Here is a 117821-nt window from a genome sequence, read left to right on the forward strand (position 1 = left end):
ATGGAGGAATTGCTAATGTAAGTCATGTCAGCGTTTTCTTTTATTTCTTGGAGGAGCAGTGTGGTAAGCCTCAATTGTGGACCCCCAAGCAGAAATTAGAGCCTGTTACCCTTTGTTAATTGCAAATTACAGAGCACATTTCCTATTGTAGGGCCTTTGAAAAGACAGTGACTATGATTAGTATTTACGTCTGAGTGCAGAGCCAGACGCGAATGGCTGTGTGCACGTGCTGCAGTGTGTGTGTCTCTTCATACAACAGAGGGAGAGCGAGAATGTCCGCTTCCTAAGGTGCTGCCGTGGCGCTCTCTTGCCAGCCTGTACTTCAGGACTCTGCAGCAGTGCTGATGGCACAGTGAAACAGCAAACGAGACGTTATTTGCTTATGAATGTCGTATTTTTACAGCATAAAGTTTTAGAAAATCACTTATGGATGCATAATTATCTTTGGTTTCCTGAGCAAATCTTTGTATGAAAGAATAGAAAACAATATCTTGTACCGAAAGCCAAGTGCAGAGTTTTGATGAATAGCAGAAGAGCTACTCAAGTTTAAATGCAGTGAATTATGGGGCAGGAGGTTGTCATTGGCGGCGGGGGGGGGGGGGGGGGGGGGGGTGGCGATACGAGAAATCTTAAAATAATTCACACGTATTTTGAATTTTTTTTTCCTGAAAAAGGTCATTGAAAAAAATTTCTAACCTATGAGACCCTGATAAAAAGGTCTTGGAGGACTTTTAAGGTTCACCTTTGGAGAACTGTTGACCTAGACTGACAAAACATTTGGCCCAATGTTGACTTCAGGAATTCTTAGAAGCTGTGAACCCCGTCAGACTGGAGATAAATTAAGCATAAATTTAATGAGTATTATTACACAATCATATGAAAATCACTGAAAAGGAGCTTTAAAAGTCAGGCTATCACTGCTGAATTCTTTATACTTTCTTGAAATGTCATCATCATCAATATTTATTCCACTGGAAGGTAACCACTTGTGGAACTAAGTTGATTTTGCACTGTGAGTTTTGTGTTAAATGTGTTTCCAACTGTATGAGGCATAAGTCTGAGTCAAATTGCATACTGCATTTGGCTACCCTTTCATCCCAGTCTCATGTCCTTCCGGCTACAGTCACTCTTTTGGCCCTTTTCTTTGGTATTTAGGTTAAGAAAAAGATTTCATACAATAGAGTACTTCAAAAGGTTTATGGACAAATGGAATTAAAGGATACATTTATTTTGGTACAAAAATTTGAAATCATTGCATTGCAGGGATCTCCAGTAATGTCATGGAAAATACGTATGTGAAAAAACAAATTATGTATGAATTTTTAAAATTATCTTTCCCATTTTCTGAGAACTTTGAAGTATTAGTGCGTGTTATTATTACTATAAGTAGACACTTTTTCCTTTTGCTTAATATTTTCTCACTTCTTGTTAAGCGTTTTTGCCAAGTAAAAAAATATGGCATTAAATTTCAGAAATGATTAAAAGTACACACAATGGAAATAAGTCTCCCCTATCAGTTGTCCCGTAGCTGTCCAGTAACCCCTAGGCTGAGATCACTGCCTTGGTGTTCTTGTGTATATTCTGTGCATAAGCATATAAGCATAGGAGTAACACATTGCCCCTTTCTTACACACATGGTGGCAGATGATCCTTGCTGTGGTGTGTGTGTGTGTGTGTGTGTGTGTGTGTGTGTGTGTGCGCGCGCGCACTTGTGCATGTGTCCCTGTGTATCTCCTGGTAGGTATTCTGTATCAGCACACTGGGGCTGCCTCTGAATTTCTTTTTAAACTCTGACATAGTTTTCTATTATGGGAGTGCCATGGTTTATATAGACAGACCCTTATTAAGGTGGTGTCTTTCCAACTGTTTACAATTTAACCAGCACCATGAAGGTTACCAGCGTAGCCTAGAGTTTGACTGGACAGTCTGTGTCAGACCCTTTGATGTCTGTATAACTTTAATAGTCTGATTTACCTCTTTTCCATAACAGAATATTTTGTTGTTATGGACATCCCAATTCCTCAAGTGTTTATTCAATAGTATTTTTACAATTTGAACTGGCTGTTGGACTCTGTTTTGATACTTTAAGGGAACGCATCTTTCAAATGGCTTTAAACCTTTTTAAAAGGAGAGTAATTGATATACTTTGCTTATTGAATACCATTTTAATTAAGTCTAAAAACAGATTTCAAGGATGAATTTGAATATTAATATTTATTTTTATTTCTCCTCTTATTAGTAAACATGATGTTTGGGTGTAATTCAAGTTGTCCAACATGGAATTGTTTCATGGTATTATTATTATTAGTAATCTTCAGTCTTTTTCCTGTTTTGAAGCATGCATTTATCAAAGCCTAAAAGCATTTGGAATGTGCAGATGGAAAGAATTTTGTTTATGCACACTCTGGGCTAAGTGGCAACTTTCAAGGTGGTAGAATAGAAGAAAATACTGCTCTACTGTAGAACAGTGGGTAAACCCAAGTCAGAGTATAGTAAGCTGAAGAAGGCTCGGGAAAGTTCTAGGAGAATCAGGAATTTTTAGATGTTCAGTTTACTTTTCAGCATTGTTGTATGACATTATGTTGGGAGAAAAAAGGAAAACTAGGCCAGAGGATTAGAGCACAGGGAGGATTTAGGTTTAATAGGATTTGATTAGACTCTAAGAAGAGATAGTCTGAGATAGTTTGACCCCATGTGAACTGCTCCCCTAACCCCAACTACTATTAGTTATAATTGAGGGCACAAGGTTGGCCTTTCCAGGTGTTTCCAATATTTGAAGAGTCTTCACTTTCAGATGGAATTTTCCATGATAAACACATTAACAGAAATCGACTTTTTATGTATTTAGTAGAAACCAATACAGAACATTCCAACATGCATTGTAAAATAATGAGTTTTTCTATTGGTAGTTGCTTGGGAAAAAATAAAAATAAAGAAAGAAAAAAAGCAAAGGAAACAGAACCATTCATGGAATTATATATGAAATGGTTGATGTTATGTTGTGGCTTTTAATTGGTCAGGATGATATTCTACCAGCTCTGCCTTCAGACCAGAGATGATTTCCCCAAGAAACTGTTGCATTTATCTGGACAATAAGATGCTGGACACTATGCAGAGTACATGCTTGCAATGAAAGAATTTTGATTGGATTTGAACTATAATACTGCAACTAGGTGGAGAATTCCACTATGGGGAGAGGGTACAGGGAGGGGTTGGGGGAATCCCAGAGCCTACGAAAGTGTGTTATAAAATCAAATGAAATATATATGAAATGGTTGCTTTCTGTGCAGTGGTTTCCTTAAATGTATGTGCTTTAATAGTTAAGAAAATACAGATTGAATCTCATTTATAATAGAATTCTTACGAAGATTTTTGTGCAAAAGCTGTTATTCTTCCTTAATGGCTTATTTGTTTGCAATCCCAATCAGTATAGAAGCCACAGTAAAGTACGTAAAATAATGGTGTCTGAGCTAGAAGAGATCTGTGAAGCCATATTTCAGCCCTAGCAACTTAAATAAGCAGGTTCTAGGCAAAGAGCCCCATATCTGCTGTTTGGAACTGGGGGAGGTGGAGTGAAGGTACTGTCTCTTCAGCAAAGCGAAAGTTCTCAAGTTACGACTTTGCATTTTTTGGACTTCCATGCTTAGAAAGCTGTGCTAGAAAATCTTAGCCCCATCCCCTTCATTCTCTGCTTTAAATCTACTTAAAAGTTTCTATAAACATATCTGTAGACCAACCATGGACATACCAGGAAGGATGGCGAAGGCAAGGTAGGAAGTGGGCCTGCCATATTTTTCTGTCAGGTTCATGATGTGACTGCTGATTTGATAACCACTATGAAAAACCTAAGCTTGGCCTCTCTTAGCTACTGAACCGTCATGTTTGAGTTACTGACTTACCTTTGTTTCACTCCATCCAGCTCCTTTCTGTTTGATCTTCAGTCAGATACTTGTTGCTGCTCATAGGCCTGCAAAGTGATCTCTTTCCTTTAATAAGAAATGATCCCTTTGCTCTGTCTCCCTTTGGGGTAGCTATGCCAAAGTTTCTTCTTCTTGCAGGTTTTTATTTTTAGATAATTTATTCAGAGGACATTGTATTTAAACAGATGAAAGAATTGAAGGATGATATGAAATAACATGTAACTGAATGCCAAACTGTTTGCAATTTAAGTTCAAATAGTAACGGAGGGATACGTTAAAATATAGTCATTGGTTTTTTGGGAAAAATGTGATTTTGACATATTTATAGCTTTCTGAAATATTTTAACTTTCCAGTGTCTGAAATTAGATAAAATGTCTGTCTGGGAATGAGGCTGAAGAAATTTTTATGGTCAGAAGAAGATGTGATTTAGATGACTTAGAATCTAAACTTTTATGAGGATGTGTGGCATGTTTTATAGTATTGTGATGTGGGAGCATATACTTATAGTTTTTGCTAGTCAAATAAGAGATATATTTGTTCATTTAAGTAAGGGATAATAAAAATACATATGATTCTGTCAGTTATATCTGACTTCAACAATACATAAGAAAAAAGTTTTCTTTCCTTGTTGATAGAAGCAAAATATTTTTACATTTTGTATTAATAAAATATAAATATGGCTGGTCAGTAATGTCTTTGGAAATAATGACTTTTCATTGTGGAATTTGTGCTTAAATGTTAGGCTGGTACACTTGTATTTTGGTAGATTTTCTTTTCATTCCTCCCGTCTTCCAATCCCAAAACCCAACAACATAACAACCTAAAATATTTGCAGCCTCACTGTTGCAAACACTGTTTTTTGGGTGCTCTTTCTCGCTCTCTTTTTTAAGTGGTAGTGTTTTGTTTAAAGAAATAACAACAGCAACAACAACAACAAAAATCACTCCATGGTGTCTGAATCATTTGGAGTTCTGTCTAAGGGCTGAAATTTGAGTGGTTGTACACGTGGATGGCAAGAATGGCACTCTTGACATTGCAGTCTTACATCCCTGAGAGTGCAGAACATACTAGGTGAGACTGGATGTGGCTGACAAAGCCTTCTAAGAGCAAAAGTAAAGACCAATCCCAGGTAAATGAAGGCATGTCTTTTGAGGAACCAAGTCCTTATACATCTCTTAAATATAGAGCTCTTGCAGTTATTTTAAATACATACATATATATATATATATATGTATATATATACATATATTTGTTGGAGAGAGTCAGAGACAACAAAGTGCTCCCACTTGCTGGTTTGCTCAAGTGTCCACGTGACTGTGGCTGGGCTGGGACGAATTCAAGACCGAGGACCTGGTCAGGAGGCAGGCAGGAACACAGCTGCTCAGGCATCACTTGCTGCCTCCCAGGGTCTGTGTTAGATGGAATCCCAAGTCACAGGCTGGAACCAGGAATTAAACTCCAATGTGGGATGGGTCCAATGCCTGCCGCCTCTTTCAGTTTTATGTTGCCAGTGTTGTAATACTTAACACAGGAACAAGAGAAGGAGTAGAAACCAACTGTTTGTTCTTTGAATGTGCTGGGCAGTATTCTTATTTGTAGAATCTTCTGGCATGGTTTTCTGAAACTTGCCTTGCTTGCCGTGCCTCATCTTCCCTTTCTTCTCAGATTTTCTTTGTGTTGCAGTTTCTGCTATCATGATCCTGTGGGTGTCTGCCTCAGATGTATGATTAGAAAATGACAAACCGAGTGGGGTACATTTTTCTTAGAAGAAACATAGATTTCTAAAGGGAATAGGACCAGGGATTTACTGCCATCAGAAAGGGTACATCACTTCTTAGAGATCTAGGAATTCAGAGACCTCTGCTCATTTCTGTCAAAACTCACTAGTAAATCCCGTGACATGGGCTAAGGTATTTATCCTGTCTGCCTGCATTCTCACATCTCTGAAAAAGATTGCAAAAAAGTTTGAGAACTAAAGTAAAGGGTCTTAGCATGTGTTTCTATTTTGATTTAGAGGCAATTGACATGTGTATGCACCTCTTATTCCTTTGAAGAAGATGCTAAGAATGCTAGAGCTAGAAAGAATACCACAAAGTCTTGTGGTTTTTCAACCTCTGGGATAAACCAAAACACTTTGATTTTCCTCTTTATTTTCCACTTGAATGAAGGTTATCCCCTGAATAAAAAGCCTTAGTATCTTCACTGAAATACAGTGCTTAGGACAATAATTCAGAATCTTGTTTCATCCCCTATGACTTAAAACAGGGATTTAGTCAGGGAAACTAGAGAGCTGGGGGTGGGAGTGGGGGACTGGCATCAGAATCACAGCAAGTGGTGGCTTTGGGGCTCCTAGAGAATGCATACCCCTGCACGTGTGGGCTGGCTGCTCCTGACTTTTTTGCTGGACAGTGCCTATCAAAGACAAGAAGTTTGCATTGGGAGTTGTAAATTGTGGAACTCTTAATAATAAAACACAGGACCTGGTGAGCTGTTTCCTTCAAGTACATGATCTGCATTGTCCTTTAGGCCATTCTTTCCATAAACCTTAATCACCCTTTGTTCTTACTTAGGAAATACTTGCTTCCTCCAAAGCATTAATTCTTTCAAGCTTTCTTACATACTGAAAAACTATTTTCCAGTGTTTAATTCTCCTCACAAAGAACTTAATCTGTGACGTGTGTTCTGCTTGGAATACCCTGCATGTTGCTTTGTTCAACAGAGATGGCTTCCCTCATTTCTTTGAAAAGTATAAGTTTGCAAAGTTGTGTCATGGTTTTTGCTTTTCAGTGCTTACTATTGAAATTACTCATTTCAGAACACTCTCCAATCTGGACTCTAAAAAATAATTTTTTTTTGAAGTGTACCTACTCGTTTCATGGGCTGATCTAACTGATGAGATAATACCATGATTGTATTATCATTTTTCATAGAGTTAGCACCACACAAATGGATTATGCACATTGTACACCCTTTGATCTCAGTATCTCCTCCCCCACACTGACTTTGTCATAGGCAGGATTTCTTCATATTTTTTACACATAATTGGTTTTTCATTTGTAGGTGTGCTGCCTTCTACTCACTCATACCTGATAAGTACTCTGTTGTTTTTGATGGATCATTTCTATCTCTAACTTGCCAAGGTTACTGGGAACTCTATTATTTTTCAGAAACAACTAGAAACCTAACCTAGTTTAAAGCTACAGAATGACTGAGAACGCTTTCAGTTCCATCACAACAATCATTGATTAGAAAAAATATTCAACCATACTGGGTGCAGGAGTCTAGGTGCTATTTTATAATTCAAGTTAAAGCAAGCCATTTATTTCTGTCACTATGAACTCATGGCTTTTCAATGTTAGGTGTTTTTAAACTTCACAGATGTTGTATGTCATAGTTTCTTGCTGGATCAGAAAAACCAGACTTGAGTGATTTTGAGTGGTAATTTGGGGGATTGTTTTTGTTTATATTGGAGAGAAGAACCCTGTAATCGCTTAATTTATGCACATGGCTTAGGTAGTGTCGTAATTCTACATTTTTATTGACAAGCAGAGAGAAAAGCTTTTAGCTTGACTGTGTATATCTATTCTGCATTGCATTTTGACAATGTTCTAATTAAGTCTATTAGTGTCCTATTTAACATATGGTCATAATGACTTGCACATTTTGTTCTTGTCATTTCAGGTTTCAGAAGGTGAGAAGGAAATGTTGAAGAAGCTACATTTCTAATGATACTTGAATGATAGTGGCTACTTAACAACATTTTCAAGAAAATTAAATATGACTTAGAAGTGTTGACGGTCTATGATGTCATCGGTTTCGACAGAAAGCAAATTCCAGCAGGCTGTGAGCCTGAAGGGAGTTGACCCAGAAACATGCATGATTGTATTTAAAAACCACTGGGCACAGGTAATGTATGAGTCCCACTTTCTCTGCTTGTCTCACTAGCCCCAGGGGCCTCAATCACACTGAACCCAGGTTTCCTACCTCTGTGACAGGTAACTTCGTTTCCAGAAACCTGATGAAGGAAAAATCTTTCAGATAGGGGGAAAACAACAACTTTTTCTTATTGCTTTCTTAGAAAATGTATATGGTTTAAAACTATGGTTTTCACAAAAACAATCAGGGAGCATATCTTCTCAGATGTTTTTAGAATAGCAGTTATTTTTGAAGTGATTTTCATATCACATTGCAATATACTTGACCTGGATTATGTTTTCTCACCTTCCTTCTTCCTTGCTGGTTTCCATCTAGTTCTTAAACGATAATAATATGAAAATGCACTATTATTAAACATTACCAAGCACTGTGATGCCTACTTCAAATGCATCATTGTCATTGGATCTTCTCCACAAACCTATAAGGTGGTTAGTATTAGCTTCCTCATTTTACAGCTGATGGGATAGAATGAGTTGCTTGAGGTTATCCTAGCAGTGAGTTACAAAGCCAGTGCTTAGCCACTGCCCTCATGAGTCTTTGATATCCGTGCATTTGACCTTGGTGCTCTACCACATTTGGGCTGGTGATGCCTGGGTAATTAAACGAGAGCAAATGCCTGCCTTTACCTAAATGTATGTCTTTTCCACTAGAAAACTGATTATGAAAGGGGTTTTTTTATGATTCATTTTGACTTCCCTATGGATTTTTTCTGATTGGCTTGCATGGATAATTAAGGATTGAATGTTCAGAAAATTTACCAGCCCGCCTCTTTTCTCAGGAGTTTATAAGCAGTAAAATGAGCAGAATTGGCATTCTTTACTACTAGTACAATGTTGCACTCCCTAGGTGAGTTGGTAAATGGCTATTTATGTGACAGTTTTTTAATGACTACCCAGTTCTTCCTATGGCCGGAAACAGCACATGGGTTAAAGCACAAAGCCTGCATATCACAGCAATTATAGGGGACAGAGCTTAGATCAAGAAGGGAGGAAATCAGTTTAGCTTCTCAGGTCTTTGCACTTTGGAGCTCTTTGTTCTTTAACTGTTTAGATTATATAATCAGATGACTTTAACAAATGTATTATGTTTTTTGAAAATCAGAGTTACAAAGAGCTCAAGATCTTCAGTTCACTGCAGCTTATTTTACTGCTCTAACACTGGCCTTGAAATTTTCTTTTAGATCTGTTTGTTTGTTTGTTTTGGAATCTGGAGTTAGATGTCTTCCATCCTCTGGTTACTTCCTGGATGGCTGCAGCTACCAATGCTGGTTCCATCCAAAACCAGGAACTGGGAGCTTCTGCCAGGCCTTCCATATGGGTGGCACTTGCGCCATCATCTGCTGCTTTCCCAGGCCATTAGTTGGGAGCTGGATTTAAAGTGCAACAAATGTAATGTGCACCAATGTCCCTGTGGGATTTCTGTGTTGGAAGTATTGGTTTTACCTGCTATGCCACATTGCTGGCTCCCATGAGTATTTATCTATTTATTTATTTAATGATTGATTGATTGATTTGAAAGAGTTGCCTAGAGAAAAGTAGAGACAGAGATCTTCTGTCCACTGGCTTAACTCCCCAGATTGCCAAAATGGAGCCAGGGGCTTTTCTTTGGATCTCCAACATTGGTGCAGGGGCCCAGACAACTTGGGCCATCTGCCATGAACAGGGAGCTGGATCAGACATGAGGCAGCAATGACTCAAACTGGTGTCCATAAGGGATTCTGGTGTCATAGGCAGTAGATTTACCCACTATGCCACAACACAAGCATCACCTCTCGCCCACTGAGAGATTTTAACTGAAAATGGTTTCATTTCCAGTTATTTAATTTGATGAAATTTATTAATGTAATATTTAGTGTTTACCCTAAACTGCATTTTGTTTACCTGTGTAATATCTTTGATTATCATCATTCCTGCTGGCATATCTTGATGTAATCTATGTTGTATTTTGTCCCACATTTCAAGACTTGATACAGCATTAGCATCTTGATTATTTGTAGGTGGATCATCTACCCTGATCGGTTCTGTCCCCAGCAAGCATTCTTGAAAGCTCTGAGAGTCCTGTTGGCAGCAGCCTAACTCAGAAATGTATCATTATTGAAAGAGTATTAATCTTCAAATCATATCATTTATTTCCAAATGTCAGAGGAATGACAGGCATTATCAGAGATTTTGGATTATCTCAAACAGTGCAGGTATAATAGCACTTCCTTTTTAGTGTAGAACAGTATTGAGTTGAGGCTGGGAATATCTTTGACAGGCGGAATGGGATTTAGTCATTACACATTTCCTGTTGTAAAGCAGAGATACTCTGATCTTTCTGTTGGCTCAGCCGCTTCTTTACCTTCAGCAGTCCTCCCCGTTCCCCCTCCCCCACCTTTAGATTTGAATTATTTTGAACTAAATCTGGAAAGTACCCACAGGTTCTGTCCACAGAGGCTTTGAGGGGCTTTTCTGTGGCCTGTATCCAACAGTGAAAATACTGGTTGAGAAACCCCTGTGGGTGTCAGATGGTTATTCGCTTTCTGAACTCACAGTCAAGGTATGTTACTGTAGGTGTCACAGGTAGGACTGTATGTGTATAAGATTTGGTCTGGGCTTTTCAAGGACATATAAGCTAATTCAGATGATAATGTAAGAATGTTATTTCAAAAGATACAAAAATGATCACAGAAATTAAGAGAAGAGACTGTTGTGGAATAAATGGTTTGGAAAACAAAGAAAACAAAAATTTATCTAACTTGGCTATAGAAAAAGTTTTTTTTTAAGATTCATTTTATTTTTATTAGAAAGGCGGATATATAGAGAGGAGAGAGAGGAAGATCTTCCATCTGATGATTCACTCCCCAAGTGACCACAATGGCTGATGCTATGCCAATCCGAAGCCAGGAGCCTCTTCCGGGTCTCCCACGCAGGTGCAGGTTCCCAAAGCTTTGGGCCGTCCTCGACTGCTTTCCTGGGCCACAGGCAGGGAGCTGGTTGGGAAGTGGGGCTGCCGGGATTAGAACAGGCACCCATATGGGATCCCGGGCGTGCAAGGCTAGGACCTTAACCACTGCGCCACCACGCCGGGCCCAGAAAAAGTTTTGATGACAGAGAGGAGGAGAGCATTTTAGGACCAGGATATTGGGAACAAATTCAGTGGGGTTTTTTGGTGAAATATATGAATAAGGCAAAAAAAAAAAAAGAAGAATAAAAAAGCAGTTAGGGGTAGACAGAGGTGTGGGGCCAAGTGTGTGGTAAGAAAGGAGAGCTTTAGAACAGAAAGAATGCTGTTTGTTTATTGTTTTGGAGTTTGATGTATTAGTTCTTTTCTGTGACTTGTTCAAGCTGAGAATGGATGATGAGCAGTTGCTAAGGGTGGGGGAAATGAGCTAAAACTTGACATCAATTCCTGAGACTCCTGTACCTGTGGCCTGTGGGTTCCCCTCAGGCAATCCAAGAAAATCTGTAAGGCTGGTAAGGAAGTGGCATTGACACAACTGGATGACAAAATTTTATTTACCTGAAATGTCTCATTAGATGGTGGCTGGTTCAGTGGGTGTATTTGTGTGTGTGTGTGTGTGTGTGTGTGTGTGTGTGTGTGTGTGTGTGTGTGTGTGTGTGTGTGTGTGTGTTCATTCAGGTAACATGAAGGTCATGGAAGTCTGTGGTACCCAGAATTCTTTGTTAGACTTCTGCAGCCAAGGTTCAACATAATTAACCTGGTTTGGACAAGTTCTGTTTTATTGCTTATTAGCAGATCTGTTCCAGAGCTTGTGTTTCAAACACTGCTTGGGGAGCATATCCATTTGCTTTCTTACACAGTCTGTCAGGTGCAACTAGTCATGCAACTGTTGTGCAAGGCAGGCAGGCAGTGATTGAAAGAACTAGTCAGAGAGAGACCTTTGTGTCCCAGTGGTGCCCCCGAGTTCTCAGACTGTTCGTTGGGTCCATTGCTCCCATGGCATCTTCACGTTACGCCCAGTACAGATAGATGTTCAGAAATAGTGCAGTTGCTATGGCAGTAGACTCCAACCTGAATGAACTCCTCTCACCTTCCAAATCTCATTTTGTGCCTTAAGTTGCCAAATCAATGCATCTAAGCCCCTGATCTGCCTGTGTCATCCCATAAGTCAGACTTAGATGGCATCTGGCCACCTGCAGGCTAGAATGGCACATAAAATGCTGTATGCCTTGGTTTCTGTTATCCCCACCTCTCAGTCCGTCTCCAGAAATGCAATGTTTTGTACTTCTTAGCCATCCTACCCCTGGGCAAGCATCTATTGTGCTGCTTTATGCCTGTGTGCCTTAGGCAGCTGTGCTGGTAGCATGGAATATCCCTCTTCCTAGTTCCTTGTTTCTGCTGCAAGACTGATTTGGAACATTGTCTCCTCTAAGAACCTTCCCTTCCCTCCTGCTTGCCCTGGCTCAGTGCTCCAGCTCAGAGTGCATGGTTAGATCAGCCCTCTAGTGGAAAAATCGTATACAGCTGTGCAGGGTATTCTTCCCAGCCTCATTGCAAGCTCTCCATGGTCAAGCTGTTTGTCATTTATCTGTACTCCTGCTGTCCAGAACTGAATGTGGCATATTATTAGATGTTCAATAAATTGTTGAGCTGAAAAACAAGGTTTGAGAAATACTTGGAAAAAAAAAACTATGGCAGCTCAGGAAACAACTTTGAGCATATATGACATTTAAACTATATAATTTGCTACTAGTAAGTTCTTTGTGGACTTGCATTCTGTGATCGGAAAGAATTGTGTGTTGAATTTTTACAGTCTATAAGAATAATCTATAATCTTATGCATTATTGCTTTTATTTTTCTACATTGTTTCTTTTTCTCAATGGAATAGAGGACAAAATGCTAAGAAGGTGGCCCCCAAGGTAATAATTTCTTCAAATAGACTGCTGCTTTGTGACGCTTCATGGACCTTACTCTTTATTCTTCACCTGTCCCTTTCAAGATCTGAACATGAAATGGTGTCTGCTTTTAGAGCCAGAACAGAAGTGGACTTGAGCAGAACCAGTTGGAAATGGCACATTTCCATCTCTGCTTCCCATTAGTTAACAGTTCAGAGCTTCTTACTACTCTCACCCTCCACAAATAAGTTACTTCACATTTTTTTTTAAGGCTAAGAAAATGTCAGCTCTGAAATAGAGTAATGGTGATAGATGAGGAAAAGCCAGTGAGTTTAGCAATCTTTTTCATCTTGGAGGGGATGAGGAAAAATGGAGCCATTTAGATTGATTAATCAAGTCAAATATCTTCCCACGCTAATGAAAAGATAGATAATATTGTGTAGCTCTTATGAGTTCCAAATAGCCTGAGCCTTTTAAAGAAGTAGAGAGGATCTTTACTTTTGATATGTGTAGCTGAATCTCATTCCTTTGCTCTGTTCATCTTCACTCTTCTGATCTATGTCTTGTCGCAGACTAAGCAATGGAGAAAAATAAAGCCTTTGAGAGACGAAAAGTTGTAAAGTATTAGCTCTGATTAGTCTTATAAATACCTTGCTAAATTGATGTTTGTTAGCAGTTAAAATTATGTCTGTCTTCTCAGCTTTAAAATAGCCCTAAACTTGACAGAAGTGAACAAAAGTTGTGCTACTTAAAACAGAGGGTATTGACTTAGGTTTCTATCACATTCTAAAAGTGGTTGAACTTGTGGAAAGGTTAACAGCTCCCTAATTGCATACATGCTCATTGATAAGTCTGATTTTTACTGTAGTTGAAACCAATATGCCTGGAAACATTATTGCATATCATATTCATTACTCTGAAGTCATGTTTTTGGTAGCTCCTGCTTTATCATGTTTAATGCAAGTGTCAGAGAATCCCTGGAGCTCAGGAGTAGAGCTGGCATAGAACAACTGGTGCAGGTGCATACTGCATGATGTACGGCTGTTATTTTCACATAAAAAGAAATGACTTGGTAAAGACCTGTAGTCCCATGGAGGTCGATAGGCAAGGACTGGCTCAAATGGAAAGACAGAGTTATTAAGTAGTAAACAAAGACAAGATTAAAAAAAACCATAATTTTGTTGTGGTTATTTTGTACATTAAGTGGAATTTGGGTTAAGGCATGTAAATCCTGTCCTGTGTGATGAAAAATGTTGTTTAGTAACTTGGTTTTTTGCATAGTACTACTTTAAATCAGCATTCCAAAGGATTTGAAACTATGGGGTTTCCTCAGGTGAAGTTCTTGAAATAATTAGGTCCTAACCAAGTAGCATAATCAAGTACCTATTAATACATGCGTGTATATAAAATCTAGAACTCCATAGGAAGATAGAATTTAAGTTGATCAGACAGAAATGCTTGTGTGTTTCATGGGAGATTATCACTGTTTCACTTAAAAGTCCAGTAAATGGTTCATGTAGATCTTTCATTATGAAAGGGTTTGAATGTGACTATTTGAAATTCAGATTCATTGCCAGAGAGGTGCCATCATTGGGGACAGGGAATAGGGGTGAGACTTTCTAATACTTCTTGATGAAAAAGGTGCTATATATTAATCTTGGTTATCCTAACACTCATATTAGTAGGTCATATGGCTTTCAAGCTGTGTTAAATTTAGCCACATTGATTAGATGATAATTTGAATACCATTATTCCCCCTGTGTATTTTTTAATCTCTTTTTAGAATTGTGGTAATTTACATGTAGATCTATATGTTATTCAAGCTCATGATTTGTGTATACATCATTTCTACTAGCCTGCATTTTGAAAGTTTGTAGGTCAGCAAATGCCTAGCTATAATCACGAAGTCTTAAACAATTGCTGTTTCTGATCTCCAGTAGTTTTCTTAACTAACAAGTATAGGCTTTATTGCATGTTAAACTTTATTAAATGGTCTTTTCAGCCTGACGAAGCGACCTTATTTTCTAAAGGAAGTATTACAAATTGTATTTCACTTGCTTTCACTATCTTTTCTATTGGGATCCCTCTAGCCCTATTAATTGAATGTTCCCTTCCTAACTGAATCTCTGAGACTGAGGGAATGGGGCTGAAAATCTGGAGAAGGGAAGTCTGAGGCAGGGTTGAGAGTATAAGACAATGTCATCATAGGCCTGAGCCAGGCCTGGGGTCATCACAGGAATAAGCAGTCTGGAATCGGGACCTCCCCAGGGCTGGAAGGCCGGATTGGGTGAGCAGGTGACACTAGGCAAAGATAGGAACCCAGGGAACAGAAAGAGTGGAGTTTGAAGGGTGTGGTGGGAGAAGAAGACGTTAAACGCAAAACTAAAAAAGAGAGTAGATCCTAACAGAATCAGTCTGTAGAATTGGAAAGAATGATGATACTGCCTGAGCAGCAAATCGGACTCATCAGGATAGAAGTTCTTTGACACTTCAGTGCAAACTGTGCTGTAGCCAAGAAGTTTCTTAAAACATTGCTTGCCAAAGTGGGAACCAGTGGGCCCTACAGCCAACTTGTAAAAACCACACCCTGGGTGTATCTGCCTGCAAGGGAAAAGGAGGTCTCCTGGGAGGGGCCTGAGTGCTGAGTAGAGAGGTTAGGGATATGTGACCATACAGGCAGAGTCAGCACCTTGCAGGGCATTGTTTGTTCTGTGACTCAAGAAGCCTTGGTTTGAACACACCCTTCTTCCAGGCAGTGAACCCACTGGGCCAAGGCTGGATGTGTGTGAAGGGGTCCTTCTAGGTCTGCTCCATTGCAGAAAATCAACAGACCTTTTACAGGTGTGGGTTATTATGACTGTCTACTGTGTTTCTCCGTCCAGTGATCCAGACGGCAGTGTTAAGGAGCTTTAAGGAGAGTAAAAAGTTGCTTCACTTTAAAAGCTGTTTAAGTAGTTTGCATTCTGCAGGAAAATCTCAATTCTCTTTAGGTGTTTTTTTTTTTTTTTTCTTTCCTCTTTACAGCACAAAAGTAGGCCACAGCCAAAGAAATGTACTGGAGTAAGTCAGATGAATTAAGATTAATTCTTGACAAAAACATAAGTTGTGATGGTGTAAAGATTTTTGCTGTGTATTACACATCCATCTAGACATTGTTATATTTGCATGCATTACAATGTAAATATATATGCCTGTTTATATATGTATGTTTTTAGGAATTTCTAAAAATCAAGGGCTTTTCAGTTATTTTTAACTGAATAGATCATTTTTTAACGCATTAGTGCAAAATTATTCTTTCTACTCTTTATTTTTGGTCAATTTATAGGAAATGATGAATTAACTTCAAAATATAAACTGGATCTCTTGACTTGTATCCATTTATGAATGTATTTACTTTTTTAAGATTTATTTTATTTTTATTGGAAAGTAAGATATACAGAGAGGAGGAGAGATAGAGGAAGATCTGTCTGAGCCTTCACTCCCCAAGCAGCTGCAATGCCTTGAGCTGAGCCAATTCAAAGCAGGGGCTTTCTCCAGGTCTCCCACATGGGTGCAGGGTCCCAAGGTTTTGGGCTGTCCTCCACTGCTTTCCTAGGCCACAAGCAGGGAGCTGGATGGGAGGCAAGGCTGCTGGGATTAGAACCGGTGCCCATGTGGGTTCCTGGTGTGTTCGAGGCAAGGACTTTAGCCATTAGCCTACTGTGCTGGGCCCAAAGTACTTACTTTTTTTTTTTTATTGTCATTTTATGATACAGTTCCATAGGCCCTGGAATTTTCCTTATCCCCTCTCCAATTCCCTTCCCCCTCCCTGAGTTCCCCTATATCATTACTAAATTATAGTTCTTCATACACAGTCATATGTCCATCATTGTGGGCAGGGACAGTAGCCAGGTTCAGCATCCTATTAAGAAGATATAGTAAACAGTTTAATTGGGAGTCCATCTTTGTCTGGAAATAGAGATGCATACTGCATTGTATCCTCACATCTGGATATGATAGTCTCCATTACAAATTTACTGTAGAAAATTGTTTTTATTAGGGAGTTAGAAAGAGGTAGCAAGAGAGCATGAGTGCCCATACCATGCCTTGGTTCATTCTATAAGTGCCTGAGACGGCAGTGACTGGGCTGGAGCCCAAGCCAGGAGTTAGGAGTACAGTCTAGGTCTCCCATGTGAATGGCACACCTGAGTGATCAGTGCTACCTGCCAGGATCAGTGCTGGTAGGAAGCTGGAGTCAAGAATAGAAATCGAACCTAGACATTCCATTGTGGATGTGACTATCTCAACTTCTAGACTACATATTTGCTTCAGTATATTTTCTTTTTAACTTACACAATTTATACATTTGGAGCCCAGCATGGTAGCATAGTGGCCAAGATCCTCACCTTGAACATGCCGGGATCCCATATGGGTGCCAGTTCATATCCCAGCTGCTCCACTTCCCTTTCAGTTCCCTGCTTGTGGCCTGGCCATGCAGTGGAAGACGGCCCAAAGCCCTGAATCCCTGAACCTGCGTGGGAGACACAGAAGAAGCTCCTGGCTCCTGGCTTTGAATCAGCTCAGCTCTGGCTGTTGTGGCCACTTGGGGAGTGAACTGATGGATGGGAGATCTTTCTCTCTTTATCTCCTCTCTATAAATGTGCCTTTCTAATTAAAAAAAAAGTATACATCATATGCAACTATATTCATTTAGTGTTTATTTTTCATGGTTGTAGTATAAAACATTTTTATTATAGCTCTTTCACTCATTACTATTTTTGGCACTATGTTTATTTTTCAGTATTGGAAAATAATATTGAAGTGAACATTTTTAAAAACAAGTTTTTGAATTGTTTCCTTGGGGGCATTTTCTGTAAAGTCAGATTAAGGATTCAAAGGGTAGGGACAGTTTTGTAATTTCTGTTATACGATGCGAGATTGTCTTACAGACAGATTGAGCCAATTTGCCCTACTATTATCAATGTGTAAGGCACAGTCCTGGTTTTCAATAGTTTGGACAGTCTGAGCACACATGAGAAGTGTAATTACATTTTTACCCGGAGGCTTAGCTATAGAGATAGCTGTCATAAGTAAACTCAGTATGTGGACTTTGAAATTACAGAAGTGATCAAGTGGGTAGTAGGTCTGTTCTTCAAAGCGTGAAGCCTCCAAGTGAGGGATTTTAGAGGCTGGAGATTGTGTGGTGTTGAGGTGGTAGCTTCTCTAGGGCCAGCATGGTACCGTGATTGCAGCCTGTGGGATGTTGTCTAGGCTCAGAGCAGAGGGAAGTGGGACAAGTCCTCCGGGTTTCTATCACTGAGGAGGTCAGCTGCCTGTGAGGAATACCGAAGGGCTCCCTGGAGCTGTGGGGTGGTCTGCATACCCTGCAGGCAGGTATGCAGTGGAAGACACATCCAGGGAACCACACCATGGTCTGCCCGGGGGCCCTGTGTGCCTTGGTAGCTGGTAACAGAAGGCTTTATTCATTGAAAGTGTCAGCACAGAGGTGTAGAGGTGGCACAACATTATTGACTTTATAATGGAAGTTGATGGAGAGTATAGATTTATAGAAATGCATTCATTCTGTCAAGATGTAGTTGCCCAATCTATAAAGATTCTTTTCCCACGCTTCTGACAAGAGAGTAACTTAGACCACTCCCTGGAAAGTATATTTTCCTCGTTGTTCAGGTAGTATGCTGACATAGCATTGAACGTTTACCAGCTTCCCCAATGACTTTGCAGAAATTCTGTGACCTAAATACAGAACACGCATCATAGAACTGGGCTGAGAACTGGTAGTGCAAAACACACACCTCTGTGCTGTTCAGAAAGACAAAAAGGAACAAAGAGAAGCCATTAGTAGGGTGTTTAAAAACTGTTTTAAACTGTGTTAAAAAACTGTCGTGTGTGTACAATTGAGGGAGTGAAAAATATGGGCATTCACTGTGGAAATTCCAAGTCATAAAGTTAAATGAATTTTAGTTGAGATACAATATTGTTTTAATGTCCAAGTTCCAACATAGAAATAACTATTCGTGATTAAAAGGCAGGGAGGATTCAGATTCTGGCTGTGGTAAGGAATGGACACAACAGATCAGGGATATGACATGACTTAATTTGACATTTATTTATGTTTATGATTAATTGTTTATATGTGGTTCGCATTAGAAATGTGCCATCTTCATTATTTATTTATTTATTTATAATGAAATAATACATAGTGATCATCACTATTCCCAAAATCTAAGCTTTGAGGATTTATTTTAAAATAAATTAGCAATTTATTACAAATAATTATCTCTGAATTTTTTCAGCTGAAAGAAATATAGCAGTCAAACCCTGAACTTTGTAGGTTTAGTATAGTCTTTCTGTTTGGGTTGGTTATGCTACTTACAGATCTTTTGTTCTTCAGTTTTCTTTCGTTCTTCCTATTGCGGTGTGCGTGCTTGAAAAGGTGGCTCATCTGAGGAGAGCATGGAAGGATATCACTTGGTCAGAGTAACAGCGGGTATTGTGGCTTGGTGGATTATTCCTTATCAATGTGACTGTGGGAGTCCCAAATCCTCTGCCTCTGATCCAGTTTCCTGTTTATGTGCCTGGGAAGGCAGCGGATAGATGATGACCTATGTGCTTGGGTTCCTGCCGCTCAGCTGGGAAACCTAGAAGGAGGCTTGAGCTCTCCTAGCTGTGGTCTTGCTGAGTCCTGGCTGTTGTGGGCATTCGGGGTATGAACCTGATGGGAGATCCCTTTCTCTGCTTTTCCTTCAAATAAGTCCATTTTTTTCTTTTGAAGAAATGCATGTGAGTCATTGTGTAACTCTGCTGAAATCTCCAGAATAACTCTGTAGCAGAATATGAAAAGTCGTGTTTTCCTTTTATTTTTTTTTAATGCACTTTAACATTTTAGGAGCATATTGACAGTGGAGAAAAGATTTAAGGACTTGTCATCACTTTAATAACGATTGTTTTTTTCAGTTTCCTTTCACTGTTTTCATGTTTATTTTTTGACATAGGTGATAATTATAGATCCAACAAACAGGCTGCTTTTCTTTTCTCATCTAACATACCATGTGTAATTTGTCATGTTGCTCCGTAGTCTTTGTAATGCTAGTCTAAGGAGTGTATGTGACAATTTGCATAATCATACCATTTTGTTTGAGATTTAGGCTGACATATTTTGTAGCTGTTTTAAATTACTTATTTATTTGAGGGAAGTAGGGAAGGAGAGAGAGATAGAGAAGGAAATCTCTTATCCACTGGTTCACTTCATAAATGCCTGCAATAGTTAGTGTTAGGCCAGGCCAAAACCAGGAATCTGGAACTCAGTCTGAGACTCTGGTGTGGGCCACTTGAGCCGCCATTGCAGCCGTGCGGAGTATGCATTAGCAGGATGCTGGAGTTGAGTTTGAAGCTGGGGATTGATTCTAGGGATTCTGATAGAGCATGTCCGCATCCCATGTGACATCTTAAATGCTGTACCAGTCTGATTTCTGTAACAAGTTTATGTCTTGTAATATCTTCTTTCTGTAGTTTAGCCCTTTCATCTTAACTTTTATGAGAGAAGGAGAGAGACAGTGCTCACATATATCTTGTGGGCAGTGGTTCCTGTATTTCTTGAGGTTTTGTGAAAGACTGGGATGTGCTTCTGTAACTGTGATAAACATCAGAGAGATGACCAATGTTTTGTGTGGTTTCAGGTTCTAAAAATCTTAGAGAAGCATGACCCCTTGAAGAACACCCAGGCAAAATATGGATCCATCCCTTCTGACGAGGCCAGCGCGGTGCAGAACTATGTAGAGCACATGCTGTTCCTGCTCATTGAAGAGCAAGCCAGGGATGCTGCCATGGGGCCAATTCTGGAATTTGTGGTGTCCGAGAACATCATGGAGAAACTCTTCCTTTGGAGCTTGAGACGGGAGTTCACTGACGAGACTAAAATTGAGCAGCTGAAGATGTACGAGATGTTGGTGACGCAGTCCCGCCAGCCCCTGCTGCACCACAAGCCCGTTCTGAAGCCCCTGATGATGCTGCTGAGCTCTTGCTCGGGAACGACCACCCCAGCTGTGGAGGGGAAGCTGGTGGTCCTGCTCAATCAGCTGTGTTCCATCCTTGCCAAAGATCCTTCCATCCTGGAGCTCTTCTTCCACACCAGTGAGGACCAGGGAGCTGCCAACTTCCTCATCTTTTCCCTTCTGATTCCCTTCATTCATCGAGAAGGGACAGTGGGCCAGCAGGCTCGGGATGCCTTGCTATTCATCATGTCTCTCTCTGCTGAAAACACCATGGTGGCCCATCACATTGTGGAGAATACATACTTTTGTCCAGTAAGTCCTCTCCTTGGTGTACTCCCCATCCTCTTGTGCTTATTTCCTTTTTTATTAACAAGTTGTACTTGGTGTTTCGTACGGAGAGTTTACAGGACATCTTTTGAAGGGAGCAAAGGAATGGAAAATTGAGATGCTATTTGGGCAAAGAAGGCCACTCAAATTAAGCCAATAGAGAAGACTAGATGTGTTGATCATTTCTTGACTCCTTTTATTTACTTAATAACTTATGTTTTAAGTCTAGAGAGACAAAAAGAGATAAGACAAATGTTGCATTTCCTGGTTGACCTCCCTTATGGCTGAGGAATCAGGAATTCAGTCCAGTTCTTCCTTAGGCGTTGCAGGGACTCAACTGCCTGTTGTCTCTCCCAGGCTGCAGGTTAGTAAGAAGCTGGAATTGGGAGTGGAACTGAGACTCAAACCCAGGCATTCTCATTCAGGATGCCAGTGCCCCAAGTGTCACCTTCATGCCTAGATTGGCACCCCCCCCGCCTCTTTTCTAGTTTCATTGGGTTAGAAAGGATTTCAGGTTTTTTTTTCCTACACACACATCCTGAGTGGTAAAATTTGTAGTATCTAAATTCCTAGCTTCTCAGATTGATTTTACTGCAACAAATCAAAACATGTGTTAAGACCTCTAACAGGTGGTTGCACAAATTAATTAGTTGTTCAGGAAGATAATGCCAGTCTGTTGTAAATCCAAAGCATTGATTTAATTTTCAATAAGAAAAACTAAAGGTCAGTGTTGTGGCTTAGTGGGTTAAGCTGCTGAGTACATCACTGGCTTCCCACATGGATCCCAGCTTCAGACCTGGCTGCTCTACTTCTGATCTAGTTCTTTGCCAGTGCACCTGGGAAAGCAGTGGAGGATGGCCCAAGCGTTCTGGCCTCTGCACTCATGGAAGACCCAAACACGTTCCTGGCTCCTGACTTTAATCTGGCACAGCCTTGGCCATTGTGACTGTTTGTGGGGGGAATGAGCCAGTGGACAGGGAAGATCTCTGTCCCTCCTTCTTCTATATATTCAGTTTTTCCAATAAAAGAATAATTACATAAACATTTAAGAGAAACATTTCTTTTTCAGTTTCAGAGCAAGGAATACTTTGCTGTTAATGTTTCTTAGCTGTTGATTTGGTGAGAAGTGCAAGATTCTCAAAGTTCCAGAAAGTAATAGGAGCCATCTGGGACCTTTAAAATGTCTTGCTTGGGATTTTATGATTTGGTGTTTGTATCATTATTGGAAGAGTGTTTTAAATGACTTAAAGAAATATATGTTCTCTTGGTTTATCAGTTGTATTAGACAGTAGCGATTTATGCATCTCCATTTCTATTTTCTGTTCTTTTAATCACTCTTCATAAACTATATTGCCTTGAATGTGAGACCCTTAATGACCAGGCAAGTTGCCATAGATTAGATTCATTGTTAAGTAGCACTATTTGAAGCAGTTTTTAAAGTTGTTTGTTTTAAAATTTATGTATTCTTTTTTGAAAATCAGAATTAGAGGGAGAGACAACAGAAGTCTTCTAGCCACTGATTCATTCCCCAAATGGTTGACCAACACTGAACCTGGGGCCAGGAGCCAGGAGCTTCCTGTGCATTCTCATACCCTCTTTTTCCTTCCCCCTGCACAATGCAGTTGGCAGGGACCCAAGCAGATGGGCCATTTCCCACTTTACACAGGCTTTCTGCAAGGCACTGGATTGAGAGTGGAGCAGCAGGATATGAGCTGACACTCAGATGAGGAGTCAGAGTCCCAGGCAAATGGCTTTACTTACTGTGTCACAGTCCTGGTCATTTAGTGAGTTTTATGACCAAAGGAAGTGCACTCTCTAGAGAGAACTTAGAAATCTAAGGGGCAGGCAGTAGAGTGGGGCTTCAGCTGGCCTTTCGTGTGCAGGGTTCAGGCTGACAACCCCAAACTGTAGGGATGGGGAGCAAAATAAACTCTGATCCATTGCTGTTGGCAATGCAAAGTGATACAGACACTTGGGAAACAGTTTGGCAGTTTTCTACACAGTTTCACTGTATAAGCCAGCGTTTGTACTCCTTCATATTTACTCCTAGGACTTGAAAACTTAAAGCCCACACAAAAATCTGCCCACAGATGTTTATAGCAGCTTTATTCATAACTGGCAAAACTTGAAAGCAGCCAAGCTGTCCCTCAGTAGGTGAATAAATAAACCATGGTACAGCTGGACAGTGTTATTCAGTTAAAATAAAATGGGCTCTCCAGCCATGAAGACATGGGGCTGTCTGAAATTCATATTACTAAATGAAACCAGTCACTATGAAAAGACTACAGACTGTGTAATTCCAACTGTATGATATTCTGGAAAAGAAGTTTCTATAGATGCAGCAATGAGTTTCTCCTAGTGATTAGATTGAGGGAGAAGAATCAGGAGCAGAAGCACAGAGGAACTTTCGGGAAGTGACGATACTCTGCATGATACTCTAATGGTGGATGCATATCACTACCTTTGTCCACTGTGTAGAGTGTACGATGGAGTGAACCCCAATGTGAACTGTGGACCCCGGCTGACTGTGATGTGTCACTCTAACTTTATCAGTTGTAACAAGTTGTAACAACTCTGGGAAGGACATTTTGGTAAGGAAGGAATCTCAGCTTGAGCAGGGGTAAGGAAATGAAGGGCCGTCTGTGTCCTTGCCTCTTAACTTTGCTGTGAAACCTCAGGTGCTCTAAGAAATAAGTCTTTTATTTCATAAAGCATCTCTTTGAGTGTGCAATACAATGTTTGGTTCTTGGCTTATTTGAATTGATTTGGGTGCTTCTGCCTTTTAAAGGAGAGCAGGTGTTCAAAAAAAATCATCAAAATATTTAAGTAGTTTACTTCATAGGTATGAAAAGAGGTGATTTGAAAAGGCAGCTTATAAAGATGCCATTTCTAAAAAGCATCACATCACAGAGTTTCTTGAAATAAATCTTAAGAGATACATGAGAAGTTTTTTATGGAGAAAGTTGTAAAATCTTCATAAAAGAAGATATAAATAAATAGAAAACTCTAGATGGGACACTCTTGCAAATTATTTCATAAAGTTAATGCAATTTATGTTGTAAAACTTTTTACTAGGAAAAAAGCAAAATACATAAACTTTACAAGAACTCTAAAAATGTACTACATATTTATGTTCTGCCTGAATTCAAAATTGTTAGTATTTTGCCATTCTTTTTTTCTCTGTGCTTTTTGTTTTTGTTCTCCTTTGCATTTAAGTTATAGAATTGAATAATATGTAATTCCTGAAAATGAGGACATGTTCCTACTTGGCGGCATTATTACATCTAAGAAAAATTTACGGTAATTTCTTCATGTGATTTAATATCCAGTTTCCCCATTATGCCCACAAACGCTTTTGTAATTGTCTCTCAACCCTCAAATTAGGGTCCAGTACCAGGTATGCATTTATCTGTCATCTCTTTGATTTTTCCTAGTTTATGACAGCTGGTCACTTTTCTTTCTAATAACATTAATTGTCTTTAAGCACTTATTATTTAACATTTTTCTGTATTAATTTCCCTTTATTTTAAAGAGAGAGCTCTTATTTACTGGTTTGCTTCCCAAATGCCCTTAACACCTGGGTTGGGCTGGGCTGAAGTTGAAACTTCATCCTGGTGTCGTAAACTCATGGTAGGGACCCAAGTAAGCAATCATCTGTAGTCTCCCAGCATGTACTTTGGCAGGAAGGTGGATCCTAAGCAGGGGAGTCAGAGAATTTAATGCTGGACTTAAACCCTTGGCCAAATACCCACCCCACATTGACTTTTTAAGAGATGGATCATTGTCTTACAGAACGTTCTACATTCTGAGTTTGTTTGGTTATTTCTTTTATGATTTGATTTGTATATTTCCCCTGCATTTCCTGCATGTTAGAGTTAGGTCTACATGTTCAGTTTAAGTTTGAGTTAGATATTTATTTCAGAATGACTTCACAGGGAATGCTGCACACTTCCTGCTGCACCATATCAGGCCTGTTAGGTGGTTCTGTGGCTGGTGATCACGTGAGTGAAATAGTGACTACTAGCTCTCTCTTTTGTGTATGTGTGTGTGTTTGTGTGTGTTTAATAGTTGCTGATTTTAAAGAATCTGTTTAAAAATTAATTTATTTTATGATTCACTTCCAAAGGCTCTGGGACTTCCCCTTCCCTCCTCCTGCCACTGATTTTTCTAATATTGCAATTATACAGTCCCTCAAAAAGCAGTTATAAGTCTCTTGTTCTACCATTTAAGTGTATCCTGACATTGTAGGTAGGTACAGTTGTCCCTTTATAAATATCAGGTGTAGTTTGTGAGATATTAATGTGATTTAAGTAAAAATCTCAAAGATTTTTAAGCAATGTGGCAAATGGATGTGAAAAGTCTACTGAAAATATATAAAAGCCCAAGAATAGCTACAATAGTTATGAATAATGGCAAACTTGATAAATTGTTTGGGAGTTTAGATGTGCAGATAATCTTAGGACTTTACACATATTGTAGGTACTGGTATTAATCCCTTTTTTTAATAGAAGAAGAAATTGAGACACAAAGCAATTAAATAAATTTATATAACCCCATAAGGGTAGTTAGAAATGGTCATTGGGGCTGGTGTGGTGGTGTGTCAGGTTAATTTTCCACCTTATTAAAATGAATTTATTTAAGAGGCAGATGGAGACTGAGAAAGAGCTCCCATGTGCTGGTTCACTCCTCAAGTGCTTTCACTGCTCAGGCGGAAGTCAGGGACCAGGAACTCAGTTCAGGAGTCCTACATGAGTGGCGGGAACCCACTGACTTTAAACATTTTCAGGGTCTGCATTTGTGGCAAGAAGGCCTCAGGAGCCAGAGCTAGCTCTTAGAGCCAGGTAAGGCTCATGCTGCCTTCATGCCTAAGCCGAATGCTACCCCCCCACAACCCCATGAAAGATCAGAAAACTTCTGTATTTTGTGTTTTTAAGAAACACATATAGACAGTACGGCATAAAACAAGCACAGGGCTAATACATAATAAGTTCAGGACTGGTGACTTTTGGGCAAGAAAAGAAGGAAAAGGGATAATTATGCATTTAGAGTAGCATTTGTATTTATTATGTGTGATACAGAGTGCTGTAAGGACATTATGGCAATGTTTGTGATGTCTCGGTGGGGGGTTTCAATTCTATTTTGTTCTATAATGTTTGTCATATTTCATAATGCAAAATTTAAATGTATTAGACTAGAGTGGAACATGTTTTTAATGCTTAAATTTTCACTTATTGCATTATAAGTAGATTTCACTAATTGTTGTTTTTATAATAATGTGTTTTAAAATACTGTACAGTTCATTAAAATTGGAGAGCAAAACAGCATCTCCAGCTGACCTGATGAGCTGCAATACGTTAAGTTGCCCCTCAGGATAGATCCCATAATCTCATTTGTACCCTGTTTTCCATAATTACATTTGACAATATAATTTTTGTTAAAAAGGGTCTTTATGTTGATGATAAAAGCATACTTTTATTAGACATCCAACTAAGGACCACAATTGACAAAAAGCTTTCTCTAATTAGTGTGGTTGTCCATGTATGTTAGTGTCAGGCTGTTGGAAGAGTAATGACTCTTTAAGGAAATTGGGCCACTTTTGGAAACTTGTATTGCTACAGTTGATAAGAAAGGCTTGCTGGTCTTGTTGTCTCATCTCAATTTTGCTTTCCCAAGAAAAGGAGAGTCAGGATACTCAAGAGAAGAATTTGTTGGCAACAAATGGTGGGAACTAAATAAAGTTATTGTCTCTTTTGAGTTTTTAAGACCAAATAACAATGGTTTGTTGTTATTTGTTTCTTCTTGGCAGATGAAGAAAGCCATGTACATAAATTAAGAAGTGCAGATTGAAATAAGCAATCTTTAGGTACATGGCCACAGATGAAGAGTTATTTAATCTCCTACCCAAAATTTATGAAGCTTTTTATTTATATAAGGAGTGTCAAATGGTCCCTACCAGATGTTTTGCTGCTAGCTCCAGATCAGAGCCACCTGCTAAAAATCTTTTTTTTTTTTTGCTAAAATTGTATAAGTACCATTAGATGTTTGAAATTAGACATTACTTGTTCAGTGTTTGTCATCTGTCATTATTGGTAACTTTCCTATGTGTACGTAATGCTAACCTTATTGTATCCTGTGTACATTCCTTATATTCTATGATGTTGTGTATATTCTCTGTATGGTATCTGCATTATGCTCATATTTGTGTACTTTATCCAATTATGTTACATGCATTATTTTCTTTATTCTTTGCAACAGCTCTGTGGAGAAAGTAAATCTAAAGAACTTTAATAATTCCTATCAATGGTTGGATCTGGTTCAAGCCATATTAGCTTGGTACTAAAATTTGTGATTGTTCATGCTTTTCTACTGTTAGGGAAGTTTGTTTCTATTATTTGTGTAGTTTATTATAGTGACTAGATTTTCTTTTGGGGGAAATATGAAGATATTGGGTTAGTTTTTAGTGTGTTGGGAATAAACATTTTTTAAAATTTTTTGGTGGTGAGGATACATACAAATAGCGGATGGACATTATATTTTTAGTTAGCCTGTGAGTGTATTTATGTTCAGATTTCTGTAACTTAATTTTTAAGTTAAACATAAAATTTAAATTGAATGCATTATGCTTTTTAAAAAAATTCTTGAACTGTAAAACGGTTTACAGACCTGTTGTTGTCTCTTTTTTTTTCCCTTGACCTGTTGCCACCACACTCCATCTCTTCTTTGGAAAGCAGTTGTCTTTCTGGTGGTTGTTAGCTTATCAGCTGTCTTCTCCATTTCCCCAAGTCTGTCTTGTTTACTACCCTTTGGCCAGCACCAACCTTGTATAAGCCTGGCCCACAGTCTGTGTTGTCACAACATGAGAGTTGTTCAAAAACTTCATGGAAAAAATGGAGCAAAAGATAAGTTCATTTGATGTTAAAATTGAAGCCCATGAGTGGGTGTCTGTGAACTTGTTGAAGACTCCCTCTGCGTGCATGGATTTCAAGATTGATGTGCACCAAACGGAGCTCAGGCTTTCATTTTCCTGTGAGTTTTCTTCAGTACCTTCCTGTAGGGTGGGATCTGAGAGAATGATTCCAAACTCAGAGTGAAGCCTTGCTGGGGAAGGCTGTACATTTTCTCGTGTCTGTGAAGAAGGTAGTGGAGACAGCATCTTGCCCGATTCATAATGGCAGGAGCATGGCATGATTCTCCCCCGCTCAGCCGACTGTGTGACCCAGGGCCTTCTGTGAAGGGACATCCTTTGAGGACAGGGGCCTTCTGAAGGAACACACTTCTTTCTGTTTGCATCTCAGCCAGGCCCATTTATGAATACTCATTTTAAAAAGTGACTATTAGGTGTGTGTGTTATTTTTAATTACTGTCACTGATGTATGTAATTTGAAAATTAATGTTGCTGTAATTATATTGATAGACTCAAAAGTTATTCCCAGCTTTTTAGTCAGACAAATTAAGCCTGTCTTTATGAATTCATCTTCAAAGCCCAGAAGTGGTTAAGAAATCAGGAGTATGCAGAATCAAAGCCTTTGTTCTGTGGTTAATTTAGCATGAGTTAGCAAATGTAATTGATTTCAAAAATATGGCATCAAGATTAGATTTCTCTTCAAGGAGAACTTTTGGGCTTTGTTCTCTTTTGCCAGAGGTTTCTAATTTGTAACAGGCAACTCATTTGAATCACATTTAGTACTGGAATTAAAGTGATTTGTTTGAGTAGTTGACAAGGAGTTAAATATTTTGAATAGGTGACATCCCTCCTTGAAACTACAGATGCCCTAATTTTGAAAAAGATAAATATTCCATCTTGTTTACTGTTGTACTTCCCTTACTTAACAGAGTATCTGCCTGGAGAAAGTGCTCAGTATTTTTCTTTTTTAATGAATGAATAAAGGTTACTAGGAAACAGAAATGGATAACTAATCTCTTGATTTCTCTGGCATTGAGTTGGTTCCTCTCTTTCTCTCACTGCTTTATGTAATTCCCTATGGCCTCCTTCTGTATGGTCCATCTCTACCCCCAATTCCTCCCATGCCTTCATCTGGTTTCTCTGTGCTTAAGCCTCCCAGGCCTGTAAAGTATTGTTGAGCTGTGTTTGTCACTTGTGGAAAGTACCATGAGCATCTGAAACTCAGCACTCCTGACATGACAAACCATTTATACTTCTGTGTGGAAAGGAGGTGAACAAGTCAGAGCAGGTGAGATGGAGAAGATGGGTATACATTAAAAATGGAAGAAAGGTGACTTGCGCCGTGCTGTGGGAATAGCACAAGCCAAGAAGAGATGCGTGGCTCTGTAGAAAATATTTTCCCAAGTCTGCTATAATCTAGACCTACACCTCCTTCTGACTTTTCTGTTTCTGATGCCGGACATTGTGGATTGTTTTAATCGTATCTCTGTTTCAGTCTCCTTGGTCTGATTTGCGTGGGTGGATTCACATGTGGATAGCTCCAGATCGGCCTTTGTGGCCCCTGAGTTCTGATTGAAGCACACACGTATCAGATGCTCATGTATGTCTGTTGGACTCTCCATTTGGATGTCTCATAAGTGTTTCATCCTGTAAAACCCTAAACAGTCTAGCCTATACTTCCCTTGCCAGCCTCTTCCTGTGCAGTTCTAACAGTTCTGCACATCTCTTAGATCCTGGAGGAAACCATATTTTCTTTTCCCTTTAAGGTTTTGTACGTGCTTTCTGTTGTATTTTCTGTACTTAGCCTAGCACCTAACCTATAACTACTAAGTACTCAGCATTTTTCTTACTAAGTGAGGGAATAAATGAGTGGACATTGTAAGCATGCAAGCACTATTCTCTCTGCTTATTCTTCCACTTTTTTTTTTTTTTGGCTACCCCTTATTTATTCTTTGCCATCTTGGAAATCACTTCTGAGGATGTTTGCTGCTGCTAACCCCTCGAGTCTGGTGAGAGGCCATTTACACACCGACAGCAGCACATATTTTCTATAATGTTTTCTGACCATTTCTAACACTGTTAGTCATTCATCTTCCATTAGATGATATGATCACTGTTTCCATCTCACTTGAGTTCATCTTAACCTCAGGGTTTGTGCCTGAGCAGTGCTTTTTTATTTTAATATTTGTTTTATTTGTAAGGCTGATGACAGAGAGAGAAGGAGAGACAGAGGTTTTCCCATCCACTGGGCCATTCCCCAGATGGCCACAATGACCAGAGCTGTGCTGATTTGAAGCCTGGAGGCTGGAGCTTCCTCTGGGTCTCCCACATAGAAAGGCACAAGGTCTTGCGTGTTCCTCCACTGTCTTCCTAGGCATGTTAGCAGGGAGCTGGTGCAGAAATGGAGCAGATAGGACTGATCCAGTGCCCACATGGGATGTTGGAGCCGCAGGTGGAGACTTAACCTAGTATGCCACAGTGCTAGCCCCAAGAGCAGTGCCTTTGAAGGTCATGTTCATGGGTCCAGTGTCATTCCTGTCCATGCTATACACTATTGAAAAATTAGGATCTTTAAGGCGCTGCTTAGCTAGCTAACATCACTTCTCAGTTGGGAGTAGCTGCAATTCTCTGTTCGTACACTCCCCAAGATAAAAACAAACAAGCATTCAGTGTTAACTGTGTTCCATTTCTACCTTTCTATCTGTGTGCAAGGCACCATCATTTTCTTTGCTTTTTTTTTTTAAGATTTATTTATTTATTGGAAAGTCAGAAATACAGAGAGGAGGAGAGACAGAGAGGAAGATCTTCCTTCCAATGATTCACTCCCCAAGTGAGCGCAACGGCTGATGCTATGCCGATCCAAAGCCAGGATCCAGGAACCTCTTCCGGGTCTCCCACACTGGTGCAGGGTCCCAAAGCTTTGGGCCTTCCTTGACTGCTTTCCCAGGCCACAGGCAGGGAGCTGGAAGGGAAGTGGAGCTGTCGGGATTAGAACCAGCACCCATATGGGATCCTGGCGCGTTCAAGGCGAGGACTTTAGCTGCTAGGCCACGCCGTCGGGCCCAACTATCATTTTCTTGATGATCAAGTTGAAAGTTTTTAAATTCTCTTTCACTTTCCTGCACCAAGTCCCAGTGATGTCAGTTTAACCTTAGGCATAGGGCACTAAGAGGGTAAGTCTCAGGGGCTTTGGGTTGATACTGCTTAAGTAGCTCCCACCTCCTTCCCCCCTGCCCTCCCCACCTTGGCCCGTCAATGTGAATCTGCTGTAGCTGTGCGTGAACTCTTGTTATCACATCCGACTGGGCTGACTCCCATCCCTCAGTTTTTTCCTCTTTACTATTGTTTGTGAATGCAGTCAGATAAAACAATAGACACAAAAGTGTTTCTAAATATACAAGTGTCATCATGACCTTGAACATGCCATTTTTTACATGCAGTCGTTTTCGTGAAGCTGCTTGTGGTTGCTGTCTAAACAACCTCCTTCCTGGACCACCTTAGTGCTAGGCTTGCTCCCATTGTCAAATGGGTGGCGTCTCTGTGTTTGCATCCAAGGTTCCGTGAGGCAGCATGTTGTTACTGTTTATGAGTCTGCTCTGCTGAACTCCTTGGGAAGCAGGATTTATATTTCATTCACTGTTGTGTGCCTGTCCTCGCTGCATCCCGTTTTCACCACAGCACTGTGCGTGGCGCATGGGAGATGAGCAACCTGTCTCAGTTGTGTATATATTAACTGAATAATTCTGATGATTCTTTACGCCCTGCTGGTGTTATTCTTCCCCCCCAGGTGACTCCTTCCTAACTGGCTGATATCCTCTAATACCGAAAATACCTTCCCTGTTTAGAGTTCAGTCTTTGGACCAGCAGTATCAATGATACTTGTCAGCTTCAGGTTAAGACCTTACTTTGTGTTTCTGAATCTAGGTGCTTGCAACTGGACTCAGTGGTCTCTACTCTTCGCTGCCTACAAAGCTAGAAGAAAAAGGCGAAGAATGGCACTGCCTGCTGAAAGACGACTGGCTCCTCTTGCCTCCTCTTGTCCAGTTCATGAACTCCCTGGAGTTTTGCAATGCAGTCATCCAGGTACCAGAGCACACTGGAGGATCTTTCTTAGTGGTCTCATTGGGACCCCAAGCATCACAAAAATCAGTTTGCTGATTCGCCCCTTGTTTATTTTCATAAAGGCAGTGAGGTGTTGGTGCTTTGTTTCAAGACTACTCATTGTCCTTGAATGAGTGAGAATTTTAGTTTATAGGCTTCTGGGAAGTTTTAATTGTCATAAAAAGACTAGGTTTTCTTTATTATCTTTAGAGAAATTGTTAATTCTGTTTTGATTATCCACTTAACCATCAAAAATAAGTTCAGTGTTTGACTCATTAAATAGATATTTTTAGGCTTCTAAGTATTCCACATTATACTGCTTTTACTTGAAGGTCTTTTTGGGAATTTACAAAGGAAAACATTTTATTTTGCTTAATGGTGCATACTACATAAAGAATATTGTTATCCCAATTGAATTTAGAAGAAGTTAAGCATCTTTTTAGCAACCCAAATTAAATTTGCTTTGAAATTGGCCTGCGTGTGGGAAAAAGCAGTCACTGAACTCCTGCAGCTTCAGCTTCCTGGCTGAATTTTTACCTTCATAAGTCTTGTTATTGTTTTCAATAAAAATCAGATTTATATATATTTAAGGAAGTGGAGCAGGTTTTTATCAGACCTGTTTTACTCCTGTACAGCATAAATATTACTTTAATGTTGGAATTATTAAGAAATCAGGTTTTCTTTATGGCGATCATAGGATGAAGAATGTTAGTTATAATCTGCTTATCTGACAAATGAAGAAATAGCTTCTGGAAGAAAATGCAAGTAAATTACTTGAGTTCCCATCTCATTTTTATTGCTAAGTCAAGGGAAGTTTTACTTATATAAGATAAATGAATTACATCTTAAATTACTTTTCTCCTTTAATATTACCGTCTATCAGCATCTTGCAGAAGTGTTTAGATAAAAAAAATGTGGAACTACTATTACTTCCTTTTCATGTGTACCAGATTACCAGTAATTTAAGAATCCATCTTAACTTCTCTTAAATTACTTTTGACTTTATTGTTTTTCTTTTTGTTTTAAATAGAAGTAAAGCTAATTGTACATGGTTCAGAACATGAAAATTAAGTAATATTTTTTGAAATTGGAACCATATACTTGTAAGACTTTTTGTTGGGGTTCTAACCAAAAGATTACTTTACAAAATATATCAGTAGAAGTTTGCCTACATGAAGCACATTTTTTAAAGATTTATTTTATTTTTATTTGAAAGTGAAATATACAGAGAGGAGAAACAGAGAGGAAGATCCTCTATCTGTTGATTCACTCCCCAAGCAGCCAGAATGGTTGGAGCTGTGCCAGTTCGAAGCCAAGAGCTAGGAGCTTCTTCCGGGTCTGCCACATGGATGCTGGGTCCCAAGGCTTTGGACCGTCCTTGACTGCTTTCCCAGACCACAAACAGGCAGCTGGATGGGAAGTGGGGCTGCCAGGATTAGAACTGGTGACCCATATAGGATCCAGGCGCGTGCAAGATGAGGACTTTACCTGCCAGGCTACTGCACAAGACCCCCATGAAGTACATTTTGAAAATCAAATATAGGAATTGATGTGATGTTTTCTGCTTCTGAACATTGACTTTTAATAAAATATTTCCAAATGCCTTCTTCCCTAGTTTCTTTTTCTTTTATTTATTTATTTATTTATTATTGCTTTTAATTTTATAACAGCGTTTCATAGGCTCTGATGTCCCCCCTTCCCCTCTTTTTGCCCTCCCCCCATGGTGGATTGCTCCACCTTGTTGCAGTGTTACAGATCAAATCTAGTCTTATTTCTTTCAGTGCAAGCATGTGCCTTGCATAGAGTCCAGTATCTTCTTGCCCAGCTGAATTCAGCAGTTTCTTGTGGAGACTATCTCTGGTCTGGAGACATAGCTGGCAGATTGTCGTTCCGGCCAATTAAATGCCATAACATAACATCAACAACAGTTTCCAGCATTATGAGGTTAATTAACAATGTAATACTACATTTCCCTGGTATAACTGAGTATCAGAAGATGTATCTTCAAGTGAAGAACTTCTTTGTTCTAACAAAGAGCTTGTATTTGTCGATTTTGACAGTTATGCGCTTTTGTTTTCAGTTAATTACAAGTTGAGGTGAGACTTAGAAGGGAAAAACTATGCATGCAGTTTGTTTATTTCAATTTATTAATCCTTGTTATTTAGTCCATCTTCAATCTTAATCTTCTTTGAAATAGACACTTTAAAATTGTTTTTGGAATTCAAAAGTATAATCTCTTATTTTCTTTTTTTTTTTTAAAGATTTATTTTTTATTATTTTTTTCATTGGAAAGGCTGATATACAGAGAGGAGAGACAGAGAGGAAGATCTTCCGTCCAATGATTCACTCCCCAAGTGAGCGCAACGGGCCGATACTATGCCGATCCGAAGCCAGGAGACTCTTCTGGGTCTCCCACGCGGGTGCAGGTTCCCAAAGCTCTGGGCCGTCCTCGACTGCTTTCCCAGGCCACAGGCAGGGAGCTGGAAGGGAAGCGGGGCTGCCGGGATTAGAACCGGCGCCCATATGGGATCCCGGGGGTGCGAGGCGAGGACCTTTAACCACTTGCGCCACCGCTCCGGGCCCAATCTCTTCTTATTTTCATTAACATTTAAAATATTTATGTATTACTTGAGAGAGACAGAACAGGATAACTCCCACCTGCTGCTGGTTCATTCTGCAGAATGTCCCTGGCAGCTAGGACTGGGTCAAGGCCAGGAACTAATAATACAGTCCAGTCTACACATGAAAGACAGGCACTCAATTCCTCGAGCCTTTGTGGGTCAACATTGGCAAGAAGCTAAAATGAAAGAGAAGGCAGGAATTGAACCCAGGCCCTCTGGTGGGGGATGCTGGTGTCTTAACCACTAACATAAACACCTGTTTTATTTTTTTCTAATGTTAGACAAACTGTCTATATTGAGTAAAACATTTGAAACAATTCCATGCCAGTTTGAGTGTCTGAATTGCTCTTTAATTTTGAAGCAAATTACCAAAATTTGGATTTTTGCTCTAACTTTAGGATGCACACAGAAAGACTTAGTTTCAAGAATATCTAAAGTTTGAACTCTTTGTCTTGTCTTGACTTTCTGTCTTAGGTGGCTCATCCTTTGATTCGCAATCAGCTTGTCAATTACATTTACAATGGATTCTTGGTACCTGTCTTGGCTCCTGCTCTTCATAAGGTCAGTGATGGTCTAATCATCTGTTTAGAGTGTAACTAATGGAAACTGAGGAAGGTCAACCCAGTATATTTGAGTTGATGGTGGCCTTAATCTTGTTTTTCTGTTTATCCCATTCTTATTCCTTAGCAGTGTCCAACATAATGTGAATGCTAACCACAAATTAAGCCTGATGGATTCCATTTGGTGCCATGGAATTGCCATGGCTCTGTGAATATCCGATTAATAACTTAAAGTAGGACTGGCAGGTAGATTCTGACTTTTGTGCCTACTTCATTGTTTGCGGTTGGTGGTTACTTGGAACTCTTGGCTAGCTGCCTTTTGAATGTGTCATGGAGGATTCAAGTTTTACTGAAGGTCTGAGGAGGCTCAGTCATAATAGAAGTGCTGTGGTTTTTTGCCATGCCCTTAATGGAACATAATTTTATATTATAACAATTTTTGTGACAGCAAATATTAAATTGAAGCCAAGTTAAAGCCGCATCAAATGCTGGTGGACTCATTAACACCACTGTGAATTTCTTGTGAGGTTTTCATTTTGCTTAATACATCAACTGTTGCCTTTTACATTGCAAGCTATCACAGACACACTTGGACCTAAAATTCTAAGTGAAGAGATTTATATTTAATTCAGAAGATATTGGCCAAGCTTTTGGGTAGGTAGGAAGGACAGTTAGAAGATAATGTGTGTATTGATTTGCTAGAATAATCACCTTTTTGTATCTTCAAATTCTATTTTTATGGACTAGCATTTTATGAAATTCATGAATACCTGGTTTTAGCAACTTTGAAGTCTTGCTGTACATGCCTAGGGTTTTCTGATTTAGAACAGTACGTTGTGATGAAAGATGTTCACTTGTTATCACTTAGTATATTTTTTCTTAAAAATAAGATCTATATTTGAAAGGCAGATTGAGAAAGAGGTTAAGATTGATGTTCTAACTGTTGGGTTATTCTGCAAGTGGCAGCAGTGCCTGGACATGGGCCAGACCCAAAGCAGGAGGCTGGAGTTTCAGATCTCCCACATGGATAGCAGAGAACCCAGTCACTTGGGTCATATTCTGTTGCTTTTCTAGGAGCATTACCAGGAATCTGAATCAGAGGGCAGAACAGCTGGGACTCCAGCTGGCACTCATGCGATGCCAGCATTGCATTCAACAGCTTGACTTATTGGGCCACAGTTTGCTGGCCTTTCCATATAGTATGGTATATGCAATATATAATACATGGAACATATGTATTAAGTCAGGAGCCAGAAACACAATCCAGCCCTCCCAGGTGGGTGGCAGGGGCCCAGATATTTGAGCCATCACCTGCTGCCTCCCAGGGTCTATGTTGGTAGGAACCTGGAATTACTAGCTGGAGCTGGATGTCAAACCCAGGTACTATGATATGAGATTTGGGTCTCTTAACTGCTAGGCTAAGTGCCTGTTCACCTTATTGAGTATCTGCTGAATACAGTGATCACATTTTTCAAAATAGGCAGGTGGTCCGACTAGGATTTTTGTGTTGCCTCTAGGTAACTCAGATGTCATTAAGACATAGAATTCCTGAGATGACCAGGTTATTTAAGTGGTTTATGGGCACAAAGGTAGCAAGTATATGAAACCCAATTCATCTTGGAAAATATGGAGCATATATGAAAAATACATACCTTATCTCTGTTACTATGTCTGCCTTGCATAGACATTGTTGCTGTTCTGGGATAGAGCGGATGTCTTGCATGGGTGGGCTCCAAGCCTCTGCAATGAGGAGCTTTCCTCTCTAGAGGAACGCAGCAGTATTGTTGAAACTCCTTGGCAGTAATTTTCTGTATATGCTCACACACTTAGATTTTCTTTCTCATTTATTTTCATCCTTTTCTTCATTGACCTATTGACATAAAAATTTCCTGTTATTATTCTTATAGTGAAAATTATTATAATTACTCTTTGTCCAGTACATTTTATGTCAATACAATCAGCATAATTTGATGTTACAGATATTAATGGTAACCGACCTGTAATTGAGGGTGAGAGCTATCCCTGAGAGCTGTTAGCAGGGTGTTATTGATCTTTCCACACTTCCTCACAGCACTTACCACAAGTGGAGTTAAATCATTGCATGTATGATTACTTGTTCTATGTTTGTCACAGTGTTGTGTCTCCAGCATAATTTCTAGTAGCATCCCCGTGTGTTTTTATGGGGTTCTCCAGGGCTGAATCCATTGTTTTTGGATTTAGGAAGTTGAGTAAACAACACCTTAATGGCATGATTGTTAAAGTGCAAACCTAGCACTGGTACTTGGTGCCTTTGTGGAGTATGGTCAGTGGAAGATAGTAATTACAAATAGTACTTTGCATAGGTTACCTAATATTTTTCTTAATTATGCTTATTATTAAAGTATGATATTTTAAAAACTGAAATTCGTACATGCTTATTGTTAAATTAGAGTCGATACTGAATATATAAAATGAACAATTGGGAGAAAGAGCAAGAAAGTATCTGAGTTAATATATGCTAAGTCTCCCCACAGAGACACAAATTTAAACGGCTAGTCATGCATCAGGTCACCTTCACAAAATATAGAATCCCGGTTTTAGTGGAATAAGAAGAAAGGATATATTGGACAAGGTAGGAAGGCAAGAGCTACCCTGTCACCCCCCTGCCAGCTCCAAGTAGCACAGCATAGAGAGATGCCTCCTACTTGGCATCTTTATGCTTGAAACTTGGTACCAGGCCCGCCGTAGTATAGCCTAGAGCCTGTCCTTTGGGCAGATGGTTAGAAATAATACTTCCATAGAGGAGTCAGGAAGTACCAATCCCACTACAGTGAGACCCAGTACCAGATAGAAAATTGTGACCTCTGTTACCAGGCCTGTATTTTCAGACAGAGCCTGTGGACCTATGGCTTAACAGGATGGATTTGTGACTTCATCACCTCCAGTCTTGTGTGGGCTTGGTGTGTGTCTGCAAGACATCTTGGAGCTCTTTGGCTGTGAGACTCTAATGCATTTTTGAATTGATAATATCATCAGTGGATGAATAGTGATGATCTCTGTCTCCATACCAGTGCCTGTGAATGGAGCCTATGGGCGTATGTTGGTTCCATGGCCCTAGTCAGTTGGACTTATTTCACAGCCAGCATCACTGTTAATTTGTTACAGTGGTCTTTGGTGGCAAGTCTACTTTAGCAGCAGATAACTCACAGCAAAGTAGGTTTAGGCCCTGTCTCATGCTGGGCAGATCTTGGTGGTCTGTGGGCTCCTGGTTTGGTCTAGCATTATGCCATATGTGGCTGCAGGATTGCTCACTTCGTTCCTTTCCTAAACACAGTAATTCTTTGAAGGTTAAAAAGGCAGATGGGTGCCACATCATATCATAGAAATTGGAGGATGCCATCTTACAGCCCTGCACATTCTTGCTGTACTCTGAGCCAGCACTACTGCAACCTAGCTACATTCATGCCATTGTGGGTACCAGAGTGACAAGTCTGAGACTGGAGCCACATTGGTCTGAAGGCTGGTATCCCACGGACACATCCTTGAGGGCACTCCTGTACCCTAAATTCCCAGTGCTGCTGCTATTGTTTGCTGCATTGCAGATTCAGCTGGAACCACAGCCTAAGTACTCCATAAAATACATCTTCCTGAAAGTAACAGAGGCAACTAATACTTCCGGTGTGCAAATATCATCATAGATATAAAGCAAGTATGAAAAAGCAAGGCAATAAGATGCCTCCAGAGGAATAAAATAATACTTAATAACAGACTCTAAAAAGGATTGGTGGAACAGCTGATAAAGAATTTGAAATAATGATTAATAAGGATGCTCAAAGATATACTACAGAACACAGACTGTTAAACAGCATGCATGATATGGGTGAGAAATTTATCAAAGCGATTGATATCTTGTAAGAGTCAAATACGAGAAGAAATAAAGCCAAAGAAAACATCTAATTGGAAACTTAAGCAATAGACTAGATTGAGCAGAAGAAAGTATATCTGAACTCAAAAATGTCTATTTTAAAATTTCCCATCCATCCACCCGCCCATAAATAAGGTTGAGGACTGTCTCTGAGAGCTTGGAAACATCAGTGAGTAAGTTTTCAAATTGTGGGAATCCCTGAAGGCAAAGAGAGCAATAATGACGTAGAGCAGTGAAATGATGTAGAACAGTGAAATAGTAGCTGAAAACTTCCCTACTCTTGACAAAGATATGAACTTAAGTCCAGAAGACTTGACCCCAAAAAGACTGACCAGAAAAGATCATCACTACAGCAAATAGTTAAACTGTCACAAGTACACCAAAAAGGCAGAATTATAAAATCTGCGAGAGAGAAGAGTCAAGTCACACTTATGGGGTCTCCCATTAGAATAGCAACAGATTTATCAGCAGTAACCTTTCAAGCCAGGAGGAAAATGGAAATGAAATCATGTATTCCAGGTTCTCAAGGGGAAAAAAGTAAAAAAACACAAAAGCCTGCCAGCCCCAAATACTGCACCCAGCAAATCTGTCAGGAAGTCCTAAGAAAAGGCAAGGTAAACACCATCAGAAAAACGTGTGAGAGTGCAAAACCCACTAGAAAAAGAACGTCGATGTTTTAGCAGAAGAAACTTTTATAAAGATTTATTGATTTTTATTGGAAAGTCAGATATACAGAAAAGAGGAGGGACAGAAGATCTTCTGTCCACTGATTCACTTCCCAAGTAACTGTAATGGCCAAAGCTGAGCCAATCCAAAACCAGGACCCAGGAGCTTCTCCCAGGTCTCCACATGGGTGCAGGGTCTCAAGGCTTTGGACCGTCCTCAGCTGCTTTCCCAGGCCACAGGCAGAGAGCTGGATGGGAAGTGGAACAGCTGGGACATGAACCAGTGACCATATGGGATCCTGGTGCTTACAAGGTGAGGACTTTAGCCACCAGGCAACTGCACCGGACCCCAGAAGTAACTTCTAAAGAAAAAACATTAAGAAGACTAAATACTTATCAATAATAATTTAAAATGTAAAGGGACAAAATTCCCCTATTTAAAAGCTGTAGATTGATTGAACAGTCTGGAGAGTGCATAATCCGGGAGGGAGAGAGGCCTGAGAGGGAAATAATGGGCTCATCCCTTTTGGGTTACTACTTCTAAGGGAGGGCACAAAAACCAGGACAGGGGCTGCGGTGGAATGGGATGTGGGACGGACTGGACTACTGCTACACATACTGCAAACCAGGGTAGGGGGTGGACCTGGTGGGGGTAATTGTGGGTCACTCTGACCAGGTGGCAGCTCCCACTGGTTTTTGCTATGTCCAAGTATGTGCTGGGCAGCACCAGGCTGGACTGCAATACCCATTGGTTCCAGTGGAAATTGGGAGTGAAGACAGAACCAACCCAGCAATTGCAACCACCAGTTGATTGGGACAATGGACTGTGCTGGACCCTTTGCTTGCTAGTACATACAAGAGTCAGGTCTGGGAACACCTCAGACAAAGTTTCTTTGGGGATCCGCCCAATCGAACTGCCAGACTCAGAACCCTAACCAAGAAAAGAGAGAAGACAGAACAAGTCAATCAACCATCTCAGCTATATGTTGGCAGTGAAATACTGGGCAAACGGAGACTCTAAGATGGACTATGTCAATCAGTGGATTCTTCAAAGACCTCATTGTGCTTGGAGTGGCAAGATTGGCAGCGATTCATAACTGGTGAACTATCAAAACCACTTGAGCAAGTATCTCGGAGTATGCCCCACATCCGGGACCTGGGGTGGGTGGGGAACTCCGTGGGACTTCTCCCTCAATGTTTCCCTTTTGCCTCAGATATATGAGGGAGACAGTGTGGAAATAATAGTCTTACCCACTTTCCTATAGCCCTTGAATGTTTTTATCCTAAATAACTATGTAAAGATTGTCAAAAATATAATCACAAATTTAAAAAAAAAAAGAAACCTAAAAAAAAGATTTCCTAAAACCTCACTCCACATCCATCTTGTGGACCTCCACTAGACCCCACTCATGCTGTTGAGCAAGGAATGGAGAGATTTCTGCTGCTGAAATCCTGTGTAAATACCCTGCCTTCCTCAGCACTGAACTGGCTTGGTTCTCAGAGCACCTTGTCATCTACCTGCTGCTGATGCCCTTTCTTCATATTTTATAAGGAAACGTTCTTGGGTTACCTGAGAGGATGAATTATGATAATAACGAGTATGAATATGTCAGCTACTAAGAAAAAAAATCTTGATACTTGCAGTGAAATGGCTGTAACTGGAAGGTGTTATGTTAGATGAAATAAGCCAGACACAGAAAGATAAATGCTGACTCCATGTTCTTTTTCCATTAGTGGAAGATAAAAATAGGCACTCAGAATTCAAATCTGTGATTACTAGAGGTGGAGAAGAGTGGATAAGGGGGCATAACAAGGTTTGGCAAGAGTTACCCTGACACAATAAGATATAACTAAGAGGTTCTAGTGTCCCACAGCCCAGTGGAGTGACCGGTTCCACTCTGTTTAAAGCATTGGGGTTTGTCGGGGGTTTGCCCATATCCCAAATAGGAGTGTCTGATTTGAATTGCAATTCCGTTCTGATTCGAGCTTCTTGTAGAGCTTAGCTTAGCAGGCTGGAAGTGATGGTTCAAGTACTGGATTCCCTGCCAGCCACATTCTGGCTGTTGCAGTCCTGTGGGGAGAGAACCAGTCAGGGGGAGGTCCCCCCTGTATGTCTGTCTCTGTCTCAGATAAATACAATTTAAAATTAAAAAAAGAAATTATACCGGCTGAAAAAGATAAACTGGCTTGCTCAAAAACAGAAAGAAAAGATAAATGGAAATCCTAATGTCTTGACTTGATCTGTTTAACATATTCAAGGGTTAATTGTTAATCAAGAGTGAAAAGGGAGTGTTACTGTATTGGACTTGAATTCCCAACCTCCTAATTAAGATCCTTTGACTTTTATTCATTGCAGATAATTTCTCCCAGAGCTAGTTAGAACTGGGGAGAACAAAGGCTATTACTGTTTTTTTTTTTCCTCCAGCCTCCATTAATTACTTTATCTCTGTGTGCTCAATCTTCTGTTTGTGTTTTGTCACTTAGAATTAAAAGGTTCAGGAAAAGGAAGAGGGACAGGGCACCGGTAAACAGCCCCTCCTGTGATTGTTAGCCCACTCCGTGGTTGAAGGGAGGAGTCCTTTGCTGAGTGGCAGACCAGGGCTCGGGAGGCAGATGAGCAGGAGTCCAGGGTTGGGTGTTTGCTGGAGGACTTCCAGGTGGAAGCAGCGATGTCCCATTTCCTGTATGCTCTGCTAGGACTGGAAGTCTGAGCTCAGGTTGTTGGTAATGGCCCTGTTGATACTTCTGCGTTGTGTGCACTGCCTTGACAGCTGAGCCTCACTCATTTTCCTCAGTGCTTGTCTTTGTACACTTAGCCCCCAGTTCACACATAAGATTAAACATAAGGCCCACCACCAGTATAAAACACAGAGAATTTGTTCTGTGGCATGAATAATATAAATACATTCATATTAAAATTTTCCCCACATTCATATCTATACTCATAAACAATGCACCTGCAGCATTTCTGAGCCAGTGATGAAGTTTACTAATTGTTGTGTATAAAGGAAGGTGTTGCGGGTGCTTTACAACTGCACTTTTTCTCTTCCTGCTCATAATTTATCTGTATAATAAATTACTGCATTTGCAAATTGTTTTGTTACCTGTGTTCTTCCTTCAGCATTGTGGGATGGGCATGCAGTCTTCTGTGTCAGTAAAAATGCATATTTGATGCTTTTTTCTCCTGAGGGCTGCATGGTTATTGTTAAGTTTGGAGATGATTGAGAGCAAGAGAGACTTTTAGTTCAGGCAAAGGATTTTGTTAGGGAAGACAGACTGCTCCCTGGCCTGAGATGTCCCAGGACCACTTCCACACGGTGGGGTGACTGAGCTGAGGGAAATGGCTGCTCATGGCAAACAGCAGTGTGTTTTCATGTATCTTTGGTGTGGTATGTGATGGGGACCAGGGAGGATATAGATGAAAGAAGGCAGTAACTCTTTGGTTTGTGCATGCATATGGCATTTAGTGCGGGGTACTCATTGTGGTGGTGTTGACCTTTTGTGCGCTGAGGCAAGCTCAGGTAATTTAGCATTCCAAATATTCCTGCTTGGGAATGTCCACTTGCTTCCCACAGGGTAGCGGAGTCACTTTTGCTCTGCCCAACCTAACAGTGTTTCTGGAGTGGATATGCAGGTTTGTATTTCCCCAAGCCATCATCAATTTCAAAAAGCTCTAAGAACTAAATACTTGCTTAAAATTGATTTGATTGACAAGGTACCTTTGCTTGGACTTTTTTGGTGCAATGCTCTATCCAAACTGTCTTAAGGCTTCTTAGATTTCATGCACTTGGGTTAATGTTTAAGTTGTTTGAGTGAAATGTCTTATACTTATTATAGGGTGCTATCCAGGACCCCCTGGGGATGTATCAAATGTGGCAGATATGTATGCCTGCTGCATGTTATAAAAGTTTTGAATTTCAAATTACACATTGTCTCTAGAATTTTGGGTAAGAGATTGTAAGCCTTTTTGAGGCTTTTGAAACAAGGCTGGATTTTTGGAAATAGGTTAAATTCATACGTTGTAAAATATCACATTAAGGAATATATGAAGTAGTTCTGTCTATAAATATGGATATTGCATCCTTAAAAGTGGTTATTTATGATTTCAGATGAATGGGACAGAACTGCTGCTGTTTTCTCTGATTTTTCAGAGCTCAATTTTCAAGACTGAATATTCATTGGTATAATTATATTAGTCTGGGTTCTCAAAGAAATCAGATGCCAAGATAGGACAAAATGTGCAGTGATTTGATGTAGAGAAATGCCTGTATGAGAGAAAATGAGGAATAATACGGAAAAGCTGGGGGAATTGTCAGACTTCACTGCCAGCTGCTTCAAGGGAAAGGAAAGAGTGAGAACGTCGGCTGGAAGTGTCCTGGGCTGTTGGAAGAGGCTGTTTCCCAGGAATGTACCTGCCTTGTAATCCTGACCAGTACTCTGGCATTGGGTGGGAACAACCTGCAAGAGATGTGGTCTTGAATCAAATGTGGATGGATTCCAGAATACAACTGCCAGGACTCTCGTTTAGTAGCTCTAAGATGGTCAACCCATTTCCATGATTTTCCTGACGTGGGAATGAGCAGGTTGGCCATGCACATCTGCTTAGCTCAGTGACCTGTTTCCTGGGGTGTTGAATACTCAGGAGTTCAGATGGATCCTTAATGTAAGGGATCATTTTGTTCAAGATTCATTTAACAAAGGAGCTTACTGAATGTATCAGTCACAATGATTGTGTTACAATCATAAATCACATTAAAATCTCAGGGGCTGAAATCATAAATGTTTATCTCCTTTTCTTACTACATGCGTATCTCAGGTTATGGAATGAGCAATTTGTACATAGCTTCTCTTGTTTTCCTCACTAAAGGATCTAGGCTGATAGAATCTTTGCCAATGGGAACTGACAGCAGTGGTCCTGATGACGAAAAGAAGAGAACATAGGAAATGGCTTCTGTCTGAAAGTGACATGTCACTTCTGTTCGCTTTTCAGTGTCCAAAGGGGAGCAAGTCTGGAAGCCACATTCTCACTTCAGGGAGAAGTACAGTTCTGTCCTTTTGTTTGAAGAAGAGAGGCCTAGACTGTCTATGTCCTAATGAGTGTCATGCATATTTTGTCAGGGCCTCAGAAGGAACAGCTGGCACTCAAATTAGGAAGTGAGAATAGCTTATTAAGAGGATTGGTTACAAGAGTATGGCGTTTCAGTGATCTGCTGCTGTGTAATAAGCTGTCCTCATAATTTGAAGCTTAACACAACCATTCATTATTGATGTGAATCACAACTCTGTGATTCAGGAGTTTGGGCAGGGCACAGTGGGGACCTTTTATCCCCGTGATGTCTGAGGCCTTGGCTGGGATGACTTCAGTCTCTGTGGCTTAAATCATTTGCAGCTGGCTTGATCTCTCTCTGTCTTTCCCTTCTTCTGTACAGCCTCTCCAAAGGGCTAGTTTGGGCTTCTTCCCATGGCGTACTCAAGTTGTTGGAGTTTTTCATGTTAATTGAACTCTAAGTCTTCAAGAGGAGTGGAAGTAAAAGTTGCTAACATTTTAGGCTTAGGTTTGCATCCTGAAGCAACATCACTGCTGCTGTATTTTATTATTCTCGATGGCCCACCCACTTCCAAGGGGAAGGGATGTAGAATCTGCCTCTTCGTGTTAAGTGTGTTAAAGAACTCATATTCTGGGTATATTATTGATCCTAGACACGAATGTGAGTGTAGAGGGTCAAGGAGAGCTGTATGGAAAGAGACACCTGGTAAGAATCATGACCTTGGGGCTGGCATTGTGCTATAGCAGGTTAAGCCTCCACCTGTAATGCCAACATCCTGTATGGGCCCAGATACTTGCACTGTGGGGAAAATGCAGTCTATATAGGGCTGCTGGGGTCCAGACCAAGGGGGTGGGGGAAAGATGGCAAGCCTACGGCAAGGGGCTGGGGTGGTGATGTGGTAGAAGCTGTCCAACACAGTCCTGATGAGGGTCAACAGCTTGGAATGTCATTTAACAGGTACAGAGAGTTTGGGTCTGGTGCATATGCACACTGCAGCTTAACATTTTCTGGAAACACATTGGGGGGAAAAACACTTTCTGTAGCTTGAAGTTGCCACCTAATTTTATGTATTGATCCTTGTCTACTGGAACATGAAATTGTGGTTAAATTTGATTGTTACGGATGAAAGTACTGACATACTAGATTTCAGTAAATAGTGAGGAAATATTTAAACACAGACAACTGTTACCACATGGAGCTTGTGGCTACCTGTGTTCATGCCGAGGTGGAGTATTATGGAAAGGCACTAGAATGTGAGTCAGAAGATTGGGGTTCTGGTTCTGTCACATCACCTTATACAAAGTGTTTATTCTGTCTGAGTTTCCTGTGCTGCACAAAGAAGCTAGTAATGTGCCTCTGTGTTCTTTAAAGAAGAAAAAAAATGTGCACTGTTACGCGTTGTCAGTTACTCCAGTGTGAATTCTGCCATCTCGGAGTACAAGGATAATGTCAGTTGTCCAGATGTCATTTAGTGAGTGGGCACCAGGTGCAGAGCACTGCCCAGGCCCTATTGGCAAATCAGGGTGCCTGAAAAACCCTCTGGTCTGCACTGAGTTTATAATCTTGGGCCCAGGACACTGACAGATTAACTACAAAGTCAGTGCAAGAAAAACTGAAGTTAGTGCTTTGAGAGAGAGAGAAGCCAGGGCAGGTGGGGAGGAGTGTGAGACAGATGCAGAGAAGTTGGTAGTTAGGGAAAGAGTGACACTGTACTTAACCTTGCAGGAGCAGTTAGCAAAAGGTGTCCTAGGGACAAGGAACTCTGACAGGAGCCAAGGCTTGAAGGAACGCATTTGTGTAGAGGAGCCATGTGGGCAGTAATGTGCAAGAGGCCAAGGAGAAGGAAGTCTTGGGAGAGAACCTGATTTGATTTATGGCACTTGAACATGGCAAGTGTGAACTGGCCTTGTGGGAATTGTGTGGGGAAGTAAAAGACAACAGAGAGGAAGGGATTTCGAAAGAAGGGAGAAGTTGAGGGGAGGGGGGGGGGGAATGTGATAGAAAGGATTATAGATTGAGAAGGGTACGGTTTACTCCACTCAGACCCTCAGAAGGCCTCAACTCTGCAAGAGGTGACTGTTGCTCGCCTATACTCACTATCCAGCCTTTCCTTACCAGGTCATTAAGTGCTCTTAAACGTCTGCTTCAATGTATTTGGATTTTAAAGGCTCTCCTTACTAACAACTCCCTGAGGCTCCTGACTCCCAGATCCAGTTGCCTCTTTAGCCCTTTGCCATCATACCTCTTAGCACAAATTAGCCCTAGTAAAGCTTTGTAAAGATGGTTGCAGTTTCTTCAGGTTCTCTCACTGTAACTTGTGGATTGTGTTTTCTAAGCATAAGTTTAAATACATCACCCTTCCTCCAAAACCTTGTGTGGCTCTGTTTCTCCAGTTTCCTGGTCTCTGCCATGGACCACAGCTCCCTTCTCTTAAAGGCCTTTCCTATGCAAGCTAAGTGTCACAGATCCCTGATGCTTGAACCAGGAAAACCATTAGATTTTGGAGTTTTGGGGTTTTTGGAATATTTGTATGGGCTTTACTGATTAATCATCCTTTTCCTGGAATCTGAAGTGCTCCGAAATATCAAATTTTTGAGCAATGAAAAGAGGGTTAGGTACATACAGTGGAGTGTTAGTCTTAAAAAAGCATGTTCTGGAATTTGCCACAGCATAGGTTGAAGACATTATGTTCAGTGAAATAAACCAGTCCCAGAAAGATAAATACTACATGATCTCACATATATGGAGTCCTTGGAGAAATTGTGTTTATGGAGGCAGACAGGCGGTTGGCAGTGGCTATAGACTTAAACGTGGTCAGTGTTTCACAAAGCCTACAATCTTTTACGGAAGTTTGTCAACCTTTGCTCTGTTGGGGTCTTGTATATTTTAGGTGATCAATAAATGTTTGAAGATAATAGCAGTCAAAAAATTTCCCCAGGTAACAATGGCCTAATGAAAGGATTATGAAAAGGGTTGTTGATGGGCCTGGTGCGGTGGTCTAACAGTTAAAGTCCTCACCTTGCACATGCCAGGATCTCATACGGGTGCTGGTTCTAATCCCGGCAGCCCCACTTCCCATCCAGCTCCCTGCTTGTGGCCTGGGAAAGCAGTCAGGGGTGATCCAAAGCCTTGGGACCCTGCACCCGTATGGGAGATCCAGAAGTTCCTGACTCCTGGCTTTAGATTGGCATAACTCTAGCTGTTGGGTCACTTGGGGAGTGAATCAGTGGACAGAAAATCTTCCTCTCTGTCTCTCCCCCTCTCTGTATATCTGCCTTTCAGTAAAAATAATAAATCTTTTTTTTTTTTTTTTAAAAGTGCTGGTGTCTTGTGCTGATCAGATTAAGGAATAGCAGACAAAAACAAGTGAAGCAGCCGGACTGGCTAGCTCTAGCTTGTCGGGGAGTGTTGTTTAGTCTTGGAGCTGGCCGGAGACCAGTGGATGATGACCGTATCTCTGTGAGATCAGCTCAGTGCTCCTCCTGATTAGCAGGATTAGAAAGAGGGGATGGGCTCCATGTTTGGATGTGAGAGGATTGTGTAAGTCAGAGCCTGGCCTCAGCCATGCTATTCTCTTTCAGGTGTTTGGTGAACTAGGGTGGTCTTTTGTTTTGCAGATCATTTTGACTCCTTTACTTACACATTGTTGGGAAATTTGAGCAGAAGTTTGGTAGATGGAGGCAAAGACCTTCAGGGGAGTGTACTGAAGCAGGCAAAGGGTGGGAGGGAGGGACAGTAATTACACACTCCATCCTTTTCTGCAGGCAACTGCCACACATTAGCAGTAATGGCTGTGACCTCAAAGAACAGTCTTTACTTTTGGTTTTTGTAAAGAGTAGCTAGCCATGTTTCATTTCAGCAAATTACTCTGTGCAAGTGTGCTTGGGAAAAAAACGACCCCCACAAAAAACTCGAGTTGCCTGCCATCTACCATGTGCTAAAATCATGCTTAAACAATATCCATGGGTAGGATTATTTTAGCCATGTCCTTAAAGGCATGTGTGTCAGGTTTGTATATGCCACTGTGGAGCCCATTTGTTTTACAGTCTTGTCTTCCAAATACACACATTCATATTCATGATCTGCATCCCGCAAGCTCAGTAATTCATGGCTTATTGACTTAGCTTGATGGATGGAAGTTTTTTGGAGACTGGAGAAGAAAAGGTGGAAATTCTGAGAGGGTTGGAGCAGCAACAACACTAGCAGTTTTCCCACTTACAATTCGTGTGCATGTGAGCGGGTGGGCTGGGACTCAGTGCCCAATTTGGCTCTCACTGTCTAAGCATGTTTCAAACTTCTATGCCCAGTAACCGTTATGACTGAAGGCTCTAAGAGCAGTTAAGTGCCATCTTCAAATTACTACCACATTATAAAATATTAGTGGACCATAATTAGGTGCTGAGTTTACAGGAGCAATGCATTGATCTGTTATGTCATGGTGAGGATTTAGCTGAGTAGCCTGATACTTGAATGCTTTATTGAGCTGTATTTTTCTAATCCATCTTCTCTTACATTTCTCTGGGAGACAACAGAGGGGTTCTGAGGTAGGGGAGGGTGGAGACCCATCCCCTTATTGGTCCTTCTGGCCGATTGCCTGTTGCATTTTTGGATGCCCAGAATGTCTGTGCTGTTTGCCACTCTGCTCTCACCTGTATCACTTTCTAATGCAAAAAGCCTTGCAGCTTTAAGTCTGCTTTTCAGTGATGCTGCCAAATTTCTTTGATCGTGGAGTTTCTTTCAACATAAAATAAAAAGAAAGAAGGAATCAAAAGCATGGGATGTCTTCCTGGATTTGGAATTTTGAGATCTTATTTTTCAGCTTAGGTGGTTCTTCGCTAATTGTTTTATAGTTTGCCATGAGTTATTTGGGTCCCTAACTAGACTGCAGCTCTGGATTAAGCCATAGTGAAAGATACATGTGTTTATGTATATATTTCAGTCATATGCTTTTAAAATCTCTTTTCTTAACTTTTTTTTTTTTCTGTCTGAAAGAGAGACTGGCAGAGGGAAGTCTTGTATTGTCCAGCACACTCCCAGAACTCCTGCCACAGCCAGAGGTCAGAGTGCTCCATGGGTGGTAGGGACTCAAGTACTTGAACCCTTACCTGCTGACTCCCCTGTTCCTCCAAGGTTTGTGTGTTAGCAGGAAGCTAACACAGAAAATGAATTGTTGGGGCGTGAACCAGGCACTCCAAAGTGGAATGTAGATGTCCCAATGAATGATTGACTTATTTGCTATGCCAAACACCTGCCTCCTAAAAGCTATATTCTGCTTTATTGACCCATAGCTTTTAATCACTAAAAGCTCCTGACAGTTATCTTGCCCTGACCTTGCTTGCCTGTTTTCTTCCTGGAATAATACTCAATCTTAATTGTTCATATGGTACTTGGTCTGTCTCTTACCTTGCTTTGAGTACACTAGTCACTGAACAGTGTATCCTCCTCTGTACTGAAGGCATAACGGGTGCTGGCTTTGGTTGACAGATGACTAGCTTGGTAGGAAGCTAGTGTTCCAGAACAATGAGGTTGTTTGTTCTTGTAAGTGAATGTGCCAACTCCACGGGTGCCCAGGTAGGCTCTAGCTGGCTCTAAGGTGGGCAGGTGTTCCCTTAGGGCATACAGCATCTGGGGAATCCATGTGGGCTAGGATGCCTGAGCTAAACAGTAAGCTGATACACCTGTTGCTGGTGCCATCTTATGCTTGTGATGTGTGACTTGTGTGACTGTCCTAGGAAGGAGCTCCAGCTGTGACGGAGGAGTCTGTAGTGAAGGAGCCCAGCTCAAATGGGTGAGAGTGGCAGGGCCCACCTACTCACTGCATCTTCCCTGTTATCCTGGATTTCAACAGAAGAGAACTGTGGCTGCAGAGAGGCGGGGTGCAAGGATCACTCTAGTCAGTCAGTAGTCGCAACTGAACTAGGTAATTAGAAGGCCCAGCCGTGTCATGGGCCTGCAGCTGTGTAACGTGGAGTGGCAATAGCTCTGTTAAACCTGAAATGGAAAGTTGAGATTAAGCAGGCCATCTGTGGATGAACTAAATTAATAATAATTCTGTCTAGTGTGAAGCAGCAATTAAATAGACCTAGAATATTTTAGTGACAAGAAGCATTGACTTGGAAATACTTAACTGGAAGCTAGTGTGTGCCATCTGCTGTGTTCATTTCATGTAGTAAATTGATGCAATTTTGGAAAGCAGGATACCTTAGCAGTTCAAAGCAGTGGGTTTTGAGATTAGAGAGACCTTGGTTTGAGTTCTGGCCCTTTGCTATTTTAGCAGTGTAAGTGTGGGGACTACTTTCATCTGTGTGTAGGAGATAACTTCAAGAAGTTCACAGGAAATTGAATTAAAATATATTGGACACTTTTCATGAACTTTTTGAAGTACCTTAATAAACATAAATCTCATCTGTGGAAAAGAATACTACCTCACTGCGCTGTTGTGGAAAATGAATAATGCTATACATATAAAGTGCTTTTTGTTGTGTTTGGTATATAGTACCACATACATATTACATGTTAGTATTAACCTAATCAGATGTACCTCTAAAATGAGAAAAATTTTACAGGACTTGCCAATATATTTCATGCCATTTTTGTCACTATAATATTTTGATTTTAGATAATATGAAGGTACTTCTCAAAATTCATGACAAGGTTGAATTAAAAGATAATATATTTTGATGCCACAAACTTTGAAATCCATGCCTAGTTTTTTCATGATATGTACTTGCCGTTAACTGTTCGAACCCTCAGGTGCTAGTTGTTCCTTAGCAGATTTACATTATTTCATAGATAGGGGATTTTTCTCTGCCTGTATTTCTCTGAGAATGTGAAATCAAGTCAGTACTCTTCTTATATATTCTGACTTTCAGTACCAAATGTTCCCAAACATAAGTGTGCAAAGATAACCTGGGTCTGTCTTAAAAGTAAACTCCTAAATCCTAGAGATTCTGATGGAATGGGTAGATAGGGTTGAGGCCCAGAGATCTGCACTGTGTCTAGCACCCAAGTGCTCCGAGGACCACACTTGGAGGAATGTCAGTCTGTGTCCATCTGCAGCACTTGGGCTATTTATACTTTTCTATTGGACTAAGATTCAGAGGACATGGATCTTAGCACAGGGAAGAATCCAGTTTTGTCATCTGTAGCAGTCCTCACTCTGTCAGCCTTGTAAGATGGTGGTGAGAATCAAATCAAAATGCTCATGTGTCTAATAACAGTATCAAAAGATTAGTAGAAAATATTGTTGATTCTGTGTATATATTTCTGACCATGATGTATGTACAGTATTTTGTTGGGAGAGATAGTTCCCATTGTTCTGGATGCTTGGCAGGTTCCATTAATTATTACATAGAAATTACCTCTGCTGTGGTATGTGTACTATTAAGATAAGTGAGCAGTGACATCAATGCCATTAAAAACTCTCAGATGGAAATATTGTCCACTTGGGGCTGACACTTCTGGCCATTAGCTAAGGTCTTGTATTCGATAGGATATTATAAAGTGTTTCCCTTCTTCCACTGATGCAATCTCACTAAATAGCATGGTGCTCTTGGCAGAAGAGCAAAAGAGTGCTCCTTGTGTAATCTGAAAATTCTTGATAAAGATGAAATTGGATGATTTTCTTCTGTTGAACAAAACATAATTAGTTTTGTTCTAGATTAAATGGAAAGATGATGCACACAGACATTTAGAAACAAATACAAGTATACCTTGTCCTTCATTTGTATGTTTAAAAAAAAAGCATAGAGGAGTCCATTATTTACCCCAGATTATCACTTGTGGACCAACTGTGGAAAGTAATGGAATGACTGAATGACTAATGTTTATCCTAGAAAGCTTCTGAGAATTTGGAAATACATGATCATAGAAGCTGTTATAGCATATTTTTAAAAAATAAAGCCCTATAGTTAATTTCTGAGATCTTACACTGTTTCCAATACAGTTAGGCACTGAATCTTTTAATAATTTGTTGACACTGAAGCTTCACATTAGGCACACGTGGATATAGCAGTTCTGGTGTATTGTTATGTGCATGGATGCTCATATCTGTCTGCTCATTTTTCGTATAAATGAAGCCAATGCTAAACAAACTGGTCATTGGATCCATAACCCCATTGCCTTGGCCTGTAGCCAACTTTATGATGCCTTTTTTTGGGGGGGGAGGGGGTTTTCTGTGTACTAACAAAAGCCAAACAAAAATGAATAAAAATGTTGTCGATGTAAAGAGAGCAAAGAGAAAGGAGAGTATATTTACATAAATCTAGATGTGGTGTTGTTTGAAGAATACGCTCTTTGAAATCAGTTTTAAATGTGCTGTGGACTTTAGGGTCAGACTGCCCAAGTGGTGTCTCACCTCTTCCACCTTTTCTTTGTGGCTCTGGGCAGAGTACTTGACCTCTCTCAACTGTCTTCTTCCTCTAGGAAATAGGGGTGCTTTGGTAGTGCTTACCGCATAGAATTTATGAGGATTAAGAGAGATGATGCTTTAAAATGGTCCATTCAATACAGAAGTTTTAGGCTGCTTTAATTTAAATTGTTCTGTATGTGTTGGAAAATTGTAGTTCTGTGAGATTAAGTGTATCTTTTCATTGACCTGTAGTTTACAAAATTTGTCATCCTGCTAGGAAGAAAGGCAGAGAACTGTAGACATCAAAGTCCCAGAAGAAATAAGCCAGATGTAGACTTTGTCAAGCCTAACTACTGCTAATCTTTCACTAGACAGACTTCCTCCTGTTTCTGCTCCATAGTGAGTTTTCCAGCACTCTTGGGGTATTTGTTCAACTGTGGCTTTCTCATCCAGATCATCTGCCATCCTGATCAGCCCAGGCCTTGGCAGTCATCTTGCAGTTCTGGAGTTGGCCTGCTGTTGCTCATCTGACACCTAAAGGTTATCATGTGTGATAGTTATAGATTGTTACTTTAATTATTATGCCAGGTGGTAAGCATCAGGATAGTAGGAACTCTAGATGTTGATTTATTCGTCCATTCATTGAATAGAGATAGCACATCTGGTGCTCTGCTGTGTACATAAAAAGTATTACAATGTATTAAATGAGTGATTGTGTGAACATTGTCGTGGTGACTAGTAAGTTGTGTTTAGGTCGAGCAGGTGAGGATAAAAATCTAAAGAGAATATATGTAATTTGGGGCTGGAAGGGTTGGGACAGGTCTGTGAATTGCTGTTTAGTAGTTTGCTGCACAGAGGGGGCATGGAGTGGGAGAACAGTGAGGTGATGCTCCAGGGCAGGTGGAAAATTGTATAGAAGTGGTTGTTGCTGAAAGTGAGGCCTCTTGTAATTGCTGAAGGAGCCAAAAAGAAACTAATTTGAAATTGCTGTTGCTGGAAAAAGATAAAAAGGAAAAATAGTTGTTTTATAGAAGATGAACAAAAACATTACCAAAGAATCAGTGATGGCTCCAAAACTTCGGTTTCAGCAGCACTCTCCACATGTAGAGATGGAATTGTTTGAGGCAGGCAAACTTTACTGTTTTCGTTTTCAGTTGCCCTTGAGATAGCCACTGAAAATACTTGACAGTATGCCACTGCCATGGTCGCCTATCAGGGCATCAAAGTGTCTGAATACACTTGTGTGACATTTATGCTTACGTTGATACAACTAGAAGATGTGAATGTCCAGCCTGTGTCCTTGAAAGTGGCACTTCAGGATTTGAAATCCATCTGATTCCAATTTCACAGAGTTGCTGGGTGAGCAAAGATGAGGGGCTCCATTAGTCTTAGTCTTTTTGCCTGGCACTGTTGATTTTTAAGTGGGTTTGTTTTTTAGCAAATAAATTAATAGTATCAGGGTTATAACCATTTCACAAAATGAATGAGTTTCATGAGTCATATCTTTTGTGCTTAAAGGTCTTGGAAGCTGACATTCACCCTTGTGGTTAGTCTTATATCAGAGTGTTGAGTTCAGTTCCTGGCTCTGGCTCCTAATCCTAGCTTCCTGGGAGACAGCAATGGTATCTCGAGTGTTTGGGTTTCTGTCACTCATATGAGAGACCTAATTTAAGTTTCTGGCTTCTGGTTCTGACTCTGTCCCAAATCTGACTGTTGTAGGCATTTAGAGGGGGTAATTCAACAGATGAGGGCTTCTAATTCTTTCAAATCAATCGATCAGTTGATCAATCCATCAGTATTCTTGCCAAATCTAGATAGTTGAATTGTGTTTGGATCCAGAGTATGTTTTATACACTTGTACAATTTTAGTACTAGACTATAATTCCACAGGTAATTTATCTCAGCTTATTTTTCATACAGGCCGCTGAAGACTAGAGAAAGGAAGTGACTTGATCATGCTCACAGAACTGTTGACTGGCCAAACATGGGGCAAGTCCAGATCTCCAATCCCCAGGATTTAGTGTCATCTCTTTCCATTAGCTTCCTTTGAGTAAATTTGAGTTTCATGATTCATCCCACAGCATAAATTTAACTACTGAACTCCAGAAGCAGATTTATAATAATCCCTCTCTATGCTTTTGTTAATTGCAAAATAGCAACATTTCTTAGAGAGCGTATCTTCTTCCTCCCCCAGGCTCTTGGGCAGGGCATGTCCTGCTGGGGTGCACCTGTGTTAACTCTTGTCAATTTTGAAATGTTCTTTCTTCTTGGTGAGTTTGCTCGAAAAGGAGAGCTTGCACCATCTAGTGGCTCTAAGAAGAGGCTCCCAGGTTTAATTTTTTGGTGGCCCTATGTTTTTTCAAGTGTTTTACTTAATAACTGCAGATTCATATGGGACCTTTTGTTCACAGAAGGAGAGCGGTGTTAGCATAGGATGACGGTAGAGTTGCTTTGTATTTCACTGTGCTGAAAACAAGACAAGAGTATTGACCTTGCTTTTTCCGTTTCTTAATGAAAGGAGGGTAAGAAAGTAGGTAATATATCAACTTGGCTTTTTCAGCCAGTCCTTAGATTCCTTTACTCATTAATTAAATATATTAGCTCTTCTGTAATGGACCTTTTCATTATAGTTGGGAACTAGTCAAATCCTGTTAACTCCTGGGAAATCTTTTATGGGCAATTAATTTATTCAACAATGTACAGCCTTGTAGAACCTAATTAGATAAATGAAGTTTTGGGAAGCTCCCGAATACTCCTCTGTTTGCCTCCATGGGGGATTTTAGATCTTGATAACAGCTCTTGGAAATACTTTTCTCATGCAGCAGGTGGCAGAAGACAGTATCTGTCAAGAGGGAGAATTTTTTTTTATTTTATTTGCATTATTTTAAAAATATTTATTGGGAAGTCAGATATACAGAGTGGAGGAGAGGAATATCTTCCATCCACTGATTCACTCCCCAAGTGGCTGCAACAGCTGGAGCTGAGCCAGTCTGAAGCCGGGAGTCTCTTCCAGGTCTCCCACACGGGTGCAGGATTCCAAGGCTTTGGGCCATCCTGGACTGCTTTCCCAGGCCACAAGCAGGGGGCTGGATGGGAAATGGGGGCACAGGACACTAACTGGTGCTCATTTGGGATCCCTGCTTATGCAAGACGAGGACTTTAGCCACTAGGCTACCAAGCTGGGCCCCAAGAGGGAGAACTAGAAGACTGAATGAACTCGTTAGCCCTGTGATCTGGAACGCCTATTAACCTCTTAGGACTGAGTTCACTTTTCATTTTATTTATTTTGAAAGGAGAGGGTATTTTTTAAAAGATTTATTTATATTTATTGCAAGGTCAGATATACAGAAAGAAGGAGAGACAGAGAGGAAGATTTTCCGTCCACTGATTCACTCCCCAAGCAACCACAATGGCTGGTGCTGCACCAGTCCGAAGCCAGGAGCCCAGATCCTCTTCCAGGTCTCCCACACGGGCGCAGGGTCCCCAGGCTTTGGGCTGTCCTCGACTGCTTTCCCAGGCCACAAGCAGGGAGCTGGATGGGAAGTGGAGCTGTCGAGATTAGAACCGGCACCCATATGGGATCCCAGCGCTTTCAAGGCAAGGACTTTAACTGCTAGGCCACCGCACCTGGCCTGAAAGGAGAGGTTTTATTCATTTTTATATTTACAGAATATTTCTCAGCAAAAAAAAAGTCAGTTACTTCATCAGCTGAAAGATGTTAAAATATCTCGTAGTACCTGTGTTGTGTGGATGTACTTGATGAGCATAACACCCAAAGGCTAGTGATTTGTGGCTCATACCCCCTGCACATGTCAACATCAGTGAGGGGTTTTACCATAGCCCTACCCCTAGAGCCTGTGATTTAACTGAATCAGCATCTGGCACAAGCCTGGGCAATTTTGACAGTGATTCCAATTGATATAACTGATTTAATGACATAATTCTAAGTGATCCTAACTTGGAACTGGGGACGAGAATTACTTACATAGGATGTTCTGAAAACCTTAATGTGAATGCTTGATAAACATTTGGGGTTCATATTTGAGAATCAGTGTTCTGGGAACCACGGTGCAGGAGTTGTACTCTATTGTGATTGGAGTAATAAAGTTAGCGTTGTGTCTGAAAGGCTGCATTTTTGCCGCTCAGAGTAGGCCCAGTCCTAGTGCATGACCCAGGTCTGAGGAACGTGAACACTTCTCAGGATGATCAGAAGCTAGGGCCTACATTGTTACCAGCTCTGTGAGAGGCAGTGTAATATGTTGTTGTAATTGTCTTCATCTGATCTTGTATTGTTGGTTCTCTTCCCAGTAACAGTGGGAAAGTAGGCATCTCACATAAAGCATCAATTTGTTTCACTTTTTGTGGAGTTGCCAATAGGAATATGTATCTCCCTGTGAGTTTTTTGAAGGAGGTGTTTTTTTTGAGTGAAACCCTAATTTGTTGCTGGAAGTGGCTTTCTTTAGACAAATGTAGTTGCCTTGGTAGGAAGAAGGGGTCGTGGGGTGGTAAAAGGCAGGGAGTGGGTGCAAATCCCCCTATCATGCTATAATTGGTACTGTTACCTGGGAGACACTTTCTTTGCCCACGTGGTCCAAATGGTGGTTGCGAATAACTGGTTTCAAATGGTTTATGCCTCTGTTTTCAGAGAGCTGAGGATGAGAATTCTAGGAACTGTAAGTTTTCTTTTCTTGGTTTCCTGTCCTCAAAATGTGTAAAGAATAACATTTGAATCTTTTTTTCTGTGCTACTTAATTGTATACTTTTAGGGCACAAGTTTGAGCTCATTTTTCTTATCCATCAGATGAGAACCTTAATGTCAGCCTTAAATGTCCAAGATGAATTAATTCAGCACCTGGTTATTTCTGGAACTTCTGTTACTAGTGGTAGCAGTCCGGGATGGTAGTGAACAAGTTCCCCACACCCGACTCCCTGGAAATGGCGGGCTTCCTGGCCTGTGTGTCCTTTGTGCTGTTGGTACAAATGGCAAGGGGCTGTTAACAGAGGCCCGGCTAGAGAAGAGTACTCAGAGTTGTCATTCTTACATAAATAACATGATTCAGAGTCTCATCACATATTTCTCCTTCAAAAAAACTGGTTACTCCCTAGAGGGGTTCATTTTATTGATCCCTCATCTAGTGTAACTAGAAGGCACAGAATGCAGATTTTTATGGAAGCAGTGTGGAGAAAAAAACAAGAAAAGGTGTTTGCTGGGGAATTACTTGGGTAAAAGTTGTACCTGGTGCCATGGGATGTTATGGACTTCGGATGTACAGAGATCTTGGGAACTTTGAAAAACTGAGAAAATGACCAGAGAGAATGCATTGATTTTGAATTGCTGTGTGTGGTCCCTTGGGATTGCCTTGTGGCGCCCTGAAGTTTTCTCTGTGCTCCTTTTGTCGTCTGCCTTTAATCGGCTAGTGCCTGGAGTGCAGTATCATTTCATTGAAGCACTTGGCCTAGAATAGAAAGTGTTTATGTGAATCAGTATAAACTGAATTTCCAAAACTAAGGGACTGATAGTACAGTTTCAGAAAAGTCGGTATGGTCTAATTGAGGTATGAAGGGCTCTCTCCCCATCTGAATTCTGACAAGTTGAGAAATGCAACAACAACAACAACAAAATGAGTCGGGCAGATGGAGGACCAAAATAACACCTTTACTACCAGTAAAACTGGTGCCAGAGAACAGGGTTTGTACTTGTGGCTCAGATTTCCTGATATTGAGTCCAAGGGTTAGACAAGCTTATCCAGACACACCGTTTTGGTTTGGTGGGGCAAACAAGGCTTCTTGCCAGGAGCCTGACTCCTAGAAAAAAAAAAAATAGAAAGCAACAGACACAATCCCAGACTCATCCAAGTGACCAGTAAGTCCTCTTCTGGGGAGGTGCAGAGGGATCAGAAGCCCGTGTGAGGAAATCCTGTGTGGGGAAGGAATCTGATTTGGAGACTTCAATTTTCTCTATTGGATCTACAAACAGCACACCCTTTTAAGTTCCAGCAAATTGAATAGTAGTAAAAAACAAATGGTGGTAGTTTACGTACCACTCCCAAACCCAGGAGCCTCAACAGATCCCTGCTACGGGTAGCGTGTGAGTCAGAATCTTTCACCTGGTATTGAAAAAGCACACCCAGTTTGGCCTCATTGTGCCTATTAGCTTTCCTCCTTTCACGATTTCTAAAAGCTAATTTGAAGTCTTATCAGTGTCTTAATCCTTTGTAGTCTCCATTTTTCTATTCCTGCTGGATTAACCTTCTTACTCCTTTCTGTCTGTCTAAAATGTATTCCTGTGCTAAGTCTCCATACAAGCCCTACACTAGGTAAAAACCTCGGACTTTTATGTGTGCATCGATTCTCTCATCTTTAAGCCTCCAGTGAACTCTTACGTGGGACCATTCAGGTGAGCAAATGTTTGAAAGAGGCTGTGCTGGTGTATCCGAAACTGCACATATGCAAATAATTCAATTAAATATATAGTAGGCCAAACGTTTCAAAAGAAAGTGACGGACACCATTATCACTGTGGTAGAAATACAGTGGTGTGTTGATTATGCTAGAAAATGAAATTATTAAGTAAAAGTACTGAAATTGGCTCTTAGTTTCATGTCATTGACATGGAATACAAACTTAGATTTTTGAAACTGAGAGGGTAGATAATCTATTTTGTTCCACTTCATCATTTCACAGAGGAATAGAAGATGTGGCATAGGGCCCAGAGTGATAATATAGTGGCCAAATCATTGTCTTGCAGCCTCTGGGATACCGGTTTGTGTCCTGGCGGCTCCACTTCCCGTTTTGCTCCCTGCTTGGGGCCTTGGAAGGCCCAAAGCCTTGGGGACCTACACCCAAGTGGGGAACTGAGAGGATATTCTGCTGTGGCTGTTGCAGTCACTTGGGGAGTGAATCAATCTCTTTTCTCTATGTAGATCTGACTTTCCAATAAAAATAAAATAAATCTTTAAAAAAAGATGTTACATATATTATCTCTATTCTTTTGTGTTATGTTATCCAGGGAAGATTTATATATCTAGGGTGGCTTCATATTTGCATTAGAGTCTTTGAAATGCTTTTCTGTTATCTTGTGTATGCCTGATTTTCTATATCCTCAACACATCTGTGGAGGAAGACACTTTTCATGGATGCTTTCACTGCAGGTCAACATTAATCTTCTTCATTGACACATGTAAACTTACTATGCTTAGCACGTAGGTCTGAGATATCAGGCTGCAGTGGTTGAGATACACAGAGATCATTTGACTTGTCCATAGTCACCGGCTTCTAAGAATTAAAATGCAAATACAGACCATTTTCTCAAACTTTATAGTGCCTCTCTCTTTGTTAAATTGTTGTATGAAGATCCTGAGAGAATCCTGGCTTAGAAGGAAGACAAGTTTCCCATCCTCTATTTGATCAAGAGAAAGAACATTTCACATAGGCGCTCAACCATCAAGGGTGGAAAATCACGGCTTTGACGAGTGCTGAGAGAGGGTGCTGCCTTTGGTCCGAGTGGCAGAGAAGGCAGGGAGTAAGACTGGAGAAGCACTGCTGTTCAGCCAGCTCTCAGCTCCTGACAGACCTTCAAAGCCATCCAGGACCTCTTTGTCACTTGCCTAGTATTGTTGAGTTCTCCAGATAGCAGTGATCATGGCTAACTGTCACACAGAGATGTCAAAATAAAAGAATCACAGTGTTTTGGTAATTTGTACCACTGTTTCTTTTCAATTTTTAAACATTGCAGACTTTTTATTTAACATTTAAATGTTACTATCAACTCTTAAATGTTTGTTAACAAAGTTAACAGGAAAAGAGTGAATCTTCATGTTGAGTGAGCAAGTCAATTTGATAAGTTGTAATGATCACTTTTAAAAATATCAGAGGGCCCGGCGCGGTGGCGCAGTGGTTAAGGTCCTCTCCTTGCACGCCCGGGATCCCATATGGACGCCGGTTCTATCCTGGCAGCCCCACTTCCCTTCCAGCTCCCTGCCTGTGGCCCGGTAAGGCAGTTGAGGACGGCCCAAAGCTTTGGGACCCTGCACCTACGTGGGAGACCCGGAAGAGGCTCCTGGCTTGGGATCGGCATAGCATTGGCCGTTGCAGCTCACTTGGGGAGTGAATCATCGGACGGAAGATCTTCCTCTCTGTCTCTGCTCTCTGTATATCTGCCTTTCCAATAAAAAAAATAATAAAAATCAAAAATAAAAAAAAATAAAAATAAAAATATCAGAGTGCGTTGCACTAGGTAGGTATTCCACGCTGTTGTAAAATATATTTCTTACGATGAGCCATTGCTTAAAATATTGGAAAACGCTGTTCTGGTGTTAAAGATTATTGGAGGATGGATTACTATTTCAGTCTAGATGTTACTTCTCTGCTTTCTGATAGGCTGCAAATGTTCATTGATCTTATGGAATACAGCATGCATTTATTCATTCAGCAAGTAGATTTTGAACATGCACTATATGCCAGGCACTGTTTCAACTGCTGAAGATGAGCTCTTTAGGAATTTATTTCTAGGGAAACTCCTATTTTCAGAGGGTATCCTGTATCATTTTGCATTATTTGGTTCAGGTATGGATAACAGAAAACACCCCTACGAGGATCTTCCTGTTCTACACATCTGTCTTCCTTATCAACTGACTAGTACATGTTTAGTCACATCTTGTTGTAAAGAGCCTGAGGAGTGTAGGGTTATGTGTGTGTGTGTGTTTAAAAAAAAAAAACACAGCTACAAAGTCACAATTTTCCAAGGATGAGATAGAGATAGTAATAATGCGACACTTGATAGTGCTGCAACAAACCTCAGATACAGTTTTGCTTCTATTGAATGAGAAGTTGTTGGTTCCTCTTGTAGTTGTTGGAAAGGCACAGGCTTGGTAGGACCACCGAGCAGATTTGTGCCGTTTGCCTACTGGATGGAGTTTGCGTTCTGCAGTCTAGGCTTTGTGCTCAGGCACCTTCTGCTTTGCTCAGGCCATCAGCTTAGCAAACTGTGGACCTAGAGGTGCTGCTGTGGCAAAGGGGGGCTTTCAGAAATGCTCCGTGTGGGCTGGCTCTGGCTGAAGCTGGACTTCCAGTAACCTAGAGGTGGCCTGAAGCTTTTCACGTCCGACATACCTCATTCTTCTTTTCACAGGACTTTTTCACCTCCTGTGAGGAGGTGAACCTGCTAGTAAAATGGTACGAATTAGGTGACAGAACTATATTCCTAGATTCTCAGTGCACAAGCATGATACACTGGCCTACAACCAGGCCGACCCTTCATCTTTGACCCCGTGATACCTCATGTTACTTCTCTCCATTGTAAGAGGAAATCACAGCTGTAAACTAAGATTACATTTACTTTCCATTTGAAATGCAAAATCAGATTTTTTTTTCTCAGCAAGTACCGGAGGAAGATAATATAGCAGAGGATTCACTTCCTAAGTACCAGAATTATAAAAAGATAGGGAAAAAAAAAAACATTCAAAAACAGCTCACACAAAACCCCACCTTATCTAAGGAAGCCAGTTCTGGAAAAAAGAGAAAATCTGGTCTGAAAGTTGCTGTGAGTCTTTTATTCTTTCCTTGTACTCTCCAAAGAGAACATTAAAGTTTTATCAGCACCAAATGCCCTGCAAGTTTTTCTTCAGGTGATCCTACGAAAACCAAAAAGCAAGGAAAACAGAAAAAGCATGTCACCTGCTTGTTTTGCTGTCTTGCTGTAACTTTCTCATGTCCCATGATATAATGTCTTTAAGGCCCTGCTCTTCCCTCATTTTTGTGGCCAGTGTGCATGCGTGTGAGGCATAGAAGGAGTTGCTCTGGCAGGATGGTTCTCCATGATGATCCATTGCTGGGTGGTGAGCAGGTTTGGGATAGGAGAAAAATGACCAGAAGGATTAGTTACTGAGTGCGCTAGGACAGACACTGTGAGCGTTTTCAATCTGTCCAGTGTGCTTTGGTCCTTCTGTGTCTTATGGAAAATAAGACAGGAATGAACTCTTTCTTTTCTTATCAGAGCTTGCTTTTGTGTAACATGGTCTAACATGGTCTAAACATGACGTTCCACCCCTACGTGATATGTTAGCCCAGTAGATCGACTGAGTGGTCCCCGGGGTGTGTGGGGGGGGGGCAGACGTGGAGCCTGGGGTGTGTGTTGGGGCAGGTGTGGAGCCTGGGGTGTGAATTGGGGCAGGCGTGGAGCCTGGGGTGTGTGTGGGGGCAGGCGTGGAGCCTGGAAAGTTGGAGGGGCAGACATGGAACCTGGGGTGTGTGGGGGGGCAGGTGTGGAACCTGGGGTGTGTGTCAGGGCAGGCGTGGAGCCTGGGGAAGTTGGGGGGGCAGACATGGAGCCTGGGGTGTGGGGGGCAGGCGTGGATTCTGGGGTGTGTGGCGGGCAGGCATGGAGCCTGGGGAGTGTGTCGGGACAGGCATGGAGCCTGGGAAGTTGGAGGGGCAGACATGGAGCCTGGGGTGTCAGCAGGGGCAGACATGGAGCCTGGGTTGTGAGTCGGGGCAGATGTGGAGCCTGGGGTGTCAGCAGGGGCAGACATGGAGCCTGGGGTGTGGGGGGGGCAGGTGTGGATTCTGGGGTGTGTGGCCGGCAGGCATGGAGCCTGGGGAGTGTGTCGGGACAGGCATGGAGCCTGGGGAGTGTGTCGGGACAGGCATGGAGCCTGGGGAGTGTGTCGGGACAGGCATGGAGCCTGGGAAGTTGGAGGGGCAGACATGGAGCCTGGGGTGTCAGCAGGGGCAGACATGGAGCCTGGGAAGTTGTGGGGGCAGACATGGAGCCTGGGGTATGGCGGGGGGGGCAGGTGTGGATTCTGGGGTGTGTGGCCGGCAGGCATGGAGCCTGGGGAGTGTGTAGGGGCAGGTGTGAAGTGGCAGATATTAGATCTCACTCTGTAATCTTCTTTACACCCTTCAGCTGTGAAGAAGCTGCTGGTTGAGCCTTTGACCCTTGAACCTCTGCTGTTTTATTTTAAAGTCATTCTCATTAGAACTCAATACTCCTGTCTTAGTGTTGAGGACAATAAATGGGGTAATCCAAGGAAGCTTTTCTTTTTTCTTTTCACTGCATCACTTTTCCAGGTTGCTGTTATTTGAGAACATAGCATGAGTTAGGCTCTGTGTTTTCCAGAAATATTATTCACTATAAATGGAAAATTTATTCTATTCAGGTTTTGTGAATTCATCTAACTACCCTGCTAATGAAGATATTTCCACCATAGGCGGTGAGAACTGAGTGTGATTGTTAGAAACAGGACTGCTGATTTTCTTCTTACTACATTCATTGATTATTCTTTGAGTGCCTGATGGTGCACCAGGTCTTTTCAGAATTCACATCGTAGGTCACATGTAGTCATTTTTATGGCAAGTAAGTAAAAGGTGGATAAAAGTTTCAAGAAAATTGAAAAACGAAAAGCGTATGGTTCGTACACTGGGAATTTGACGATTGACTGGGAATTTTAACTCCAAAGTAGAAAATAAAGTTGTCTTGGTATACACCATTTCCCCATTACAACCATTTTTAGATTGATTGGTTTATTTGAATGGTTGAAGGGGAGACACTCTGACATGTTCTCTCACTCACTCACTCACTCATTCTCTCATTTTCGCTCACTCACACAGATCTTCCATCATCCAGTTTATCCTCCCACTGAAAATGGTTGTAATGTCCAGCACTAGCCAGCTTGAAGCCAGGACCTGAGATTCATCGGGGTTTCCCACCTAAGTTGTGGTGCCAAATCCTTGGGCTGTCTTCCTCTGCTTTCCCAGACACATCATCAGGCAACTGGGTCTGAAACAGGGCAGCTGGATTTGGAATCAGCACTCCATATAGAATGCTGGCATTACAGGTGGCAGCTACCCCCTTACCTCCTCACCACAGTGCTGGCCCCTGTTCTACTTCTTAGGAAGTGAGGGCAGGCACAATTTAAATTACATGCTACTCTTTGATGTAATGATGCAGTTGCTTCTTGGGGATGCCCATGTCCTACCTGGGAGTGTGTGTTTGATTTCAAGCTCTGCTCCTGGTTCTAACTTCTTGCTGATGTACCCTTGGGGCAACAGCAGACGATGGCTTCAGTAGTTGGGTTCCTACCATTCTCGAGAGAAACTTGGATTGGGTTCCCAGCTCCTAGCCTTGACCTAGCCCAGCAAATGCAGGCCTTTGGGAGAATTAACTGGCTGATGGGAGATCTCTGTCTCCTCCCCCCCATAAATGTGTATATCATATGTATTTAACAGTGACAATGGGAAATATCTTCCTTCGTGGTGAGGGGTGCTTTCTTCTCACTGGGAAGACCGTGAGCTACATCTGAGCTGGGTCATCAAAGGAAGCTCTGTCACCTCTGACTGGGCTTAGAAGAGTGTCAGGGATATTTGTATTTTGGCCTAGTATCAGACCTCATTTCATTTCTAAGCCTGTTTTCCAGTCATTTCAAAGCCTGGTGACTTTATGAGCTTATCCCACTATCCTTTCAGTAAATAGCTTTTCTGCTTAAATGATCTGGAGTTGGTTTTCATAAGATTGTATGGTCTCAAATAACTTGGACAATGTGCTTAGGTAGTCCTCAAGTATACAGTAGGTGCTTGCTGAGTGATCAGTGATGTTGTTCTTAGTGTTCTTTCAAATTGCCACTAAGAAGTTTGAAATGAAATGGAAAGAGCTTTCTGGAGTGAATATTTGGTAAACAGGAATGGGCAAACCAAGTAACCTCTGGAATTTCCTCAGATCTTTGCTTCTGAACTATAATACCCCACAAATTTCCTTGTTAGTTCTGGTCTCAGAGCCATGCTGAGAAGTCTCTTTCTTATGTGATATTTGGAATATTTGAATAGCTGCACATTATTGAGTGTGGTTCAAATGTAATGGATAACATATTGAATTACACTCTGCTGAATTATAATGAAGTTGTAGGGTACAGATTATGTATGCACAGTGCAGGAGAGAAATCTTTAGAAATAGACAATTTGCTGCATGCTCCAAGAGAAAGAGATTTGTGATAGAGGAAGTGAGAGAGAGAAGACATTGGCCTTTCAGCTTGGCCAACCCTCGTTGCAACATGAGCCCTTTGGATATAAGGGCATTTTTCCTGGCAGTGATAGCTTTATGTCTGCTTACTAGTCCTGCAGGATTAGAATACAGTTAAACAGTGAACATTGACAAATCCAAAAGAAACATGTTTTGGAGCATTCCACTATCTTCTCTCTAATTCTCACCACTCCTAGATCACACTGTGGATCTGTTCTAGTTCATTCCTTCTTAATCCTGACTTCTCTTGATTCCACAAAAAACCCTGAGAAGGATTTGGGGTAGAATGGTAGAAATAGAAGAGGTACTCAATTTCTTTTTTCTTTCTTTTTTTTAAGATTTATTTATTTTCATTACAAAGCCAGATATACAGAAAGGAGGAGAGACAGAGAGGAAGATCTTCTGTCTGATGGTTCACTCCCCAAGTGAGCCACAATGGCTGGTGCTGCGCCGATCCGAAGCCGGGAACCAGAAACTTCTTTCAAGTCTCCCACACGGGTGCAGGATCCCAAGGCTTTGGGCCGTCCTCGACTGCTTTTCAGGCCACAAGCAGGGAGCTGGATGGGAAGTGGAGCTGCTGGACTTTGAACTGGCGCCCACATAGGATCCCGGCGGGTTCAAGGCGAGGACTTCATCCGCCAGGCCATGCTGCTGGGCCCGAGGTACTCAATTTCCATAAGGAGTATTGATTGTGCTCCCCTTTCTACCCTACAGAATATATATAGGCAGGCATATTTTGTTCTTTTAACATTGACACCTCCAACTACTTCCTGGCTTCCTTTCCTTCCAGTTTGGCCTATTTTAAACTCATGGCCCAAATCAGAAAATAATAACCATGCATTGCTGAGTCCTTTCCATGTTTTGAGATTTAAGCACATTATCTTTGGTCTTTTCAATACTTTCAAGAGTAATAGATAATCTCCACTGTGTAGAGGTGGAAACAGGCTCAGAGTGCTTAAACAGCAGAACTAATATCATGCAGGTTATAATGCTAGGGGTGTTGACTTCAGTCTTTCTCTCTCTCTCTTGGAAGCCTATGCTCTTTTAAACCACTGCTCTCTAATATTTCCCATGCTTGGCTTCTGTCTGCAATAAACAAAACAATTGGGACTGTGCCTTTTCATCTTTCTGTCCCCAGCACCCACTGTGGGGCTTTCACATGTACTTACCAAGTATTTGTTGCATAGGACCATTCCTGTTAAGTTCCCACTGCCAGGAAGCATAAGAGAAGTTAGAAACCCCAGGAGGTACAGCACTAAGAACATTTAATAATATTCTTAACAAAGTCACCTGCACACTGAGGACAAAATGGGAAGCACACACAGACACACACATACACACATTAGATAAATCCCAAATAATAAATAGGAGAGGAGTGTGCTTGAAGGAGTGGTCTGAATGAGCAGTTGCAGTGCACTAAGCGCGTGCTTCAGAGATGCCAGTGCTTGGAGAGAAAGCCTCCTGACCTTGGAAGTGCCGCCATTGCCTGTGTGTCTCTGGCAAACCCTGGCCTTGCTTCTCTTTGGGTAGTTGGAGATGAGTTTATCACTCATTGCCTGGATGGTTCTAGAAAAGCCATTTGTTCCTTGTCGCCTTTTTCCTCCATGAAGGTAATAATTATTACATTTGTTTAACACTTTGAAGAAAGGTGGCAGGCAGTAGGGAGAGAAAGACAAAGGCTGCCTTTTATTGTTAAATGTATTTTCTCAAAAAGTTGAAGTCTCCATGGAAGCCATCAGTTTCATTTTTTCCTAGCTCAAGTATTTTAAGAACAAATAGCCAACCGAACTACTGACTTTGAAAGTCACCTCCCCACCTCCACAGCCTGCCTCCAGTGGTGGTGTCTGTGTTGTGTGTATAGAGGTCGAGGAGCAGAAGGGGAGGTAAGAGGGGTGCCCAGAGGGAGGGAGCCTGACTCATCAGCTGCGGTCTATTTTCAGGCTTTGAATAATTGTATGTTTTCTGTCCTGAATTTTTGGCTGAAACAGTAGAGCCACTCGCCAGGAATCAGAGTGTCTGCATCTCCCCTCTGCGTGCTAGAATGTTCTTGCAGGTGCTCTGGGCTGTTGGGGAGAAGAACATGACTGCAAAGAGTCCGTCTAGCTGCTGACCTTGGCTTGCCACAGGTGGACGTGCCTCTTGCCTGTTCCTTGGCCTGTCTCTGTCATCAGCAGCAGGCAGGCTTGTCACCTTTGTTTCCTGCCAAGATCCTGTCCCTCCTGTTTTGTGTGATCCAGCCTCACTGATCCTTTCCCTCCTGGAATGCCCATTGGGCCGTGTCATCCCAGTCTCACTGTTGCCTCAGTCTGGTTGGAGCTGCTGGGGTCTAGGACTCACTGATGGCTTAGATGAATCAGTAGTTCACTAATTTTCTCCTCTGGTAATGACAGAAAAGCCAAGGAGAGGTGGCTTCTAACTTGGAGGGGGCTTCTTGGTCTCTGACCCTACTGCCTGCCGCCTTTCTGGGTGAAGAAGGTAGGAGTCATCTGTTTGTTCCAATGTGACTGGATCGCGCTGTCTGTCTGTCTCTCTCTCTCTCTCTCTCTCTCACACACACACACACACAAATTAGCAGGTGGGAAATTTATTTTTATTTTGGACACATATAAACCTGCCATTACAGGGGAGGATTCTGGTGCTAATTTAGATGCAAATGGAATCGCCCAACTAGAGCTGATTACAGAAAGGTCAGAATGTCTATATGCTCAATTTCACTCCTACACATTAAGTTAATGTGCTGCTGTGATTGTGGGTATAATGGTTAGGGCTTGGTTCTGATCTTAATTTTTTTTATGGAGTTTTGACTTTACAGAAGTGGACTGTGACACACAATGTCAGTGTCCTAACTTCTCACCTACTCCCTTTTAAAGGAACCACCCATTTTGTTCATTTCTGAGAAGCTTGAAATAATAATAAAAAATAAAAAAATATTTTTGGAGCTCTTAGGCTATATAAAAAGGAGTGAATTGACTGTAAATTCAATTGCCAACTTGTTCAGAAAATAGTTTTATATGTGTTTCTCCAGACTAAGCTATTGATGGATTGCAGCCTGGAGCTTGGGGGTATAAAGATGAAAACTGGCAAGAAACGGGAGGAGGGCCACGCATGATTGTGAATTGTGCTGTGGTTGTGTTTTTAAGATGTTTTTGACTATAGCTCAGACAGGAATGTGTGTTACACATTTGCATATTTATCTGTTTACTGAATATGCAAGCAAAGCACATATCGAAGGGTGCTTTGAATAAGTGGAATAATAAATTTAAAAGAAAAGTTTCTTTAGGTGTAAGCTTTGACATCATACATACTTTTTTATAATATACATTTTCTGTGAAGTTACGGAAAATCTCTCATTTAATATACACACTGTATGAATATTATATATATATTTTTCACAGAAATATGTATGCAGAAATTGCACAAATCAGTACTTGCCCTTAATAATACAGTGTCCTGTAACATTTTCTCTTTGAATCAGCTTTAAACCTTTAATGAACCAATACATTTCAGTTGCCCACTCTTGAGTCTCAAATTGCAGTTTCAGTTACTCCAGTTTAAGGGACTGCCGAAGGTTCTTGGCACAGATGACCCAGGCTGAGGACCAGGGAACGATGGGGGAGGTGGCTGAAGGAGGATAACTTTCAGAGGATGACCTGAGCAGAATTCAGGAGTAAAAGCAGGTAACCAAGTCAGCACTCCATTCTAGAACTTTGGGCAAAAATTAAGCACATAAGAAGGCCTGAACAGGTACATTCTTTCAGGTTACAGGGATCTTTTTCTTTTTGAGGATAATTATTTGATCATGGAAACAGTTTTCTTCAGGTCATTCAGTCACTGTGGATGAGCTTTAGTCTGCAATAACATTCTTAAGCTGTAGTGTCCTTTAATTTTATTATTGTGTATGATATGGTAGAATCTTAAGTGATGCTTCTACTAGTGTTTCTCTGTAAATTTATAGCTTCTTGCAATTTCTTCTACATCACGGCAATAAATACTGATTATCTTCCATAAGGCACAAGGTCTTGCATCAGCCGCAGATTGACTGTCACAACTGGAACGTGAGGATGCTGCTTGTCTACTCTGCTGATATTTCTGTGGGGAGACTCCATTTTACATTCTGTACAAGCAGAGCCTCTCTCCCCTGGAGGTTTGTCTTAGCTTTCAAGTGATCACACTTAGGCTCTGGTCTCATCCTTGTTAAGGAGGTTGCCTATTTGGGGGGGATTAGAAGAAGTTTCTGAAAGTAAAATAATTAGGCTGGAAACGATTTTCTGGGATAAAAAATGCTTGCGCAGGCTCTGAGGCTATGGTAGAAGGAAAGGAAACCAGATTTTCCTGGTTTGGCTGGTAACGTAAGGTGACTGTGACCTCATTTTTTTTTTAAATAAAGAATTTGCAACTTGATGCTTAATGAAATTGAGTTTTTAATATTTACAGCTCGTTATATAAATGCTCCCCCCTCCAATTCCTTTCCTAAATCCTCTTAGCTTATTAGCAGCAGCTTTGATTCCTAAAAAGAAATAAAATCTTTTCGTTTATCCGGCCTCAGAGTGGTAAACAATAGACACTTAATGCCCTCCTTTCATGTTAGCCCCCAAAGACTGAGACTTAGATCCTTATTAAGGTCATGGGTAACGTGAGAGGGGAAAGCTGGTGCTGCATTGGCGGTGCAAAGGATGCCCCTGGAATTCTGTGTGACATGTCAATTCAGCAGTACTCAGTGGGTGGGGCAAACATACGATGCTACAGAAACTGCCTGTGTGGTCTGTCACACCATGGTACTTTAGTGATCAAGGCTGTTAGAGAATTACAATTTTGCCTTAATCATTTTGTGTTAAATATCTACTGAAGGACCTGGAGTTGTTGTGGCGGAGTGGCTGTGAGCTAAAGGAAATGTGCATGTGTTTGGAGCTGTTGTGAAGCATGGTCCCCTAAGCCCTACTTTGTGACATTGCTTAATTTTCAGGTCTTTATATTAAAAAAAAAATTCTAAGTCTCTATTCTCTGGGGCCTTCAGGACATGTCAGGAATAGGAAGAACTAGAAGTTAAGCTGAACTCTAGTAAATACAAAATTGCTAGATCCTTGGGGGCTATCATTCACTCAGAAATGGTACTTTCTATACACCAGGCTTTGTCCCCTGTGCCAGGGTTACTAAGGAAAAAGACAAGCTGTGTGCTCTGGGACAGTGGGAGGAGGACCGTGTGCATTCGTGTAGAGAATTACTGGAAAACTCAAGAATGGAAACAGTTTGTTTCAGCAGCAGGAGCAGCCCATGAGAGGCACTCTTCCCAATGCAGTTTGTCAAGTGGCGGAGGATTTCTTGTCTCCGTTGCTATATTTGGGCTACAGAGAGCCCTTTTAAGTTGGTTAGAGGGCACAGTGGCATATTGAACATTTGAGGGCTCTCAGATGGCACTGAGTCAGGGTGGGGTTAAGGAAAGATATTTGCACTCTGGTGCTACTTGCGTTCCAGCTGCTCTGGACACTGGCCTGTGAATTCTCGATAGATTCTGAGAAAGTGAATTCAAATGGATCAGATATGCATGCCTTGCTTGGGATCAAGAAAACAGGCAAAAACTGATGTGCTGTAGTAGTGTCTTAGCCACCTGGCCTCGTCTATGCAGAGCACAGCTGAAGACCCAGAAGTTTTAAAAAGTAATTTTAAGCAGCCAAAATAGATATTGCCGAGCATTTATGCACAGATGCATCCACACAAGTGCTCTCCACACTTATCTAGCAGATCTGGACATCTGGTTTCTAAACTAGTCTGTGGATTCTGAAAGCAGAAAATTAAAAGGGGAAGAGAAATGTCGTATAAAAGGAATGGAGCAGTGATGGCATAATAGAGAGCTGAACACTTTGAAAAGGAGGAAGAAAAAAGCTGGAGCATTGGGGGAAAAGAGAAGATATCACTCACAAATATTACCAGCTGTTTCCTTTGGAATGACGTGTATTAGCTGCGTGGCAGGAAGATTTGTAAGACTTCTGAAGTGTGGTGATGGAATCTGAAGGCTTTCGCTACGGCGTTGGTGATTTTCACACACTCACCTGGGGGGCTTGGGATTCTCTACACCCAAGGAGAGCAAACAATGACTCCAGTGATGGCCTCAGGTCATTCAGTGGCATGACATTTGCTTTTAGAAGGAGAAAGAAGTGTCTGTTTGCTCCTAGAATACTCTGAAGCAGAATATTTTAAAATGTGATGCCTGAAGCATTGAATCTTCAGTTCTTTGGAAAACTTGACTTTCTTCAGAGTCAAAAGATTGACTTTTCACTGCAGGGAGAGCATACCAGGTGGAAAATATTAATTTACATTATTTAGAAATTCATGGATAACTTTATAGGCAGTCAGCTTATATAGCTTAAAATTTTATAAACACTTTATGTGCAGTATGCAGTTGTACGGAACCGATGCACAACTCTCCAGCATCACATCTGAACATGTGTGGTCTGTGCTTTTCCTTTGAACTTTATTATGTTAGCATTCTGTTCATTATAGCCCATCTTCCTGTATGGAAAATACGTTCTTACGTTTCTGGCTGTTTGTATATGGTGGAGCCCAATAAATGTTTATTGAATGGCTAATGATGAAACAAGTAATGCCAAACTTTCTTATTAATCCTTTACTAACCATGTAAATATGTTTCATTATCTTCATTTCTCATTTTTGATTGCACTCTAAAATTTTTATGATATTTGAGCTACATTTGGTGGTTAGAGTTGTCAGAACACTTGAATTGCTTCTTTATGCCTTTGCATTTCTCTTTCTGATTTAAAGGGCAGGAGCAGCTTGAGGTACTGTGGAATGTGGATAGGGTCGTGGGCTTCAGGTACAGCCCTGCAGAGGGCAGGCGTGGCTCTGCCTTGAGGGAGGCCAGGGGCCACTGCGGCGGGTGTCCCACAGTACCGAGGGGCTTCTCCCCCTGTGCTCACTCTGTCTTTCGTCTCAGGTGACTGTGGAGGAGGTCATGACCACAACTGCATATCTGGACCTTTTCCTGCGTAGCATCTCTGAGCCAGCACTGCTTGAGATCTTCCTCCGCTTTATCCTATTGCACCAGCATGAGAATGTGCATATCCTGGACACCCTCACGAGCCGAATCAACACCCCGTTTCGGGTAAGGAGAGCACCGGAGGAGGGAACTAACGATTCAGAGTTCAAGAGAACTTTTGAAACAGAGTTGTGTGTGTGTGTGTTTTCTGTTTTGCTTGTGTGTGTTTTTCAAGCAGCTATTAAAAAAAATTTTTTTTTTGATAGAGATGAGCTGAATCATGTGTTTTGCCACCAGGAGTCCTTCTGTCTGGAGAGTGGCAGTTCTTGCTTTTTGTAGGTCATTTTTCTCATTTTGTCTGTATTGGCATCCTCTTCTGTAGAACTGGCAGAATGTATTTCTGAGGGGCCAAGAAGCAGGGAAAACATATGGACTTAAATGTGCCAAGGCACTGGAATACATCAAGTCTGAGAGTTAGAGACGATTATTTGTGTGAGTGTCCTGAAATTGAATATGTACACTTATACATTCAGGTGGCCATTCTTTAGTTTGGAGCTCTGATTCAAGCTTCAGAATCATTTTATCCCACTCTTCAAAACTCCCTCCCCAGTGACTGTATTTAATTGCAATTACTGCTTGAAGAGCAAAATAATATTATTCAATTTGTAGCATGTATTGATGATGTAATATGTCCAATAATAAGACAAAGTGGAGAAGAGAGAAAGAGCCATATAAGCGCAATGTTTTGTTTTATTTCTCCAAAACTAATTTAGTAGAAATCTGAAGTAGATTCTAATAAGTTAAAATATCCATTGGAAGCTGAGCAACCGCTAAGACAATAACTTAAAAATGTAGTTAAGAACTAGTTAATGTTATATTAAAGAAAATATTTCTTTAACAGTCCACCTATAGTACAAGAATATATACATTTTCTCCAAATGTCCATGAGGTGTTCTCAGCACAGACCATATACTAGGCTTCAGTGGCTTTAAGAAGATTGCAATAATGCACACATTATCTGATCACAATGGATTTAAACTCAGAATTATTGACAAAAATATGGGAAATTTGTGAACATATTAGAATTAATACACTTATAAATAACCAGTGAGCCAGCAGAAATCATAAGGGAAATGGCATGAATGAAAATGTAGAACAAACACTTCAAAGAAAAAGTAATGTCAACAAGATAGTGGAATAGGAGGAAGCACCAGGTCCTTATACCCCCACAGAGATACTGAATTAATGAAAGTTAACCAAATTGCCTTTGAGAGAATGCTGGAAATTAGGCAAGGGGCTATAGTGCAAAGTCCAGAAGAGCAGAGTGAAGCGGGTAGGAGAATTGGCACAGTGCTCACATTACCGACCCTATCCACTCCCTCTCTGCAGCATTGCAGAGCAAGATTTGGAAAAACACTCTCAACCATGGATTCTTCCCTTGGAAGGAAAAGAGTGAATGTGTCCAATATTATGTCTTTATGTTGGGGAAAAGAACAAAATAATTATAAGAGATACAGACTGCACATAATGACAATAGGAAGTCCTTCCCTATGTGTACTTACCCTAAATATGAATGAATTAGTCACTGAAATGAAGACCTAGATTGGCTAACTGGATAAACAAAACAAGATCCAAGAATACCCCATCTGTCAGATATTAACTCTTGATTTAAGCATGCACGTGAGCTGAAAGGAATCAAAAGACAAAAAACAGCATCCCATGTGAATAGTAATTAAAAGAGAGTTGTGATGGCCATACCTGGATTTTGTTTGTGTAAAAATGTTTATTACTATTCTTTTATTTGAGAAGCAAACACACACACACACACACACACACACACACACACACACACACACACACACATACACGTCATCTCTTGACTCACACAACAGATGCCTACAATGACTGAGATTGGCCCAAGGGCAAAGTTGAGAATCAGAAATGCAATATAGATCTTTTATATGGGTTGATAGGCACTCGGGTTACCTGAGCCATTGTTACCTCTCACAATGTGCATAAACAGGAAGCTGGTGTCAGGAGCCAGAGGTAGCACAGAACCAAGGTATTTTGGCATGGGGCACAGGTGTCACAAGCAACTAGTTAACTGCTAGGTCAATTCCTGTCCCAAACCTGTATTTTAAAAGAGGATTCTAAAGTTAAGAAGCCAAGAAGAATATAAAATACAGAGGCGTGTCAGTTCACCAGGAAGATATAACAGTTATAAATACAATGATGTAATTGGCATCAGCGCTCCTAAATATATGGAGCAAACATTGGCATAATCTTTTTTTTTTATTGTTGCTTACATTATATTATGTAGTACAGTTTTATAGGCGCTGGGGATCCCCCCCACCCCTCCAATACCCCTCCCCCCATGGTGGATTCCTCCACCTTGTTGCATAACCAAAGTTCAAGTTCAGTTGAGATTCATTGCTTGCAAACACATGCCTAGCATAAAGTTCAGCGTCTTATTGTCCAGATAAGTTCAGTGGCCTCTTGGGGAGACCTTCTATGGTCTGAAGATAGGTCTAACAGAGTAAAGATCCAGTCAGTTAAAAGCCCCAACAAGGCCTCAGTATCATTATACAACGTTATGGAATTAATTGACATAGTATTGGGTAAACAATATGTTAAAAATAATGCAAGTTCCATTCTTCGAAACATCTGGGTTGAGACAGTATCAATGACAGGTTCAAAAAATAACAAACAACCAAACAAAAAATTACAGGTTAAATCAAGGCAAACATGTGGTATCTAATCTTTTGGGATTCGCTCATTTCCCTTAGCATTATAGTTTCCAGTTGTGCCCATTTAGCCACAAAGAACTGCATTTTGTTTTTTTTAATAGCTGAGTAGTATTCCATGGAGTAGATGAACCAAAGCTTTCTTATCCAATCTTCTGCTGATGGGCATTTCGGTTGCTTCCATGTTTTCGCAATTACTGATTGTGCTGCAATGAACATAGGGATGCATGTTGGTTTGTCGTAAAACAGGTGTTTTGGATATATTCCTAGGAGTGCTATTGCTGGGTCATATGGTATGCAGATTTTGAGTTGTTTGAGTGTTCTCCAGACTGATTTCCATAAAGGCTGTACCAATTTGCAGCTCCACCAGCAGTGGAGTAGGGTTCCCTTTTCCCCGCATCCTCGCCAGCAAGCGTCGTTGGTGTTCTTGTTTATGTGGGCCAATCTTACTGGTGTTAGGTGGTACCTCATCGATGTTTTAATTTGGATTTCCCTTATTGCTAGGGAGCTGGAACATTTTTTCATATGTTTGTTTGCCATTTGGACTTGTTCCTTTGTGAAATGTTTGCCCATTTCCCGTGCCCATTTCTTGAGTGGCTTGTTTGTTTTGGTTTTTTGGTTGTTTTGAAGTTCTTTGTATATCCTGGAAATTAGCCCCCTATCGCCTATATCGTGTGCAAAGATCTTCTCCCACTCTGTGGGTTGCTTTTTTACTTTGTTGATTGTTTCCCTTGCTGTACAGAAGCTTCTTAGTTTGATGAGGTCCCATTTGTTTATTCTGTTCTCAACTGCTATTGCTTTTGGTGTCCTTCTTAGAAAGTCGGTACCTACTCCTAGGTCTTGCAGGGTATTTCCTACATTTTCTTGCAAGAGTTTGAAGGTTTCTGGATGTAGGTTTAGGTCTTTTATCCATGTAGATTGGATCTTAGTGTATGGTGATAGATGTGGGTCTATCTTTTTGTTTCTACAGGCTATCAGCCAGTTGTCCCAACAACATTTACTAAAGAGTCCTTCCCACTTGCTTAAGCTGTCATTGGTCTTTTTGTCAAAGATTAATTGGCTGTATCTGTGTGGATTCCCTTTTGGTGCTTCTATTCTATTCCATTGATCTTCCTTTCTGTCTTTGTGCCAGTACCAGGCTGTTTTGATAACCACTGCTCTATAGTATGTCCAGAGGTCCGGGATTGTGATTCCCCCTGCTAATTTCTTATTTTTCAGGATGGTTCTAGCTATTCGTGGTTTTTTGTGTTTCCAGATGAACTTTTGAATCATTGTATCCAGTTCCGTGAAGAATGTTTTGGGCAATTTGATTGGAATTGCGTTGAAAATGTATATTGCTTGTGGTAGTATAGACATTTTAATGATATTGATTTTGCCTATCCAGGAGCACGGGATGTTATTCCATCTTTTGAGGTTTTGTTCAATTTCCTTTTTAAATAGTTTGTAGTTTTCTTCGAATAGGTCTCCTACACTTTTGGTTAGATTTATTCCCAAATACTTCATACTTCTCTCTGCTATTTTGAATGGTATCCTGTTGGTTAGATCTTCTTCCATCTTGGTGTTATTTGCGTACACTATGGCTGTTGATTTTCGTTCGTTAATTTTGTACCCCGCCACTCTGCCAAACTCTCGTATAAGTTCTAGCAGTTTCTGTATTGAGTCTCCTGGTTTTTCTATGTATAGGATTATGTCATCTGCATATAGTGAAAGCTTGACTTCTTCGTTTCCTATACGTATGCCTTTGATTTCTTTTTCTTGTCTTATGGCCTCTGCAAGTACCTCTAGGACTATGTTGAATAGCAGTGGTGATAGTGGGCACCCTTGTCTTGTTCCAGATCTCAGTGGGAAGGGTTCTAGCTTTTCTCCATTCAGTATGATACTGGCGTTGGGTTTTTCATAAATTGCTTTAATTATGTTGTGGATTTTCCCATCTATGCCTACTTTGGCTAGAGTTTTTAGCATGAAGAGGTGTTGGATTTTGTCGAAAGCTTTTTCTGCATCTATTGAAACTATTATGTGGTTCTTGTTTTGCAGTTTTTGGATATGGTTTATAACATTTATGGATTTCCGAATGTTGAACCATCCCTGCATTCCAGGGATGAATCCTACTTGATCCGGATGAATGATCTGTCTGATGATTTTTTGAATTCTATTGGCTAGGATTTTGTTGAGAATTTTAGCATCAATGTTCATCAGAGAAATAGGTCTGTAGTTTTCCTTCTCTGATGGTTCTCTATCCGGTTTTGGGATTAAGGTGATGTTGGCTTCATAGAATGAGTTTGGGAGGGTTGCTTCCTCCTCTATTGTTTTGAAGAGCTTGTAGAGGATTGGGGTTAGTTCTGTTCGGAATGTTTTGTAGAATTCTGTAGTGAAGCCGTCTGGGCCTGGGCTTTTTTTCGTTGGGAGATCCTTGATGACTGTTTCAATCTCTACCTCGGTTATGGGTTTATTTAATTCTGCAGTTGCCTCCGGACTGAGTTTTGGTAAATGGTGGGAGTCCAAGAACTTTTCTATTTCTTGGTGGTCCTCAAATTTGTGGGAGTACAGTTCTTTGTAGTAATTTCTAATTATTTTCTTAATGATTGCAGTGTCTGTTGTTATGTTGCCTTTTTCATCTTTAATGCTGTTGATTCTCACTTTCTCTTGTTTTTTTTTTTGGTCAATCGGGCCAGTGGAGTGTCTATTTTGTTTATTTTCTCAAAAAACCAACTTTTTGATTTGTTGATTTTATGTATAGTTTTTTTGATTTCTATTTGGTTTATCTCCTCCCTTGTTTTGATGATTTCTTGTTTCCTATTGTGCGTGGGACTCTTCTGCTGCTGTTTTTCCAGATCCTGGAGGTGTGTGGTTAGTTCCTGTATTTGGCGTCTTTCTTGGGCCTTGACATGCGCTCCGATTGCGATGAATCTACCTCGTAGCACTGCTTTGGCGGTGTCCCACAAGTTTTGGAATGTAGTATCAGAGTTTTCATTGGTTTCCATGAATTTTTTGATCTCATCTTTAATTTCTTCTCTGACCCATTGTTCGTTTAATAGCATATTGTTCAATTTCCAAGAGTGCCTATACTTCCTGGGGAGTTTTGAGTTGTTGATTTCCAGTTTCATCCCATGGTGGTCTGAGAGGGTACATGGTATGATACTAATGTTTTGGAAGTTGTTTAGATTCGCTTTATGTCCTATCATGTGGTCGATTCTGGAGAAGGTGCCATGCACCGCTGAGAAGAATGTATAGTCTGTGGCCTTAGGATAAAAAGTTCTATATATGTCTACTAAGTCCAGTTGTTCTATTGTTTGTGTGAGCTCTGTTGTTTCTTTGTTGAGTTTTTGTTTCGTAGACCGGTCCATTGTTGTTAGAGGTGTGTTGAGATCGCCTACAAGAATTGTGCGGGTGTCTATGTCTTCCCTTAAGTCTGTAAGTAATTGCTTTACGTAACTAGGTGCATTAAGATTCGGTGCATAAACATTAATGATGGTGATTGCTTCTTGATGGATCATTCCTTTCACCAGTATAAAATGGCCTTCCCTGTCTCTTTTGATGTTAGTTAGAATGAAATCTATTTCGTCTGAAATTAGGATAGCTACCCCAGCTTTTTTTTCTCGTCTATTGGCGTGAAATATCTTTTTCCATCCCTTCACTTTCAGTTTCTTTGCATCCTTTCTGGTTAGATGCGTTTCTTGTAGGCAACAGATGGTTGGGTCTTGTTTGATGATCCATTCTATTAATCTCTGTCTTTTGATTGGTGAATTTAGACCATTTGTGTTGAGAGTTAAAATTGAGAGGTTGCAATTTTGCCCTGCCATGTGATTGTGTTGTGTGTGTGTTGTTGCCTATGTAATTGTCTTGTTTGTGTGGCCTTTAGTTTGGAGACCTTCTTATTTGCCAACTTTGTTTGTGATTTGCCTCCTTTTTGTCCGGGACTAGCGCATTTCTAAGGAGACTTTGCAGAGCTGGTTTTGTGTAGACATATTCTTCTAGTTTTTCTTTGCTATTGAAGTATCTGATTTCGTTCTCATATACAAATGAGATCTTTGCTGGGTAGATTATTTTTGGTTGACAGTTGTTTTGTTTCAGGACTTGGAAGATCTTTGTCCATTCTCTCCTTGCTTGTAGGGTCTCTTCGGAGAAGTCAGCAGTGATTCTGATGGGTTTTCCCCTGTATGTGATCTTTTCTCTACTTCGTACTTGTCTCAGGATTCCTTCTTTGTCTTCATTGGAGTAGAACTTGAGCACCGTGTGTCTGGGTGAAGATCTCTTTGGATCATGTCTGTTGGGAGTTCTCTGTCCGTCCTGTATGCGGGGTGGATTTGTGTTCCAAGTGTTTTGGAAGTTTTCCTGTATAATTTCATCAAGCACTGCTTGCATCCCAGATTCTCTTTCTACTCCCTCGGGGAGGCCGATGATCCGAATATTCAGTTTTCTAAGGTAATCTTTCATCTCTTGCATCATTTTATTAGTTTTGCTGAGGTTTGTCTCCAGCTGTTTAATTCGCTGGACACCTTCATTTTGTGTGTCTTCTGTTTCAGAGATCCTTTCCTCTGCCGCATTTATTCTGTTGATGAGGCTTTCAATTTTATTCTCTTGGGCATCCAGTTTGGTTTTGATTTGTTGTATTTCGGTGATTATGCGGTTCTGGAGGTCTTCCAGCTTTGTGTCCACGTCTCTGAGAGATTTTAGCATTATTTTCATCAATTCCTTTGTTGGTAACACTTCCATGTCTTCATCTCGCATCGCCGATATTGATAATGGCTTTTGGCCCTTGTTTGGTGGGGTGCTGGCTCTTTCATCTGGAGCACAACTCTTTCTGGTGGTTTTTCCCATTGCGTTGGTGTATTCTGGTGGGGCAAATGGACCCGTGTGTTGAGGGGCTGTCAGGTGCTTTCCTGTAGAGATTGGAGCCTGCAGGCGTGGTGTTGCCGGGCGTGGTAATTTTCAAGGCACCGTTGGTGCGTTCTCAGGGCCCGGGGCTGTAGAGCACCACCTTGGGGGCCCAGTGGATTCCAGGCACACTCTGGGCACCTCTTCTACAGGTGTGACACCCCAGGGCGTGGAGGGATGGAGGCGCTCTCTGGGTGTGCCCCCTGTGCGGGAATCCCCAGGGCTTAGAAGGTTTTATGTGCTTTCTCCCTGCGTTCTCCGTGTCAGGGACTGCAGGGTTTTTCAGGGCCCACCTGTTGCGTCTCCCACACACGGGACTGTGGGTGAGGCACTTTCCAGGCGTGGCTCTTGTGCAGTGAATCCACCACTCGTGGTGTGTGGGTGTTCAGAGCCCCTGCTCCCGTGTGGCTCCCCCACACAGGCCCTTAGCGGAGGAGTGACCCAGGCGCCCTGTTATAATGACTTCACGGCAGGTTCTCACCGTGTCAGTGTGATGCAGGAGTTTTCAGAGCTCTCCTGGTGGGTCGCCCACGCTCAGAACTGCGGGGTGGGAGGCTAGGAGTGAGCAGTTCACCCTATGGGAGTGGTACCTGCGTGCCAGGGACACACAGCGCTACACTTCCCAAAACTGGGAGCTCTCCTGACACCTGACACCTGACACCTGTGCTGCGGAGGCGGCTGCTGCAGGCAGCGATCAGAATCCTCCACCAGGCAGGATGTGGGGGACTCCAGATCCTCGCCAGCAGCCTCTGCGCACCGAGACGCACTGGCCCCCCTCAGCGCTGGAACATCCGAGGCGCCTTCCCTCACCACCAACACCACTGCGCGTAGTTCCCAAGGCACAGATCCAACCGTTTCAGGCTGCCTGCCCCGCCTTCTCAGAGGCTGGAACCTCAGTAGGGGGCGAGGAATGCGGAGGCTGCCACGTCAACCCCCCCCCCCCGCTCACCAAACGTCCGGCTGCTGCAGTCTGCCTCCGCCGCTGTCAAAGGCTTCCCGCCGGCGACGATTCACCCGATCTCCCTGCCTCCGAGCTGGCCGCGTCTCCCGTCAGGCCTTCAAAAGTGACTCTGCAGGTCTGGAGTGGGATGTCGGTTTCTCTACCTTTGTCCTGCTCCGTTCTCGTTGTTCTTCCGAGTTGTGTGGATCTTTTTGGCTCCACACTGTCCCAGGGAGCTTCACAGACCTCTCCCTGCGGTTCCCTGCTGTTCCTCTTTGCTGCTTCTGTAGCGTTTTATCCCTATCTCGCTGAACGCTCCCTCACAGCCTTCCTCCTACGTCGGCCATCTTAAAACTCAACATTGGCATAATCTAAGAGAAGTAGCTGCTCAATAATACCAGGAGACTTTATTCCCACTCTTTTATAGTGCACGTAGCAACCAGAGGTTCTAAAGAAGCAGGATAGGAACAACACTGTAAGCCAGCTGGAGCTAACAGACTCAAGTGGATTACTCCGCTCAGCAACAGAATATTCCTGGAGCATTGTCTTAGATAGTCACATGTTAGGGCACAAAGCAAGCTTAACAATTTTATAAAGACTGAAATAATGCAAAGTATTGTTTTGTGGTAGTGATGGTAATAAATAGAAATCAATAGAAAAACTGGGAAACCCACAGTATGTGAAAATTAAACAATGTACTCTTAACCTGTGGGCAAAGGAAGAAATCACAGGGGAACTTGGAAACATCTCGAGAAAATGAAAATAAAAGTAGAACATACTACCCACATTTACAGGATCCTAAGAAAGCGGTGCTAAAAGGGACTTCTATAGCTATTAACATGTTGAAAAAAAAGATCTCAAGTTGATGGTATAACTTTACATCTTAAGGAACAAGGAGAACAAACTAAATTCAAAGTTGGTGGAATAGTAAGTACTATAGATGAGAGCAAAAAGAAATGAAATAAAATCAATTAAACTGAGTTTTCTTTCTTAAAAAATTCAGCAAAATAGGTAAACCTTCGATATATTCAGAAAAATAGAAAGATGAGTGAAACAAATTTGAAAGGAGAGAGGGGATATTATAGCTGATGGCAAAGAAATCAAAAGGTTTATAAGAAAATGTTATGAAGAATTATGTAAATCAACAAATTAGGCAACCTAGAAGTGGTTGCTTTCTAAGAAGCCATGTTCTGAAATAGTCATGAAGGAGTAAAAAAATCTGAACATATTTGGCTAGTAAGTATATCGAAGGGATCGGTGTTGTGCCGTAGTTAATGCCTGTGTTGCTGACATCTCATATAGGTGCCAACTTGAGTCCTGGCTGTTTACTTCTGACCCAGTTCCCAGCAAATGGGTTGGGAAAATCAGGAACATGACACAAGTGCTTGGGCCCCAGTGACCCACGTTGGAGACCCCGATGAAGCTTCTGGCTCCTGGCTCCTACTTTAGTTTGATTCAGCCCTTGCCATTCCCAAGAATTAATCGGTGGATGGAGGAGCTCTCTGTCTTCCCTTCTGTCTCTGTAACTCTTCCTTTCAATAAAATCATTTGATAAATCTTTGAAAAAAGATAATCATTGATGCAACAATAAAAACTCTTTTAACAAAATAAAGCCCAGCACCAGATGGCCTTACTGGAGAACTCAACAATCTTCTGCAAATTCTTCCATAAAGATTAGAAGGAACTCATTTTAAAAGGTCAGCATTACTGTGATATTAAAGCTAAATAAAGATTATGTAAGAAAACTAGAGAACAGTTTGCCTGATGAATATTGATTCAAAAATTCTCAGTCAAACAATTTGCCATGTTAAAATGAGATTTATTTCTAGGATGCAAGGATGGCTTAACATGAAAATCAATCAGTATAACATGTAACACCAACAGAATGAGTGATAAAAATCATTGCATCGGGCCCGGCGCGGTGGCGCAAGTGGTTAAAGGTCCTCTCCTTGCACGCCCGGGATCCCATATGGGCACCGGTTCTAATCCCGGCAGCCCCACTTCCCTTCCAGCTCCCTGCCTGTGGCCCGGGAAAGCAGTCGAGGACGGCCCAAAGCTTTGGGACCCTGCGCCCGCGTGGGAGACCCGGAAGAGGCTCCTGGCTTGGGATCGGCATAGTATCGGCCCGTTGCGCTCACTTGGGGAGTGAATCAGTGGACGGAAGATCTTCCTCTCTGTCTCTCCTCTCTGTATATCCGCCTTTCCAATAAAAATAAATAATAAAAATAAATCTTTAAAAAAAAATCATTGCATCAGCTCTCGACCCAGAAAACATATTTGAGAAAATTCAGCACCCTTTTACGATAAAAAATACACAAAAGCTTGAAATAGAGACAACTTCAGTATTATAGGGACATGTATGAAAAGCCTATAGCTAACATCGTACTTAGTGATAAAAGACTGAAAACTTTCTCTGAGAAACAGGTTGAAGTAAACCTGAAAATGTTACATATACACACAACACAGTGTTCAGCTTTGAAACACGAAGGTGGCGACAACGTTTGGAACTGGAGGTCATGATACTAAGTAAAGGAAGCTAAGCACAGACAGGTGCTGTGTCATTTCACTCATGTGTAGGGTCTAAGGATAAACTCCCAGAACTTAAAAGAATAACTGGAGCTACTTGAGGCTGGGGAGGGAAAGATTGGTTAATGGTTACAAAATTATATGTTATATAGGAATAGTGAGTTAGGTAGGAGTAAGTTCTGAGTTTCTGTTATGCACAATAGGTAATATACGACAATAGGTAATATTAATGCACTGTGTATTTCTCCTTATAGTAATTAGATTGTTTTCACCATATAGAAATGTTAACTGTTTGAGGAGACAGATGTTTTTACCCCAGTTGGACATTACACAGTAATGTATATATTATATGTACATTATACATATAAGTGTATATGTTAAAGTGTTTTTTTTTTTTTTACTTTTAAAAAGGAAGGAAATACTGTCACATTCTACAACCTGAGTGAACTCTGGGGATATTACACAAGTTAAAAAAAAGTCGCAAACACAAGTTGTATAATTCTGCCCATGTGGAGTGTCAGAAGTACTGAGATTTACAATAACAGAAACTACAGTGCTGTGTTGTCTGGAAATCGGAAAGTTATTGTTCACTATAACTGGTTAGTGAGTCATTGTCAGCTTTGCAGAATATGTACATTTTAAAGATCTGTTATAAAACAATGTGAACATATTTTATACAGGTGAATTGTGCTCTGAAATAACATGTTAAATTCTATGATCTTTTTAATCACATTTAAAAAAATATATAAATTGTTTACAAAGGTTCTAAAACATAGAATAAGAAATAATATTTTATGAAGCCAGTGTTATCCTAATTTTTAAAAAAAGATCTGTTTATTTTTATTGGAAAGTTAGAATACAGAAAGGAGGAGAGACAGAGAGGAAGATCTTCTGTCTGATAATTCACTCCCCAAGTGACCACAATGGCTGGAGCTGAGCCGATCTGAAGCCAGGAGCCAGGACCCTCTTCCGGGTCTCCCTCACGGGTGAAGGGTCCCAAGGCTTTGGGCCGTCCTCGACTGCTTTCCCAGGCCACAAGCAGGGAGCTGGATGGGAAGCGGGGCTGCCGGGACACAAACTGGCACCCATATGGGATCCTGGCATGTTCAAGGTGAGAGCTTTAGCCATTAAACTACCACCCAGGACTCTATGCTGATTTTTAAAATCAGACAAAGATACCCTAAGAAAATTATAGACTACTATTAATTATGAATGCAAACAAGGAGTTTCTAAATAAAATACTAAAAAAAAGAAAGGACAGAATAAATGAAGTGGATTATGTTATGATCAAGTAGAATTTACCAACTTTTGCAAAGCTGGCTTAAAATTTGAAAATCAATTAATGTAATGTATCAACAAGATAAAAGAACAATGTCATATGATCATTTCAGTAGACACAGAAAAAAAACATTTGACCCGATAAATAAACTTAATACACTAGAAAAGGAAGGGTACTTCCTCAGTCTGTGAAAAATTTAGAACTAACATCATACTTCAAGGTGAAGAAAACAGTCTCCTCAAGGTAAAGATTGCCAACCTTATCAACTCTGTTCAGTGTAACCAGAGAAGTTAAACAAAATATGCAATTTAAAAGCAGATCAGAAATAAAGCATTTTGTATTTGAGAAAGATGTGATCTCATATATAGAAAAACCAAGAGACATACTAAAAATTAGAATTAATGAGTTCAATGAGGTTGTAGGATATAGGGTTAATGTAGAAAAATTATCTATATAGTAGAGGGGAACAATGTAAAAGTCAAAATCAGAAAAAGTCATTTGTTATCCCATCAAAAGAAAAACAATTTCATAAACCTAGTATAGAGCATACTGTGGAAACTGTAAGACATTAAAAGAAATCAAAGTAGACCTAAATAAATGGGAAAATATCCCAAGTTCATGAGTTATGATACTTAATATTGTTCCTGTATGAATAATTACTCCCCAAATTGATCTAATGTTTTCCCTAGGAAACTCCCTTCTTGCCTATGTTTAAATTGCTTAGTTGATTCTGAAATCCATATGGAAGTACAAAACCCCCAGAGTAGCAAAACCAAATTTGGAAAAATGAAGATCTGGGAAAGTAAATAATTTCAGAACTTAACCACAAAAGCATAGTAACCATATCTGTGGTTGTGGCAGAAGGGTGGATATACAGATCAGTGGGATAGAATTGAGAGTCAAGAAATAATGTGATAATATCTGTGGCCAGTGAGTTTTAAACAAGGTTCCCAGGCCCATTCAGTGGGCGAAACAATCATCTTTTCAACAAATGTGGCTTGAACAATTGGATACAAAATGCAAATGAATGAAGTTAAACTCTCATTTCACACTGTATATAAAAATTTGTTCAAAATGGAGCACAGACCTAAATGTAAGAGCTACACTCATAAACTTCTTTTTTGTATATAAACTCTTGCAAGAAAACATGAGGTTAATGCTTGTGATGCTGACAGTGATTTATTAGACAGGACAGCAGAAGCACGAGCAAGAAAAGAATGGGTAAACAAGTTGGACATCATCACAATTAAATTATCTTTTTGCTTCAGTAGACATCATTCAGTAGTGAAGAAGACAGTCCAAAAAATGGTGGGAACATTTTGCATGTCATATCCCATAACGTACTTTTCCGTAGAATAATGAACTACAATTCAAAGGTTGATACTCAGATACCACGTTGAATATCCATAGTGATTTGGCAATAGATAAAGAGGTTACCTAACTACGTCTGGTTTTTGTATTTTGTAGGTGTTTGTATTTTGAGAAGAAAGAGAAAAAATTCCCAAGGATAGGTAATGCCTAGGCTAAATCTTTGAAAATAAGCAGGAATTGGCCTGAGAAGGAGGCAGGAAAAAACCATTCCAGGAATAACATGTACAGATGACTTAGAATGAAGCAGAATGTGTTGCTTCTGTTTAAGTATATGACAGTTTTCAAATGGTCATCTTCCTTCCTTCCTTTCTTCCTTTTCTGTTTATTTACTTGAAAGAGTTAGAGGGAGCTACAGAGAGAGGAATCTTCCAGCTGCTAGTTCACTCCCCAAGTGGCTGCAATGTCCAGAGGTGAGCTCCTCCGAAACTGGGAGCCAGGAGCTTCTTCCAGGTCCCCTACTTGGATGTAGGGGTCCAAGGTCTTAGGACATCCTCTGTTGCTTTCTCAGCCCATCATCAAGAAGCTGGAGCAGACAGGGCCCAAACTGGTGCCCGTACTGGATGCTGGCACCACAGACAGAGGATTAACTTGATTTTCCATGGCCCTAGCCCTAAACATATAGCCATTTCTTTGCAGTACTGTTCTAAATGTCACTGACCAGATTGTAAGTGCATCCTTCCTTCAAGACAGACCAGCATTGTTCCCTCCTGTGCAAAGAATGAAAACCTGAATTACTTAAGTGGCGCAGAAAACTAATAATACTAATAATAAAGCTTGCTCTCAAAAGGATGTAATTTTTACAATACATGTTAGTATATCTTCCTAGTTTACTAGTTGGGAATTTATCTTTGATTTTTGGAAATTGAAGACTGAAAGATTTCCTTTTCTAAATATTTATTTTTGTTCGAAAACCAGAGTCACAGAGAGGAAGAGAAAGATACGTATATTCAAGTTCACTGCCCAAATGGCCACAACAGCTGGAGCTGGTCAGGCTGAAGCCAGGAGTCTGGGGCTTCATTATCTCCCACAGGGTGCAAGGGCCCAGTTCCCTCAACCATTCTCCGTTGCTTTCCCAGGTGCATTAGCAGAGGGCTGGCTTGGAGATGTAGCAGCCAGGACTTGAATCAGTGTGCTAAGAGGAGGTGCTGGCATTACCTGCTATGGCTTACCTCACTGTGTCACAATGCTGGCCCGGAGCTTTTTCTTTTTTAATGAACGTCTGTACCTTCCTGTACATTCCCGTACCTCCAGCACTACGGAAAATTGAACTAAGGAGAATGTCCCAAAGCCATGAGAGAAACGGAGTCTAGGGGCTGAGAACTCTAAAGGAACAGTTGGCCAGGTTAGATGCAATTTCCTCTGACATTTGTCTTTTGAGTAACTAGTGCCGTATTTGGAAATAACAGCAAAACAAATGAGCTGAACACGAGACCTGTGTCAGTTTGTGTGTGCTAGGGGACGTTGGGAGTGTGTTTATCTGGATCATTAAAAATTGGGAGCATGAACACAAGATTTTTTTTTGGTAGGAGGATAATTCTGCATGAATGGCATAATTCCAGGTATTGGATTTGCAATAAAATCTTCCAGAAGAATTGATATCCTGAACACACAGCCTCCCTGGCACCAATAGGACTTTTATCAAATGTGCTTAAAAAAAAAAGTGGGAGATCATTTTGTTTTGTAATTCACCATGTGTGGGGAGCAGAGTTCTGATTTCAGTGTCTGAAATAGGATGTGTTGATTGTTTCCCAGCTTTGTGTGGTGTCCCTGGCGCTATTCAGAACACTCATTGGTTTACATTGTGAAGATGTGATGTTACAACTGATTTTAAGGTGAGTTGTCTTTTTTGTTATCTGTCAAGGAAAATTTACTCGGTCATGTTATCATCTTATTTTCCTTTGCTAATATGACCTAATAAGGACCATGCCTTTAGGGAAGAAAATCTTCAAGAGTATCAGTTATTTCAGTCTTACTGTTAAAAGTATCGTGACAGAGGGGTAGATGCTTTATATTTGAAATATACTCGTGGAAATAATAGAATGCTTGAATGCTCCAGAAGTCCGGTGAGAACTGTTTGTGCATTGACGCTGAGTGTCTCTCCTGAAGGGAATCTTTGTTATCAATTTTTAAAATAAAGGCGTATTTATTTATTTATTTATTTGAAAGAGAAACAAGAGATCTTCATCTGCCAGTTCACTCTCCAGATTTCCAGAACGGCTGGGGTTGGACTAGACCAAAGCTAGGAGGCTGGAATGCATCCCTGTCTCAAAGGACCCGAGAACTCAGGCCACTCTTCTGGGGTTTTCCGAGGCGCATTACCAGGGAGCTGGGTCTGAAGCTGAGCAACAGGGACTTGGACCTGCATTCGTCAGCGATGGTGGTGTACAGCTGTTGTGTAACTCACCATGCCACAATGCAAAGCCCTTAGGGATCTTTCTGATTGAAAGCAGCTTTTCCAAAGATGAAATGCTTACGTTGGATAGGTGCTGCACTAGCCAACCTGTGCTTCCAGTTGCATCAGTAAATATCTCTTGTGTTTTTGTGTGTAATGCAGAGAAGAGTAACACAGAGAGCAGGTGAATTCAGAGGGACACACATACCAGGCTTCTGACGGTGTTTCCTTTAGTAGTGTCGCTGGGAATGGATTCATAAAGAGGCTGGCAGAGAATCAAACTGTACTGTCCTTAGGATGACCTTAGTTTGGGAGTTTAGGTAAAAAAAAAAAAACTCAGGATAACCATGTCCTACCTGGGGCCTGCTATGCGTCATCTTCTCTGGATATCGTAGTTCATTGTTTTTTGTTTGTTTTTTGTTTTTTGGGTTTTTTAAAAATTTTTATTGCAAAGTCAGATATACAGAAAGAAGGAGAGACAGAGAGGAAGATCTTCCGTCCACTGATTCACTCCCCAAGTGACCACAATGGCCGGTGCTGCGCCAATCTGAAGTCGGGAACCTCTTCTGGGTCTTCCACACGGGTGCAGGGTCCCAAAGCATTGGGCTGTCCTCTACTGCTTTCCCAGGCCACAAGCAGGGAGCTGGAAGGGAAGTGGAGCTGGCACCCATATGGGATCCCGGGCGTGTTCAAAGCGAGGACTTTAGCCGCTAGGTCACACTGCCAGGCCCCATGGTTCATTGTTAACTCGGAGATTTGCTCCTGAAATCCAGTGCAAAGTTCTCCAGTCCTCAGACTAGACAGTAGTGTACTTCATTCCTCTTTTATTCTTTCCCTCTGCTTCCCACCACTCCCCTCCTCTCTCCTCCCCTTCCTTTCCCTTCTTTCTAAGTCACAATCCTAAATCTTGGAATTAACTCTTAAAGTGAGACCTTCTTGGACACTACAGAAAACTGGGAGGAGTTCCAGAGGGAGAGCTGCCAGTGCTTGTGCTCCTGCACTCTCTGCTAGCAGTGCGGGCGCTGAAAGAGGGAAGCACAACAACCAGGATCCTCTAACGTGTACTTCCCTCCCCACCCCGCTTCCTCAGTGCAATTTCTGACCCTTCCTTGGACCTGGCCGTAGGAACGAGGGTGCATGAAGCTGACTGCAGGGGAGGAAGGGAAACTCAAGCTTTTCCCTAGTTACCAGGGAGGTTGCAATTTGTGTAGAGGCCCCCAAGGAGAAGGCAGCCCAGGTGGGTGTCCATAGCAGATCCATTGAGGTAGCTCTAGAACAGTCTGGAAGTGTCAAAGTTGGATCTCGGGAATAGCAACAGTGCCAGTGCCTGGGAAGCAGGTAGAAATGCAAAGTCGACCCCTCCTAGATCTGCAGCATCAGAAATGCAGAGCGGAGCCCTGAGAGGTAGGTGTTGACAAGCTTCAGGGGATTCTTCTGTGTCACCCAGCATCCCTGGTCTCAGGGATACTGTGCTGTAGATACGGTGTCCCATGAAGGGGAATGATGGTGGCATATTGTGGAGCACCTTAGAGCATTCTCATGGGAGAGTGTCACTTTAGGTTTTAGCGAGTTATTTTCAATAGTGATGGAAAGTCCTGAGTAACTAATTGTAAGGCATTAGCAGGTTACAAATCTGATCAAAACATACATCCTGGGTAGTCTGGGAAGAGCATTCATTTTCTAATGCAAAAGAATTGCTTTAGTTCTGTCCAGTCTACTGATATGACAAAAAGCATCAACAAGGCTTAATTGAAATTCACGAGGATCTGGCAAAGCCAATTTTATTGCCAAAATAAGTCTCTGGTTTCAGTTTGGGAGAAATATGATTGTGTCTAAGTGTTAAGTTCTTAAATAGTGCTTCTCTGACACAGGGCAAGGCAATGTTTTTTTCAGTATACCTGGAAGCCTGGTGTTGCCAGAAGGTACAGAATTTGCCCGTTCTGGATCACCAGGTCAGATTTAGCCCAGGTGCTGTAAGGTTTGCTGACTGGCTGATCAGTGACTTTCACAAGATGAGCTCCAGTCTCCTTTTGCCTGCATGTAAAGCAAGTGTCTTTTATATTAAAACTGTCTTCAGAGATGGCATTAGCACTGGCTGTGACTCCCGGCCCTAAACCCTGTGAAGATGGAGAAATAATCTAATGGTTGAAATACATATATATGGGACAGATACTTTCCTAGGGCACCACCTGAAGGGCATGTTCAAGTAGAGTAATGCGGGAGATGCTGCAGCGGAGTGAGGACCAGCCTTGCCCCTGGTCCTGCTGTCTGAGATGGAGTTTTTCCTTACTTTTCTCTAATGATGATGACTGGGTGATGATAATGAGACTCCCTGCCCCTTTGCTCCTTACTGACTCCTTCTCCACCTGTAATTCTGTCGCACGGTGAGAGAGTGTGACAGGACTTTTCAATAAAAGTGAATTGGGCACACAAGAAAAGTGGGGCTCTTTCCTCTAACCTGATTTGAGTCTACCCATTTCCTATTTGGTTTTTGGGTTATGTTATCTCATAAGGTTATTGGGAGGGCCCACTGAAGTGTTACTGGTATCTTTGAGAACAGGTTTGGAACACTAAGGTATCTCACACATTTAAGGGAGGGACATTTCCTAGAAAATACACTGTCTTTTCTGATTGGGAATCTATGTTAACAGCAAGAATATTTTAAAGACTGGCCATTCAAATCATTTAAACTTTATTGTAAAGAAGATAAGAAAATCAGTTTTATATTACACCTTCTGTTGTTGCCGGGGCAGTCATTCAAATGTACATGATAAATGTGTGGATCTGAGAGGCAATAGAGCAGCAAAGATTATGTGAGTGCTTTTAATGAAGTTATTTATTATCTGATAAAAAATAATAACTGCATGTCAATTTTTTGTTGCAACTCAAATACTCTTTAATTATCGATGTTTTGAAATGATAATCCATTTCCAAGTGATACAAGTTTCTTTGATTTAGCAAGCCTCAGAAAAGTATGTTGCAATGAGGTGAATCTTGAAAGCTCGGCTCTGGGGTAACAGAATCCCGAGGAGCAGGTGTCTCCCTCTGTGCTTGTGATGGAGGTGGGCTGAAGGCAGGTAGGAAATACTGACAAGGGGTGGAGCTGCATATCAGCCCCAGACCCTGAGGTGCCCTAGGTTAGACAAAATTTAGTTGCTTTATACCTTCTTCAACACCATTTCTGAGTATTCTGGGTAGGTTTTCTTCCCTCACCTCCCAAACAGCTGATTCATTGTCAAGTTGATGAACTGTATTGCCTGTTAGGTTCAAATGGAGGCTGTTTGTTGTGCTTGAAGAGATGCTGTGCACACACTTTAGAAACATTTCCACCTTGCATAGGATTGAGGGTAATGGCCCAGCAAGCCTTTGGTGAAGATAAATAGAAGAAATATTGCCAAAACATCTTTGAAAACAAACCACCTTCTGCAATTCACCTACGTTGCCTGCTGGTGCATTGCCATGGTTCCTATCATCTAAGAAGAAACACTTTGCTTCCTTCACTGTATTTTATAGTTTCGTGGGTTTTTTAAGTTTACTTGTTTCAAAGGCAGAGCCACACACACGCGTTCACATTTTTGTGGTCAGCATAGAGGTAAGCAATTTGTTATCGGTGCTTACCACTAAATTTCAGAAGTGAAGATAGTTTATTTGAATAAGTGATATTCAGCACAAAAAGAGAAATAGCCCAGGGTTACTGCGGACTGGGGAGATGACGAGAACAGGAAAGATTGAGGGAGGGCTTCAAATAACCTTGACCGCTGGAATCAGCTGTTCTTTAATTTTCATTTTTTTTTTCTTTTCACTGTTTCCTAAATTAAAATCCCTAAACAAAATGTAAAGTAAGCAAAAAGACAGTTTGATGACAAACACTAAACTCGTGGCATTTTCTGCCTTCAGCAGCCGCTGTAGTTTGATCATTGACATTTGTATTCATTCTGCCCCTTCATTCTTTGGGATAGAGGATCAAGGCATGGCTTTTCTACGCTTTCCTCGGGGATGATCCCTGTTTGAACACGGGGGCGGGGAAGAGGGATTCTTATTTGCATGGACTCCCTGGTTTCCAGCCCCTTTCTACTGATATGGAGTCTCTTAGGTTTATTCAGAAGGAAATTTTCATTTCTGCTGGAAGCGTGTCTTTGCAAAGTTGCAAGCTCCCGATAACTGCTTTTTCTAATACAATTTCAAGCTCTCTGCTGGTGGTATTTGATAAATAGTCTATTAGCTTTGATCCAGCATTCCATTTTTTAAATACTTCAAACAAAGAGTAGAAATCTATGTATATCAACTTAAATCATGAAATATGCTTGGTTTGATCCACCGGTCGTTATTGAGTTCCTGCAGTAGATAAAAGCACCAAAGCAGTTTATTTTTTAAATAATTAATGATCACAATAAGCCCTTTGTAATCTGAATTTCCCTTGGCCTTACTGGCCTAAGGAAAAACAAGACTTCACTCCCACAAGCAGCCTAGCTCCCTGGCTCTCAGCCTGGCTCATCAGCCATGGTTTTAGTGGGTTTCCAGGTAAGTACTTTTTTTACACGTATTCATGAGCAAGTGGCTTCTGCATCATTGCAATGGGTCTGCTGTGTCTCCTGTCCTACCCTGGCCCTGCGGGGTGCCCCCTGCTCCTACTTGTGCTGCTGGGGCAGCACTGCCTTCTCTTGGTGCCAGCTGCGCCCCAGCAGTGCTGTGTTCAGATAGAGGTGGCACAGTACCCCTCTTCCCTTATCACTCCTGGTCACCAAAGCATCTCTGCTGTGAGAGTTCCCTGTGAGAAAGAGTGCCTTCGGTTTTGACCTGCGAGGTCCATGTCCTGCAGTAGGATTCAGAGACAGGTCTCCAAAGCTGTCCCTCTCTGTACTGTCTGCCCCTCATGCTTCCTGTTGTTCCTCATGCTTTTCAGTAGGAAGTTGAGCTTAAGAGAACAGAGAATGCCACACAGACATGGGCAGGTATGGATGCTCGCGCTGACGTGTGGGAGGGTGTCTGTGTCCCAGGATGTAGGGGGTCAGAGGGGAGAAGGAGAACCCCCTTGCCTTTGCTACCATAGATAGTTGCAGTACTTGAGAAATGGTTCTGTTTTGCTGAGAACTAAAGGGTAAGTGGCAAGTTTGTCATTTCCCAACTGGAAGGTATTATTAAAACGCTTGGTGTGAAGTACCCATGAACAGAATTGAATCTTTTCTCTTCCTAACTCAGGCTCTTGCAGCGTGGATCCGTCATTTATAGCAACTTAGGCTTTCCTCATGTAGATCAACAGTTCGAGAAGCGGGAGAAGGCTTAACGTGTATGGGCCTCGAGACATAATCCGGAAAGCTGTACTTTTTATCTTTTTCACAGAAACCCTTGTTTCCCTTAGCACTAGCTCTTGAGAGCCGAAGGCAGAAACAGAAGTGTTCTGGTTTATTAAGACATTGTGATTGTGCACACGGGGCTGAGGCGCTTGTGGAATTTGGCCTGGATTGTCTATGCGTGTTTACTCCTGTCAGCTCCATCTTTGTTTAGCAAGAGGTTCTGCTTGGTTTTTTGTTTTTTTCCTATTAAGAAAGAAAGCCAATGAAGCAGACTTACCCTTGCCCACATGCTACAGGCGTGTCAGGAATGAATACCCAGACATGATTTCTTGTCTCCAGGTTCATAATGACACCGAATCTGTTTTGTGTGAAACAGAGGCAGGGGACCCAATGCTCCCGGTGACTTCCTGGCCATCAGCTTTTCTGCTCGTTCTTGAGAATGTCAGAGGAGGCACGTGCTGTGGCGTGGCAGTGTGCTGCTGTCACTTAGTGCCCACTGTGTACAACAGCTTGGTGGATTTCAGGACAAAGCTGCCAAGGCAGGACCTTGCTCTAGTAGCACATCGTACCACAGAGGCAAATCCTGAAATCCTTATGATTTGTGGTAATAGCAGTCTAGGAGAAGGCTGTGAACAGAGGGGAGATGATAAATGAATACAGTCTCAGAGTAGGGAGCCAGGAAGCCTTCCCACAACACGTGACACTGGAGCTGGCCTTTGTGGGATGACAGAGAACCGGGCAGACACACTCCAGGTGAAGGTTCTGGTGGGTGCAGAGGCACAGCTGTGAAGGGGATCCTGCCGGAGATGAGAAAGTTGATGGACATTAAATTGTAAAGGACCCGGATGTTATGTAGAGAGGGTGTCCAGGCAGAAGAAAGACTGCCTTGATGTATTTTAAACAAAGGAATGAGCATGAGGTGGCCAGGCATACAGATGGAGGGAGAGGCTGCGTCTGCCCTGCCTGCATCAGTCCCTACCCTGCTCAAGGCTGAAGGTCACTCCTTGTCGTTCTAGGTACCTGATCCCCTGCCATCACATGATGCTGAGCCAGAGGCGGGCTGTGAAGGAGAGAGACTGTTATTCTGTATCTGCCGCCAAGCTGCTTGCCCTGACCCCTGTCTGCTGCTCCAGCGGGATCACTCTGACGCTCGGGAACCAAGAGAGGGATTACATCCTGTGGTCAAAGTGTGCCCAGGACGATCCAGGTAGGAACTTGCTAAGGTCTCCATCCCTCCTTGGGGTTTCCTTTTCTGTACTAGACAGGAGATAATGGCATACCATAGAGTCTAGTGTCTTTTTAGCAATGCCTGGGAGGGGTCTTTCTGTGCATCCTCAGGTCATGGACACTTTGTAATGAATATTCATTGACGTGCCTGGCCATCACCTGGTTGGCTGATACAGACCTTTATTTTTTAAAGAGTTTACTTATTTTGATTTGAAAGAGAGCAGAAGACAAAGAGAGGTCTTTCATTCAGCTGGTTCACTTCCCAAATGGCCATAGTGGCCAAAGCTGGGCTGTGAAACAAAGTCAGAAGCCAGGAGCTTCTTTCTGACTCCTATGTGGATGCAGGGTCCAGGCTATTTGCAGGGAGCTGGATCAGAAGCAGCCGGGACAGGAACTGGCACCCTTCTGGGATGCTGGTGCTTGCAACTGGAAGATTAGCCGGCTGTGCCACAGAGCCAGCCTTGGGCCTTTATCTTAAGTGGGCTTCCCAGTGTCTCCTCGGAATCCAAATGTGAACATGTGGCTTGTGAAACCAAATGGTAGTGAGTGGAGTGAAGTCAACCGCATCCAAACCAGCCTTTATTTTCATTTTCAGGAGACGGATTTGTGAGTTATTTATCTGTCGATAGTATATCACTCACTATAGATGATGAAATTCATGTTATGACAGCAATAACTGTTTCTGACAGAAGTTAGAATATTACCTGTATGCTGGATTTGATTCACCTCATCCAGGCAACATTTAACCTGCCCACTTCGTTAGCCTTGACCCTCACAGGCATCTGAACATCTTCGGTGTTCATATGACTCTCTTAGTTCAGAAACATTCTAGCTGTCCTGCGAACGCTGGGAAGTGTCCAGTCCTGACATTGACTCAAGTGTGTTCCAACACCTCCCCGCCCCCGACAACGTCAGTCTTTCCAGTCACCTGTAGTCCTCTTAGATAAAATAGTTTTTAAAAGATTTATTTATTTTTATTGAAAAGGCAGCATTACAGAGAAAAAGAGAGATGGAAAGGTCTTCAGTAAGCTGTTCTCTACCCAAATGGTCACAGTGACCAGTGCTGCACTGGTTCAAAGCCAGGAGTCAGGAGCATCTTCTGGGTTTCCCATGTGGGTACCAGGGGTCCAAGGACTTGAACCATCCTCCACTGCTTTCTCAGGACACGAGCAGGTAGTAGGATCTCAAGTGGAGCAGTTGGTCTTGAAGCGTGCCCATGTGAGATGCTGGTACAATAGGTAGAGGCTTAGCTTGCACAGGCCTCTAGGTAAAATAGATTTAATAACCAGGCTACATGACTAAGAAAATATTGACATACTTGCCATAAATGCAGTTTTTAGAGATAAAGGTTGTCTTATTGATTCTTGATCTTTATATAAAAAAACTGCATGGAAGCAAAAATTTTATTTGACTTTATCTTAACTGTATTTTCCTGTTAGATAAACCAGTTTGGATAGACCAGTTTGGATAGCTTATATTTTCCTCATCTAAAAGTTACTTTTGAAAATTTATATCTTGGGAACTGGTACCATGGAGTATCAGATTAATCCTCTGCTCACAGAGTTGGCTCTATCTATCTATCTAGATAAATAAATATATATCTATATATAGATATAGATCTCTATGTATCTGTCTGTCTATCTATCTGTCTATATACACACACACCGGTCTGAATCCTGACTGCCCCATTTACAATCCAGCCCCTCTGGATTGTGGCCTGGAAAGGCAGTGGAAAGTGGCCCAAAGCCTTGAGACCCTGCATTCATAAGGGAGACCCTGAGGAAGCTCCAGCCTTCCCAGATTCAAACCAACTCAGCTCTGATGACTGTGATCATTTAGGGTGTGAGCCAGGAGCTGGCTGATCTCTCTCTTTATCTCCATTGCTGTGATTCTGCCTTTCCAATAAAAATAAGTAAATATTTGAAAAAATGTATATCTTTTAAATGTATGGTGATAGTTTTATGAATGGTTATGGCATATTGGTTACTCAATATCATGTCAAATAATTCCATAATGTTGTAAATTGTTGTTGATGTTATGTTGTGGCTTTTAATTAATTGGGATGATATTCTGCCAGCTCTGCCTTCAGACCAGAGATGGTCTCCCCAAGAAACTGTTGCATTTATCTGGACACTAGGATGCTGGACTCTATGCTTGGTATATGCTTGCAATGAAAGAATCTTGACTGAATTTGAACCGTAATACAGCAACAAGGTGGAGGAATCCACCATCGGGGGAGGGTACGGGGAGGAGTTGGGAGAATCCCAGAGCCTATGAAACTGTGTCACATAATGCAATGTAATTAATTAAAAAAAGAACAGTTGTGGCTTACCATTCAAATTAAATATATGGTTGTCTATTACATGCTACCTTCTTTACCTGTGTGATTAATGCTTTGAAGAAGATAGAAATGCTCAGTGTGTTCCTCCCAATGGTTTATAAGTTTGCCACAGTTAGCTCTTAGTTCTCCAAGGGCTGACACCAGGTAATGGGTTTCTGATGACCATAGCCAAGACCTCACTGGCCATACTGGTTTTATGTCTTCAGTGAAGATATTTTTTAAATGTATTTCTTTATTCTACAAGTATTCATTTTATTTGAGAGACTGAGATATGAAGATCTTCCCTCCACTAATTTGACTCCCCAGCTGCCTGAAACAGCCAGGGCTGAGCCAAGATGAAATCAGGAGCCAGAAACTCAATCTAGGTCTCCCTCATGGGTGGCAGGGATAAAAAGACTTGAGCTTTTCTTTTTTTTTCTAAAGATTTACTTATCTGGATTTGAACAATAAAATACAGATTTACAGAGAGAAGAAACAGAGAATGATCTTGTGTCCACTTGTTTACTCCCCAAATGGCTGCAGTGGCCAGAACTAAGTCACTCTGAAGCCAGGAGCCAGGGACTTCCTTGGGATCTCCCATGCAGGTACAGGGGACCAAGGCCTTGAATCACCCTCTGCTGTGTTCCAGACCACAAGCAGGGAGCAGGATGAGAAGTAGCAGGTGGGGCAAGAACTGGTGCTCATATGGGATGTCAGCCCTTGAAGGTGGAGGATTAGCCTGTTTAGCCACAGTGTTGGCCCCAGGTTTTAAGTTGTAATGACTGCCTCTCGTGGTATGCATTGGCAGGAAGCTGGAACTGGGAGAAGAATCTGGATTTTAATCCAGTCACTCTCAAATGGGCTGCAGATGTTCTCAGGGATGGCTTAACTTCCATACCAAATGCTAACTCCTGTGAGGGTATGGCAGAAAACTTAGCTATTTTTATTACACAGAAATTATTGGGATTAGAGTTGTGATATTGTAGATGAAGTTACTGTCTGTAACACTAACATCCCATGTTAGTTTGAGTCCTGGCTGCTCTACTTTCTATCCAGCTCCCAACAGGGCACCTGGGACTTTAGGGCCTGGGCCTCCTGCATGCATGTGACAGACACTAAAGCAGTTCCTGACTCTGGACAACGGATGGAATTCCTCTGTTTGTGTTTCTCCCTCTGTCTCTGTAGTTAGAGGTTATTGCACTTGAAGTAGGTGGTGAGGCAGTCAGCCTGAACAAGCTCTTATGGTTCACCCTGCGGTGTCCTCCCCCGTCTTGTTCTGACTGGTCTTTGCCTCGTTGCAGGATCCACGGAGCAGCAGTCCCCGAAGGAGTTCTCCCCGTCTGCCTGCATCGTGGAGTATGGGAAGGCGCTGGACATCAGCTACCTGCAGTACCTCTGGGAGGCCCACAGCAACATCCTGCACTGCATGAGGGACTGCCGCGTCTGGTCCGCCCTGTACGACGGGGACTCCCCGAACCCTGAGGTGTTGCTCCGGAACCACACGGAGGATGGCAGCGCCATACCATCCGGCCCCACCTTCCGAATCCCACAGCAGCTCCTGGGGAAGAGGGGGCCACCGCTGGCTCCGAGAAAGGACAAGGGCCACAGCGAGCTGGAGTGGGACGACAGCTATGACACCGGCATCTCCTCAGGGGCCGACGTGGGCTCGCCCGGGCCTTACGATGAGGTGGAGACGGCAGGCCCTCCTGCGCCCGTCGATCCTCCCCGACACATCCAGGAGATGAAGAAGAACGCCCTCCTGCTCTTCAAGGGGTCCTACATCGAAGAGTCGGACTTCCAGGATGACGTGATGGTGTACAGGCTGTGCGCTGAGAAGGACTCCGAGGATGCGGGTCATCCGCAGGAGGACACAGCAAGGCCTCCCACCCAAGGCCATCCCCAAAGTCAGAATGCTGCCCTCAACAACGGCCCCCTCCCCAGCCCGCAGCCGGGGGCAGAGCCTGAAGAGGCGCATCACCCGGAGGGCGCAGTGCTGCTGGACCCAGAGCGAGAGACGGGGCCTGCAGAAGCCCCCACCTCAGCCTCGGGATCTGAAGCCAAGCGCGTCTCCAGCCTCACAGCTACTAAGCCAGAGAGTGAAGATTTCATTGCCCAGTATGACCAGATCATCAGAGAACTGGATTCTGGCCCCGAGAGCCTGTTGGAACCCGACCCCTTGCTTCTCACAAGGCAGGAGGAGGGAGAGAAGGAAACCGGGAGTGCAGGAGACAAGCAGCAGCCCAAAGAGGAGATGAAGGAGCTGGAGGAGGAAGACGAGGAGGATGACTTTGACTCTTTCATCACGGAGAGCCCTGCTGTGGAGACTGTGCCTTCCCCGTTTGGGGTGAGAGATGAGGCTGCTGTGGGCGCTCGGCAGCCCGGGAGGACTCAGAGCACCCCGTTCACAGGTGACGAGCGAGCATTGCTTGAGGTCTCTGCTTTGGAAAGAGAGGGAAGGAGGAGGGGAGGGAGGGAGAGAGTGAGAGTATGTGTGTGTGTGTGTGTGTGTGTGTGTTGGAGCAGGAGAGTAAGGTAGGTAAAAGCCACAGACCGTTTCTGCGCAGAGTAAGGAGGGATGGCTTTATTTTCACTCCACCCTTCCGGGCATTGATGGTCCTGTTTGTCCAGTAAGTTGGGGATTTGTTTTTACCCGTTAGTAACCTTTCTTGAGGTGTTCAAGATCAAGTTGTGGGATTGATTAAACCACAGAGGAAACCAAACCCATCTTTGAGTAATCTTAGATCCTGTAGTCGAATTTTAATTCTCCTCCTTGCCACTTATTTGTGTGTGGGTTCTAATTATGTAGCCTCTCTGTCCCTGGAAGGTGCACTCCGTGAGAGCAGAACGTGTGCTCTCTGTCCCATGCCAGCACCTGCACGGTGGACAGGACATGTGCACGGCAGTAGCTGTGTACACACATCGGAGGCCTTGGGCTCGTTGTGCCGTCTCTGGGAGTGCGTTTCAGAGAATCACGAAATCGTCATCTAAAAAAAAAATACTTTGACCAGACCCATGTAAATACACAGCTCCTTTAAGCAATATACTACCGAACAGAGGTGGAAATCGCCTAAGAGGCAAAGGGATGAAGGTGAGGAATTCTGACTGACAGCAGACCTCCTTAATGGGAAGTGGGCGCTGTGGCACAGTGCATTAAGCTTTTCTTGCATCGCTTGGCATCTGGTGTTGAAGTACTGGTCCACATCCTGTCTCCCCTTCTGATCCTGCTCCTTGCTAATGTGCCTGGGAAGACAGAAGGTGATGGCCTGGATGTCCCTGCTCCTGCCACTCACACAGGAGACCTAGGTGGAGTTCCTGGCTTCACTCTGGCCCGATCTTGTCTGCCTGTTGTGACCAAGTTAGGGAGTGAATCAGCACATGATCACTTGCGTTCTCTTTTAGTTTAGTTTTTTTTTTTCCTCTGTTGCGCTGCCTTTCAAATGAAGAAATCTTTATTAAAAAAAAAAAAAAGAAAAGAAAGAAAGAAAGAAAACCTTATGAACTGTTTACCCAGTGAACTCTTGAGTCTGCGAGTGGTGCTGCCCAGGGAACTGCCACAGAGGAGGGGGTTCGTGAAGTCCAAGTTTGGCATTGGAGTTCTGGGTGGTTGTACAAGGAGAGGTGGTGGGGGGAGGCTGCAGTGGACAGGGTGTAGACGGTAGCTGTGGCATCAGGCTGTGAGTGGATCCCGGCTCTAGCACCTACCTGCCACGTGCTCTTGACATCCTCAGCACTCCCATTTGTCCATTTCAGGACTGAATGAGATCACTGTCCTCCTGCGGAGCCCCTGGCAGCCTCTGCTGACCTGCCGAGAGCAGCTTGGCCACGAGGAACTGTGCTGCCACATCCCCAGATCGCCCCCAAACACCCGGGAGCAGGTGCCTTCTCGTCCAGCAAGTGAACTCCGTGATATCCCTAGGAGCTCCTCCCCCAATGTTTAATTCATGTATTTACTGATGCCTCAAGATTTATTTAAACAGAGAGAAGGCTTTTAATTCCACAATTAAAAGGCTAGAAGTTCTAGTTGAGATAACATTTCAGTGTGAACAAGTTTTAATTAAAATTCAATCAGTCAGTCAATCATAAGTAAAAGGGATTAGATAATCTTACGGTTCTGTCTGATAAGCAGAAGGTAGTGGAGGGGGCCAGGAGAGCTTAGTTAGGGAGACGCAAGCAGACTTAGCCTGGCCCGGCCGGCTGTCAGCCTTCACTGGAGGCCCGCCCCATTTACGCTTGCCCGGCGGGAAATGCCAGTCTTATCCTGTAGCCCTTCTTAGGATGCCCTCTCAGGGCAGCCCATAGCTGAGGAAGGTTGCTTTTCACCACACTGGCTCTCGTACGGAAGAGCTTTGTTCCCAGGAAATGTGTACATTGAGGAAGCAAAGAGGAATTTGGGACTAAAAACAAGCACAGCGCCAATGTGACACCTCATGAAAGGGCGTGGTTCCCCTGCGAGGCTCGTGGACAGTGATGTGCGGTGCCAGTCTTTAATACCTATTGGTAATTACAGTCGGGATCTCATCCCTGTTTGTCCATGAAACCGACACCGAGCTTCAGGAAGCACCTTTTTCCCTCCCGTGCAGGCTTGCTTTGCAGTTTTCAGACTTGTAAGTGTGTGAGCGGGAGGCCTGACTTCCTTCCCTCTAAGGAATCCCGACTTTGGCGAGGTGACTTTGCATCCAGGGCGCAGCAAATTGTTCTCTTTACCTGATTTTGTTATTCACCTATTCAGCCATCCTTTATTGATTCCTCAAACTTGACAGGTCACAAAACAAAAGAAACTCACAGGCTTCGAGAGCAAAGACCTGTCACGCCCTGTTAGTCGGAAATGAGTCTGCAGTTACTGTGTAGTCATGAGGGATCCCCACAGGAGTGGGAAAGGCCTCCAGGACGAGGAGCTCGGGGTGCTGAGGGGAAGTGCCTTGGTGGAAAGAGTCGACCCTGGCAGCCAGCCTGCGGGGGTGTGGACTGCGCAGACCAGGGGAGTGGGGGAGGAAGCCACAGCGTGGTGGGTGCCAGGTCATGGGTGTCAGAGCGCCAAGCGGAAGAACGGGGGCTTGTGGTTCAGGCTCGGGAGAAGCGCTGGCAGTGGTACATTTGGGGGCGTGCCATGAGCCGATCTGTGAGAGCCAAGCCGTGTGTGGGAGTGGGCACTGCAGTGGGCAGAGGCTGGTGCTGGGAAGCCTAAGGGAGGGCCTCCGGGCGTTTGTAGCAGAAATCCAGGTGAGCCAGAGCTTCCATCCCGCAGTGTCATTCTTGGGAGTGTTTCCACAGCCCTGTTCACACTCCTCTGCCATAATGGACTCACACATCGGGGGAAGCCCGGGGACAACCCCAGGGCCCGCCTGATGAGAAGACTGACTGTATCCAGTATCCTGTGGACATAGCTCTGTATGTGCTGAGAGGGGACAGCCCCCAGGTCTCGTAAGTGAAAAAGAAAGCTACAGAATGGTGTCTGGAGGCTGTTGCTGTTTATTTAAAAACAAAAACTGAAATACACAGCAGAGTTCAGGCACACACGCATGCGCACAGAGGCACGTACCACTTGCTTCCCTGGGCCGTGCGATAATGTGCTGGTGACGGCACTGGGAGCAGGTAATCCAAATCAGCATTCTGACTCCTTGCTTAGCATTCAGCCTCGGCGCTTGGTTGGCGATATTTGCCATCACTGGCTCCTTGGGGTGATTGTGAGTATTGAGCTGATCCCTGGAAAGTGCTGACAACACTGGCTGCTACCTGAGAGGTGATGTGAATAAAGTGTTTTCTGTAATAGCTGAGACATTATTAAATATGTAAAACTTTTAAAAAATACATTAGAATCTGGTAACCGAAGTTTCCTCCGGTGGGAAGGGCTGTTTTCATTTTATATATATATATTTTTTTTAATTTCTGTTGCACTAGCAGAGCTGTTACTGGAACCGGCCCTGAGGCAGTGCTGGCGGGGCAGGTGGACACTCAGGTGGACACTCAGGCCTGCAGGCAGGAGCTGTTTCCTAGGTGGGACCTGCAAGGCTGAGGTGCCATGCTCACGGAAGCTCCGTTCCTGTAGCGGGGGGGACCACAGGGCCATGACAGACTGAGGCAGCGAGCGAGGCCGGCAGGAGGGAGAGAAGGGAGCAGATAGTAAGAAGAGCTGGATGGGGAATTTGTCCTGCTGGAAGAGGAGGGCGTGAAAAAACACACCCTTCACTCTGGCCATCCTGGACTTTCTGAATTGTAGCTGAGCTCTCTGATTTTTGGTTGGTACTGGTTTCCCCTGGCAACTGCTTTTCTGGTAAATAGTTTTTTGTTTTTTAATGTGCTAGAAACTAACTAGGAATAAAATGGGTTTAATATTTGTTTTTCTTATTACAAATACCTTAGAAATTGTAATTAATGACACTGATTGATGATCATGGTGACCTTTTGGCCTTGACCTCATTTTTTAAAAACAGATTTATTTATTTTTATTGGAAAGTCAGATATACATAAAGGAGGAGAGACAGAGAGGAAGATCTTCCATCTGCTGATTCACTCCCCAAGTGACTGCAATGGCCAGAGCTGAGCTGATCTGAAGCCAACAGCCTCCTCCAGGTCTCCCATATGGGTGCAGGGTCCGATGTCTTTCAGCTGTCCTTGACTGCTTTCCTAGGCTGCAAGCACGGGGCTAGACGGGAATTGCCACCCATCCGGGATCCAGGTGCATGCAAGGCAAGGACTTTAGCTGCTAGGCTACTGTGCCAGGTCCTTGGCTTCACATTTGTCCATCCAAGGCAGTGATGACACAGTCTTACTATGCAGGGTGTGAGGTTCGAGTTGTCCTCCTCCCACCCCCTCTTGCGATTGTAATGGCCTTGGGTTGTCATCACCCCCACACCCTTGGCCACTGGATGCTCAGCAGTCCTCATGTCCATGGGGTGGTCTGATAAGCATGTGCACATTGTGCGACCAGAGAAGAGACAGTGAGGAATCACATGAAGGGCATGTGGTTGGCAGAGAACTCTACCCAGGTGAACAGGTGAACACGACTTCAGCTACTCATTTTTGCTCCAACTGAAAGGAAACAGATTCTGATCCAGGGAAGCAGGTATTAAGACCTAGGGAAAGACCGGGTCACAGGGTGACCAGGCAGCCCTTTCCCTGTCAGTGGAGGCCAGATGCCAGGCTGAATGTGTTTGGCCAGCTGTGCCAGTTGTTTATGAACTTCTCGGAGGAGGGAGGTGAGGTGGAGGGGGTGATAGTGTCTGCAGTTCATTGGCTAATATGTTACAGGCAGTGACACAGGGGCTGTGTCTCATCCCAAGACTAGGATGTCATTGCTAAACTCCATGAGGGGGTGGTGCCTCTGTCATTTTTAGAGAAGAGGAGAGGCAGAGAGATCTTCCATCCATGGATTCACTCATCATATGGCTGCGAAAGTCAGAGCTGGGCTGATCCAAAGCTAGGAGGCAGGAGCCTCCTTCAGGTTTCTCATGTGGGTACGAGGGCCCAAGGACTTGGGCCACCCCCCTTTGCTTTCCCAGGCCATAAGCAGAGAGCCGGATCAAAAGTGGAGCATTCAGAACTAGAACCAGTGCCCATATGGGATATCAGCACCACAGACAGAAGATTACTGTGCTAGCCCACCACAGTGGCCCTGCCCTTGTCGTTTTTGGGGGACCCCTTCCCACACGGAGGCATCACTGGTCTTCCTCAAGACAGTAGTCTTGCTTTACCCCGTTTCTCACCTATGTGGGTAAAAGATGCATATGTGGCATGCCCACTTCTTGCCAACAGCTGTGCTTGCTGACAGAGGAGTGTGTTTTCTCTGCCCTTAGGGCCTCTGGGTAAAGCGCCTGTGAATGATGAAGCCTTCACAAGGCGTGGTTACTTACCAAGGGTTATGGGCTTTTGTTATAAATATGCCACTGTTTAGTGGCATCATCAATGGCTCCACTAGGTTGAAATATAGAGTTTTCATGAATTTGGTTTAATGGATCCATTTTATGGTAAACAATTTAAGACATCTTTGAGGTGATTTTACTGAGGCCCATATTATTTGCTGCCTCCCGTGACCTGAGCCATCAGTGCCCCACAGCTACAGAGGTTCCTCTGTGCCTCATCTAGCCAACTGCTCTGCCACTGCTAGGGATCTTCTTTTTTTCAGAAATCTGTGACACGTCAAACCATGTCTCTTCTCTCAGCTGAGAATCACAGATTGGTTGCCGAGATACCAGGCCTACTCAGGTTAGAGCCCAGGAGACCATCCTTGGCCCCCAGTCTGTCTCTTTCCTTCTCTTCCATCTTGGCACATTTACTGAAGCAGACTCTTCCAGGCTGTTTGTTCAGGGCAGGCAGTCCTTGTCCACGCTGTTCCTATGTAGTAAGCATGGCATGTCTTTGCTTGGTAGGTTTTTTTTTTTTTTTAATTAACAAAGTTTTGCTTTGTTTTGCTTTGGGGGGAGTCACCAACACTTTTCTTGATCTCTAAAGTTTATAAGCAATCCCATCATCCACAGCATCAGGGGCTGATAAATATCTGATGTGAACATTTGGCAGCCTCCAAGAAATGGAGAAGCAGCATAGAAAAGCATATTGTAATGTTTAAAGATTAAATTATTTGATGTCTGGTTATTTCTTTCTTTCCTTCAAGGCCTCTGATCATTTTCAAAAGGGTCAAACTCCCCGTGGAGTGTAATACTAGGTCCCCTGCCTTCTCATGATGGTGGGGGTGCTTTTTTTTCTGTCGGCCCGAGGCAGTGGCAGCAGCGGCAGCAGCAGCGGCAGCCTTGGCCTTGTGTGTCCATCTGGGTTTGCACCTGCTGGGCCCATGTACAGTTGCTGAGGAATGGTGTGCCCACGTGCCCAGCCAGCACTGAGGCCGTGTGTCTTCCTGCAGGCCCGTTCATCAGTGTGGTCCTGTCCAAGCTGGAGAACATGCTGGAGAACTCTCTGCATGTTAATTTGCTGCTTATCGGGATCATTACTCAACTAGCCAGCTACCCCCAGCCACTTCTCCGTTCCTTTCTGCTCAACACCAACATGGTCTTCCAGCCGAGTGTCCGCTCACTCTACCAGGTACGTCCGTCAGCTGTGCCCACATCCGTAACCTTTTGTCTGTCTGGGTGCTAATTCACTGGGCCCAGTTTATCCCTTTCCCTTCATGATTTTGTGTTTTGCTCAAAAAGCCCTCTGATGCCATTTGCTTGCTTTCTTGTCCTATTAGGCTAGCTATGTAGAATCTTTTGGACAAGGTGCAAAGCTTCATTTATTTGATGTTGTGAGGGTACCCTACCAAGAACGCACCGGCAGTTAACTACGAGCCACTGCCCAATATCCTAATAGTTGCAGTAATGAGGGCTGCACCTGAACCATACATTGATACCCAAAAGTGGAATTGCATTGTGAAGCCACTGGCATGGCTAATGTTATTTTTAACAGGTCCTTGCGTCTGTGAAGAACAAGATCGAGCAGTTTGCATCTATGGAGAGAGACTTCCCAGGGCTCCTCCTACAAGCCCAGCAGTATCTGCTCTTCCGAGTGGACATGTCTGATCTGACCTCGGAAGCGCTAACCAAAGGTCAGCCAGCCCTCCCCCCGGGCTCTCGTCTCTCCTTTCAACGGTTACTCCATTTCCCAAATGCTGCCCCATCACTTCCTGGGCTGTGGAAGCATCTGAAGATAGGTGTATTTTTACAGGGTGGGGGTGAGCCCCGCCTCGTGTTCTCAGGACTGAAGAAAGGTCCGCCCTGCCTGGCCGAGCCCGTGTCCCCTGCTGCATCCTGTCGTCTGTACAAGTACCAGGGCCAGCACAGATTCGCCAGTGGAGCGGAAGTGCTGACGGGAGCAGTTGAGGGGTTCGCAGTGCCTCCTGCAGTGTGCTTTCAGTGTGCTCACACTGGACTCTGGGCTTCCAGTGTGTGAAGTGCTTTCCTGGCAGTTTAGTTTCGTTAGTACTGGAAAATGGGTCAGAAGGGTTGTGTAAAGTTAGTGTCATGTGTGGAAGCTGAGGCAGAGGCCCAGGGAGGGCTGCCAGGATCCTGAGGCTGCAGTACTGAGACTGCCCTGGCTGGATCATCGAGATCCACGCACACATGGACCGGGCTGGACAGGCCAATGTGCTGACCCTGAACCGTCACGTTCAGGGTGGGGAATGTGGGAGGGGACCCCTCATGCCTGAGCCCTGTCCTGCCCTCAGGGTGTCTGGTGGCCATGTATGTGCAATGTATGCGCCCACAGGAACTTGTTTCCTCTGCACAAGATTGTCAGGTAGTCATCTAGCAGTCATAGTTTTTAAGACTTGTGACATTCAGGGTACCCATAGGGAGTCCTCCTGGGATATAAAACTTGCTTATTAACTAGGTATTTTGCATTAAGTTGCTAATAAGGTTGACTCCGAGGAGGGTGTTAGCAGAGTGACACTTCTCCTGCACAGCTGTCCTCTGCAGCATGCCTCGCCGGGGCGTGGTTTTCTGCAAGGAGCTGGAGCTGGCAGCCCTGTTCTCACAGGGACACATGAAGAGTCGTGTTGTCACAGGCCTCCTGTTGGCCGTTCCTGGGCCTGCGCAGTGCCCCGTGCTCCACAGTGCTGCCAGCGGGGTGAATGCTTCACAGCTCCCTCTCCCAGTTCCAGAATCTTCCCTGTGTTCGTTTTGAAAACCTTGTGCTGCCCTCTTTTAAACACCCAGGGTAGGATTTCATTTCAGAAACAACTGATTCTGGCACTCCCTTGTGCCTCTCCTTCCCTGCCTCTTCCATAGGCACTTGTGCCTGTCGTGGAACCCTGTTACAAGGGGCATGACTCAGGTGCATGCCCTCCGCCTCCTGCCAGCCGGGCTGGGAGGTAGGCGGTGGGTGGCAAACAGGCCTCCTGCCTTGTCCATGCCGCTGCCAGCTGACCGCCCAGGAGTCCACTGCCCTCTCGGGGTCAGGTTCATTCTCCCAAGCCATAGCATAATACTTCCTTGTGTTCTGTCCAGAGTTCTCTTAATTGATCTCTGATCCTAGACAGGAGGTGAGCTCACTGTCATCTCCACTTCACAGAAAAGGAAGCATGTCATGTGAAGGGACTTCAGAAAGCCTGTGGCAAATGGATCTAATTGGGACTCTTTGCATATAATGGGTCTTTACAAAATCTATGGAAAACGCGTATCAACTAGGAACAGCATGGATTTCAGATTTTCTGCACCAAAATAAACTTTTGATCATGCTTGCCATGAAGTTTTTGAAGTGCCCTTGTGTGAGAAGCTGTTTGCCAGAACCGCTTGAGGGGGCCTGTGGAGCCACATGGACAGGCCAGCCCCCTAGAGGTGGCCCACACCACTGTGCCCGCTGCTGACAATGTGAGGGCTCCCGGTGCATGCCCCTGTCTCCCTCACCACCGCCCCTCCAGCAGTGAATCTGGCTGGGCCTTGGCAATGATGCTTGTTGATGCTTGTGTCCAGCCAGCTAGACGAGCCACTAGAACCCTTGTAAGGGGAGGGCAGGAGAGGAGAGAACTTGAAAGACAAAGTTGCAGAGCAGCAGTGGGAGCCAGCTCCAGGGGGCTGTGGGAGCTGGGAAGAACTGAGGTTGGTCAGTTAGTTCGCTCACTCCATCCGCAAGCGCTCGTGTGCACCCCTGCTCCCGTGACTGTGGAAGGCTGGCAGGGGCTCAGCCTGGGGGAGCTCAAAGTCACGTGGAGGAGATGGTGCCAGGCTTGAGGGCAATGCCAGCCTCCATCCGCAGGCAGGGCTCCCCAAGGGCAGGGTGCCTGTGGTGTGTCGCCTGACCCTTAACCAGAGGTCCCTGTGTGCGTGATAACTGCCCACTGATTTCTCCAAGCTTGTGACCCAGAGGGGAAGCGACTTGCCTGAAGAAACTCAGCCAGCAGGTGGTGGCGTTTGGCTCAGCTGCAGACAAGCAGCAATGTGGGGAGGCATTCCAGGTGAAGGAAGCCTCACAACCAGTGCAGCTGTGGGCGTGGGAATAGAACCCACACAGCCCACAGGTGGCCTGTTCCTCATGGGTGTCCAGGCTGGCTTCCTTCCTGTGCTTGGCTGGGCATTCGGGAGACCAACACCGCCCAAGGGCCGGGGAGGGGATGATGTGTCCTCACCTTAGGGTCAGTGCAAGCTAAGAGTTTGTACTGAAAGGTACCAGCAGATTCCTGACATTTCCAGTTCTTTATGGCACAAACCGTGCGTGATGAGCTTTCCTCTGAAAGGATATTTAAAGCAGCAAAGTGGCAGGTTTTTTTTTTTTTTTTTAACACTAAAGACTGTAGTAGTGAGATGTGGAAAGTACTATAAATGTCAAGAATTTTTAGTACTGTAGTTAAGCGACACTCTACAAAGGGTGTTGAAAAATGGGACTGAATTTTAAACAGCAGCCAAAATAATGAAGAGCCTGAATATAGTGATTTAAAAGGAGTAATGAGACTATTTGGGTGTGGGGGTGGGGAGCAGAAGGAGGCCTGTATGATTGCCAGATATATGAGGGCTGGGGTATTAAAGAATTAAATAGTCAGGGGTACTGAGCCATTTTAACCAATAAAGCTGACTTGATAGGAAAATGCAGATCACTTAACTGTCACAGCATATGGCTACACTTCCCCGAAGGCTTGATTCTGAGCTGGAAAGCCCTGGGCGTTCTTTGGCAAAGCAGGCTTCCCAGCCACATGCCACCACTGCGTTCCCATGGCAGCAGGGAGTGGTTGGTGTGGTTTTGTCAGCACCCAGCTTGCCCCCTTCGCTGCTTCCCTTTCTGTGAAAGGCTGGCCAGCCAGGCCAGGAGGGGATGTGGAGCACCTGCAGCTGGGATCCTGGGGCTGAACAACAGCATCCCCGCTGAATCTCCACCATGCTCAGGCCTAAACTGCCGAAGACAGAACAGCTGCTTCAGCACAGGGAGCCCCTGACAGCAGGCGGGGCCACTCACGGGACATCTTCAACCTGTGGCAGCAGCACAAGACACCTTATTCATGTGTCCCTCGTCAGCACAGGCTGGGACCAGGGGATTCCTGACAGTCCTGTGTGGAGTTCCTTACGCAGGATTTTGGGTAGAAGGCTCCTCTCAGGTGCCACAGGCTGGAGGTTACCTGATGGCAAACACCTGTGAACCAGAACACCTGAGGTTGTGTCTGCATGCTTGCTGCCTGCCAGACACACCCCACACACCCTTCTCTCTCCATCTCAGGTGGCAGGCCAAGGGTCCTGGAGGGTAACCCTGACAGTTGTCTTTCTGGTTTCAGACCCCGTTCAGGAAGCTACCAGGACAGGAGGCGGCACGAACCTGTTGGATGGCCCCCCAAGAGTACTTCAGCCCTTCCTGCCAAGCAGAGCCAAGGTGGCTGGGGCGCCCCCACAACTGCCGCCGCCGGTGAGGAACCCCATGCTGGCCGCAGCCCTCTTCCCTGAGTTCCTGAAGGAGCTGGCCGCCTTGGCCCAGGAACACTCCATCCTGTGCTGCCAGGTGCTAGGGGACTTTGATGACTCCTGCTGTTAGCTTTTTTGTTGGTTTTTTTTTCCCCCTGAATAGAGGTTCTTGTTTCATAAGGTTTTAGTGTTTGGACTGAATGTTAAATGCAAAGCTGCTTGCACCGATTTCTACTTTGGTGTTTCCTGACGATACTTGATTTGCGGGATGGGCATTTTCTGTCTCCTCACCCCTGGGTGGGTCTCTCCACCTGACGGCGTATCGAATGTACATCCCACAGCTGTTTTGTATCTGTGGCTTTTCCTCCTCACTCTGTCCGATGACGATGAGCTCAGCACCCTTCCCCCACTCCAGGTCATTCATCTTGGCAGCTCCGTTCCCATGGAGCCAATACTGGGGTCCAGCATTTGCGGGGAGGGCTCCTGTGGCTGGTGAGACCTATAGCTGCAGTGGTGCACCTGTGGCCTTTGGCTTCCGTGTTATCAAAGACTAAGGCTGGAGCCCTCCCCGCCGCTCCCTCCGGTTCTGTGGAACCAGCACCGCGAAGCCCATGTCCCTCCGACTTCCAGGACGCAAGTGCTACCCAACACATAGTGCCTTATGGGATGGGAAAATCCAGCGGCCTCCACTCACTCCCTGCCTGGGAAGCCAGGAGCAGCCAGAGAGCATTTGGAATGGAATGTTCCTGGTTGTTGGAGACCTTTCTCATCAGCATGACCCCACTGAAGTAGCCTTATCTCTGTGAGATGTGCATAAAATGACACTGGCCTATGCAAACTGTCACTGTGGCTTTCGGGTGTCTGAGCAGATGAAGAAAGCATGGAGTGGTGTGCTTCCCCAGAGAAGCGAGGCAACCCACATTCATGCTTTAGTGTTCCATGAAAGCAGCCATCAGCTTAAGGAGCTCTCGCTCACGGTGAGTTTTTCAGGGTGTGTGTATGGAGCGTGTATGTTTTTGGTGGGGGTTGGTAGGTAAGTTGTAGGGAGCCTGTGCAAACCACTGGTTCATGATTTTAAATTCTGTTTGCTTCTGCTAAGGTGTTGTACTTGGTAGAGAAGGAGAAACCAGACAGCCTGCCAGGGCAGCTGGGATGTAAATGCAGTGTTCATGGGCAGCCCTGCAGAGCCTGGTGCCTGCTGGCCATTTACCCCACGCGCGCGTGCACACACACACACACACACACACACACACACACACGCACACGTGCTGCCTTCTGAGTCATGAGCTTTATTGGAGGCCCCCACGTGGCGTGTCCGTGCCCCTGTCGCTGCTCAGTCTGCTCCAAGAGGCGCGATTATGTTGACAGCCACAGCCACCTTAAACCACCACCAAGAGGGGAAGTGCACGGAATAACTGCACACTGAAAATAAGACCAGAAAAAAAAAGCCCTTGTTTATGGAGATGAAACTCCACCCCAGTCTGTTTTGTTTCCAGTTTTGCAAGTGAGAGGCAAGTGAGGTGGAGGGGTCTCCGTGTTTGCAGGAAATTGAACAGTGTCCCCACCCCTGGCCTCTCCCTTCTTCTGAGTGTCTTTGCTGGGCCCCACGGGCAGCTGCAGGTCTGATACATGTCTCAGGAACAACGTGGGTCTGGCCTTAATCAGGCTCTAGGTACAGGAGGAGAGACTCGCCAAGATGCCACACAGCACAACAGTCCTTATGTGCTCTGAGGGTCTTTCTGCAAAGACAGACAGAAAGCCGCTGGAGTGAAAATGCCAGGAAATGGGGCCCGGCCAGGGTCAGCTCTCAGGAACCAGCCCAGCAGTTTCATCACTGGTAAACAAGAAAGCAAGGTGTCCAGTTTCTGACTTCTGATGGGCTTGTCTTCGACATTAGTGTGTGCACTGTAGGGCAGCAGCAGCAGTGTGCAAGGCCCAGCCATCTGGCCCACTGTGGACACCCCAGTGTCTGCTCAAACAGAAGCTTTGTTTTAAGGTGGGGAGAGGGACTATCGAAGATGGGACTTAGCTCTAATTTATTATCCTCTTTATTTTGCACAAATATTTATCCTTGTGTGGACTTACCCAAGTCACAGAATGCTAAGGCCGCATCTGGGAAACTATTCTTGAGCTTTTTTTGGCTTGATTTGCACCTTGCTCCACTCTCTGCTGGTGGCAGTGGGATCGCTGCAGTGCAGGTTCACTGTGGAATGTCACATTTATATTTTTCTTTTTCCCAGTAGGTACTGAAGTAGGCTACTTTAAAGAAAGGTGGTATTGACAGTGCCTGGGATACGGGCAGCATGTGGAACTGCTCCTGGTGGGTGTTGGCAGCAAGCTGTCACACTAGGCCTCCTGAGCTGCCCATGTGGACCTGGAAAGCAATGCTTATTTCTGAGTCCATCACAGTCCTGCCCACAGGGTTGAGTTCACGGTTTTACAAAAATGAAGTTGGGGAAATGCACCTGCCAGCTGAGTGTGGTCATGCCAAGTGCAGAGACCCCAGGCGGGAACAGGAGAGGCGCAGACCCTGGAAAATTTGGAGGAGGGAAAGCTGATCTTGGCAAGCACAAAGATACTATGTGGCAGGTGGTGATGGTGAGAAGGAAATCATAGTGCTGAAGTAGAATATTCTAGGTCTGAAGTAAACAGGTCTTTAGAAATCATAAATGATGAATTTGGGAGAAAAAAAAATTTGAAGATATGTAGCATGCTTAAAAAATGTGGTCTGAGAGTAGACCCTCTCCTGTGTGACAGACAGGCTTCCACGTTGTTGGGAAAACACAGCAGAGAAAAGCAGTGGCTGCAAACCCTTTGGGGCAGGCTCCTGGGCGGGCGTCTCTCTGTCTGGCTCAGCGGCCTGGCAGGGAAGGTGAGTCATGGGTTCCTGGACTATCACGGCATTAACCTCAAGTCATAATTCAGGGTCTGACTTCAAGTTCCAGACTGAGTGGATTTTGTGGTTCAAAATATGAGAGCACTGACTTATTTAAAATTGATTTTTTTTGAAAACGGCTAAGTCAGTAAATGTTTTTCCAAAACACTTTAAAAATATTTGTGTGTGTGTGTGTGAGAGAGAGAGAAGCAAAATGTCGACAAAGGCCAGGGGCTTCCTGGGAGTCAAAGCTGGGAGGTGGGATGGGGTGGCTGGTGAAGCTGAGAGCCGGGAACTCGATGCAGGTCTCCTGTGGGGGTGCAGGACAGGCACCATGTTCTGTGGGCCCTGCCCAGTGCCTTCCGGAAAGCTGGCATCAGGAGTGGAGCTGAGGCTGTAACCCCACACTCCAGTGTGGAAGGCAGGTGAGCATGCCGACTGCCAGGCTAAATGTCGACTCCTCACTTCACAAATATTAGAGAAATTTGCACAGCCCAGAATACACACAGGTACTGAGTGAGCTAACAGTTTTCCAGCTGTCAGGTGGGGATCCTGGAATAACCAAGTACAGATGCTGCTTTCCTCATGAGCTGGCTGCTGCTCTCAGTGCTGCGTAGAGGGGACCGTGACCAGCCCTCAGTAGTGACCTTCCCTGAGGAAGGGGGCTTTTATGTGGGTCAGAGAAGACTGTTGGCTTTCAATCTATTAAGACTCACAGGGCCAGGATGCTGCTCAGAAAGTAGCAGCTTGTGTGTAGAATCCAGGGATGGGAGGCACAAACGGGGGTACTCAGAGCTGTTTTGTTTGTCTAGGAAGTAGGGTTGGCTGCTGTGGTCATGTGAGCCGACTTCCATGTGTTCCTTGAAACTTAGACCAGGCTGAGGCTGTGCTTCCGGGTTGCTGTCCGCCAGGAAGCACTGCCTGGGTAGGTGGGCCGTGTCTGGTGTGGTTCCATGTCTCTGTGTGCTCTAGCAGTCAGTGCCGATCAGAGTCACCAGTCCTGTGGTTGCTGAAATGGCGGGCGTGGTCGCTGGCACAAAACGCCCTTTGGCGGGACAGGTGCTATTTGTTGCAGGTGCTGCTCCCTGTCACCGGCCCTGCCCATGTGTCGCTCCGGGGGTCTCAGCCAGCCCTGTGGCATTAGCTCTTCCGTGGCACAAGCCTTGACAGCTTTTGAATCATTAAGAAAAAAATTCCAGGCCCTTCTAAAGTGCTTTCTCCATCAGTTAATACATCACACAACAGCAATTCTCCATCAAATAACAGCTTATCAGAACAAGGCAATGAGAACACATTTTGAAAGAATGAGTTGCCTTTTTTGTGTGTTTTTTTGGTTTCTGAATGACTGTCATAAACCTAATGCTTCTGAATGAGCTCTCAGAAGACTAAGAATGGTTTGGGGGATAATTTGGCCTTAGTAAATGAGATCTACATTTGGGCATTTATTAGGCCATTAATTGTTGTGAGGACCGATCATTTCGGAAGCTCATTAACGGGAGAAACAGGGCTTTTCGGCGTGGGTCTCCGGGAGGAGGGCTGGGGCACAGCGGGAGAGTGCCTTTACCTCCTCGGCCTCCTGCACCTAGAATGCCCAGAAACAATCATGGCTTGAGCTACCGTTTCCTTCCCTGTTGGGTCACTGAGAATTGTGCCCCGACGAGACATAGCCTGTAACCCCGACTCACCATTGCTCACTGAGGCCCCGATCATAAATGTCATGGAGCTGAGGCTCTACCCGTGTGCTTTTTAGTGTCAGCTGATGTTTTCCTGCGTGTGTGCAAAAGTCTCACCCCAGAACGGGCCCTTCTTAGCCCTGCAGGTATTGAAGGAATCTGGCCCGGATGGCCTGACCAGTGATACGTTTGCCAAATCATCTGAGGACTGTAGTGGGGAGCAGGGCACCCCACAGCTCAGGGCCAGCGCAGCTCACAGCCACACTGCAGAGGAGGCAGAGCTGCCACTGTGGTCACAGGTAACTAGGCCTTCCTGTTGGACGGGGATTTAAACATTTTTTTCCTTTCCCTTCTCAACAGTCACTGTGATACAGCTAAATTCAATTGATGTGAAAAATGCAATGTAAGGTGTAGGTCACGGTCCTAAACTGTAAGCGGAATTGTCCAATTTTAAGCTCAAAGAGGGTCTACACTTTCAGAAATGTCACGGTGTTCTTCTACTTGAGCGACAGTGATCGGAAAGAAAAGGGACGGGGCGCTCGGCAGGGACAGCCTTCCTGGGCGCAAGGACTTAATTTTCTCCCCACTTAGGCCCTGAGGGACCTGGCTGAACAAGCCTGACAGAGGCAGACGCTGCCTGCCCACATGGCCCAGGCGCCACAACTGGTACTTGGCAGCACCAAATGTAAACTCGTCTTGGACACTTCCAATGCTAGCACCAGCCCTCCTGCCCTTCCACCTTCCTGCCAGGGGCCCGCCAACCACCCTCTTCCTCAGGTAACATGGTTTGGGCTGAGCAGGCACAGCTGGCTCAGGCTGTCATGGGGAGAGCCAGTTTCCCAGCACGTTCCCTCGGCTCCCTTCCACCACCCTTAGAGGTGTGTGGATTACAGTGGCCCCGGCTGTGGCTGCCACTGTCTCCCCTCCCCAGCACAGCAAACATGGAACTCTGCCACCCCCTCTAACCCTCCCAGAGGCCTTTGAGGAGCAGGATCAGACTGGGGCAAGTTCTCTGACTCTTACAGAACCCATCTCTCTGGGATCCAGACAGGTTCCAATCGCTTTTAGCCTGCCAGCTGTCACTAAAATGGGAAATCCAGTTTTCAGAACTTCACTCAAGAGCACTGACCACTCATTGTTCAGGGTGGATGAGAAGTAGCCTGGTAAAAGCCTGAGGTTTTAATGCTGGCATTTTTCTGTGGGGTTAAGCAGTCAGTCCATGGTTTTCACTGATAAACTGTTTCTTTCGATATACATCTCACTAAAGCAGGCCCTTGATGTGGAAGAATCTAGAAAGACCCTTTGGTGCTTTTATTTTGATAACTTAGAAGGCAGAACTTGTGCAAAGGGTGGGGGGCTCTAACAGGGAGCTGCTTTCCTCCTCCAGAGCCCGCCAGGTTCCCGCGGACCTGCTCTGCCCGTCCTCAGCATGGAGACCAGCAAGGCCAGGGAGCGGCTTGGCCGGGCTGCCTCGGGGGGCTCCGGGAGCCTGCCTTTGCACACTGTGGCAGAGTGTGGGACACATGGGCTCACTGGGGGAGGGAAAAGATCCCCTAGAGCTCTAGGTCACCTCTGAAGCTTGCGGGAAATACATCACACAGCCCTGTTCCCTGGGCCAGCTGAGGGAGACACCTGTCTCACCACTCCTGGTTAGGGAAGGGCGCAGCTCTGGTCTGTGCGCTGGGCGCAGTTGGTCCATGACGTGGTGAGGGTGGAGGGGGAAGGGAGGATGGTGGCTCTGCTTTTCCCCTGGTGTGTCTACTGTTCTCAGCAGGCTGGGTGAGCTGGCTGAAAACCAGGCCCTTCCAAAGACCTTGTTGTCT

General features: G+C 43.1%; 1 protein-coding gene across 1 annotated transcript; it reads left to right on the forward strand.

Moving 5' to 3' along the window:
• The first annotated feature begins 7584 nt into the window (after positions 1 to 7584).
• FHIP1A (FHF complex subunit HOOK interacting protein 1A) lies at positions 7585 to 111580 on the forward strand. The gene is made up of 11 exons (XM_040967157.1): positions 7585 to 7827; positions 20373 to 20999; positions 31843 to 32001; positions 35115 to 35201; positions 73131 to 73298; positions 88660 to 88739; positions 95610 to 95800; positions 99442 to 100548; positions 106995 to 107173; positions 107537 to 107675; positions 111327 to 111580. Exons 1-11 carry the CDS (start codon positions 7723 to 7725, stop codon positions 111578 to 111580), a joined length of 3096 nt encoding a protein of 1031 aa, XP_040823091.1. The 5' UTR covers positions 7585 to 7722.
• Positions 111581 to 117821: the final 6241 nt, after the last annotated feature.

Source organism: Ochotona curzoniae, unplaced genomic scaffold (assembly GCF_017591425.1).
Source record: "Ochotona curzoniae isolate NIBS_2020 unplaced genomic scaffold, NIBS_Ocur_1.0 scaffold_4506, whole genome shotgun sequence".
Classification (NCBI taxonomy): domain Eukaryota; kingdom Metazoa; phylum Chordata; class Mammalia; order Lagomorpha; family Ochotonidae; genus Ochotona; species Ochotona curzoniae.

What these genes read in the sequence shown, in the direction of transcription:
- FHIP1A (XM_040967157.1), top strand. Translation starts at nt 7,723, where the DNA reads ATGATGTCATCGGTTTCGACAGAAAGCAAATTCCAGCAGGCTGTGAGC. An exon ending in GAATCAACACCCCGTTTCGG is followed by an intron (nt 73,299 to 88,659) that starts GTAAGGAGAGCA and finishes ATTGTTTCCCAG; the next exon opens with CTTTGTGTGGTGTCCCTGGC. An exon ending in GTGTCCGCTCACTCTACCAG is followed by an intron (nt 107,174 to 107,536) that starts GTACGTCCGTCA and finishes TATTTTTAACAG; the next exon opens with GTCCTTGCGTCTGTGAAGAA.